General features: G+C 43.2%; 2 protein-coding genes across 2 annotated transcripts; one reads left to right on the forward strand and one right to left on the reverse strand.

The window, feature by feature from the left end:
* Positions 1 to 9,963: 9,963 nt before the first annotated feature.
* Positions 9,964 to 22,913, forward strand: LOC140191739 (gasdermin-A-like). Its single transcript, XM_072249438.1, has 9 exons — positions 9,964 to 10,174; positions 11,847 to 12,018; positions 12,905 to 13,058; positions 15,454 to 15,562; positions 18,126 to 18,188; positions 19,063 to 19,193; positions 20,977 to 21,151; positions 21,618 to 21,691; positions 22,481 to 22,913. The coding sequence occupies exons 1-9, from the start codon at positions 9,964 to 9,966 to the stop codon at positions 22,691 to 22,693; spliced, it is 1,302 nt and encodes a 433-aa protein (XP_072105539.1). The 3' UTR covers positions 22,694 to 22,913.
* Positions 22,914 to 24,473: 1,560 nt separating this feature from the next.
* On the reverse strand, positions 24,474 to 108,046 carry rapgefl1 (Rap guanine nucleotide exchange factor (GEF)-like 1). The gene is made up of 16 exons (XM_072248865.1): positions 107,496 to 108,046; positions 83,399 to 83,477; positions 78,273 to 78,423; positions 67,119 to 67,216; positions 63,251 to 63,287; positions 57,984 to 58,062; positions 56,352 to 56,525; positions 54,569 to 54,666; positions 46,576 to 46,698; positions 45,136 to 45,314; positions 38,567 to 38,657; positions 35,272 to 35,322; positions 33,535 to 33,622; positions 31,224 to 31,288; positions 28,496 to 28,550; positions 24,474 to 25,578 (listed from the first exon to the last, which is right to left on the reverse strand). Exons 1-16 carry the CDS (start codon positions 107,881 to 107,883, stop codon positions 25,454 to 25,456), a joined length of 1,881 nt encoding a protein of 626 aa, XP_072104966.1. The 5' UTR covers positions 107,884 to 108,046; the 3' UTR covers positions 24,474 to 25,453.
* Positions 108,047 to 144,179: the final 36,133 nt, after the last annotated feature.

The raw sequence follows: 144,179 nt of genomic DNA on the forward strand, positions 1-144,179 counted from the left end.
ATACTCTCAGTGGCCACTATATTAGGTGTACCTTATGAAGTGGCCATTGAGTGTATTTTCATGATCTTCTGCTGCTGTAGCAAATCCACTTCAAGGTTCAGCATGTTGTGCATTCAGAGATGCTCTTCTGCACACCACTGTTTTAACACCTGGTTATTTAAGTTACTGTTGTCTTTCTGTCAGCTTGAACCAGTCTGGCCATTCTCCTCTGACCTCTCTCATTAATAAGGCATTTTCACCCACAGACCTGCCACTCACTGGTTGTTTTTGCGTGTTTTGCACCTTTGTCTGTAAACTCTAGAGACTGTTGTGTGTGAAAATCCTAGATCAGCAGTTTCTGAGATACTCAAACCACCCCGTCTTCCACCGACAATCATTACGCGGCCGAAGTCACTTAGGTTACATTTCTTCCCCATTCTGATGCCTGGTTTGAACAACAACTGAACCTCTTGACCATGCCTGCATGCTTTTATGGATTGAGTTGCTGCCACATGATTGGCTGATTAGTTACTGCATTAACAAGCAGGTGTACCTAATAAAGTGGTCACTGAGTACAATATATATCAGGGGTCCCTAACCTTTTTTTGCACCGCGGACCGGTTTAATATAGACAATATTCTACAGGGGTGGGGTGGGCGGGGAGTTCAAGTTCAACAGTGTGTGACAGGGAATGAGGAAAGGTGCAGTTGACTCATACCGTTTCATATCGCCAAATCATATCGTTTCCTCACGGCCCGGTAGCACATGCTTTGCAGCCTGGTGGTTGGGGACCACTGATATATATATTTATTATTGTAGTTTACAATATATTTTATGCATTGCACTGTACTGCTGCCACAAAAAAACAAATTTCATAACTCAGTGTTTATAAACCTGATTCTGATTCTTGAAGCTCTTGACTGCATTCTATTATCTTTTCTCCAGTCAGTCGTGAGTCCACACAGTGTGTGACACAGTGAAATCTCATCTTCTACTAAGAAAAAATATATGCAGGAGCAATCAGTCGGGAACTCCCTGGCAAGTATCTGAGAGCTAAAACCATAGCCATTGTTCCCTTCCAACCCCAGCAGCACTGGGCTGATTATGGTGATAAACACTTCCCAATTGATAGACTAACTCCAGTGAAATCAAAAACTGAAGCTAGCACATTCCCCCATGATATAGGTGCAATTAACAATGAATGAATTAATTGCTGCTACCTGTTAGGACTGCTGCAATTTTCCCACTGTGTTCTGTGCTCCAAATCTGCAAAATTGCACATTAATTATTCATATCTTCATGATTGCATGCCAAACTTTCTTGAATAATAATCTGAGTGGTCCGTAATTCATGTATTTTGCCTCTAGCAATCTTACTTTTCGACTAGAGCTCAGTCCAATTTTAAATGTGCCTATAGTGAGCAAGCAAGCAGGCTTTTTCTGCTGAGGTTCAAGGAGACTAAAACTAGAGGTCATAGGTAAAGAGTGAAAGATGAAATATTTAAGGGGAACCTGAGGGGTATCAACTGTCCATTTCCTTCCAAAAGAGAAAGATAAAGAAAAAATAAGAAGATAAAGATACAAACATGAGGAAATCTGCAGATGCTGGAATTTCAACCAATACACCTCAAAGTTGCTGGTGAACGCAGCAGGGCAGGCAGCATCTCTAGCAAGAGGTACAGTCGACATTTCGGGCCGAGTTAGTCCCGACGAAGGGTCTCGGTAACATTGACTTCTCAAACTTCCGCTAATGCTCCACCTCCCCCTCATACTACATCGGTTATTTATTTATATACACACATTCTTTTTCTCTCTCTCCTTTTTCTTCCTCTGTCCCTCTCACTATACCCCTTGCTCATCCTCTGAGTTTTTCCCCCCCTCCCCCTTTTCGTTCTCCCTGGGCCTCCTGTCCCATGATCCTCTCATATCCCCCTTGCCTATCACCTGTCCAGCTCTTGGCTCCATCCCTCCCCCTCCTGTCTTCTCCTATCATTTTGGATCTCCCCCTCCTCCTCCCACTTTCAAATCTCTTACTAGCTCTTCCTTCAGTTAGTCCTGACGAAGGGTCTCGGCCTGAAACGTCGACTGTACCTCTTCCTAGAGATGCTGCCTGGCCTGCTGCGTTCACCAGCAACTTTTATGTGTAAGATAAAGATACAGTAAGCTTTATTTATCACATGTACATCAAAACATTGAAATATAAGTGAAATGTGCCGTTTGCATCAAATGGAATCAGTGAGGATTGTGCTGGACAGCCCACAAGTATCATCATGCTTCCAGCACCAACAGAGCATGCCCACAACTTACTAACCTTAACCGTACAATTTGGGAATGTGAGAGGAAATTGGAGCACCCAGAGGAAACCCATGTGGTCCCGGGGACAATGTACAAACTATTTTTTGGTCAGCAGTGAGAATTGAACGCTGATCAGTGATCATTGTGGTTGTAATGTCATTACTATAACCACTGCTGCCTGATCTGTCGCGTGCCTCCATCATTTGTGTGTGTTGCTCCAGAGTTCCATCACGTGCAGAATCTCTTGTGTCTTCATTTTGAGCCCTTCTTTATAATCATGGCCACAACTTGCATCAACAATCTATTAATCACTATACTGATTGCTAAGCTCAGGACACAGTGGAACAAAATAGAAGTTACGACTGGATGAAATTACAGATTGTCAAATAACTATCACATTCAGTGTCAGAGTAACCACTGGAACTCCCTTGCCTCTGGTTCAGACTTCATGCTGAACTCTAATGTATTGGGGAACGAAAATGACAAACTCCAGTCCAAGTACTACAGTTTCAAAGATGTTTTTGTTCATGAGTGTGGAGAATAATATAGGATCAGTGTGAATGGGCAACTCAATGAGACAATATAGCCTCAGTGGGCCGAATGGCCTCCTTTTGCACCCTAACAACTTCATGATTCTACGGTTCTGGGGTTGCTGGAAAACAACATTATACTGTATTTTGCACTGAGAGGATCAATAGCTTTAATTTCCTGGCTATTATCATATCAGAGGATCTGTCCTGGGAGCAGCACATCATTACCATTTCAAAGAAGGCACGGCAGAACCTCTACTTTCTGAGAAGTTTGCACAGATTTGGGATGTTGTCTAAAGCTTTGACAAACTCCTATAGATGTACAGTGGAGAGTATCTGACTGGTTGCATCACAGCCTGATATGGAAATACCAGTCCTCAAGAGCTAAAAAGCCTACAAAAAGTGGTGGATTTCTTTCAGATTTGAAAATAGAAGTACTAAATAAATTTATTTCAAAGTTCAAAGTAAAGTTATTATCAAAGTACCTATACAGTGCCTATAGAAAATATTCACACCCCCTTGGAAGTTTTCATGTTTTATTGTTTAACAACATTGAATCACAATGGATTTAATTTGGCTTTTTTGTCACAGATCAACAGAAAAAGACTTTCGTGTCAAAATGAAAACAGATCTCTATGAAGTTATCTAAATTAATTACAAATATAAAACACTAAATAATTGATTGCATAAGTATTCACCCACTTTAAATCAGTATTTAGCAGATGCACCTTTGGCAGCAATTACAGCCTTGAGTCACCTACCAGCTTTGTTCATCTGGACACTGCAATTTTTCCCCATTTTCTTTACAAAACTGCTCAAGCTCTGCCCCTGCAAGAGGATTATGAGCGAACAGCCCTTTTCAAGTCCAACCACAAATTCTCAATTGGATTGAGGTCTGGACTCTGACATTAACTTTATTGTTTTTAAGCCATTCCTGTGCAGCTTTGGCTTTATGCTTGGGGTCATTGTCTTGCTGGAAAACTAATCTTCTCCCAAGTCGCAGTTCTCTTGCAGACTGCATCAGGTTTTCCCTGCATTTCGCTGCATTCATTTTACCCTCTACCTTCACAAGCCTTCCAGGGCTTGCTGCAGTGAAGAGTCCCCACAGCATGATGCAGCCACCACCGTGCTTCACGGTAGGGATGCCGTGTTTTTGATGATGTGCAGTGTTAGGCTTACACCAAACATAGTATTTAGTCTGATGACCAAAAGCTCAACTTTGGTTTCATCAGATCATAGAGCCTTCTTCCAGCGGACTTCAAAGTCTCCCACATTCCTTCTGGCAAACTCTAATCAAGATTTTGGTTTTTTTTTCAACAGTGGCTTTCTCTTTGCCACTCTTCCACAAAGCTGTGACTGGTGAAGCACCCGGGCAACAGTTGTTGTATGTGCTGTCTCTCCCATTTCAGTCACTAAAGCTTGTAACTCCTCTAGAGTTGTCATAGGTCTCTTGGTGGGCTTCCTCACTAGTCCCTTTCTTGCATTTTCTGAGGACAGCTTGCTCTAAACAGATTTATAACTGTGCCATATTCTTTCCATTTCTTGTTGACTGACTTAACTGTACTCCAAAGGATATACAGTGACTTGGAAATTTTCTTGTATCCATCTCCTGACTTGTGCTTTTCAATAACCTTTTCGCTAAGATGTTTGGAGTGTTCTTTTGTCTTCATGGTGTAGTTTTTGCCAGGATACTGACTCACCAGCAGTTGCACCTTCCAGATACAGGTATATTTTTACTACAATCAATTGAAACACCTTGACTGCACCCAGGTGATCTCCATTTAACTAGTTTTGTGACTTCTAAAACCAGTTGGCTGCACCAGTGATTATTTAGTGTGTCATATTAAGGGGAAGGTGAATACTTATGCAATCAATTATTTTGTGTTTCATATTTGTAATTAATTTCAATCACTTTGTAGAGATGTTGTCACTTTGACATGAAAAAGTCTTTTTCTGTTGATCAGTGACAAAAAAAATCTACTGTGATTTAAGTTGTAACACAATAAAACATTAAAACTTCTGGGGGGGGGTGGTAAATACTTTTTGTAGGCACTGTATGTCACCATATACTACCCTGAGCTTCATTTTTCTTGCAGGCATTCACAATAGAACAAAGAAATACAGTAGAATCAATGAAAATCCATACACAAACACCGGCATCAATGTACAAAAGAGGACAAACTGCAAATACAAAGAAGATCTACGAAAAAACTCTCCCCACCATTGAGCACATCTACAAAGAGTGCTGCCACAAGAAAGCAGCATCCATCATCAAGGACCCCTCATCCAGGCCATGCTATTTTCTCGCTGCTACCATCAGGAAGAAGGTACAGGAACCTTAGGTGATGCACCACCAGGTTCAGGAACAGTTATTACCCTTCAGCCATCAACCTCTTGAACCAGTATGGATAACTTCACTCACCTCAACACTGAACTGATCACTGAACACAGCCTATGGACTCACTTTCAATGACTCTACAACTCATGATCTCAGTATTATTTATTTATTTGCATTTGCACAGTTTGCCTTCTTTTTCATATATGTACTTTGATAACAAATATACTTTGAAATTTGAAAGAAGTTTACTTGGTATTTTTATTTTCTAATCTGAAAGGAATAACAACACATACTGGTGATAGTAGATCCGACTCCTTGACTCATCATTGAACTCAACACTAAGACCAGCAGTCGCTCCATAGTGTACTTATCTGAGAAACTAGGTATATCTTTTATTTGGACCCTCAGCTTTCTCCTGCCAAAGTAAGGAACTACTGCACGCAATGGAAGATGCATGAACAGATTAAATAACAAATTGGATGGTCTGCCCATAAGAGTTTGTGTCAGCTGAGATAATGGGAAGCAGCAGGACAAAGTTCAGAACATATTGGTTGTGGGTGAACAGCAAAAACAAACGTTGAAAGTTCCAAATGAGAAATGTGATCTGGAGGACCATGACTGGAATTTGTCCCTTATTTGGCAATATATATATCCTTAACTGCAGGTGGCTAAGTACAAACATATATCTTATCATTCACGTTGTTTGGGGAGGGAGTGGGACCCAGAGTGCACAGTTCACTCAATAAAGTCTTTCTGCTTGTACCATAACAGAGGGTGTTGAGATTGGTCACTGGAGGGACTCTGCTTTTGTTGGATCATTGATCTCAGTAGAAAGGTAAGTGGAGTTCAGTGGTTTATCGTTCAGCTTTGTTTAAATGTATATCCCTTTTATTTATCAGAATTAAAATCATCTTGATTTGCACTGACTTAGCAACAGGACAAGTGCAAAGACATAACGTTACAATAGATTCAGATTCAGATTTATTTATGACGTGTATATTGAAACATACAGTGAAATGTACTGTTTTCATTAAAGATGTGCTGGGCAAGTGTCACCTCACCGTCTGGCGCCAACGTAGCATGCCCACAATGGTCAGCAGAACAACAGCAACAGTAACAGAACAAAACAAGACAACAGGAAAACAAGCCCTTTTCCCACTCTTGACCCACCAACCCTCACACACACACACACACACACACACACACACAGATGGGCTTCCAACTCCAGGACAGGCAGCCAGTCCTTGCCCCCAGACTCCCAGACTCCCACACATCTGATGTCTAATTTCCAGCCCTTGCCCTAGACTTACAAACTTGCAGAAATTGGGCCTCTGACTAACCCAGGACTCATCAATCAAGGGATTTTGTCTTTGAATTTAAGTTACAAAAATAAAGAAATAGTGCAAAGAAAAAGGCATAACATGGTAGTATTTAAGCATACATTGAATGCTCAGCTGTAACAGTTCAGATATAACATCACAGTGCCTTTAAATAATATACTTTTTTTAAAAATTAAGGACTAATTGTAAGTTTGTTAATTATTTCCTAACTGGAAAACCACAAACTGTGCACTACTTAATTTAACTAATAGACTGTAATTCACATGAAACACTGGCTTTGCCTAGTGGCACAGGTTTTTTTATATTATCATTACTGTATTATCCTGCTGCAAAGTTAACAAATTTCAAGGCATATGAAATAAATTGAATCCAATTTACTTTATTTCTTACATTCTTCATATACATGAGGAGTAAAAATCTTTACATTACGTCTCTGTCTAAATGTGCAATGTGCAATTTATAGTAATTTGTAATAAAGAGTATGTACAACAGGACAGTCAATATAGCATAGAAATACAGTTGTATCAGTGTGAGTTCATCAGTCTGATGGCCTGGTGGAAGAAGCTGTCCCGGAGCCTGTTGGTCCTGGTTTTTATGCTGCGGTACCGTTTCCTGGATGGTAGCAGCTGGAATAGATTGTGATTGGGGTGACTCGGGTCCCCAATGATCCTTCGGGCCCTTTTTATTCACCTGTCTCTGTAAGTGTCCTGAATAGTGGGAAGTTCACAACTGCAGATGTGCTGGGCTGTCTGCACCACTCTCTGCAGAGTCCTGTGACTAAGGGAGGTACAGAAATAACTCTTTACTTGACACCTTGGCTACATAGCAATAGCCAGGAAAGGAGCAACTTAAGGACTGTGCATCTTGGCAATTTGGAAGAGAATGTATGCAAGAGTATATACAACCATTACTGCAAAACTCTTTTTTTTCTCTGTGTGTATGTGTGTGTGAGAGAGAGAGAGAGAGAGAGAGAGTATATTTAAACTGGAGATTGATAGGTTCTTGATTTAGTGAGGGCGTCAAAGGTTGTGGGGAGAAGGTGGGAGAATGGGTTGAGAGAGATAGTATAGCTTAATTCTGCTCATACCTGTATGTCTTATGGCTTTATAGTATGTGTGTGTGTTTGGTATGTTATAGAGTAGGTGAATACTAGACGAAGTGAACTCTAGACAGCACTGGGAAATTCAGAACATGTCAAGTTTAAGTTGGAGAGGAACAATGAAGTCTGCAACAGTTGATTGATTACATCATTGTGTTAGACACTCAAGTGGTCAATTTACATATCTGCAAACAGCGTAATACAGTGTCTGAATGAGTGAAAGTGAGAGTGAGAAGGAAGATGAAAAGGAGGGGTAGAGGAGGGTGCAGTAGAGTAGGAGGGGAGAGAAAGAGAGACCTTACCATCAAACCCACAAATAAGAGGGGAGCTGTTGTAGTCTGGCACACTGACCTCTACCTTGCTGAGGCCAGGAGCCACCTCTTCATACCCACTCCTTGAAGAGGACCCCTCTCCAGACCATCAGAAAATTGTCTCTGACACCATCACTGACCTCATCTACTCTGGAGAACCCCCAACCACTGCCAACAAACTCATAGTTCCCTTATCCCGCACTGCTCGCTTCTATCTCCGACACAAGATCCACAAACTGGACTGTTCGGGTAGGCCTGTGGTCTCTGTCTGCTCCTGCCCCACTGAACACGTGTTCTCATATCTCAGTTCCAGTCTATCCCCCGTGGTTCAGTCCTTCCCCACCTACATCCGCAACACTTCTCATGCTCTCGATTTCCCCAGTAACTTCCAAATCCCTGCCCCTGATCACCTCAGCTTCACTATGGATGTGCAGTCTCTATACACTTCAAGAAGGCCTTAAAGCTCTCTGCTTCTTTCTTGACAAAAGAACCAACCATTCCCCCTCCACCACCACCCACCTCTGTCTGGCAGAACTGGTCCTCACCCTCAACAATTTTTCCTTTGGTTCCTCCCACTCTTTCCAAACGGGGGTAGCCATGGGCACTCTCAACGGCCCCAGCTATACCTGCCTCTTCACTGGCTCTGTTGTACAGTCCACGTTCGAAGCCTTCTCTGGTAGTACTCTCAACTCTTCCTCCACCACATTGACAACTGCATTGGCACTGCTTCATACACCCATGCTGAGCTCGTTAATGTTATTAACTTTGCATCCAACTTCCACCTTCCCCTTAAGTTGACTTGGTCCATTTCTGACACCTCTCTCTCCTTTCCCAATCTCTCTGTCTCCATCTCTGGAGACAAACTGTGAACCGCCATCTTTTATAAACCTGTCAATTCCCACTGTTATCTGACTATACCTCTTCCCACCCTGTCTCCTGTAAAAATGCTATTCCCTTTTCTCCGTTCCTTCACCTCCACCACGTCTGCTCTCAGGATGGTGCTTTTTGTTTCAGGACATCTGAGATGTCCTCCTTCTTCAAAGAACAGGGTTTCCCTCCCTCCACTATTGATGCTGCCCTCACCCGCATCTCCTCCACCATTTTCCAAACATCTGCGCTCACACCATCTTCCCACCACCTTAATAGTGATAGAGCTCCTGTTGTCTTTACCCACCCCATCAGTCTCCGCATCCAACACATTATCCTCTGCAACTTCCACCATCTCCAAAGGGATCCAACTACTAAACATATCTTTACCTTCCCCTCCCCCCCACTTCCCTTCTCTATTCATCCCTCCTCACTAATCTCCCTCCTGGCTCTTATCCCTGCAAGCATCCCAAGTGCTACACCTGCCCATTCATCTCCTCCCTCACCTCCATTCAGGACCCCAAGCAGTCCTTCCAGGTGAAGCAACACTTCACCTGCGAATCTGTTGAGGTCATCTATTGTGTCCGGTGCTCCTGATGTAACCTCCTCTACATTGGTGAGGCCTGTCATAAACTGGAGGAATGCTTCGTCACACACCTCTGCACCATCCGCACAAGCTGAAATTCCCGTGGCCAAATGTTTAAATTCTGATTTCCATTCCTGTTTGGACAGGTCGGTCCATGGCCTCCTCTTGTGCCACGATGAGGTCACCTTCAGGATGGAGGAGCAACATCTGGGTAACCTTCAACCTCATGGCATGGATATCGATTTCTCCTTCCAGTTCTCATCTGCCTATTTATTCCTCCCAGGTCCCGTCCTCCTTCCCTTTCTCCTATGGCCCACTCTCCTCTCCTATCAGGTTCCTTCTTCTCCATCCCTTCACCTTTCCCACCCACCTGACTTCACCTATCACCTTCTAGCTAGCCTCTTTCCCCTCCCCCCACCTTTTTATTCTGGAATCTTCTCCCTTCCTTCTCAGTCCTGAAGAAGGACCTCAGCCAGAAATGTCAACTATTTATTAATTTCCATGGATGCTGTCTGACCTGCTGAGTTCCTCCAGCATTTTGTGTGTGTTGATTTGGATTTCCAGCATCTGCAGACTTCTTTGTGTTTATTGAATGCATATATTTTTCTCTCATTGAAGGATGTTTAAAAAAGCGGTACAGCAACTTATAAACCAGATTGATTCTGGAGGAGATCTGATCCCAATGACCAGTGTGTACGACTCGGAGAAGTTTAAACCCCTGTGCCTGGTCTGCAGGAGAACAGGAGGCCCCTTCTGGAGAAAGGCGAAGTACAGTTGTACTGAGTTCAAACTGAAGCAGATTCTGATTGACGATGACAGCTTACCCACAGGTGGGTTTCCTCTTGTTAAGTGTAAACTCATTGACTGCAAAGTTCTATCCCTGAGCCATCCATTCACATGCACACACAGCACCCAGTGTAATGTCAGCATTAGTCCTCTTGGCCAATCTGCTGTCTCTAAGTTGCAGTGGCTCACAGCTAAAGCTCTTGTCCTGGTTTATAAATCTGTCCAGGATTTTCTCTTTTGTAGCACTGCAAAAATATATTAATATTTTATGATTGTTGCATGTTTTTACATCAGATCCAAAGCATTGGATCAACTTTTTTTACTGTTTGGGAAACCTCCTGTGCACAGATCTGAACACTAGTTCAGTGTCCACGTATTGTATAGGATGGTATGGTAACGTAGCAGTTAACATTATGCTTTACAGCACCGGCAATCAGAAGGTCGGAGTTCAATTCCTGTCACTGTCTGTGAGGAGTTTGTACGTTCTTCCCGTGACAGTGTGGGATTCCTCCAGGTGCTCCAGTTTCTTCCCACATCGTAAAGATGTACGGGCTAGGGTTAGTAGGCTGCGTCGGTGCCAGAAGCATGGGACATGCCTATGCTTGCAGGCCGCCTCCAGCACATTCCCAGTCTGTGTTGGTCGTTGATGCAAAAAAAAAGCATCTCGCTGTATGTTTCGATGTAAGTGTGGCAAATAAAACTAACCTTCCTTTCTTTCATTATATTCATTAGCGGCAAAGTATGGTGGAGGTTGCCCAAGGTCAAGAAAGATGCTTTATCTTTATTGGTAAATCTTTAACATCACATCTGTGCTAGATCTTCCTAAATACGAGATGGGTCATGGACAGAACCAACAGCAAATGTGTGCTCATTTGCCTCCCTTTGGCAGCTTGAATCATCATTGAACCACCAGCTAAGACTTTGAGACTAGGTACCAATGTGGGCTCCAGGGTCAGAATATATCTGTTGGACTGAAGGGCCTGTTTCCATATTCTATGAATGTATGACTAATTACCCTCAAGAGGACCACAGACTTGTCATAGGGTTTGGAGGCTTGCGTGCCTCAATGACCTGGAGAGCTATGTTGGCTGGAGTCAGGACCTTGCGCTTTGGCTCTTGGTAGGGTCACCCATGCCAAGCAGGTCAAAGGGTAGAGGACAGACTAAGAATGGTCCACTGGTCCTCCAGGTTTTGGGGTTCAGCTCAGGGCTAACAACCCTGAACGGTCAAAAAAATTGTTACGGAAACAGCAATGAAGAATCCTTCTACATCTGCGTGCGACGGTATGAACAGGCAGAGATGGTGGACGTTCATTGCTGCCCTAAACACCAGCAGCATAACGGGACATAAAAAAAAAATTGACTAATTAACTCCACCCTGGCATTGTGTGTCCCAGAGCTTTCATCTCTGGTTTGAAGACCCATGATGTGATTGGTTTATTCATTATTTGTGGAATAGCTTACTTCTCTCCCAAAGATTCAACTTTAATCAGGGATTGTTCTATTTGATCCTGATGTGCAGAGTCTGGAATATATGTTGAACTACTTTTATTGATTCCTGTAACATTTGCGCTATGTGAAAGATTGGACTGAATCTCCTAACCCTCTCAGCTGCTGCATAGGGCTGCACTTTTGCAGAGAAATATTGAATGAGTCAAAGATGGGAACTCTTATTCTGTGTTTTGTGCTAACGGATGGTTCCTTTATTTTTATGCAGCTCAGCAAAATGATTTGTCCTTCCAGTTTTCGAAGTCATTAGACATGAAAGGATGTGTAGTGGTCAATAACTATCCACATATTGCAAACAAAATGTGTGAAACCATTGTGCTGAAGGGAATAAAGCAAGTTTATGTCGATGTGCCAGAACTAGTGCAAAGCCTGGAAACACGGTAAAGTACAGTTACAAGGATATACCTGACCTGGTCACTTTTGGTTATTTATGTATGTGTGGATTTACAGGCATCTGTTCCAATGAGCCCACACCTCACAATGGCGCCCATATGACCAATTAACCTTCTAACCCGGACCTCAATGTGGGAGGAAACCGAAGTACCCGGAGCACATACAAACTCCTTACAAGCACCGGCAGGAATCGAACCTTGGTTGCTGGTGCTGTAATAGTGTTACTCTAACAGATACATCACTGTGTCATCCCAATTTTAGAAAATGTTTTTCAATGTGAAACAATTATCCTGTTCGCACAATTTCATTGTTGGAATACTTATAATTAATGCCCTTCAGATGAAGAAGAAAGTGAACTGGTGAATTTTCGTTGCATGGTACTTGGTAACAGGATTTCTAGCACATTATTAGATTAGAAAGTTGAGAATTCGTGCTTGTTTATAGTAATTGACAAACGGATGGAGAACGTTTCAAACCAAAACTCTTCACCCACCATTTCCCTCCACAGATGCTGCCTGACCTGCTGAGTTCCTCAATCAGTTTATTGTTACGTGCTAGATTCCAGTACCTGTTGTCTCTCGTGCCTGAACTTGTTTATTTAGCAATACAGCACAGAGTAGGCCCTTTTGGCCTTCAGAGCAACCCCACAGCCATGATTAAGCCCTAGCCTAATCACAAGACAATTTACAATGACCAATTATCCAACCCGGTACGTCTTTGGACTGTGGGAGGAAACCGGGGCCCTGTGGGGAAACTCACACATTCCATGGAGTGTACGTGCCAGAACTGAACTCCAGAACATCCCGCACTGTAGTAGTATCATGCTAACTGCTACGCTACCATACATGTACATAATTCCTTTTTTTTTTCCAGAAAACTCGGACGTTCTTGGGAGTTCGTCAAAAAGAATTATTCAGGACGCCTCTGCGTGGTTACTGAAACATTAATTTGTGTACAGCCCCTCACACTGAAGAAAGCTAACAAAAAACAATTAGGACTTAACATGACTCTCTTCGACATTGTCCCGGTAGGAGGATAACGCTGGTTTATTTCTTAAAAAGTTTGTTGTGAGGTTTTTGCAACATAGTTTAACAGGTAAAATCAGTTCGCAAAGTTGAGACACTATAAGGTATCAGTCAGGCCGCACTTGTATTATGGTGAGCACATTTGGGCCCCGTATCTAAGAAAAGATGTACTGGCATTGGAGAGGGTCCAGAGGAGGTTCATGAGAATTATCCTACAAATGAAAGAGTTAATATATCAGGAATGTTTGGTGGCTCTAGGCCTGTACTCACTGGAATTTACAAGAATGAGGGGGGAGCTTATTGAAACCTATTGAATATTGAAAGGCCTAGATGGACTGGGTGTGGAGAGGATGTTTCCTGTAATGGGGAAGTCTAGGACCAGAGAGCACAGCCCCAGAATAGAGAGCCACCCTTTGGAACAGAGATGAGGAGGAATCACTTTAGTGAGAGGGTGGTGAATCTGTGGAATTCATTGCCACGGACAGCTGGGGAAGCCAAGTCACTGGGGAAATTTAAAGTGGAGTTTAACAAGTTTGTGATTATTAAGAGTGTCAAAATTATGGGGAGAATGGGGTTGAGAGTGAAAATCATCCATAATGGAGTGTAGAACAGACTTGATGGGCTGAATGGCCTAATTCTGCCCTATATGATCTTATGTTTTTATTTTCAAAAATGCTTATAGATATGAAGCAATTATCCAGTTCACACAACCTATTTTGCACAACTTTATTATTGAAATACTTGTAATGAATGCACTTTGTGGGAGTGCATTGAATAGAATTTAGAATGCAATGACATTGAGAAATATAGGATGAGTCCAAAAGTTTGATCAAAGATGGTACCGATGTGCAAGATGTTAGTGAGGCTACATTTGGAGTAGTGTTTTCAGCTTTGGAAGCCTGGCAAATGGGACTAGCTTGGATGGGGCATCTTGGTCCGTATTGAACAGATCAAAGTTCAAAGTAAATTTATTATCAAAATACATATATGCCACCATATACTATCTTGAGATTCATTTTCTTGAAGGCAATCACAGTGGAACAGAGAAATACAATAGAATCAATGGAGAACTACACACAGTCACTGCCAAACAACCAATGTGCAAAAAGCAGACAAACTGTGCAAATAAAAACAAATAAACAGACAAATGAATAAACAAATATATATAAATAATACTGAGAACACGAGTTATAGAGCCCTTGGAAGTGAGTCCATAGGTTGTGGAATCAGTTCAGTGTTGCAGTGAGTGAAGTTATCCACACTGGTTCAGGATCCTGAGGTTGGAGGGTAATAACTGTTCCTGAACCCAGTGGAGTGTGACCGAAGGCTCCTGTATCTCCTTCCTGATGGCTGCAGCGAGAAGAGAGTATCGTCCTTGAAGATGGATACTGCTCTCTTGTGGCAGCACTCCTTGCAGACGTCCAACATGTTGGGGAGGGCTTGGCCTGTGATGGGCGAGGCTGTGTCCACCACCTTTCTATTTCCATTCCATGCCAGGCCATGGTACAACCAGTCAGGATACTCTCCACTGTGCATTTATAGAAGTTTGTCAAAGTTTTAGATGACACGTCGAATCTGCACAAACATCTAAGAATGTAGAGACTGTGTGGTGCCTTCTTTGTGATGTCATTTATGTGCTGAAGGGCCTGGTTCTGTGTTGTACAACTCTATAAAAGTTAGGTTTTAAGGAGAACTTGAATGGAAGAGTGAGGGGAGGAGGCAGGTAGGCAGAAGTCTGAATTCTATAAAAATTCTGTAAAATTAAGCAGCTGTGGATGGAGGAGGGGAAAGTATTCTGGTTGGGGCTGGCAGTTGAATTCTACAGTTGGATGGTTTGAGGGTCAGAGGTGGGGATGATTGGGAGGGAGGAAAGTGGCTTTTTTTGCAGTTGTTGCTTTCTTGTGTTCTGTGTTGCTCTGTTGGGCATTGTGGGTAAGCTCCATTGATACTGGAATGCATGGCAACACTTGCAGTCTGCCCCTAGCACATTGTTAGCTCGGGTTGGTCGTTAATACAAATAATGCATTTCAAAGAGTCATAGATGCACATTGAAACATATATAAATAAAGAGGTGCGAGCAGCAGTGGGGTTTGATGAAAGTTTGGATTCTGACCATCTCCCTTGACACCACATAATTTCCTTGGAGAGGTGACAAACCAGATTAAAACCCCCAGCAGAGGAAATGCCAGAAAATTCTGCTTTGACCAAATTGAACTTAATCTAGGAGATGGCGCTGAAAATAGATCACTGAAATAAGTTGATTACTGAAGAGATTGTAAAAATGTGGTTCAAAACAGTTGTGCCAATCACCAATTTGTGCCTCATTAGTTTTGGAATGTGCGCCCCTGTTCTGTGTCTCAAGAGTATTTTATATCTAATGGCAACATCCTTTTTTAGGCAGGTGCAGAATATCACCTTGCGACAGGAAGCGTACAGTGCATTCCTGAGGGTTCAGTCCTTGCCTTCAAAGTATGGGACCTCACTGTTGCTAAAGATGGCACGCTATGTAAGTGATTTTAGAACTGAAACGTTTTGCCTTTATCCCCATACTGACACGTTCCTGTCTAAGGGCCACTTCGGTAACCCTGTATCAGTCCTTCCCTTCAGGGTGGCTGTGGAGCTGGCAGATCAATGCCAGAGCCTCCGGCTGATGAGGTCTTTTGATTTGTTTCCCCTTTCACCACACTAAGAATTGTCATTATTATTGGATCTGCTTTCAGAACCTGGCAATTCCCATTTAAGAATACTGGTTTGTAAATGTGCAGTAGTTAACAGAATAGCAAATAAAGAAGTCTTCACATTTCCTTTTTATTAAGCAGTGATGTGTGTATTTAATCACTAATTTTGGAGCTAAGTTGCCAGAGCTTAAAGTAATTTACTAAGACACTCAAGGATGAGGCAGTAAAGAATAAGTCTTGCAATAAGTTATTGAACCAAATCAAACCTAAGTTTTAAAAGACCCCTCCAACAGGGGAAGAGAAAAATAAAGAAAGAGCAGGAATAATAATATGGGAGATGGTGTGATCTGTGGGAATTTAACACGATAAAACTGTCAGCAGTTCCTCTAGAACAAGGTAAAAGCAGCATTGACCATTGTGTGGTCAAAGTTGAAAGATGTCAGAAATGCAGGAAGAGATGTTAGAGAACAAGGATGAAAAGAGACATATTGTGTTATGGGATTAATCTGTGAGCTAGAATAAACTTGAGAGGTTGAATAGCCTCCTTCCATGTGGAAAGGGAATATGATATGGGAAATAGCCAGGCGGCCACTTGTTGATGTGAATCTAGACTGTATACAACAGGAGTGAAGCAACACTCACAACACACTGGAGGAACTCAGCATGTCAGGCAGCATCCGTGGAAACGATGCCCCTAGCACATTTCGGGCTGGAACCCTTCATCAGGACTGAAGAGGGAAGGGGCAGAGGCCCTATAAAGAAGGTGGGGGGAGGGTGGGAAGGAGAAGGCTGGTAGATTCCAGGCCAGTAAGGGGAAAGATAAAGAGGTGGGGGAGGGAAGCAGGGAGGTGATAGGCAGGAAAGGTGAAGAAGGAATACGGGAAAACACAATGGATAGTAGTAGGAGGTGAAACCAAGAGGGAGGTGGTAGGCAGCTGGGGGAGGGGACAGAGTGAAATAGGGATAGGGGAATGGAGGGGGAGGGAATTACCGGAAGTTGGAGGATTCTATGTTCATACCAAGGGGCTGGAGACTACCTAGACGGTATATGAGGTGTTGCTCTTCCAACCTGAGTTTGGCCTCATCATGGCAGTAGAGGAGGCCATGTATGGACATATCTGAATGGGAGTGGGAAGCAGAGTTGAAGAGGGTGGCAACCGGGAGATCCTGTCTATTGTGTTGGACGGAGCGGAGGTGCTCGACGAAGCGGTCCCCCAATCTGCGTCTGGTTTCACCGATGTAGAGGAGGCCGCACCGGGAGCACTGGATGCAATAGATGACCCCAACAGACTCACAAGTGAAGTGTTGCCTCACCTGGAAGGACTGTTTGGGGCCCTGAATGGTGGCAAGAGAGGTGGTGTAGGGACAGGTGTAGCACTTACGCTTACAGGGATAAGTGCTGAGTGGGAGATCTGTGGGGAGGGATGTGTGGATAAGGGAGTCGCGGAGGGACCGATCCCTGTGGAAAGCGGAGAGGGGTGGAGAGGGAAAGATGTGTTTAGTGGTGGGGTCCCGTTGAAGGTGGTGGAAGTTGTGGAGGATAATGTGCTGGATCCGGAGGCTGGTGGGGTGGTGGTAGGTGAGGACAAGGAGAACTCTGTCCCTGTTGTGGTGGTGGGGGGATGGGGTGAGGGCCGAAGTGCGGGAAATGGAGGAGATGTGGGTGATGCACCTCCCTCTTGGTTCCGCCTCCTGCTACTACCCATTGTGCTTTCCCCTATTCCTTCTTCACTTTTCCTGCCTATCCCCTCCCTGCTTCCCCTCCCCCACCCCTTTATCTTTCCCCTTACTGGTTTTTCACCTGAAACCTACCAGCCTTCTCCTTCCCACCCTCCCCCCACCTTCCTTATAGGGCCTCTGCTCCTTCCCCCTACAGTCCTGACGAAGGGTTCCAGCCTGAAACGTCGACCGATCTTTTCCACGGATGATGCCCGACCTGCTGAGTTCCTCCAGCGTGTTGTGAGTGCTGCTTTGACCCCAGCATCTGCAGAGTATTTTGTGTATACAACAGGAGCGTACTGGAGCCGTGCATTCACATTGGAAGCTTTTCAGGAATACTGGGATAACCTTTTTTTCCAGCCAGAACAGTCCAGGATCTATTCCAGAGTCCCTACTTTTGCTCTAAACTTAATCAGTTACCATCAATAGGCAAAGATTGACCATAGAGCTTACAGGCTCAGCAAGGTTCCATTTCACCTCAGTCAAGGTTCACAGGTTTAATTTTCTCTCCTATCTCCATTATCTGGAACAGTTCATGACTAAATGATATGTTTGACCTTCATTTAACTCCATTGAGTAAACACAGGATGATAGCAAGTTATAGGCTTGTTGCCTGCAGCACTTGAATGGTTTGCATTTTTCTATAACTCTGCGTTTTTCTTTTCTTCTCAGGTCTATCAAACCCAAAGAAGCAGAGCCAGACAGAGTCTTGGATGAGCGTGGACAGCACAGAAGGTACAGTCTCCAGTGGAGTCAGATAGAGATTATTTAAAGGATAGGCCGTGTTTCTGATAGAAACAAAACTAAAGTTGTCAAGTCAAATGAAATACAGCAGAGAATCAGGCACTTCAGCCAACTGAGCACACAGACCGCCAACCTACAGTAATCCTACATTAATCCCATTGTCCCCGCAATCAATCAACTTGACAAGATTCTAGCATTCAATCAGGCACACTGGAGGTGATTTGCAGTGAAAAATTCACCTACCACACACAAATATTTGGGATGTAGTGCAGATGGAAATCTGGCCAGCGAACATGGGCAGCACAGAAGTTCTCTGGGGTATTCTTACACAGGGAAAGCAGGCTTTTGGGTAATCATAGATGTGACTTCAGGATGTCTTGCTCCCCCATTATTTCTTATGTCAGCAAAACTACTTTATCTGTTCAGTCTAACTCTCATTTGCTTATCCAAAGTCTCTCCTTAATCTCTTCATGAGACAAAAGGTAATATATATTTTCTGTAATCCTGGCAATAGTTTTATTCGAGGATGGGATTTGCATAAAGCATTGGGGAAGGATGAAACAACAATTTTACTTCATAACTCCACAGAGAAATAAGCTTCTATTACTGAGCTCTCACACACCACTGAAAAATGTGTGTATGTGCCCAGTTGCATCTCTCTTTCTGCTCCTGAGGACAGATATTCAGTTGTTTGTCTTGCAGAACATGACTACTTTTTTTTTGAAAATTGCCCATTTGAATCTGGTGGATGTCAAAGCAGTCAACACAACTACCAGGGTGTTTAAAGAAATGTCCACACCAAGTGAGCATTGGTTCTCCACACACTTTTAATCTGCCAGTTTTGATTATAATGTATTTCTTCCAGTTGGTGGAATAGAAGGGTTTGGAATTTGCGGTGAACTTCAATGTCTTGATGATGGATTGAAGCAACATCTCCTGGACCTCATGTGTCAAATTATTGAAGACTCCACACTGCTTTCTATTCTGAGTGACGTGGTAAGAGAAGGTTTTTGTTTCACCTATCAGGGGAAAGTCACCAAAGATTGACATTAGATTTAATCCCTTTCCTGGTTTTCATTAATGGTTTATTTGTCCCAAGAGACACAGGAATAGGGAGGATATTAGGAAATACATCCAGTCACTGTCAGGTTGCTTCATGTGGAGAATCTATGAGTAGAGAAGTTGTGTGTAGACCGGATTGGGCTTCTTCGCAGTATCCCTCTGATAAGGTGTTGATTTTTCACTGGTCATGAAGAAACCCAGAGAAGAACAGAAATGAGGCTTTGAAATGTGAGCTGAGCTCTGCTGTAACAGGAAATCATAAACTGCCAGTGCTGGAAACTGAAAATAAAAAACAGAGAATCTTGGATTTGCACACACAAAATGCTGGAGGAACTCAGCATGTCAGGCAGCATCTATGGAAAGGATTAAAGGGTCGACATTAATGTCAGCTCTTTATTCCTTTCCATAGATGCTGCTTGACCTGCTGGGTTCCTTCAGCATTTTGTGTGTTACACTGGATTCCCAGCATCTACAGAATCTCTTAATGCGGAGAACCTTGGAAATCCTCAACGGGTCAGGTAGTTTCTCTGGAAAGAGAACCAGAGTTAACATCTCAGATGAATGACCCTCTATCAGAAAATGGAAAGTGAGAAAACAAAATAGTTTCAATTTGCAGTGTTGGGGAGGTGGGTAGACAGCACAGAGGGAGACAAGAGTTCCCTGGTGAATCTGGTGTTTACGGCGAAGTTGTTTAGTAGATTAATGAAAACAGTTTCAGAGAGTGCATATAAACATTGGGATACGTAAAGGCTGTGAAATGCAGATCACAACTGCTCTCAAGAGGCACGGTAGGGTAGCAGTTATTGTAATGCTTTGCGGCGCCAGCAGTCTGTCAGGAGTTTGTACCTTCTCCCCATGACCACGTGGGTTTTGTCTGGGCATTCTGGTTTCCTCCTGCACTCCAAAGATAAACGGGTTATGGTTAGTATGTTGTGGGCATGCTATGGTGGTGCCAGAGGTATGGAGACACTAAGATGTCCATCCTTTGGAATATAGGGTATCTGACGAATCTGTTTGGGACCTTCCCATCTGCACACCAGCAATTGATATAACCTCTCAGCTGTAGGTGAATTTTGATGTCAGTCTAGAACACCAAGTGAATCAGCTGTGTCTTTCATGAACACCTTCCCACAGGTAATTTCTAAATGTAGTAATTAGTGCTGGGTGATGTCTGTCCATTCCCTTCCTAACTCAGTTGAGTTCAAAGCACAACCACTGTCTCTATGGAGTCAAGCTGATTATGAAACATAGAAGTGAAACTCCTCCTTTCAAAACACAGGCAGTTCAGAGTAAACATATGATGGAGAATTTAATGGATAGGCAGTGGTCACTCCACACCCAATGGAGTCAAACACAGAACTGAAGTTTCTCTTTCCAATTCATCACGGAATTTAGATCCCTCATTTGGCCCAAACGAGCTTTCCCTGAATGGGACTAATTTGTCACTCCTTCTGCCCCTTCACTGATTCATGACTCTTGCGTTATCTGGGAACTGAGCTCAGCAGTTCCCCATCAGTCCCAGTCCTGATCCTCTTTACCACCCAATAAATTTAACTCTTCAGCCTGGCTGTCTGCATACGTGTGTGGGAGGGAGGGAGGAAAGGGGCTTGTCTTCCGTGAATCGCCTTGGGATAATCTTTCTCAGTATACACTGTTTAATTAACAAAACTTTGTGGTGTTAATCACATTTCCTCACTGTCCCTCTTTCAATTCCCAGCTCTCTGATGCTTGTGCTGGAATGGACTATAACCTCTCAGAACTGAACAAACTGGAGGAAGGTAGAAGGGAAATTGGAGAAAATCTCCTGGCAATCTGGAGTGAGGAGCAGTTGAAGAATGCAGCCGAAGACCAGCTTGTTAAGGCCGTCTCCTTTCTCTTAGCAGCTTTGGAAGGTAGGGAGTCAAACTCCATCCTTCTGTGTAGATCAACCTTCCAGCGAATGAACTGTCCCTGTATGTACCAGAGTCTTTATCAAAGAGAGTACGGGAGTTGCATGTGGTGCTGTCATGAGTATGTTCTGAGACCAGAGGCCTAGACTGATCTCCCACAGATCGTGACCTCAAATCGTACCATGATAAATCAGGTTCAAAAATAAAAGCAGAACTGCTGAATTGGTATTAAGAGTTCACTGAGGGGAAAACAATTTGTGACTACAATTATGCACCAATATAGTTGATGTCTAACCGTCCAAATGTGCTTAGTGCTTCATTTGAAAGGAGGCACCTCTGGCAACGTAATTCCTCACTCATCCAGCACTTCCCATTCCCACACATGGATGAGAGATTTTGTATACATCTCTGGATGCGTGGGATCCGCTCCCGACACCAGAGTAGGTGCTAACTATTTTTCTCATTTCAGATCTGTCATCAGCAACGTTGCAGCTGCTGGTGAAAAGTTTGAAGATGCAGATTCTGTCCCAGCAATTCACCCTGGTAAGACGGCAGCTGATGTCACACAAGTTACCAAACGTTGTGAGGTTACCAAAAGTTACAATGGGATCTTGATCAGCTAGGGTAGGCAGGCTGAGGAATGGAAAATGACGATCGATCCGGAAAATTCTGATGTGTTGTATTTTTGGAAAGTAGTTTTAGTAGTTAAGTAGTTTTCCTATTTTCCCCTTTGATCTTGCTTTTCCTCATTGCTAGAACATCTGCAAGGTTAGAGCGATGGGCCAAAGCCTGGAGACACAGAGACCTTTCACAGAGTTGAAGGATTCTCCACGTGTGTGAGTGGAAGGGAGGGTAGGAGTGAGGAGAGTGGCTTGTTTTACTGTTGCTTGTTGAGTTCCATTTTCTTGTGTCCTGCCGAGCATTGCGGACATGCTACATTGCGCTAGGATGTGTGGTGACACTTGCAGGCTGCCCCCAGCACTTCCTTGGGTGTGTTAGTTGTTAACGCATTTCACTCCATGTTTTGATATACATGTGATAAATAAAGCAGAATCTGAAGTGCCACAAACCTCCAGCATTTCTGCATTCCTACTTTAATCACTCCCTCACTGGTGCTCAAATCTTAGGTTCCCAAGGTCCAAAGAACTGTAATTCCCCTCCTAAACTCCTCCTTTCCTTCAACCTTAAGTTCATCCATGATGGCACTTGTCCTCATTTGGCTTGTTCTCAAATTTTGCTTGACAATGTTTTGCTAAACCACCTTACGGTGCTTCATTGTTAAAGATGCTATGCAAATCCAACTTACTGTTGTATCTTGTTGCGTTTCTGAAGGTCACCACCATTCTTAATGATAACAGCCAAGTTGACCAGATACTAAAAGTAGGGACCGAAAATTTCGCAGAGGATGCGTTTGGAACAACTGCAGAGATGCTGAGTGAAATTGGACTTCATCTGGAGAGAGACAGGGTCGAGAGGAAGGAGGAGCTGAGTCTCTATGAACTGTCTATTGCCTTGTGCTGTCTAAATGCACTAAGCAGCCATTGAGAAGCAGAATCAAAATGGACCCAATACCCAAATCCTGTACTTATTCTCACAGGAGCTCAGCAATGACCTTTGTGCTTTTCCAAATTGCCTTTAATTATCTGTGTGTCTCTCATCAGTACTATTTTACCAAAGGTAACATACCATCATGAACTCCTGTATTAAAATCTATTTTAAGTCCTTCTCCAATGATGAGAAATGTCCCAAACATTAAAAGAATAAAAAGGAGACTGACAAGTCCACCAAAATTTCTGATTCGGTTTGTTTGAATTTCAATTACATAATCCTGATTTGCTGACTTTTTTTTTCATCATTACCAACTAATTTACAGAACATGACTGTAACTTTTATCCTATTATTACTAAATTAACTGTTGTTGCCAATACATAGCTCTTGCTCGTTGACCTTGAATTTTTGGTTTTAATGATTGTCTAACGAACACATTTCCAAGTAGCCTCTTATGTTTCTATATTTAGACCAATAGAGCTGTTTAACAATCTTAATTGTGCATTATTATTAAAGTGTGTGACCATTAAAATGTCCATTTGTCTGTGCAGATCACTGCCTAATCACATTTGCTTTTGTATATGCCATAAGACAAAGGTGCAAAATTAGGCCAATCCATCATGGCTGATTTATTTTCCTTATTAATCTCATTCTTCTGCCTTTTCCCCATAACCTTTGACACCCTTACCAATCAAGAACCCATCAACCTGCACTTTAAATATACCCAATGACTTGGCCTCCACAGCTTAGATATTTACTGTCCAAGATTCATTACCCTCTGGCTAAAGAAATTTCTCATCCCTTTTCCAAAAGGATGTCCTTCTATTCTGAGGCTGTGCCCTCTGGTTCTCTGCATAACCTTACACTTTCCTACACTGCATTCCATCTGCCACTTCTTTGTCCATTCTCCCAATCTGTCCAAGTTCTTCTTCAGACTCCCTGCTTCCTCAACACTACCTGCCCCTCCACCTATCTTTGTATCATCTGCAAACTTGGCCACAAAGCCATCAATTCCGTCATCCAAATCATCGCCATGTAGTGTGAAAAGAAGCGATCCCAGCGCCAACCACGGCGGAACACCACTGGTCACCTGCAGTCAACCACTAAAGGCTAATTATTCCCACTCTGCCTCCTGCCGGTCAGCCAGTCTTCGATCCCTGCTAGTATCTTTCCTGCAATACCATGAGCTCTCACCTTGTTAAGCATGTGGGACCTTGTCAAAGGCCTTGTGAAAATCCAAATAAACAACATCCACTGACTCCTTTGTCTATCCTGTCTCAAAGAATTCCAAAAGGATTTGGCGGGCAAGATTTCTCTTCTTGAAAACCATGCTAACTTTGGCCTATTTTATCATGTGCATCCGAGTACCCTGAAATCCATGACTCCAACATCTTCCCAACCACTAAAGTCAGGCTAACCGGCCTATAATGACCTGGCTTTTGCCTCTCCCTCTTCCTAGAGGGATTCCCTTGCCTCTGTCTGCTCAAATTTGAGAGGGATTTAGGATGCATTAAGAATCTCTCATCCGTGCGCCGGAAACAGGAGGAAGATCAGGATAAGAAGTGGAAGGAGAGGAATTTATAGCCTCACATTCCTGTGTCTGGAAAATGACTTGGCACATATTTGTTTAAAAAATGACAATTTATTCATTCCTTAGTGCATTATCTCAGTCAAATCTGTCAGTGATTTATGTAGACAACACACAGAGGATAACAGATGAACACTGCTTAACCATCTCACTGAAATAAAATAAACCTGAAGAGAAAGCATCCTTTGTACAAAATTTAAAAAAAAGTAGAAACTATTTTCTAAATGCAATATTGAAATTAAAAACAGAAATAATTGATCAATATATTACAACCTATATTACAATGTCAAATCAAATATGGATACAAGACTAGAGATAAGCACGGCTGTGTTAGTTTAGTCTTCAAATGTCTGTTCTGTGACATGACCTGACAATGGGTAGCTTGCTGGCAATGTGTGGGATTGCAGCTAAAGCTTTTCCCAAAGGAGGCAAGAGGGATGGAAAGGATGCGAGTGTGTGCCTCCCTCATCAATGTTCAGGACCCCCTTACCCATGTCTTAGTGGCCCGGGCAAGTGAAACGAGCGCAAAGCGGGTGACCAGGCAGCCATCTAAAGCAACCGCTGCAGCGGGGAAGCATCGTGAGGAGGGAAAATGAATAAATATTTAAAAGCACGTGAACGAGGGAAAGAAGGGAAACTGCACAGTGGATTCACAACAGTAATGATGTCAATTTTAACTCACAAAGCAGGGGACTGGTTTAAAACTTGCACCACCTTCTCCTTGCCAGCAGAGGGAGTCACCATCCAGGAATGAAGACCTCAAAATAGTGATCAAACCAAATCCAAAATGGAAATGAGAATATTCCCAAGGAAGGCCCATGCATATACAGCTCCTCCCATCTGCTCCAGCTCCAGATTCTATTTCAATCCTGTTTTGTTTGATAAGAATTACCCTGTGGCTTCAATAAAGCAGTATGATAAATGATGTCAGTGCACGCAATCCCTAGAGCAGCACCAGGCACCTGTGTAGTGCTGGCCCGGTATGATGTGATGAATGAGTCAGAAATGGGTCTACCTCAGGCCCATTTGGTTTTCCATCATGGTAAGTGGATTGTTCTATATGGTTACGCACAGTAAGTCCAGATCAGCAGTGGCACAGCCACATACACTTCCAACGCCATCGACTAGCATTGCAGACTGGGAGCAGCACAGGATCAGAGGCCCCAGGGTCACGGGTCCTTGGGCTCGAGCCTGTATGAGAGGTCGTAGAGTAACTGCTGATTGTCGATCACGTGAAGTTGGCGGATGTAGGCCTTGATCTGGATGTGGTTTGCTGCTGAGTCGGACTCGAGGTCTGCGTGCAGAAGAGAGAGAAGGAAAATCTGTCAACAATAGAAGAGACTTGGTTCACCATAGCTATGCCTCCTCTGAATCTCTCCCCCCTGACTCTGAAGGCTTCTCTGTCCCCTCTGAGTCAGTGTTATTTATCTATTTATTTGCACATTAGTTGTTTGCCAGTCTTTGTTTATGTATAGTTTGTTTCATTGATTCTATTGTTCTTATTTTATTTTCCTCTGAATGCTCGCAAAAACATAAATCTCAGGGTAGTACATGGTGACGTATATGTACTTTGATAGTAAACTTGCTTGACTTTGAACTTTGAGTCGGATTGTGGATTCAAGTCCCACCCCAGAGAATTGAACAGCAAATTCCATGCCGATACTCTAGCGTAGCATGAAGGGAGCATGGCTTTCAGAATCAGAACCTGAATCAAGCTTAATGGAGAAAATGTGACTGACAACTGTCCATCTTCCTCCAGGTCTGCTGCGTGACCAACCGAGTTCCTCCAGCATTTTGTGTGTCACTCCGGATTCAGCATCTGCAGTCCCCTGTGTTTCCATGGTGTGAAGAATGCCTCACTCCTACAGCTATTGGTCCTGGGTTCAATCCAACTCATTGTGAAGGTCTTTGGGTGGAACACTGGCAGCCTGAGCCTCGTATCCACGTTCCAGCGGGGAACAGGACAATGGCTGGGCAGGCACAGAAGATGACGTTGATCCCCTCCAGGTCAGTCCCTCTTTACACTGGTCCTGAACAGACAAAGCCACGCAGGCCAGGCCTTTGTGGCTCTGCTTTTCACCGAGTGGTGCATTTCAGAATCTAAATTATCCAGGTCCCTAGGAATAACACCCCGATCTACTTGAATGCAGTGTCCCTACTTGAGAAAGCACTGGGAGCCTCAGCTTACTTGAAAGTGTACTCAGTTCTGCACAGATACAGTATAACAGCATGGATTCTATGCTCCGGATAGAGGGCTGAACCCTCTGGGTATTCAGATCCCACTGTACCCACTATAAAATCTGGTTATTTCTTCTCAGCCAGCTCTAGATAAATGAATGAGGTACAGTACTGTGTAAAAGTCTTAGGCACATAGTATATACGTATATGTAGCTAGGGTGTCTAAGACCTTTGCACAGTACTGTGGAGTGAAGAGTGAGTTATAAATCTGGCGGAAGCAAAGGATGTTGGAAATGGCGGCAGTACACTGCAAAACACAAAATTACTACAGTACTGTGCAAAAGTCTTAGGCACCCTAGCTATATTTATGTGTCTAAGACACAGTACTGTGGATTAAATAGGTAGATTTATTTATCACATGTATATTGAAACACACAGTAAAATGTGTTGCTAGCATCAAGTCGGTGAGGATTGTGCTGGGCAGCCTGCAAATGTCACCATGCTTCCAGCGCCAACGCAGCATGCACACGACTCACTAACATATCCACATCTTTGGAATGTGGGAGGAAGCCAGACCACTTGGAAGAGACACACATGGTCAGGGGGAGAATGTACAAACTCCTTACAGACTGTGGTGGCAGTCCAAACCCGATCTTACAGCTGAAGCTGCCAGCTTAAACCATTCAGGGAAGAGAACTCACCACTGGCACCAGGCAGGAGATGGGACATGGGCACATGTAGGCATGTTTTCCTTCTTGACCTCATAGCAGTTCACATCCTCCCCATTACCCTCTCACAAGATTGGTCTTGAACACTACAGTCTCACGGGATAATTCTTAATGCTTTCTTAATTAGCCAGCTAATCACTTAGACCCAGAAGTTATTGCTAGTAAAATGGTAATATAAAGAGACTTCAAACGCAGGAATCTGGAGCAACAACAATATGCTGGACTCAGCAAGTTGAGCAGCATTGGTTTGAGGGAAGGAACTGTGAGTGTTTCCGACTGAAACCCTGTATCAAGACAAGAAAACTGATAACTATTATCTCTCAGCCAATCAGGAATGGGCTGTTAATCAAGGGCTTAATAGCACAGAATAAACACAAAAGATTTTGCAGATGCTGGAAACCTTTAGCAACACACATACAAAATACAGAGTTCCTCCAGCAGTTTTTGTGAGTAGGTTGCTTAATCGCACTGAAACGTCTTAAGAGTGAACACAAAAAGGCTGCTCTTCCTTGCAACAAAGCTAACGTGGGTCAAGTCCCAGAAGAACCCACTAACTAAGTGGGAGAATGAGAGTTGTGCAGTTAGGCAGTGCTATGAACAGGTTTCTGGGGAGCTTGACAGGATAGGGATTGCAGGGAAGATTCTCCTGTGTAGGAAGGCATAATCTCAGGATAGAAAGATGTTTAGTTCAGACTGGGAATGTTTGGAGACCTCCACGTTAAAAGGCTTTATTGTTGGAAAATAAATTGTAACTATAATAATAAAAGTAATAAATAAATCTGAACACAAATATAAAAAGTGGTGAGAAAATTAGGTTCTTAGCTACAAGGAAATTGGAGATCCTGATCAGTCACGTCACAATATTCAATGGTGGGACCATATTGGCCTTCCTCCTCCTAGATGTTTATCTTGTTGGAACAAGAAGCCCTGGCATCGCAAACCTTCACGACCTCTCCTTTTAAAGATTAGCTTTATTAGTCATGTGTACAACAAAACACACAGTGACATGGGTCATTTGCATCAAATGAAATCTTTGAGGACCGTGCTGGGGGCAGCCTGCATGTGTTGTCACACTTCTGACTTCAACACAGCAGGCCCACAGCTCACTAACCCTAACCGTAGGCCTTTGGAATGTGGGAGGAAACCCACGCAGTCATGGGGATAACGTACAAACTGACGGGAATCAAACTCCTATCGGTGACGCCGGCGTTGTAATGCGGTTACACTAACCACTATTCCCACTGAGGGTGACAGATAAATGTTCCCATAAAACCACTGTCCCTTTAGTTTTCCTGATCAACTTACTGAGCGGGCTGCTTCGATACTTCCTCAAGGTCCGGACTGCACTGGCTACCATGTGCTGTAAAGAGAGATCAACAAGGTTGGACTCAATCATTTATTATTCTATACCAAAGGTCATGATTACTTTTTTTTAAATATAGTAATTACACTATTAGTGAGTAGTCCTTGCAAATTAAATTTGTCTTGCACTTTGTCAACTGTTATCTGATGACACTCCTGTGAGGGGATTTACTGAGCAGAGGTGCCATTGTCATTCCAATGGAGCATTTCCCTTCCTCAGCTTGGTCTCCAAGTTCTAATTACTGGAACGAACACATAGTACATGCAACAATACAGCACATCAAAGCACAGTGGAAGCCTGTGACAGTTGCTCGTCCCTTCTTCCCCCATTACTGCTGAGAATTCAGATTTTGTGGAAATTACAATTAACACCCAAACAAGGAAAATCCTTATGTTATATAACAGTCCACAAAGCCTGCACCGAGCACAATGCCAAATTAAACTCAATCTCTTCTGGTTCTATATTCCCTATCTAAAAGCCTCTTAAACACCACTGTCATTTCCACTTCTACAAGTACCCCCGACATCCCGTTCCAGGCACTTGTCATTCTGTGCGTAAAAAAAAAATTGCCCCACACATTAAGTGAGATTAACCCCCCCCCCCCCACGTTAAATGCAGGCCCTCTAGTATATGACATTTCTAAACTGGAGAAAAGATTTCGACTGTCTACCTTATCAATGCCCGTCATAATTCGATAAACTTCTGTCAGATTTCCCTCCAGCCTCTTGATACTCTGGAGAACAACCCCAATTTTTCCAATCTTTCCTTGTAGCTCATACCATCCAATCTAGACAGCAACACAGCAAACCCCTTTTGTACCCTTTCCAAAGCGTCAACATCCTTCCTGTAATGGGGAAACCAGAATTGCACACAATACTCCAAGTGCAACTGAGGCAAAATTTTATACTACTACAATGTGACTTCCTTATCTTACATTTGATGTCACAACCAATGAAGGCAAGCATATCATTCGCCCTCTTTTACCATCCTATCTGCTTGTATAGGCGCTTTCAGAGTAGGGCAAGATCCCTCTGTACATCAGAGTGAAACCCTGTGACAATTCTCCATCCTTTCATCTCCATTAGTGCCGAGAATCCAGTTTTGTAGAAATTACAAGTAACAACTGACTAAAGAAAGTTATTTTGTTCTGTAACAGGTGCCCAAAAAGTATTGAGAACTTGCAAATGGAATTGCTTGAGCTCTTGAAAGTCACTTGTCAAATCTGTTGAGGGAACAATCCATTTACCTGTCAGACTGAATCATCTTCCAATCTGTGAAGACACTGTGGTCAGCAGGGGACCAGACAAATAGCTTCTACCGTGAATTCCCAGAGAGGAGATCTCAGGAAAAGACTTTAGTAAAATCAATACAGTCAGACTGACACCGGTGTTCATGTCCACTGGTGGAGGGAAGTTGAGATGGAAGGGTGCTCTATATTACTGATTACCATGGATGTGCACACTCAGAACACTCTGGGAATCCTACTGGTAAAGATGTCGGTGTCTTTCAGGGTTGTCTCTGGAGTCTTAAAGAATTATAGCTCATTTTCTCTCCTTCCTTAGATCCACAATCATTCTGGAACCAATAACTCAGCTAAGATTAATAACTCAGCGTGGGGGAACTTTCTGTATTGTGTGACTCAGAGTCTGCAGTAGAAGAGAAATGTTTTCTTAAATTAATTCAATGTTAAGAGTATGAAAGCTGTCTCAGAGTTTTGCCATTCAGTGGCCTCATCTATTATTGACCAAAATATGCCTCTGGGGTCCAGTTTTAAGACTAAATACTTAAATGAATCATGACTGCCTGAAAAATCCAAACCATCAGGTGGTGGTACCATTACTCTTTGAAGGCTTCAGGAGCCTGAATAGTTTTGCCTTTCTTAATTGACTAAGTTGTAATCTTCAAATCTTAGCCTCCTTCTGCTGTGTTAAGAAACTGGGCGACACTGTCAGAACACAGTTCACTTGAACACACAAGGAGGAGAATAAACAATTGTCGTTTTGGGCCGAGACCCCTCATTAGGACTGGAAAGGAAGGGGGAAGCTGCTAAAATAAGGAGAGAGGCAGGGTTGGGGAAAGACTACAAGCTGGCAGATGATGGGTGAAACCAGGTGACGGGGAAGGTGGGTTGGTGGGAGAGGGAATGAAGTAAGAAGCTGGGATGTAATAGGTGGAAGAGGTAAATGGCTGAAGAAGGAGGAATCTGATAGGAGAGGACATTGGACTAGTTGTTGCAGTGTGCTGGAATATTTTCTATTTGTACATTGGGTAGTGTAACATACCAAAATATTGCCCATTTATACGTTGGGTAGTGTAATGTACCAGAATATTGTTTATTTGTAACATTGGGTAGTATAAGTTAATCGAATATTGTCAATTTGCATATTGGATAGTATAATGTGCTGGAATACTGCCAACTTGCATATTGGATGATGTAAAATGCTCATTGTCTATTGGGTAATTTAATGTATTAGAACATTGTCCATTTGGACATTAGGTGGTATATTGTGCTGGGACTTTATTCAATTGTAATGGCACTGGTGCTGAGCGGGAGTCTACAATATATTTGTACATAGGGTAGTAGATGCACTCGAACACTGGCCACAAAGCCTTCGGGCAGTAGGGTGTACCAGTGCTGTTTTATCCTGGGACAGTAATAGAAGTACTCACCATTTTCTCAAAGTTCACCAGCTGATTCAGGAACGTTTTGTTTCCCTCATGTATGAAAGTCATATCTGGAAAATCATGGAAAGAAATAAACACTGAAAATGCTCCATAATTACCAATAATGTGAATGTGGTGCCCTTCAACCCTTCCCAACCACCACCAGAGTGTTTAGCATTCAAATGTATTTCATTCGCTCTCAAGGTCTTTAAAATGTTGTGAAAGGTGCTATGGAAATGCAAGCCTTTGTGTGCTTTTTATCATCTAAACTCAGTGGCCATTTTATTAAGTACCTCCTGTACCTAACAAAGAGGCAACTGGGTGCATGTTTGTTGTCTTCTGCTGTTGTAGCCCATCCACTGCAAGATTCAATGTGTTTTGCACTCAGAGATGCACTTCTGCACACCACTGTTGTAACGCAAGATTACTTGGGTTACCGTCACCTTTTTGTCAGCTTGAACTAGTCCGGCCATTCTGCTCTGACCCCTCTCATTAACAAGGCGTTTTCACTTATGCAACTGCTGCTCATTGGGTGTTTTTTGTTTTTCACACCATTCTCTATAAACTAGAGACTGTTGTGCATGAAAATCATAGGTGATCAGCAGTTTCTGAAATACTCAAACCACCCCATCTGGCACCAACAATGATTCCACCGTGAAAGTCACTTCTTCTTCATTCTGAAGTTTGGCCTGAACAACAACTGAACCTCTTTACCATGTCTGCATGCTTTTATCCATTGAGCTGCTGCCACATGATTGGCTGATTAGATATTTACATTAATGAGCAGGTGTACAGCTGTATCTAATAAAAGTGGCCACTGAGTGTATATTGGTGAAAAGCTTCCACCGTGACTGCTGTGCAGCAGCTGGAATTCAGCTGGCCCAGCATTATTCTGTCAGTGGGATCTTGCCCTGGGCTGGGCGGCAGCTGCCCTGTTCTGCCCTGGAGGACTTCTGCAATGGACCAAGGGTCAGAACCCTTACCGCTGATTTTGCACTTGGTAACTTGCCTTCATTCTGTCTATCTTCTACCTTCACCAGATTGATTCTGGGGATGAGTAGGGATTAGCCTTAAAGGGGAGATCGAGTCTCCTGGGACTACCCTCACTGAAATTCAGAAGAATGAGAGGGGATCTGATAGAGACATACAAATTAGGAAAGGGATAGATAAGATAGAGGCAGGAAAGTTATTTCCACTGGTAAGCGAAGAGACATAGCCTCAATGTTCAGGGAAATAGATTTAGGATGGAGATGAGGAGAAACTGGTTTTCCCAGAGTGTAGTGAATTTGTGGAATTCTCTGCCCTGGAAAACAGTAGAGGCTACCTCATTAATTATATTTAAGACACAATCAGATAGACTTTGTATAGCAGGGGAATCCAGGGTTATGGGGAAAAGGCAGATAGGTGGAGCTGAGTTCACCTACTCTAGGGCCAGATCTGCCATGATACCATTAACTGGTAGAGCAGGCTTGACAGGCCAGATTCCTGCTCCTATTTCTTATGACCACAGGTGCTATCTGTGTGGAGTTTGCGTGCTCTCTCTGTGACTGGTTGTTCCTCCCAGGAGCTCTGGTTTCCTCCCACATCCCAGTCTTGCTGTCTGGCAGGATAACTACCGCTAGAGTAGGTGGAGCAGCGGCAACTGGAATGACAGGCAATAGATTGCAGGAAAATAAGTTGGGGGCACAGGACTGATGGGATTGCTCCAAAAGTCAGTAGCTGCTTGATGGCTGAAAGCCTCCTGTTATACGAGAATATGAGAAACACATTAATGAGGAAAAATGTGCAGGAGCTACGGGGAAAGAAGGAATGAAATTTACTTGAACATAGAACAATACAACACAGTACAGGCCCTTCAGCCCACGATATTGTGCTGACCTTTTAACCTACTCCAAGACTTATCTCACACTTCCCTCCCACTTAGTCCTCTATTTTTCTTTCATACATATACCTAGCATGTCCTTAAATGTCCCTAATGCATCTGCCTGTATCACCACCCCTAGTAGCATGTTCCACACACCCACCAGTCTCTGTAAAAAAAAACTACCTCTGACATCCCCCACCCCCAAACACATTCCTCCAATCACCTTAAAATTATGCCCCCTTGTATTAGGATTTTCTGCCCTGGGAAAAGGGCAGTGGATGTCCACTCTTTTAATCATCTTATACATCTCGAAGAAGTCACCTCTCATCCTCCTTCGATACTAGGTACCCCTTTCAATGAGTTTCCCCAGAGATAATGGACCTCAATGCCACTGAATTCTTAGAAACCATTACCAAAAGGAGAATGATTTTAGGGACAGGGCTGTCATCTCACCTTTCAGTAGCAGGGGGACGAAAGGAATCAGGGGAGGCTTCATCCTGGCAATAGTGTCTCTGTAGGTCTTATGGTTTCGTGAGGGATCCTGTAAGACAGAAAAGTGGTCTCATTGTCTGCTGTCAGATATAACACCACCCCCAATTCTCTTGCTCAAATTGAACATCTTGCTAATTACTGGACCCAAATTTCCCAGTGCAAAGCCTTGTGCTTATCACTGAAGTCTGGCTGGAGTGATCAGGGACCCAGCTAAAATTCATTGAAGAAAAAATGTCCAGGTTATTCCAATAGTAGACACAGAGGAAGTGAGGAGTACAGTAGTGGACATTATCGTATCACACTGATTTTCCTTGTGTATTAACCTGCAGGACCAAAGCCCATTGAACAACAGAGTAAATGAGGAACCATTTGACCCATCTCATGTACTCTCCATTTGCTTCCATACTCTTCCCCATCTCATTGCAATTTTTTTTCCTCCAAACATATTTATTTAATTCGTCATACCACCAGCATATCACCATCCTTCACCACAACAAGGCCAGAGCATGCATGATCCCTGGAAATATGTGAATGATGATGCACTACCTGCCCCTGACTCATAGAACATAGATCCCTTTGGCCCATGAGGTTGTACCAATTTTTTAACCTACTGTAAGATCAATCTTACCCTTCCCTCCTACATAGCCCTCCATTTTTCTATCATCTGTGTGGCTACCAAGTTGTTTCTTAAGTATCTCTAATGTATCTGCCTCTACCACAACCCCTGGCAGGGCGTTCCATGCACCCACCACTCTGTTTGAAAACAAAAACTACCTCTGACATCCCCTCCTATACTTTCTTTCAAATGCCTTAAAATTATGCCCCCTTAGATTAGTTATTTCTACTCTGGGAAAAAAGTCTCTGGCTATTCGCCTATCTACACCTCGTGTCATCTTGTACAACTCTCATCCTGTATCTCCACAGACAGAAAAGCCCTAGCTCACACAACCTGTTCTCACAAGACATGCTCTCTAATCCAGACAGCATCCTGGTGAAACTCCTCTGCACTCTCTCTGCAGCTTCCAGTCTCTAAAGACTCTATGATACCTGGGTTTATCAGACCCCTTCATACGACACAAACTATAACTCTGCTCTTGAAACTGCATGCCCTTGGAGTTAAAGTTCAAAGTATTTTTTGTAATTAAAGTACATACAGTACATGTTACCATACATCATAAACCAAGCAACATAGATAACAATGAGGTTTCGCTCCCAGTTGAACTCTATGCCTTTTATGCTCGTTTGACCGATTAAACAAGGAGGTTCCTTCACAAAACCCCACAACCCCTGATGACCCTGTGATCTCAGACTCTGAGGTCAACGTGAGAAGGTCCTTCAGGAGGGTGAATCCACAGAAAGCATCTGACCCAGGTGGTGAACCTGTTGGGTTCTTCCCCCTCCTTCAGCCCGAGGAGCCAGCTCCACCACTGTCTATGGTCAAACCCACGCAGCAAGGTCAGAGAGCTGCATGGCTCCCATCCCACCACCCCTTGCACTGCCCAGTGAAGCAGGTGCTCAGTTAGTACTGTCTTTCTAGTCTGTTATGTTCAAGGAGTTACCTCTGGCATCTTAACAAAGTCAAAGATGGTGAAAATATAATATTCCAGTCTGAAAACCTTTGACAGGAATCTTGGTCAGCATGGACCAGTTGGGCCAAAGGGCCTTTTTCTGTGCCTCTAACGTTCATGGGTTACTCACCGTTAAACTCTCAAATTTCTGGAAGAGCTTTTTACATTTTGCAGGCAGTTTCTGTGGGGCAAACAAGAAAAAGTTGAAACAAGTATTCCATTTTTTTTGAAAATCCAAAATGTTTTGGATGCTGAAAAATTGAATTAAAAACAGAATTAATGCTTCAGATTTGACAATCAATAATTTGAAAAGTTAACTGGTTAACATCCACCTCACTATAGGAAGGATATGGAAGCATTGGAAAGGGTACAGAGGAGATTTACCAGGATGCTGCCTGGTTTAGAAAGTATGCATTATGATCAGAGATTAAGGGAGCTAGGGCTTTACTCTTTGGAGAGAAGGAGGATGAGAGGAGACATGATAGAGGTGTACAAGATAATAAGAGGAATAGATAGAGTGGATAGCCAGCGCCTCTTCCCCAGGGCACCACTGCTCAATACAAGAGGACATGGCTTTAAGGTAAGGGGTGGGAAGTTCAAGGGGGATATTAGAGGAAGGTTGTTTACTCAGAGAGTGGTCGGTGCGTGGAATGCACCGCCTGAGTCAGTGGTGGAGGCAGATACACTAGTGAAGTTTAAGAGACTACTAGACAGGTATATGGAGTAATCTAAGGTGGGGGCTTATATGGGAGGCAGGGTTTGAGGGTCGGCACAACATTGTGGGCCGAAGGTCCTGTACTGTGCTGTACTATCCTATGTTCTATGTTTCTCTCTCCACAGATTCTGTCTGACCTGAGTATTATCAGCAAGAACCTTTGTATTCCCAAATCTTACCCTCTTGCTGAATGACAATTCTGAGCTCTTGCATGGGAAAGAGAACCAGGTAAATAGATCCAAGCAACTTCTCAGAGCCTCCTTGAAAGAATGAACTCCTGAGGATCTTGGGCTGATGATCACTCAAATGGAGGAGGAACACTCAGGATGGCACTGAGAACCTCTGGTCTATGCTTCAGCAGCAGAGTTAAGTCCAGTATAAACAGAAAAAAAGGACAATTTTCAAAACTACCGATAAGTATTCTCTGTGCTGCCTATGGCAACATCGGGAGATCGCACATCGACTTCCCTAGTTACCTTTCAGCCCACAGAACCAGAAAGGAAGCTAGTTCTCCTCAAACTCAAGGAGGACACAAGGACAGAAAAACATCCCAAGATAGCAAAGGGTACACAATTTGGAGCCACAAATGAAACTGGACGCTGTGTGACCTAGAGATGAGTTTCCCTAGAGCAGGGGTTCCCAACCTTTTTAATACCATGAGCCAATACCATTAAATGGTCCATAGACCTCAGATTGGGAACCCCTGTTCCAGAGGAAGACAGGGGCTGCAGGAACTTAATAATCCAATAGTTAAAAGCACCTCAAGTTTATGACTTTGCCTGCCAGTTACAAAATTTATTGAATGACTGAAATTTTAGATAAGCAGACATATGGGAAGTTTGTACGGCTGGAGGAAGTATAGAGACAAGCTATCTGGAAACAGGGATAGAAATTTTGAAATCAACATAATGTTTACACAGGAGCCAAACGCAAGATTGATTTTTTTATATAATTGTAATTCAGCCCATGGAGTCTATGCCAGCTATCAGAGTAAACCCAGCATTCCCATTGGAGGCACGAGAATTTGTAGATGCTGAAAATCTGCAGTAACAAATAATCAGCTGGAGGAATTCAGCGGTTCGAGCAGCATCTGTGGAAGGAAAGGAATTGTCGCCATCTTGGGTTGAACCCTGCACAGGTCTGTTGCAGGGTTTTGACCTAAAACATTGACAATTTCTTTCCACCACAGATGCTGCTCGACCTCCTGAGTTCATCCAGCAGATTGGTTGTTGAGTCATCATTCCCACTGCCCCACATATTTTCTGGTAACTAATTAGTCGTAGACTTTTACACCACACACACAGGCCCTTCGGTCCATCTAGTTTGTGCTGACCTTGTCTTCTGCCTCATCCCTCTACCTGCGCCCAGATCATAGCCCTCCAAACCCCTCTCATCCATGTACCTATCCAAATTTCTCTTAAATGCCACCACTGAACCCACATCCACCACTTCCACTGGCAGTTTGCTGCACAATTGCTCCACCCTTTGGGTGAGGAGTTCCCCATCATGTTCCCCTTAAATCTTGCACCTTTCACCCTCAACCCATGACCTCTAGTTCTAATCTCACCCAATCTCAGTGGGAAAAGCCTGCTTGCAATTACCCTATCTATACCCCTCATAATTTTATACACCTCTATCAAATCTCCTCTCATTCTCCTACATCCAATATGTTGAAACTGAACCCACATCTACCATTTCCACCGGCAGTTCATTCCACACTCGCCTCTGGAAAGTTTTCCTCAGATTCCATAGAAAACCTACAGCACAATTCCCCTTAAATATTTCAACTTCCACTCTAAACCTCTAGTTCCAGTCTCACTGAAACTGAAAGGAAAAGCCTGCATGCATTCTCCCCATCTATACCCCTCATAATTTTGTATACCTGTATAAGATCTCTCATCATTCTCCTGTCCTAACAGATTCAACCTTTGGCTTTTACTCAGGTATTCCCTCTGGCGTGCTCAACAACAGCCCCGATTAACTCTGCCACCCTCCTATACCAGGGGTGATTGACCCACCAACCCCCACATCTTTGGGAGGAAACCAGAGAATCTAGAGGAATCCTACTTGGTCACAGGGAGAACCTGCAGACTCCACACAGACAGCACCAGAGTTCAGGGCTCAAACTGATACAGGTTTATCACTCATTGCAGATTACTTTCCTCTCAACCTCCTTTGCAATTCACTGTCAAGAGATTCTTCAAATGCTGGAGGTCTCTATCCAGTCTGATTTTGGATATCCAGGAAAAGGAATCAAAAATTAGAGGAGATAGGTTGCAAGGGTCCAAAACTAGAGGGTGGAGAGAGTTAAGACAGACTTGAGAGGTAACTTCCTTGCACAGGGGAGAGTCAGTACCTGGAATGAACTGCCAGAGGACGTGGTCGATGTGGGTACTGCTGCAACATTTATGAGGCTTTTGTACAGGTGCGTTGAGAGGAGGGGCTTGATGGGTTATGGATTGAATGCGTGCAACTGGGACTAGCAGAGAGGATCTCTGGTCAGAATGGACCTGTTGGGCTGAAGGGTCTGATTCTGTGCTGTATTACTCTATGAGTGCGATTATAATACTTTAGGACTCTATACTATAACACCAAAGGTAGACAGTAAATTTAATAGATCAGTTAACAATATGTACATCCATAGTAAATGTAGTAATGACTGTTTACACACACACTCTGGCATGTAGAATTGATGCTGTGTTCCACTTACCTCCCAGGTTAAACAGAGACGGCTGACCGCTGCGTTGCACAGGCCCATGATGATGGCAAAGAATGAGAACAAGTTCTGCTTCTCCTTACAGCTGCAAGAGGGAGGAGCCATTAGGATTACTACAAGTCACGGGGGGTGGGGGAAGGGGGGCAACACTGCACCAGGTTCAAGAGCAGCTACCTCCATTCAACCATTCGGTTCTTGAGCCAACCCGACAACCTTAATTACTATCTCAGTATGCCAAACTATGACCAAACCTTTTACAGATCACTTAGGGTGTTCTATAAGCCACCCGTGTAGGTGCACATTGTTTTTGTTTGATGAAAATATGAAAGAAAACACAATTGTACACAAGTCAAAGTCAAGCTTATATGCACCAGTACGTAGGTGCATGGAAAGGAGTTTCCAAGTGAGGAAAAGACGGACTGGGTGAGCTGTCAAACGTAATGATTTTGTGGTAGTTTGTAGAAAGTTTAGGGAAGTAATGTCTGAAGTTAGAAACAGCATGGGTTGGAAATATTAGCTTCACTATATTCAACAAAACAAAACCTTTGATGTGGCAAATATTTTCCAACACTTCAGAAGGGATGAATACTCATTAAGATGAGCAATCCAAAACTATATTATTGACTGAAAAGTCATTGACCTGAAACATTAACTCTATTTCTCACTCCGCAGATGCTGCCCGACCTGCCCAGTATTTGCAGCACGTTCTATTGTTAAACACAGATGGCAAATGTAGGTTTTAAAAGAGATAAAGATTAGCTTGACTTGTTGCATGGACGTCAAAGCATAGTGAAATGCATCATTTGTATCAACGACCAACACAGTCCAAACATGTGCCCGCAAATGTCATCGCGCTTCCAGTACCAACATAGTGCCACAGTCTGAGGATGTGCTGAGGGCAGCTGACAAGTGATGCCATACTTCCAGCGCTAACATAGTATCAACACAGTCCAAGGATGTGCTGGGGGAAGCCTGCAAGTGTCGCTGCACTTCTGACACCAACGTAGCATGCCCACACAGTCATGGGGTGAACGTACAAACTCCTGTCAGACAGCAGTGGAATTGGTCCGTGATCACTGGCGCTGTAAAGTGATATTCTAAACACTACACTAGTGGACCGAGATAGCAGAGATGAGGACTGAGATCGGCTGAGGTCTGGGCACAGGGGTCACTATCAACCTAGGTTGTCCTAAAGGAGTCAATGGCACTGACAGACAGCCAGGTCTGCCATCAGTATCTCAACAGCAATCTCCTGGGCTGCTGATTATGATCAAGTAGCAGAAACACTCAACTCAGTCTTGTTATCATCAAGTGTTATCTCCCATACACAATACAAATGTTTTGCATAGATTGGGCATGACAATCAGAGGCTTCAGCTTCAGGAGAACTATCTGACGTTCCAGCTTAGATGAAAGAGGCAACCCTGCAGGCTCAGATCTTTAGTACTGGAGTGTAGGAGAACTGAACAGGTGAACTTTGAAGATATCACACAGGCCTCCAGTGAGTGATCGCATGGTATCGTGCTGCGCAAGAGCCAGTGCCCACCAGGCAAAGGCAGCAGCTGCAAAGCTGGGTCATCTTCCACCAGAGGGCGGCAAACCTGTGGAATTCACTGCTGCCAACGGCTGTGGAGGCCAAGTCATTGGGTACGTTTAAGGAAGATAGTGATAGGTTCTGGATTTGATTAGCAAAGGCATCTAAGGTTATGGCGAGAAGGCAGAAGAGTGTCATTGAGAGGGATAATAAATCAACCATGATGGAATGTCAAAGCAGACCCAGTTGGCCAAATGGACTAACTCTGCTTATATGTCTCATGGTCTAATGTCACTTAGACAGATAAACTGGACCTTGATGACTGTGGAATCTTATTATGCAGAAATGACTATACTTCAGATGTGCTTCGTGGACTATGGCAGACTCTGTGATGTGGTTGTGTCATGAAAAGTGCTACGGAAAAATTAGCTCTGCCTCCAGAGTGCAGAGATGCAGGTCAGTCCAGGGGCAGGTCATATAGAGGAGTGGGGGGGAGGTTGTGGGGATAGAGCCTGCTGGACAACTTCCTAACCCTATTCATCATTAAGCACAGAAAGGATGCTCAAGTAAGGGAGTAACCGCTTCTCTTCCCATGTGGCAGAGACTTGGTCAAGCGACTGGTGCTGAAGAACGATGGGGAGGGGGGGTGCGACCACTCAAGATTACTTAAATGGGAGGTAGGGATGCCTTATGAGGAAAGGCTGAGTGAACAAGGGCTTTTCTCTTTGGATAAAAGGAGGATGAGAGGTTAATGTGTATAAGACAATAAGAGGCATAGATTGAGTGGAAATGCCTAATACAAGGGAGCATAATTTTAAGGTGACTGGAGGAAAGTATGGGAGTGGGATGTCAGAGAAAGTTTTTTTTAAATACAGAGAGAGTGGCGAATGTGTGGAACACTCTGCCAGGAGTGGCAGTAGAAGCAGGTATATTAAGGGCGTTTAAGAAACTCTTAGATAGGCACATGGATGGATAGAAAAGTGGAGGGCTATGTAAGAGGGAAGGATTAGATTGATTTTAGACAGACTGAAAGGTCAGCACAACATTGTGGGCTGAAAGGCCTGTACTGAATTGTAATATTCGATGTTCTATGCACCCATCCTACTTGCCATCCTTCACCTCATTGGCCAAGACCTGCCACAATCGTGTAAAGAGTGGACAACAGGCTTTTTAACCTTAACCAGTTCTAGGCCAAGAACAAGATGTGACCTACAAGGCCAAACACAATTCTTGGTCTTTCCTTCCTATGTTACTGTATGCAGCTGAATCATGGACCATCTACAGTAGCCACCTGAAAGCCCAAAGGCAATACCACCACAGAACCTTATGAAAGACTTTGAAGATCATCTGGAAGGACAGATGCACCAAGACCAGCAGATGTGAACAGCATCTCCACCATGATAAAGCAACACTAACTCTGATGGATAGGTCATATCACCAGATGCCTAACTTACATCTTCCCCAAACCGATCCTTTATACTCCCGGTTGAAGGAAGATCAGTGAGCCTCTGGTGGGAAAAGGAAATGTTTCAAAAAAAAAATAACACCAGCCTGAAGAAATTCAACATTATACCTAAAAACAGGGAGGACATTGTATTCAATAGATACGCCTGGAGGAAATCTGTTCAAGAGGGAGCTGCACGAGAACGACCACTGCGGTGCCGCAGAGATCAAGCGGGAGCTACGAAAGGAGAGAGTGAACAACCAAAGTAATCAAACACCAACCACAGCCACCACCTACTCTCACACACACTGCACCAGAATATGTGGATCCCAGATTGGCCTCTACAGCCACCCAAGGACCCACCAATAGACAACCCCCTAGGAGAACATCAAACCAACTCAAGTGATTGCACTACTAGTGTTCTATGTTCTTTAACGGGATGCTTACATCTGTAAAAGATGATTGTAAACTTGTGATCTGAACAAGTGAACTTCAAAGATAAAATGCACAGAGGTGGTGCGGTAGCATAGTGGTTAGCATAACGCTATTGGAGCACCAGCGACCTTTGTTCAACTCCACCACCGTCTATAAGGAGTGTGTACATTTTCCTCATGGCTGCACTTGTTTCCCCCAAGTGCTTCGGTTTCTTCCCACGTTCCAAAGGTTAGGGTTAGGTTTAATAAGTTGTGGGCATGCAATGTCGTCGCTGGTGGCATAGCAGCATTTGCAGGCTGCCCCCAACGCATCCTCACTGATTTGATTTGACACGAATGACACATTTCCCTTTATGTTTCAATGTACATGTAACAAATAAAGCTAATCTTAAGCCTTAAGATCTTAATCTTAGAATGCAGGCTAAGTCCTGCAGGTGCCTGTGTACTGTCACCAGGTGAGTCACTGCTGCTGTTCGTTGGGTGGTCAGCTATTTCAGGAGTGAGGGCAATGTCCTTTATTCTTCTGGGAACGCCTTACATTCAGGTAGGTCTGAGTCTGAAACTTCTCATTACTTTATGTGATCTGCCCGATAGGTTGTCTGCTTTTGAAAGCAAACAACTGGTTATTACAGGATTGTGTTGAGTGCTTCTACTGCCTTATCATCAAACAGCAACTCTTTCTACCTCTGCCTTCCAGCTCAATTACTGAAAAAGATGATTATCATCATCTGCTGGAAACTGCAAGATTCATTTTTGCTCTATCCCTCATCTCCAGACTTGTTCCGGCCAATCTTTCATTCCATGTATGCTTAGCCTCTTATTTTATGAAATCTCAGGATGACTAGTTCCAGCCAATCTTGTATCCCATCTATTCTTGGCCTCTTGCTTTATGAACTCTCAGGGTGGCTAGTCTGTTCAAGAAATATTATCCATCCTATTCACCTTGAGAAGATGGCACTGGATGCCTTTCCTGAATTAGTGTGGTTCTTGTGACAAAGTTTGTCCACTGTGTGCTCAAGGTGAGTTTCAGAACTCTGAGCCAACAATGATGAAATTGTAGCCATACACTTCCAGGCTGAGATACTGTGTGACTTGACTCAACCTATGGGTGACATCATTATGGTGCAGGACACCCTCGCTCATTCTCGCAGACTTCTGAGGTTTAATGGACAGCAATCTGGAGTGGAGAGGGGTGGAATGGCACTGCAGCAGTTAGAGCAACGCTTTACAGCACCAGCAGCCAGCGGCTGAGGTTCAATTCTCATCACTGCCTGTAAGGAATTTGTACATTCTGCTCACGACTGTGTGGGTTTCTGCCAGGTTTTCCGATTTCCTCCCATGTTCCAAAGATGTACGGGTTAGTAAGTTGCAGGCACGCTACGTTGCCGCCGGAAGCGTGGCGCCAATTACAGGCTGCCCTCAGCACATATTTGGATTCCACTGGTCAAAATACATGTGACACATAAATTTAATCTTTATCTTTATTGCAAAACGTATTCAGTATTAGCACAAGACAACTAGTAAGTATTAAGATAGATTTCAAAAATATAATATTTCAGATGTTGGGAAAGAAAACCTATGAAAGCTAATCTTTCTTTAACCTTGACAGAATAGGGCACCTTTATTGTGCCAACTGTAATGAGGTAAAGAGATTTACATTTATGTAGTGCCTAGGATCAAACCCTGAAGCAAACCCTCAGTGAATTGCTTTCCATGTGTTGTCCATGTTGCTAGGTAACTGGTCATGGCGTCTTATTTATTTACAACCAATATCCCACAGATAGCAATGCATTAAGCAATTAGTTGATCCCGTTAGTCCAGTATTGCCTGAGGGATGAATGTACACCAGGGCACTCAGGGGAGGAGTGGGGGCAGAGATTCCTGATAAGGTGGCTTGTGCTCAGTAAAGAAAGGACAGGGATCTCACAAAAAAAAAATGACATGCTGGAAGCTGAAGAAAGACAGCCTGCCCTGTGGTTGAAGGACTGTGTATATGCCTGAATGGGTGGGTGGGAGGAATGGGGCTTGTTTTGCTTTGGTATGTTCTGTGTTGGTCAACTGAGCATGGCGGGCATGCTATGTTGACGCCGAAATGTGTGGTGGCACTTTGCGGGCTGTCCCTCCAGCACACCCTTGGCGGTGTTGGTGGTTAATGCAAATGACGCATTTCACCGTATGCTCCGATAAATAAATCTTAATCTGAATCTGAAGAGGCATCCCCAGCAATCTAACACCACATTCAGTCCTGCGGTGATGCATTAGATGAGTTTATAGATTAATTATAGGTCTGAAATATGCCTGTACACCACAGCACAGGCCCTTCAGCCCACAATATCTGTGCCAAATTAAACCAAATCTCTTCTTCCTGCAAATAATCTATATCCCTCCTTTCCCTGCATATTCAAGATTCAAGATTGTTTACTGCCATTCTACAGTACAGAAGTGTAAAGGAGAACAAAATGATTGTTACTCTGGATCTGATGCAGCATAAAAACACAATACTGTGTAAGTATAAAAACAATCCTATAAAAGACAATGTACAAGTAACTGTAAGGTGGCAGTTCATGAGGGGATGAAGGGTGCTGTGGGGCCATGGAGAGGAGTAGCTGATGTGGGTGTAGTGGTTTAATGGGTATTAGTGTTGATTAGCCTGACGGCTTGGGGAAAGTAACTGTTGTTGAGTCTGGTGATCTTTTGCCAGAGAGAGTACTGCCGGTGAGCCAAGCCAGCAACAACTCGGACCAGGCACCAGATGTGACCAGAGTGACTCCTGGTCTGAATTTTACATTTCTCAGATTCTTTGTCCCCACCCTCACAGGCCTTGAGGGGTATATATAGGGCAAATGCAAGCAGACCTTTTTTTTTTGCCACTGAGCTGAATGAGATGAGAACTAAAGGTCAAGGGTTATGGGTGAAAAGTGAAATGTTTAAGGGGAACATGAGGAGGAACCACTTAGATGATGGTGAGAATGTGGAATGAGCTGCCAGAAGTGGTGGATGTGGGTTCAATTTCAACATTTAAGAGAAATTTGGGTAAGTACATGAATGGGAGGGGTATGGAGGGCCATGGTCCTATCCAGAATAACAATTCAGCATGGACTAGATGGGCCAAAGGGCCTGTTTCTCTGCTGTACAACTCCATGAACACTTACAGAGCAGCCATGTGGATGAAGGTTTTGAGAATTTGCACCCGTTTTCCCAGGCGCTCACACATCAGTATCTCCGTGGCGACCCAGTGTTGCACCTCACTGCACCGCTGCAGCACCAACTCCAGATTTGCCGTCCGCCTTCGAATGCTCTCGTTCCGGAAGACGTAGTGGATCAGTTCCAGCTGGGAGATTTAAAAAAATGCAAAGAAAATTACACAGGGTAAAAACTTCAATGCCATTTCACTTCTATTGATAGGAGGGACCTGACAATGAAATGGAAATATCACAGTTCACCTCCTGAAGTGGAAACAGCATCAGAGATTAAAGTAAAACTGGAGTGTAAGAGGATAAATACATTAAGGAAGAGCACTGTGCACACTCAGACATGAACGATCCATTTGGTGTCTCACTCGCTGAGACTTGTGCAACTTTTGCTTTGGCCTTCAGTATCACGGCAGCTAGTGAAGGAATCAGAGCTGGTAAAGAGGCTACAACAGCCCAAAATGCTTTCAGGGTGCAGAGGTACAGAGCAACGCAGACCAAACTGGAAAACACCATAATGTACAGAGTGTAAGTCACAACTATGTTTAAATTTCACCACGAGTTTTTGTTTGAGACCTCAATTTTAGGCAGCGTCAGAGGGGAAGCTGCAGGGGAGGAGGGAATCAGTACAATCGACCTACAGTCTGACATCAGAGGTGAATAAAAGAACATAAAAGGTAAAGATAGCATAGATTTACAAAGTCCTCTTCCCAGAGTGGGAATGCCAAACACTAGAGGGCATAGCTTTAAAGTGAGAAGGGCAAACTTAAAGGAGGTTTAAGAAGGAAGTGTGTTTTTTACGCGGAGTGCTCGGTACCGGGAACACGCTACCAGGGGAAGCAGATATGATAGCAATGTTTGAGAGGCACTGACACATGAACAGATAGGAAACTGAGAGACAGAGACGATGTGAAGGCAGATGGGACTAGTTGACATTGGCATCATGGTCAGCAGAGGCATTGTGGGCCAAAAAGCTTGTTCCTGAACTTTTCTACGAATAGTCTGGCAGGTCTGACATGCATTTGTATAGGAGTGCAGATCTCAATTCAGTAGTTGGAAGAGATCTGACTTCTAAGACTACAGAATGGGCTGGTGTGGTCCACAGTTTTGGAAGACCTACCCTTATGCCCACTGGTGGTTAAGTTGCCCACAGCCTTTGAAGCTTAAAAATATGTCTAAAAATTGACTCATACACTATATTTTATACTACCCCTGCCTGCATTTCTGATTCCCTTTAAGCAATAACCAATATTAATCTCGGTTATCCACTGCAACAAGGAAGTGCCCAGTTATGACAACTACTCATACCACTGGACCTGGACTTCTGAGGTCGCGAGAGTGGAACTGCCCCAATGCAATGGCTTTTCCACCTTAAAAGCTCTCCTGTCCTGGGCGACTCACTTCGTGGACGCAGTTCAGAAGCTCCCAGTCGAATGCTGTGATCTGATTAGCCATTTCCCCAACGTTTGTTTCATTGATTTCTGGCCCTTCATGGGAGAGACGTTCCACAGCTGGAGGGGGCACCTGGGAATCAACAGTTCAAAGTTAATTTATTATCAAATTACATATAATATCGCTTATATACTACCCAGAAATTCATATGATTGCAGGCATTCACAGTAGAACAAAGAAATACAATGGAGTGAATGATAATTTACGTGCAAAGACCAACGAGCAACTAAAGTCAAAAGACAAAACTGTGCAAACACAAATTAATTAATTAATTAATGGTGAGAACATGAGTTATAGAGACATTGAAAGCAAGTTCATAGGTTGTGGAATGAATATGAACAAGGAGGTAACAGTCAGCTTTGTACAGGATGCTACTCAAGAGCTGTATTTCCAAATCACTTCATGCCGACACCAGTATTATCAGGCACGTAAGCATTTTAGCTTGTGAAATCATAATAGCAAAATTATGGCATATCAAGATCAATTGTTATTGCTCAGGGTTTTCTTGGCGTTTGTCGGTTTTGAGCTGTTATTCCAGTGAGCATTAAGCATGGTGCAGGCTCTTCATCCCACAATGTTGAGCTTGGTTCTTTCCTTTTAACTATGAGCCCGCAAACACTGCCTCGCTATTCCCCTTCCGCATCATTTATTTTGACTGTAACTTACAGCAAGTTGAAATAATAATAGCGTTATGTGTTACAATGCCATCGATCAGAAGATTCGGGCTCAATTTCCGTAAGGAGTTTGTACTTTTGCCCCTGCGGCCATGTGGGTTTCCTCCAGGTGCTCCGGTTTCCTCCCACATTCCAAAAAGGCACACGAGTTAGGGTCAGTAAGTCAAAGGCATGCTGTGTTGGTGTCAGAAGCATGGTAGCGCTGGTGTTAGCCATTGACACTCATAACCCATTCTACTGTATGTTTCAATGTACATGTGACAAATAAGTCAAAGTAAATTTATTACTAAAGTATGTATATGTCACCATGAGATTCATTTTCTTGCAGACATTTACAGGAAAATAAAGAAAGATGATACAGTTTATGAAAAAATTATACATAAACAAAGATGGACAAACAAATAAAATATAAAAATACTGAGAACATGAGCTGTCGATTTCTTGAAAGTGAGCCTGTTGGTTGTGGAATCAGTTCAGTGTTGAGGTGAGTGAAGTTACCATGTTGGTTCAGGAGACTGATTATTAGAGGGATGTCCATTTAGAAAAGAGGTGAGGAGGAATTTCTTTAGCCATAGAGTAGTGAACCTGTGGAACTCATTGCCACGGATGCCTGTGGAGGCCAAGTCATTAAATATACTTAAAGCAGAGGTTGATGGGTTCTTGATTAGTAAGGGCTTCAAAGGTTATGGGGAGAAGACAGAAGAATGGGGTTGAGATGGATAATAAATCAGCCATGATAGAATGGCAGAACAGACTTGAATGGCCAAATGGCCTAATTTGCTCCCTAATCTCATGGTCTTCTGGTCTAAATGCCACGACTTTGCAATGCTAGTTTTACAAATTTGAGTACTTCTTTAACTGGAAGGAAAAAGCCTGCTTGTTGCACTAACATGTGGAAACATGTATGACAACCACAAAGGGTGCAGTGATTGACAGGACTAGGCAGCCATGACATCTGTATAATAATCTCATGTTGTCTTCTCTGGAAATTGAGGTTGAGCATCAATAATACAGAGAGCAGCAGACAATAAGGTGATTAATTCTGCCTATCTATATTAATTAAACCTGGGGCCAGGGAATAGACTTAATAATTAAGGCTATTAGAATAAGCTTTCAGTATACTTGCTGATTAAGCAGATGAGCATCATTGGAGCAGGTTTGAAGGAAATGCAGAACATGAGAAAGAGGAGCAGGAATTTTCTTGTTCAGCTTTTTGAGCTTGTCCCACCTTTCAATGAGATTGCAGCGAATCTGATTTTGGCCACAGCTTCACTTTCCTGTAAGCTCCAATAACCTATGCACCTCAACAGTCCAGGCATATCTCTGTCTCAGCCATGAATATGTTCAAAGTAAATTTATTATCAAACTCTTGTGGGCATCCACAGTAAGTACAAAGAGAAAAGAAATAATAATAATAAATGAACAATAAATGTTGAGAACATGACATGAAACTTCCTTGAAAGTGAGTCCATAGTTTGTGGACCACAGCTGTCGAGCATCCTTCAGTGATTCAAGTTTGGTCTGGAATTGCTACTTTGCATGTGTGATGGCCTTCCGGAGATCGTACCTGGACCCCTTGTATTTTACTCTGTTACTTAACATCCCCAGGTTTCTCAGGCAGAGGATTCCAAATACTTGTAAGCCTAGAGAAAATAAATTCTTCCTCATCTCTATCTTAATCATTTAGTTTCTTACTTTCAACCTCCGCCCAAACACTTTGTTCATTCATAGCAGAAACAGACTCTCGGCACCTACCCTATCTAGCCCCCTCAAAACCTTGAGCAAGCAACAATCTGCTGGAGGAGCTTGGCAGGTCAAGCGGCATTAGTGGAGGGGAAGAGGAATTGGTCTGATGCGGGGTTTAGGGCTGGAACATCAACAATACCCTCTCCCCTCTCCCCCAGAGATGATAACATGAGAGAAGGTAAGAAATAGGAGCAGGAGTCGGCCATCTGGCTGTCGAGCTTGCTCTGTCATTCAATAAGATCATGGGTAATATGGCTGTGGACTCAGCTCCACCTACCTGCCATTACCCCGTAAACCTTAATACTCCTGCTATGCAAACATGTATCTAACCATGTTTATATTATTTAGAGATACAGCATGGTAACAGGCCCTTTTGCCCCAAAGACCCATGCTGCCCAATTAAGCCCATCTGACCAATTAACCAGGTGACAATGAACCTAGATGGAAGGGGACACTAGCAGGGAGGATGGCAGAACAGCAATGGCTGGAGTTTCTGGGCGCAGTTTGGAAGGTGCAGGATAGATTTATCCCAAAGAAGTAGTAGCAAAGCAAAGGTGTACTTGGTAAGTGGGAGGCCTTTAAAAGTGAAATTTTGAGAGTATTGAGTTTGATCGTTCTAGTCAGAATAAAAGGCAAGGATAACAGGTTTAGGGAACTTTGGTTTATGAGAGATACAGAGGTCCTGGTTAAGAAAAAGGAGGTGCATATCAGGAATAGACAGGAAGGAACAAATGAGTTATTGAGTATAAGAAATGCAAGAGAATACTTAAGAAGGAAATCAGGAGGGCTAAAAGAAGGCACAAGGCGCCCTAGCAGACAAGGTGAAAGAGAATCTCAGGGGTTTCTACAGATATATTAAGAGCGAAAGGATAGAATTAATCCTCTTGATGATCAGAGTGGTCATCTATGCATGGAGCCGAAAGAGATGGGGGAAGATCTTAAATGGATTCTTTGCATCCGTTTTTGCTCGGGAGATGGACACAGAGTCTATAGAAGTGAGACAAAGCAACAGTGAGGTCATGGACTCTATACAGATTATGAAGGAGGTGTTTGCTGTCTTGAGGAAAATTAGGGTGGATAAATCCCTAGGGCCTAACAAGTTGTTTCCTTCGACCCTGTGGGAGGCTAGTGCAGAAACTGCAGGGGCCCTGGCAGAGATATTTAAATCATCCTTTTCCACAGATGAGCTGCTGGAGAATCGGAGGATAGCCAATGATGTTCCACTGTTTAAGAAAGGCTCGAAGAGTAAGCCAAGAAATTATATGCCAGTGAGCCTGACATCAGTAATGGACAAGTTATTGGAAGGTATTCTAGGGGACCAGATATCTCAATATTTGTATAGACAGGTACCAATTAGGAATAGTCAAAAAGGCCTTGTGCATGGTAGGACACGTCTAACCAATCTTGTAGTGTTTTTCAAGGAAGTTACAAGGAAAGCAGATGATGGCAAGGCAGTTTGTTTGTCATCTATATCAATGATCTGGATGATAATGTGGTTAACGAGATCAGCAAATTTGCAAATGACACCAAGACTGGGGTTGTAGTGGACAGCGAGGAAGTCCAAAGGTTGCTAAGGGATATGAACCAGCTGGAAAAGTGGGTTGAAAAATGGCAGATGGAATTTATGCAGTCAAGTGTGAGGTGTTGCATCTTGGGAGAACAAACCAGAGTCAGACTTGCACAGTGAGCGGTAGGGTGCTAAAGAGTGTGGTAGAACAGAGGGGTCTGGGAATACAGGTCCATAATTCATTGAAAATGGTATCACAAGTAGATAGGGGCAAAACGAAAGCTTTTCGCACATTAGCCTTCATAAATCATAGTATTGAATACTGGAGATGGGATGTTATGTTGAAGTTGTACAAGACACTGGTGAGGCCTAATTTGGAGTATTGTTTTCAGCTTTGATGACCTACTTACAGGAAAGATGTGAATAAGGTTGAAAGAGTTCAGAGAAAATTTACAAGGATGTTTCCAGGACCGGAGGACTGGAGTTGTAGGGAAAGGTTGAATAAGTCAGGACTTTATTTCCTGGAGCATGGAAGAATGATGGGAGATTTAACAGAGGTAAACAAAATTATGAGAAGTATAGACAGGATCAATTCCTTAAGGCTGTTATAGTCAGGGGTGGTAATGGGGATAAGCTCCTACTACCCATAAAATGCTCTCAATGGCATGGGCCTCAAATAGACTCTGACAACCAAGTCCAGTTCCTGGCTTTCATGTGTGGCTTAGCTACTAAGCCTGGTGGAACCATTTCTATTGACAGAAGGAGCAAAGGGCGGTTACTGACAGCGGAAGACCAGTCACTTCGGACAGAAAGGGCTCATCAGCTCTACTTGGAGAAGGAGAACTCTGATCTCAAACCTCCACTGCCTTGCGGCTAACCCACTCATGGGGAAGGCTTCAGGAGTAAACCCGAGGGAAAAATCCGGAGCTCAAGTCCCGAAGGCAGTCCTACATTAAATCCAACACTGACTGGCAACTCCTGTGACGCCACTGGTACTGAACTGGACCGGTCTCTGCCGTTCCTTTGGGTTCATCAGTTGCACGGAGAGGGGGAGCTTGCTACATGGGCAACAGCTTGCTCTCCATATCGTACTGCCCAGGCTTGTGTATCTAGACAGCTTGGATGCAATATCCATGGTTGACCATAACCGATGGAGGCCTCACTTATTGATAGGGTAAATGCAAGCAGGCTTTTTTCACTGAGGTTGGGTGAGACTTGAACTAGACATCATGGGTTAAATGTGAAAGGTGAAATGTTTAAGGAGAACAAGAGGGGGAACTTCTCCACTGAGAAGGAAGTGATAGGGTGGAATGAGCTGCCAGTGGAAGTGGTGGATGTATGGTCGCTTTTGGCATTTAAGAGAAATTTGGAGAGGTACATGGATGGGAGGGGTATGGTGGGCTGTGGCCCAGTAGTAGGTCAATGGGAGATAAATATTGTAGTTCAGCATGGACTAGATGGGCTGAAGGGCCTGTTTCTGTGCTGTAGTGTCCTATTCTAAAAGGAGGATGGTGCAACAGTGATTACACTGTTTAAAGTACTTTGTTCACTGTAAAGCAATTTAGGACCCAAAGGAGGTTAAGTGTAAAACTTTATCTTTCAGATCTTCACTTTTCCCCCAAAATGAACATCTTTAATTTATACGTACAATGCCTTTTATTGTACCCAGATTTCCCAGGCCACCAAAAGGATGTTAATAGAATTGGTTTTGTTTTCATTTCTCTCTGTCTCGAAGGAACTGAGAATAATTGTGATATTTCACTTCTGTTCAGGCTGACATTAACCACCCTGGAGACACAAGAGACAGCAGATGCTGGAATCTACAGATGCCGACTCTAAATATTTGGCCAGGGAAGCTGTCAGTTTCAGCTTTCATTTGGCTCACCAGTAACCTTCAGGGAAGAGAATTTGCCAATGGCACTGGGTGATCAATGGGCTTGGGTGTTAGCTTGGGTAAAAGATAAAAGAAAAAGACTTGATTTATTTGTCACGTGCATATCGATATATCAAAACATTCAGTGAAATGCAATATTTGTGTCAATGACCATAGCAGTCCGATGTGCTGGGGACAGCCCATAAGTGTCCCCATGCTTCTGGCGTCAACTTAGCATGCCTACAGCTCAGCAACTTGAACTCACACATTGTTGGAACGTGGGAAGAAAGCAGAGCATCCGGAGGGAACTCACATGGTCACGGGGAGAACGGACAAACTCTTTAACGGCAGCGGTGGAATTGAACACCAATCTTACAGATGACAATGTAAAGTGTTTTGCTAACCACTACGCTACCGTGCCAGTTTTCATCCTCGGCCTGGTACAAGTTCATATCATCCCTTTTACCACCTCACAACACTGGTCATGAACACCATAGTCCCATGGGATGACATGTGATGCTTCCTTAATTAGGCAGCGACCCACTCAGGCCCGGAAGCTATCAGTAGAAAAATGACAACACAAGGTTCTGCAGATGCTGGAGTCTGGAGCAACAAACAATCTGCTGGCAGAACTCGGGGATGGGGGGCGGGGAGGGGGAGTAATTCATTGATGTTTTGGGACTGAAAGTGGAGTGGGAAATGGCTGGTATAGAGGGTGGAGCAGGGTAAAGGATGACTGACAGGTTAAACCATTTAGGGAGGCAGACAAAAAAAAAGGAGGAACTCAGGAGGGGAGAAGGGAGAGTGGAGGTGGTTAACTAACTCAGAGCAGACAAAGGTATGAGCCAATAAACAATCTGTTGGAGGAACTCAGCAGGTCAAGCAGCATCTGTGGGAGGAAAGGAACTGGCAACTCAACTTCAGCTATTCCTTTCCACTGACAGATGCTGCTTAACCCGCTGAGTTCCTCCAGCAGATTGTTTGTTGCTCCAGATTCCAGCATCTGCAATCTCTTGTGTCTCCAAGAGATGGACCATCTGCTCTGGGATTATACACTTCTACCTTAACTCAACAAGTTGCTTGTGGAAACACACAGGAATGCAAACATATCAACATAATGAAAGATTCGCAAAACAGCAACCTCCTGACGAATAGTTTAATTACTTAATGGAAATGAATGAATTCTGAATGGCCTCTTGCCTAGTCTTGGGTAATCACGTGGTACTCCAATCTAGCATAGATTGCTATGAACAGACACAGTTAGCGAGAGCAGTAATATCGACACATGATCTAATATGGAGTGATGTTACCTGGTGTAGGGTGGGTGGTTGCGTGGCATTGTTGGCTATGGTCAGACATATGCTGCCATTGACTGGTGTGATCCTATGTTCGTTATCAACATACTTATGTTAATGATAAATACCTAATTTGCCTTGGAGTTCAATCCCTACTGAAAACATTACATAGGGTGACTTGCGTACCTGCATCACTTCATTCTAATAATGACAGGTGAAGTTTTCCACTGGTATCTGTCTTACTGGCTTTTGACCAGAAGACATAGGAGAAGAATCAGGCCATTCGATCATGTCCAATTTATTTTCCATTTCAACCCCATTCTCCTGCTTCTCCCCATAACCTTTGGCCACCCTTACTAATTCAGCACCCATCAACCCTGCTTTAAATATACCCAATGATTTGGCCTCCACAGCCACCTCTGTTAATGAATTCCACAGATTCAACACCCTCTGGCTAAATAAAAAAATTATTTTCCTTATTGTAAATTCTAGTATTTTTATGTATTGCACTGTACTGCTGCCACAAATCAAATTTCACAACGTACATCAGTGATAATAAACCCGATTCTGATTTGGATCCATTTATTTGAGATAATGGAAGCGGTAAAAATCTGGGCATAAAATTAGAATGTTGTAGAGTTCCTAGAGGACAGGATTCCAGAGCTTGGCAGTTAAAGGCTGCTAGAACAGTGAAATTTAAGGTTGCACAAGCCAGGATCGTAGGAGCTCAAAGATTTAGGACAGTTGGAGAGATGGAGGGGGTAACACAAAATGCCAAAGGTCAGGCGGCCATGGAGGGATTTCATAACATGGATAAGAACTAAAATATGACAAGGTTCTGCCTCACCAGTGATTCCACAGACTCCTTTGTGCAGGCAAACAGATGAGTGTTAACGCCCAAGGTCGTAAACACGGAATCTTCATCCAACCGGAACATCGTTTTCTCTGCATAATGAAAACACAGTTTGAGGGTCACATCACAAGACTTGGAACAATGTTACTTAAGCAGGAGAGAGTTGAGATGGAGTTGCTTGTGAGACGGAATTGTTCCTGAGACAGTTACTTTAGAATCGGTGAAGGAGAAATTATGGACACCTTGGAATCTCTACTTGGTCAACTGTTGTCTGCTTTGAATTCGGCCCCTCTCTGAAATTTAATACCCATTTCATCAAAATCTGCTAAAACATTCTAGCTTCTCAGCTGCAGTTACAATCCATCTGATAACTTCTGCCCGATTTTTTTTTGTGAGTTTCAAATAATTTTAACTCAGTAACATGGGACTCTTGTGGCTCTCAGCAGAGGAAACCCACATCCTATCCATTCCTCCACCTATTACCCAGTAACTCTGGTATGATCTCTTGCAATCCAATCAGCTCCCCTTGCTGGTTATCTGTGGTGGGAAATTTACAGTAGTCAGATAACCTAAACAGTACATGTCTGGAGCTGGGAAGAAACCAGAAAACGTAGGGGGAAGCCCAGTAGTCACAGGGAGAACCTGCAAACTCCATACAAATATCACCAGAGGTCAGGACTGAACTTGTCTCTCTCGATCTGTAAGGCTGCAACATGAGCCACTGTGCAGCCCTGCCATCCCAGCCAGTACTGTCTCGTTTCCCTCTCCAAGTTCAGAAAATATATTTTTCCGAGTTGTTCCATTTCCTTGCATTGCAATTGAGATTTATTCACTGATGGAGCTGAATATATTACAATTTTTCAATTCACTGCTTTCCCATGTACAAAGCTTCAAGCACACTAATCTCAGAGTCAGCAGTTTTGTGTTCCAAACTGAGATCTGTTGTACTGCTGGGAGAACACCATGCTGTCACACATGCCATTTCAAATGAAGTGTTTGATCTGCTTTCTCAGCACTGTTCATAGAACAGTACAGCACAGTACAGACTCTTCTGCCCACTACGTTCTGTTGTCCTATATATACCTACACCACAATCAATCTAACCCTTACACGGCCCGTAAGCCCTCCAATTTTTCTTACATCCATGTGCACACCCAAGTCTGTTCAATATCCCCAAGGTATCACCCATGATAGTACATACCAGGCACCAACCACTCTCTGTGTAAAAACCCTCCCGCTGACATCTCCCCTAAACTTTACAAAAACTCACCTTAAAAGGATGTCCTCTGGCATTGGCCATTGCCACCCTGGGAGAAAGACAATGGCTGTCCACTCTGTCTATGCTTCTCAATCTTATACAGCTCTATGAAGGCACTTCTCATCCTCTGTCACTCCAAAGAGGAACGGCCTAGCTTGCTCAACCTATCCTCAAAAGGCATTCATGGAAGAGGTGATCAGTCCTGTCTGCACCAAGTCCCCTCAGCAAACAAAGGTCCTGGTGATTAGTTTGTACCTCATTGAGGAACATTAACAGTGGGAGAAGGAGGCTATTCTGCCCTTTATTCCTAGTCTGTCAATCAGTGAGATCATGGCTGATCTGTTACTTTCCTGCACTGATCCCTTAATATCTAGAAATCCAGCGACATACTCTGTGACTGAGCCTCCACTGCCTTCTTGTCGAAGAATAAGGAAACTACTTCTCAACTTCATCTTGGATGAGCTTGCTGTATGTTCCACAGAAACAGAACTCCATATACAGCAAAGAATTGGGTCTTACCGCCTGATGATCTTATAGCAACCAGCAGCAAGTTTTTGTGCACGGGCTCCTTTGACTCTTCTTCGCAGTGCTGAAGCTTCTCGGCTACAGACAGCACGATCTCCTGCACCGAGGCCGATAACCTGCTCTTGATGGTCACGTAGGAATGGTCAGTCGCGTAAATACGGCAGAAAACTGGTGGGGGTTGGTTAGGGAGGGAAAGGAGGAAGAGAATGAAAAAAACACTGAAGCTAGCACCATGGCAGATCAGAATCATCCTCCACTGAAACCAGCACAGCAGAGACTTTTCCTTCAGCAACTTATGGGAAATACTCATGCCCGTTTCATTTACAAATTCTACAGACATTTCTGGCTCTGGCATCTTGTGCTGCATTTGTTTGAACTCCAGTTTTGGGTTAACCAGAATGTGCTTGCATTTAAAGATTAAGGATTAGCTTTACTTGTCACGGGTACATCAAAGCATACATTGTTTTGTGTCACCAGTCCAAGGAGTGCAAGGAGCAAGTGTCGGCATTCTTCCGGTGCCAACATATTATGCTCACAACTTACTAACCCTAACCGGTGCGTCTTTGGAATGTGGGAGGAAACAGGAGCATCCGGAGGAAACCCAAATGATTGTGGGGAGTATGGACAAGCTCCTCACCTAGAGCAGTGGAATTGAACCCAGGTGACTGCCGCTGTATTAGTGTTTCACCAGCGCGTTTGAGCACTATTTTAATATCTAGTGCTCTGGCCTATATTTATACCTAAACCAATGGTGCAAGGTTTAAATATCTGTGAAATATAGTGGCAAGATGCTTGCAAACTTTTTGCTGGCCATATTTCACAGACTGCAACCGTGACTGCTGAAACAACTCACTGATGTGAAGTGACTTGTCTCATCTACAGATCACGAAGGGGACCACATGAATATCTGCAACAAACCAACTGTTGGAAGAAGTCAGCAGGTCTCCTTATCAATAGTCAGAGCAGCAGACACAAAATGCTGGAGGAACTCAGCAGGTCAGACTGAGCTCCACCTGAATACATCTCTCTGCTGTTTACTCTGTAGCTAGTAGAGTTTTGCTAGATGCCACACCTCTTGTTGATTGTGTGGAAACTAGTTATGACAGACTCATTCCAATAATGATGTTGAAACATCACGTACACCTTTCCAGACACAATAGCCTGATGGCACACCCATTGTTCCTACATTCCTGACTCACTACCTAACCAAGCCTTATTTGCCTGCAGTCCGGTGAGAACCGGTCCATTATGGATGTGTGTTCAGTGGCAGGGAACACCCATAAATCAGGGATTCAGGGAGTGACACCCATAAACTCAGTGATGTCTGCTTAGTTCATCTCCCACATGGATAGAAACGTGCTTGGCTCAGCTCAGGCGTGGTCTCACATGCAGCACCAAGGAAGAACTACTGACTCAGGTTCACTTATCAGTCACGTGCATCGAAACACACAGTGAAATGCGTCATTTGTCTTTAACAACCAGCACAACCCAAGGCTGTGCTGCAAACTGAGCCCTCAAGTGTCACCACACATTCCGGTGCCGACTTACTCCAGTGTGCCCACAATGTTCAGCAAAACAAGCCCCTTTCCCCACACACACGCACACGAGCCTCTGGTGGACACTTACTCTCATCCGTCCCACGCAGAGGTTCCCTCTGCTGCAGGCAGATATCCGTGCGACTGAAGTGACGGAACAAAGGCTTGACCTGTCAAGAGAAAGAACATCAGAGCATTTATATTTTCAACCAAAGGGACAGATTTCCCACTGGGATTTTTCCCAATTTCCCAACTCACTGGCCACAGGAATGGTATCAGAACACTGGAGGGTGGCAAATGTTATCCCTTCCTTCAAGAAAGGTAGTAGGGATAACCTTGGGAATTATATACCGGAATGTGTGACAACACTTGTGGGCTGCCCCCAGCCCACACTTGGGTGTGTTGGTTGTTAATGTAAACAACACATTTCTCTGTACGTTTCAATGTACATGGGATAAATAAGTTAATCTGAATTTTACATCAGTGGTGGGCACGTTATGGAGAAAGGGCCTATGTTCTTGGTTCCTGGAAAATTGGAGAAATTCATTCACCCAAGCCTTAATTAAATCTGACAATGTAATAGATTTTAAACAAAAACTAGATGAAGAATCTCAACCCAAACGTCAACTGTCCAGTTCCCTCCACAAGCCCTGACTGACTTGCTGAGTTCCTCTAGGGGTTTGTTTAATATCTTAAGGTTCCAGCATCTGCAATCTCTTGCATCTCCTAGTCCTTCCCATCCGGAATAACACAACTAAATGAAAAAGACAGTACAGTACACAATTTTATTTATTCATTCATTTATTATTTATCTATTAGTAAGACCCTTAACAGAGTTGATGTACAGAGGGACCTTGGTGTCCAAGTCCACAGCTCCTTGAAAGTGGCTATGCAGTTTTATAGGGTGGTTAAAGATTCTGCAGATGCTGAAATCCAGAGCAACACACACAAAAATGGTGGAGGAACTCAGCAGGTCAGGCAGCATCTACGGTGGTAAATAAATACTCAATACTTTGGGCTGAGACCCCTCATCGGGGCTGGAAAGAAAGGGGGAAGGCGCCAGGAAAAATGGTGGGGGAAGTGGTGAAAGAGGATAGCTAGTAGGTGACAGGTGAAGCCAAGTGGTGGATAAGGTAAAGGGCCGGAGAAGGAGGAATCTGAAAGGAGAGGAGAGTGGACCAAGGGAGAAAGGGAAGAAGGAGGGACACCAGGGGGAGGTGATAAGCAGAAGAGGCGACCATGGACCAACATGTCAGAACAGGAATGGGTAGGAATGAAAATGATTGCCCAACAGAAAATTATACTTTTGGCAGATGGAGCAGAGGTGCTCGACAAAGTGGTTCCCCCCAACTCACATCGGGTCTCACCAATGTACAGGAGGCTGTATCGGGAGCACCAGATACAATAGACAACTCGAACAGATTCACTTGTGAAGTGTTGCCTCACCTGGAAGGGCTGTTTGAGGCCCTGAATGGATGTGAGGGAGGTGAATGGGCAGGTGTAGCGTTTCTGTCACTTGCAGGGGTAAATGCCAGGAGGGAGATTAGTGGGGAGGGTCAAATGGACAATAGAATCATGGAGGGAGTGATCCCTTCTTGAAAGCTGAGAGTGAAGGGAGATAAAGATGTAGTTAGTGGTAGGATCCAGCTCAAGACGGTAGAAGTTGCAGAGAACAATGTGCTGGATGTAGAGACTCACGGGGTGGTAGGCGAGGACGAGAGGAACTCTATTCCTGGTAAAGTGACGGGAAGATATGGTGTTCGGAAAATGATGGAGATGTGGGTGAGTGCAGCATTTATGGTGGAGGAAGGGAAATCCCATTCTTTGAACGAGGAGGAGACCTTTGATGTCCTGGAAAGGACAGCCTCTCCCTGGGAATAGATGCAGAAGAGACAAAGGAACTGAGCATTTTTACAGGAGACAGGGTGGGAAGAGGTATAGTCAAGATAGCTGTGGGAAAAGTCAAAGTAGCCATAAAAAAGCATATGCCTGCATGCCTTTATTAGCTGAGCAAAAATTAGTTCTGGAGTCAGGAAGTTATATTGCAACTTTATCAAAACTGTAGTTAGGTTACATCTGGAGGACTGCATTCAGATCTGGTTTCTCCGTTGAGGGAAGGATGTTGAGGTTTTGGAGAGGGTGCAAAAATGATCACCGTAATCAATAGCTTTTAACTTTCTTTTTGAAATTAAGCTTTTGAACCACCTGTACAACCTGGCATTTTTGCGGTGTGAACTTAAGTCTCGAAGGTGCAGGATGGTTGCAGCGTGGCGGGTACAAGCCAAGTTAAGGCAGCAGCGTCCAGGCCAGAGAGCCAGGAAGGAGCCAATGTACAGCCATTGCTGGAGTGGACTTGGAGGTGGATTCGATGCAGCGGAACTGAGGTGAGGCAGAGTCAAGGTAGAGCCTGTGCTCAGGCGCGAGCGCGAGGAAAGACTCGAGGTTCAATCGATTTGAACGCTGGACCGGATCGGAAAGTTCGAGTACTGGCCATATCAAGGCAGCAGAGTTCAGGCCTGAGAGAGCATCAAAGTGGCAGAGCCAGGGTCTGAGAATGAGGAACGACTCGCTGCTTGAACAATTTAAGCACCGAGCTAGATTGAATAAGTCAGGACGTTGAGGCCAGAGGCGAGGGATGGGCTGGTTCAGCTCGCTGCTCCATGACGTTTACCGGTTCCTCTGCTGAACTGAGGCTGCTGCCTGCTCCTGGATCAGATGCAGTGGTGCCTCGCTTCGTGTCTGCACACTGCTTCACTTTCATGACCTTCAGTTCTGAATGCGATTTCCTTACTTTTATTGTTTGCATAATTTCTTTTTTTTCATCTCTGCACACTGGGTGTTTGACGGTCCCCTTTTTAAAAAAAAATGGGTTCTATTGGGTTTCTTTGTTTTGTGGCTGCCTGTAGGGAGATAAATCTCAAGGTTGTGTATAGTATATATACTTCGACAATAAATGAACTTTAAACACGTTTACCAGGATGCTGCCTGTATTAGAGGGCATGAGCTACAAGGAGAGGCTGGACAAACTTAGGTTGTGGAGGGTAACAGCCAGCATCTTTGTATTGTGGGCAAAAGGGACTGTTCCTGTGCTGTCAAGGAAAGCCCCGTTTTCATCACGATACGGAACTCACAGCTGAAAGGGTGTCTGATCCTTCAAGGCTAGTTCCCCTGTTGGCGAGACCTTGCTCGCAAACCATTTTCATTCTTTTCTGGCCTCTGAATCCCACAAATGAAAATAAATTTTCTGACACAGATGGAGACCATTCAGCCTATTGTCTCTGGTGGTAAAAATAATCCTACTTTCCAGCAGAACTGTGGCCCTGCAGATCACTGCTCTTCAAGTGCACATATAAAGTTCAAAGTAAATTTATTGACAAAGTATGTATATGTCACCCTATACAACCCTGAGATTCATCCAGGCACTTTCTAAACGTGGTGAGAGTTTCTGCCTCTACCAGCCTTTCAGTCAGTGAAGAAATCCCCACCAAACATTATGCTAATTAATTTAGTTCTACACTTCCTGCTTGTTGACCTCTGTCAAGAAAAATAGGTCCTTACCATTTACTCTATTCAGGCCCTTCATTATGTTATACATATCAATCCCATTTCCTCTCAGCCTCTTCAGCTCCAAAGGCACCCCTAGCTTATGCAATCTTTCCCCCACTCAATGTTTCGATATACATGTGACAAATAAAGGTAATTTTTAAATTTTATTTTAAGACTAGGCAACATCTGTTAAATCTCCACTGCACCCTCTCCAGTGCAATCTCAAGGTGACCTAGAACATGGTGGGCAGAAATGTACACAATGCCCCCCCTCCACCGTTGTCTGACTCGTGTATAATCTTCTAGTTTTTATACTCTGTGACCCAGCTAATAAAGAAGAGCATGTTTTTTTTTTAACCACCTTATTAACCTATCCCAGTATCTTTAAGGAAAGGTGAATGTACTCTCAAAGATCTCCTACCGTTCCACACCTACTAGTATCCTACCTCATTCTCTTGCCTTATTTCACCAAATGCCATTACTCACATTAGAAGTATAATTTTGGACAAGCAGGTGGGATTGTTGGCAGTGAAAAATATACACTTTGTGGCCACTTTATTAGGTACCTCCTGTATTTACTAGAGTGGCCACTGAGTGTATGTCGGTGGTCTTCTGCTGCTGTAGCCCATCCACTTCAAGGTTCATCATGTTGTGCATTCAGAGATGTTCTTCTGCACACCACTCTTGTAGCACATGGTTAACTGAGTTACTGTCACCTTCTGTCAGCTTGAACCAGTCTGGCCATTCTCCTCTGACCCCTCTCATTAACGAGGTGTTTTGGCACACAGAACTGCTTCTCGCTGGATGTCTTTTGTTCTTCGCACCATTCTATGTCAACTCTAGAGACTACTGTGCATGAAAATCCAGGAAATCAGCAGTTTCAGAGATACTCAAACCACCCCATCTGACACAAATATTCATTCCATGGTCAACGTCACTTAGATCACATTTCTTCCCCACACTGATATTTGGTTTGAACAACTGAACCTCTTAACCACGTCTGCATGCTTTTATGTACAAGTTGCTGCCATGTGGTTGGCTGATTAAATATTTGCATTAACAAGCAAATTACCTAATAAAGTGGCCACTGAGTGTAATTATTTCCATTTCAGACACCCTCTATATGAGAAAGAACATGGACAACACTCCCTCACATTAATTCATTCCTGGCACAAGATGCTTATTTTCTCATGATGTCTCTTTTCATGGGCTCTCTGAAATGGAACTCCAAATCTCTGCTAACTTGTACAATGGCTTCATGTACCACCGAGTTCTTTTCTAACCCAATGAAACAGAGCAAACGTCATCAAAATCACCCTGATAACCATTGCCACCCAATCAATAAACTCAAGTGAAAGTGTTGAGCTACAATGACACTACGTGTTGTTCATATGGTGTGGAAAAGCCACCCAAGCTCAATTGAACTACTCTCTGTAAGGAGTTTGACTGCAGGCTTGTTGGCCTAGAAGGGCCCGTTGCCGTGCTGTATCGCTAAGGAAAATAAAAATTAAACATAACCTAGACTCCCCAAACCACCAGACACAAGGGAGCGCAATTGCTGGAACGTGGAGGAACTCAGTGAGAGGCATCTGTGCAGAGACATATTGGGTTGAAGTCTTGCATTGGGACCAATCCATACAGCCACATTTATTTCATGTAAGCTATTGAGCAAAGGAGGTCTGAAAGTTTTCAGTCAAGGCCAGACTTCCACACAATCCCCACCGTTTGATTACTTGGTCTCCTCAATTCATCATTAGTTCGTACAAGTTTCTTCGTGCTGAAAGGGAATTTTTGAAGCAAGGGGAGGATTTACCTGTTTCTTTCTCAAACAGCTGCAGTCCTCAGGAGGCCTGTGAGAGGTGAATAAATAGTGTTAGTGTTAGACCTGTATCATGCTGAGATACATCCTAGGATGCGCTGGGACACATCATCAGTGATGTAACCTGGGGTCATCGGGTGTTTCGGGTCTTTCAACATCAGACACTCTCGCCCAGGTGACCCAGCCAGGGTTGATCAGGCCCTGGCTTGTCTCCCAGCGGCATTGGTCCATAGGTCACACCTCTTGATCCATAGCCATCTGGAGGTATCATATTATAAGCAACTTCACACTCCATGATAACAAAGAAGACTAGTTAAGCACTTCATGAACACCCACATTAGGTTGTTAATATTCAATAGTGATATGAAGTTTACCACTTCAACAATGCCAGAGGTTATTTATACATTGACTGTAGGCAGGGATTTTACAAAAAACACAATCTGATTATGAAACACCACTTAAATCAGTGGTCCCCAACCTCCAGGCTATGGACCGGTACCGGGCCGCGAAGCATGCAGGGGTGCAGTGGTAGCCGGGATGCACCCAGCACATCTTTAAGAAAAAAGCCAAAATAAACAAGAAATAAACAAGCTGGGCTGACATTTATGTGCCGGGTGGCACCTAATTAATTAGCTTGTTTATCTCGGCTTTTTTCTTAAAGATGTGCTGGGTGCATCCTGGCTACCGCTACACCCCTGCATGCTTCACGGCCCGGTATTGGTCCGCGGCCCGGAGGTTGGGGACCACTGACTTAAATAATATGCCATGTGGATCTCCCATAATTGGGAGTAATAGAGGAAGCTGAAGACCAACAAATATTTTCAGGAATATTCGCACTGTTAATCCTTTGGAAGAGTGGGCAGTGATCTTGTTTGAAAGAATTTACAAGAATGATTCCTGTGATGAGGAGTTTCAGACACAGGCTTAGTGCTCTCTGACTCCATTACGAAGGGCTGTGGTACAGGATGATGCGACTAGGCTGAATAATAGTTCTGCACGGAGTAAATGGGAGAGGTGCCTGTTTGTGTGCTTTAGTGCTCAGATTCTATGACAAGGGAGTTGATTTCCATGGAGCAAAGAATGCTGTGGAGTGACTTAAGAGTTACACCATCTCATAGGTAGTCTAGAATGATTCTGGTGAAGCTCAGCGACTACTTGCCGGCAGCAAACAAAACTAAGAAAATTACTAACTGCTTTATTAATCACACTTATTCCCGGTAAACAATCACCATAATCAATAGACTGAAACTTCCCTTTCGACTTGAGCTTTTGAATGGTGTGAACTGAAGTTTCGAAGGTGCAGTACCATTGCAGCGTGGTGTGTACGGCCTGAATCCAGGAGGATTTCTTCCGGGCACGAGCGCGGGGAATGAGGTAATGCATGGCCATTGCTGGAGCGGACTTGGTGGCGATTTGAAGCGGCAGAACCAAGGAGAGGCGAGCGAGGCAAGGCGGAGCCCAGGCCCAAGAGCGAGGAGGGACCCGAGGTTTGCTCGATTTGAGCGCCAGGCCAAATTGGAAAGTTTGGGTGCAGGCTGCATTGATGCGGTGGGACCCGGGCCCTAGAGCATAAAGCAGCAGAGCCCGGGTTCGAGAGCAACGAATGACCCAAGGTTTGGACGACTTAAGTGCCAGGCCAGGTTAAAAATGTCAGGGTGTCGGGACAGGCCGGTTCAGCTTGCCACTCTGAGAGGTTTACTTTTCTCTGCTCTGAACTGAGACCGTGGCCTGCAAATGATGGGCTCCTGGACCGGCTACAGAGATGACTGGCTTTGTAGCCGTGGGCTCGCTTTCCTGAACTTCAGTTCTAAATGTTATTTGCTTACTTTTATTATCTGTACTATTTGTTTTTTCCCCCTCTCTGCATACTGAGTGTTTGACTGTCATCATTTTTTTAAAAAAAATGGGTTCTATTGGGTTTCTTTGTTTTGTAGCTGCCTGTAAGGAGACGAATCTCAGGATTGTATATACTTTGATAATGAACGTATTTTGAACTTTTGAACTTCGAAAGGGTAAATAGACAGAACCTGTTCCACTAACAAATAGTTCAAAGGCCAGGGGCACAATTTTTAAATTTTTAAATTCCGTCCCGAAGACTTAATGGAGAAGTGAGGACAAGGAGAGCAGTTGTGACCTAGAATTTACTTCCTGATGGTGTGAGAGAAACTGCCAATCAGGTCCTTCAAAGGGAAATACACTGACGTTACCGCAAATTCATTTTCAGGGCTATGGGGAAAGAGGAGGATGGCGAATCAGCATAGACTTGATGGGCTAAATTGACTTCTTTGAAACTCTCTGATTATGGACGTTATGGGCGGTGTGCTAATTGTCACTTGGCAAGTAACACAGAGGCTTGGATGCAAAAATCACCACCAACAATGACAGCGCCAGAATTTGAGATTGCATTTCAATGGGAATTGATTCAAGCTACTTTGAGCTATGCCGTCCATCAGAGTGCAGAAGATTTTGCCCCAGTCTGCATACATGCGACAGATTTCACCACCAAGGGTCCAGCAAGGGTCTTGCAAGACCTTTAGTGGAACAAAATGAGCCAGAGATGACTGTCTCAAAGAACAGAGGATGAACCTTCTTCCGGAAGGGCACATTGAAAGAGCAAACTCCTTTTGATGAGATGAGTTTAACCAGCAAGAACGAGCTGTTTCTGCATGTCAGTGGCTCCAGCTGTGAGATAAGAGAATGTTTTAAGTTTCTCCAGTAAATTAGTTCTTTAGCCAGCGGGTAATGAACCTGTGGAATTTGTTGACATAGACATATGTGGAGGTCAAGTTATTACGTATACTTAAAGCAAAGGTTGATAGGTTCTTGATTAGTCGGGGCATCTAAGGTTACAGGGAGAAGGCAGGAGAATGGGGTTGAGAGGGATAATAAATCAGCCACGACTGAATGGCAGAGTAGACTCGATGGGCCAAATGGCCTAATTCTGCTCCTATGTTTTATGGTTTAAATGAATTTGTTGCACATTCAATGATTTCGGAACAGCTCCTTCTGCTTTGCCATCAAATTTCTGAACTATTGTTGAAACCATGAGCACTACGTCACTATTTTGCAGTATTTATTATATATTTCTTATCGTAACATAGTCATTTTTAATGTATTGCACTGTACTGCTGCAGCAAAGCAAATAATTTCATGACACGTTAGTGAGAATAAGCCTGATTCTGATGCACTCTAGCACACCACAGCCATCACCCCATAGACTCCAATCCTGGGAAAATGGATAAGATTAAAATGTAACATCCCTGCCAACTCCTGATCCAAAGTGGGAAAGGAGGACACAGAGGCTCTGTGTAAGCACACCTTTCCACAAAATACCTATATACTTGTCCTACAAAGGACCTCCTGCCTCAGTTGTGTCAGAATCTACCAGTCTGGCCTCAGTAGCCATTGCAGAATGGAGCCAAAGCAACTCCTCCTCATCCTGAGGGACAGAAGGTGGTGAAGACAACGACGACAAAGAAGAAAAATATCTATCAAGGAATATGCACTATTCCTTCATTTCAATTATCCTATATTCCTCTCTGAAGTTGAACCGTATCGGATCAATTGCGAGAATGTGGCAAATGCGTATGCAGGCGATTGATTGCGTGGTGAATCGATTGGGCCTCCTACGTGCGGGAGATGCACTCTTTTTGCGCAGGCTTTCGAATGCGCATGTTTTTATGTCAGCGGGCCCGGTTCATCGCTCCTGCACTGCAGGTTGCCCAGCGCATTCCATGGCTAAAATGATTCATTGAAAAAGTTTAATTTGTTCTTGCTCGCACATACATAACAGAAGCAGCTTTGCATTTCTGCCATGTTTGATTCCTCACTTTCTTTCTACATGTACAGTTTCACTCCTGACCTGTATTCCACTGTTTCCACCATGTGCTGAAGTCTCGAGATCTCGTCATTCAGACTTGGATAGAGTTGCAGGTCCTTTCTGGCAATAGTATTCAGGTCCTATTTGATTTAAATAAATACACAGAAAAATAAATAAATGAATAAGTACAGAGATATTTATTTGCAGATCCTCCCCAGGCTATGAACACCTCACTATGTACAGCCTGCACGTGTTCAAGAGACTGACAGGATAGATTTGCTGGCTGCAAGTATCTTTCCATTAGACCATAAGTCACAGGAGCAGAATTAGGTCATTCGGCCCATCGAGTCTGCTCCGCCATTCAATCATGGCTAGTTTATTATCCACCCCAACCCCATTCTCCTGCCTTCTCCTCGTAACCTTTGGTTTGTAAGGGTGATAAAGGTTACAGGGTGAATGCAGGAGAATGGGGTTGAGAGGGAAAATAAATCAGCCATGATAGAATGGCAGAGCAAACTCATTGGCCAGTTTTATGCCTTATGGTCTTTCAATATTTGATAGGTTCACTGAGATTCTTTCACCAGGTGGGGACTCTGTTTTCTATAATATCATTGCATCTTGCAGAGGAATCTGAATGGTTGAACATAGTGCCCTGGTTTAACTACACATTTCGCTTGGTTGGCCCATGTCTTTACTTAAACATATTGCTGGGTAGGCAATATTTTTGACTTGTGAATTGTTTGGAGGTGTAGAGTGAGCTGTGCGAGTATGGAAGACACTGTGTTTTCCTGTCTCTTTGGCTGACAGCGGCTGCTGTTAATCCCATCAGACCACATGGCCAGCGGCCACGCATAGAGCAGCAGCACGTGGATCACGGAGGGGGCAGCTGTGCAGCCGAAAGCCCGTCACATTTCAAACTCAGCAACAACTGGCCAACTGTGCTTTCTCAAAGTAGCGAGAGCCAGGCCATTTCCCTTCGGGCCAGGTCTGTGTAATACAAATTAGCTGAAGGTCTTGCGAAACTGACCCCACCAGTTACTGGTAGCGCAGGAAGATGTTCAAAGTTCAAAGTACTTTTATTATCAATGTATACTATACACAACCTTGAGATTTGTCTTCTTACAGGCAGCCATAAAACAAAGAAACCCAATAGAACCCATTTTTAAAAAAGGCCGTGAAACACCCAATGTGCAGGAAAATAAATGTGTAGATAACAAAAGTAAGCAAATAATATTCAGAACTGAAGTTCACGAAAGTGAGTCCACAGCCACGAAGCCAGTCACAGCCGATCCAGGAGCCCGTTAGTTGCAGGCCACAGCCTCAGTTCAGTGCAATGATGAGTAAACCTTGCCGAGCAGTGAGCTGAACACCAGCCCATCCATCTCCTCTGGCTCTGACACCCTGACCTTTTCAATCTGGCTTAAGGTTGACCAAACAGTGGGTTGTTCCTCGCTCTCAAACCCAGACCCTGCTGCTTCGATATGCTCTTGGGCCCAGGACCCAACTCCTCGATTCGGCCCATATCTGAACTTTCCAATCTGGCCCGGTGCTTAAATCAGTCAAACATCGGCTTGTTCTTCACTCTCGAGCCCGGGCCTCGCTGCCTCAACTCTGATCTGCCACTTTGAATCATCTTCAAGTCTGGTCCAGCAGTGGCTCATTCCTCACTCTCAGGGCCAGGCCCTGCTGCCTCGATTCAGCCCATACACGTCATATCGCAACTGCCCTTTACCTGAAACTTCAGTTCACACTGCAAAAATGCCAGCTCGTACAGTCTACTCAAAAGCTCAACTCTGAAAGGTAACTTATGGGTCATTGATTGCAGTGATCATTTACCTGATAAAGTGTGATTAATAAAGTAGCTAGTAGTTTTGCTTGCTGCCAGCAAGTCGTCACCGTATGTCACCAGCGTCATTTTAAACCGGATGTTTGTGGGAGATGTGTTAACAGGAAAGTTCTGAACATCCTGAGGTCTGTGTGGTCCTGATAACACAAACTACAGACAACAAAGGTACTGTATGTAGTGCAACAGTTTGGCCATATTCATTTGCTTCTTCCAGAACATCACTACAGTGTGTGCCAGATTCTCCAAGGAAAGTGATCTCTGTTTACAGCCATTAGTCACTGCAGTTCCTGATCCACAACTCCAAGGTCGCTGCCTGCTTTCCGGATTCTTCCACCCAGTCACAGTGAGCTCCACTAGCAGATAGTTCAACTCACACATCTCATTCTTTTGTTCTTCCTTGTGCTCAGCTCTCCCCATTGTTGGTTGTGTGTCTGTTTGTGAGAGAGAACAGAGAACGTGTGTGTCTGTGAAGTAAGAAAGGTGTATGTCTGTGAAAAGGAAAGAAAGAGCGAAAAATGTGCATGTAAAAGGGGATAGAAAGTATGTGTGTAAGCACGTGCTCGAGCGTGTAAGAGAATATGTGTGTTTTTGAAATGTGAGAAAAGGTGTACGCGTGTCTGTGAAAAGGAAAAAGAGAAAAATGTGTGTGAAAAAATGGAGAGAATGTGTGAATGTGAGTGTAACCATGCGTTTGTGTTTGAAAGACGAGAGAGAAAGTTTGTGTACATGGGGGGGGTGAGATAAAAGAGGAGAGAAAAGAGAAAAAAGAGGGAGAGGGAGTATGATAGTAAGAATTTACTTGTGTCCCTCTCATATGATCATACGCTCAACTTTCAGTCATTAACCCTTAGTTCTGATCAGATCTAAGAAGTGGGGATGTTTGCAGATGACTGCACAAATGTTCTGCACCATTTGTGACTCCTCAGGTAGTGAAGCAGTTTATGCCTAAATGCAGCAGGACCTGGGCAATATCCAGGCTTGGGCTGACAAGTGGCAAGCAACATTTGAGGCATCAAAGTGCCAGGCAATACCATCTCCAACAAGAGAGGCTCTAACCATCGTCCCTTGATATTCAGTGCATCACCATCACTGAATTCCCTACTATCAACATCCTGGGGGTTACCACTGACAGGAAACTGAACTGGTCTAGCCATATAAACACCATGGCTACCAGAGCAGGTCAAAAGCTAGGAATCCTGCGGCATTTAACTCACCTCCTGACTCCCCAAAGCCCGTCCGCCACCGACAAGGCTCAGGTCAGAAGTGTAATGGAATACTCATCACTCACCTGGATGAGCGCAGCTCCATCGACACTCGAGAAGCTTGACACCATCCAGTACAAGGCAGCCCACTTGACTGGTACCCCTTCCACAAGCATCCAATCCCTCCACCATTGATGAGCAGTGGCAGCAGTGTGTACTATCTACAAGATGCACTGCAACAACACAACGAAGTTCCTAAGGCAGCACCTTCCAGACCCACGACCACTACCATCCAGAATGATGAGATCAGCAGATACCTGGGAACACCACCACTTGGAAATCCCCCTCCAAGTTGCTCACCATCTCGACTTGGAAACATTAGATTAGATTAGATTATGAGGACATGCAGTCCTCTTTTATTGTCATTTAGTAATGCATGCATTAAGAAATGATACAATGATCCAGAATAGTATCACAGAAACACAAGACAAACCAAAACTAAAAAAAACTGACAAAATCCACATAATTATAACATATAGTTACAACAGTGCAAAGCAATACCGTAATTTGATAAAGAACAGACCATGGGCACGGTAAAAAAAAAGACTCAGTCTCTCGAAAGTCCCATCATCTCACGCAGACGGTAGAAGGAAGAAACTCTCCCTGCCATGAGCTTCTAGCGCCGCAAACTTGCCAACGCAGCACCCTGGAAACACCCGACTACAGACAACTCCAGTCCGTCCGAAAACTTCGATCCTCCAACCAGCCCTCCGACACCAAGCACCATCTCTGCTGAGCGCTTCGACCCTGGCCCTGACAATAGGCAAAGCCAAGGATTTGGGGCCTTCCCCTCCGGAGATTCTCAATCGCACAGTAGCAGCGGCAGCGAAGCAGGCATTTCAGAAGTTTCTCCAGATGTTCCTCCATGCTTCTCACGTCTGTCTCCATCAAATCAGGATTGTGCACGGTACCTACTTAACAAATACGATATCATTTCGGAGCGGCCGCGCACACTGCGTCGCGCTGCCATCTTCTCCTCCCCTCCTTATATTGCCGTTCCTTCATTGTTGCTGCGTCAAAATCATGGAATTCCCTCCTTGACAGCACTGTGGGTGTCCCTACACCTCAGGGACTGCAGTGGTTCACCACCTTCTTAAAGGTGCTGAATGCTGCCTTAGCTGGCGATGCCCACATCCCGTAAATGAATAAATATATTTTCTTTAAAAAATGGCCTTGGTGGCGCTCAAACTTCATTCAGTAATTTCTGTCTTTTCCCCTCACTGTTCTCAGATACCGCTGTACTTGGAGAGCATGTACCATATAAATGCAAGTTATTAAATTCAGCAGTAGGATCACTCAGTCAGTTCAATGCTCAAACTGGTGCTTGCTTCCCTGAGATTACGGGTCTGTGATTATGGCTGAACCCTGTTGGCAGCTAGATGACAGCTCCTAATAGGATGTAGGGCACACACCAGACCTCTGTGTCTCACACTCCAGTGCAGAGCAGGAAACATGCTGGAAGTCAATGCTGCCATATCTCAATCCTCACTCTGCACCTGGGCCCACCAGAGGTTGCTGAGCTGAACGTGGATGCACTTTGCATCTGGCCCCTCAACATTACACCATCTGGAACTGACCAGCAACATGGCTCCATTTAATGGGATCACTGATAGGAAGGGGATTCCCAACTTATATTCAAAAGTCTTAAGCCTTTTCTATATTTTTCTTTTTTCAATGTATATTTATGTTTCAAATTTACAAAGCTTCCAATGCTTTTATATACAGTTAAAATTAAGAAGTTTCAAAATAGCCCCAATTAATTGAAGATTAGCTTATTTAGCTAACCTGGTCAGATTGGAAGAGTTGGGCTGAAAGCCGTTTTCCTTTGCTGTATAACATATGACATAGAAGCATAATTAGACCTTTCGGCCCATTGAGTCTGCCCCGACATTGAATCATGGCTGATTTGTTTTCCCTCTCAACCCCATTATTCTGTCTTCTCCCCATAACCTTTGAAGCCCTTACTAATCAATGACTTATCAACTTCAACTTTAATTACACCCAACGATTCGGACTCCACAACCACCTGTGGCAATGAATTCCATAGATTCACCACCCTCTCGTTACAGAAATTCCTCCTCATTTCTGTTCTGGAGGATTTTCGTTGTATCCTGGTGCTGTTCCCTCTGGTCCTAGACTTCCCCATTTTTGGAAACATCAGCTCTGCATCCACTACATCTCGGTCTTTCAATATTCGCTGTATTTGGAAACAGAAGATGGAACCTTTCTCCCCACCACCTGCAGCTTGCTCACAGACCACATCCTCAGCAGGAGGCAGCAATGGCAAAATTGTCAGTAGAATGGACGTTGCATATCTGAACAGGGTATCTCTAGGTTTTTGTTTTAACTTCTACTCCTGTTTCAGGACCCCTTTTAGCTTGGTGAACCAGAACTATAGAACTCTACGCCTGAATTTATTAGAGCCAATTCTCAACAATAATACTTGATACTCCTGAACATTAAACAGTCACATTTCAAAGTTCACTCAAAACAGGCAAATGAACTCGGGATGACCCAAGTCTTGGTTTACCTAACTGCAGTTAGAATTGTGGACTTAAGGGAACAGGTCAATCTTTATAATATGATAAAATAGTTTCAGCACAATCCAGTCACTGATTGCATTACCAAAGAATGTGCTAATTACATACAAGTCATAAAGTAAGGAAGGCAAATGTAATGTTAGCATTTATATCCAGAAGGTTAGAATACAAAAGCAAGGCTGTAATGCTGGGGCTTTACAAGGCCGTGGTCAGACTGCTTTTGAAGTATTCTGAGCAGTTTTGGCCCCTTATCCAAGAAAGGTGTGCTGGCATTGGTCAAAAGCATGTTCACAAGATCCTTGGGAATGAAAGGGTTAACATAGGTGAAGTGTTTTACAGCTCTGGGCCTGTACTCACTAGAGGTCAGAAGAATGATGGGGATCTCATAGAAACCTATCGAATGTTGAAAGATCTAGATAGCATGGACGGGGAGAGGATATTTCCTAAAGAGGGGGAGTCTGGGATCAGAGGGCACAGCCTCAGAATACATGGAATCCCTTTAGAACAGAGATGAGGGGTAATTTCTTCAACCAGAGGGTGGTGAATATTTGAAGGGACAACTCTGAGGTGTTAGATTAGGAGGTAACCATCGTTATCTGTTCCCGGAATGACAGACATGTTAGAGGACTATAGTTGAGCGTGATTTGCACGAACCCACCGATTTGAAGGAGGTGGCTCCAAGAATAGATCTTCCAGTGGCATTTATCCAGGATTATTAGCAAACTGTTGTTTGTGGGAGTTTGCTGAATGCAACTTGGCTGCTGAATTCCCTTTATTACAACAAAGACTACATTTCAAATGTATGCTATTGGTTGTAATGTATGGTGGGGAAGTCTAGGACCAGAGGGTATAACCTCAGAATACAAAGACATCCCTTTAGAACAGAGATGAGGATGGTGAATCTGTGGAATTCTGCTCCGATCGCTTACGGCCTATTAAAATTCAACTCAATAAATCACAATACAGCAGATGTAATCTACTGGGGTACTTTAGAATGGAGTACTTGAGAAGGTGGGCAGACTGGGGAATCCATTGCATTTCTAGGAAAGGGAGGCAAGGTTGGGATGAGGTGTCAGAGGTCAGTTTTTCACACAGAGAGTGGTGGGTGCATGGAATGCACTGCCAGCAACAGTGGTGGAGGCGGATAAAATAGGGTCCTATAAGAGACATGGTTGGCACAACTTTGTGGGCCGAAGGTCCTGTAATGTGTAGATTTCTACGTTCTATGAAACCAGAACAGGGAAATTGTTGGGAGTATTATTGAGGACATGAGTAAGAATGGAAGGTTAGGGCTTAGGCCAGTGAGGGAAGGGGGTTAATTCAGGTGAAAAAAGCAAGGAGCAAACAGCGTCAAGTGAGGTTAGTCTTGAACCAAATGGGTCTTCCAATCAGTGTCATAAACAAGAGATTCTGCCGGTGCTGGAAATCCAAATTAACACACACAAAGTGCTGGAAAACTCAGCAGATCAGGCAGCATCAATGGAGAGAAATAAGCAGTCAACTTTTCAGGCCAAAACCCTTCATCAGGACTGGAAAGGAAGGGGGAAGAAGTCAGAATAAAACGTGGGGGAAGGGAAGGGAAGGTGTACAAACTAGGTTATAGGAGAAACCAGATGAGGGGGAGGGGGAGAATGAAGTAAGAAACAGGTAGGAGATTGGAGGAAAAGGTAAAGGGTTGGAGGAGGAGGAGGAATCTGATGAGAGCAAGGAAAGGAGGAGAGGCACCAGAAGGAGGTGATAGGCAGATGAGAAGAAGAGAAAGTGCAAGAGGGGAGCCAGAATGGGAAATGGAAAAAGAGATGGGAGAAGGAGGGAGAAATTACGGGAAGTTAGAGAAATTGATTCCAATCAGTGTCGTACTTCAGGAGGAGCACAACGTGGAGAAGAGTGTGTGAATCACCTCAGATATGCAAGGGGGAAAGCACACACTAAAGTGCTCAGATAAACTATTGGCATGAAATAAGCTGAAAGTAGTACTGACTGTGATTCATCTGAGGAAAATCAAACCACAGCCACTTAAACTGGGAAAGAACGTGTTTTGTGACTGAATTTCCAGGCAATAAATCAGCCAAATAAAGCAACACACATCAAAGTTGCTGGTGAATGCAGCAGGCCAGGCAGCATCTCTAGGAAGAGGTACAGTCGACGTTTCAGGCCGAGACCCTTCGTCAGGACTAACTGAAGGAAGAGCTAATAAGAGATTTGAAAGTGGGAGGGGGAGCCAAATAAAGTGATCTTTCTTCTGCTATTATCACCCACCATCCTGCTTTCATGACCAAATTAGTTCTCACATATGGCTTAATCCACCATTTGCTCCATGTCAAAGGTGTACTCATAGGAAAAAGAATGGGTCTTCCTGAATGATATGTGGAACAATCCATGTTTCAGTCCTTTGGCCATCTCCCTCAGAGTCATAGAACACCACAACACTATCACCACTCTGAGTGAAGTAGTTCCTCCTCATGTTCCTCTTAAACATTTCAACTTTCACCCTTAACCCCTGACCTTTAGTTCTAGTTTCACCCACACATGATGGAAAAAGCCTACTTGCATTTACCCCATCTATAGCACTCATAAATTTGTATACCTCTATCAAATCTCCCCTCATTATCCTACATTCTAGGGAACAAAGTACTAACCTATCCAACCTTTCCTTACAACTCAAGTCTCGGCAACATCCTTGTAAATTTTCTCTGTACCCTTCAATCTTATTGATATCTTTTCTGTAGGTAGGTGACCAGAACTGCACACAATACTCCAAACTGGCCCTCACTAACGTCTTGTACAACTTCAACATAACATCCCAACTCCTGTACTCAATGCATTGTTTTATGATTCATCTCTATTCCCGGTGCCTTGATGACTGTTGGTTCAGCTTCCTGCTCTCATACAGTCCTCAGAGGCTTCATTGTCATTGCTGCCAATATCCTCCTAACTCCCACTTTCAAATGGTCCTTGCCCAATTCATTTATTTCCTCAAATTTTCTATCTCTATCTCAGGGGATTGATTAGCAACATTATTGGCCTCAGATCCCCACGGGTATTTTAACAGTACCTTCACCCACCCTGCTTCTTGTAAAGACTTGGTACAGGGTGGGTGAAGGTACTATTTATTCCCCTCCATAGGTGCTGCCTGACCTGCTGAGCTCCTCCAGCAACTGCAGAATCTCTTGTGCATCAATAACTTTGTTTCTTTCAAAGATACCAGGATGATGGGAAGGGCAGATGTTGTACCTCCAGCAGCTACATGGGAAAGTGCTTGTATGAGAAGTGGGGCAAGTGCCGGTGCAGATAGAACAGTGAACCAGAAAGCTATGAACGGAACAGGCTTTCAGAATGCTGAAAAGGGAAGGGCGAGGAAGACGTGCTTGGTGTTGTCATCATGTTGAAAGTGTCAGAAATTACAGAGGATGATACATGTATTTTGGACACTTTCTATTTTTATTTCGGATTATTCTTTTTGAGATTTTTTTCCCAGTGTCCTTTTCCCTCTATTGCCTGACATTGTGGATTGCTGGGATGTTTCCCATATATTTGTGCAGTCTCCAAGGTACCACTTTACAGTTTTAAGTCTTGGCAGCAAGTGATAGTGGCAGGGACACCATCACAGCCAATGCCAGTCTTCTGCAAACTCATAGAATTTTCTTTTGAACTTCAAAAGTAAAGTTTACTCATAAAGAAATATACACAAGCAGCACATAAAATATACAAAGCACCATTGCACACATGCAGCCTCTAGGTGATACACACTTCAAGTGTATGGTTGGATTTTTACAGAGGGCTTAGCTTCACATTGTGGACTTGTGGCAGGGCCTGAGACTGCAGTCTTTCCCCATCAGGGTTTTTGTGTTGGCCTCAGCACACATCTTGCTGCGTCCTCCTGCAGCCTGGAATGTGCCAGTCAGCAGCATTCCCCTACAAACATCTTGTTGTGCTGGATGACCAACAAGTTTCAGGCAGATCAAAGTGCATCTTTCACTGAGTTTGTGAACTTCCAGCAGCACCTGATATTTGTCTCAGTGTGTGCCGCTGGGAACAGGCCATAGATCAGAGTGTGCAAACAGTGGAGATGGTCCCAAAGCCATTTGCGTTTGCATCATTTATGATACTTGTAACAGAATTCTTACTATTTACAAAGACACATGGCTCCTCTAGTAAAGTGGTAATAAAAATGTAATCAAGATGAGGAAATAAACTACATTGATCTGGATATTAACTCTCAAAAATGGGAGCTTGCGGTTGCATTAGGGGTCAAAGTGTAGAAAGTTTGGAACTGGAACCAAAGCTGATTCAGAACTGTTTGCAGAGCGACACACACAAAATGCTGGAGGAACTCGGTAGGTAAGGCTATTTGCCTCTGTTTTAATGCAAGTGTGTTGAGTGGCCAATCCGCTCACAGAATGCAGCTGGTCATTTAAATATTATAATGTAGTTGACTGACTTCACGTCAAGTCAATCCATGGTGAAGCACAGGTGACTGGGAAACAAGCCAGCCGATATACAGACATGAACGTTTGAGGTAAATGTTGTTGCAGCACTATTTGTTCACCCAAAGGGACATTTCCATAACCACTGCAATAAAAGCATTGGCATATGATCAGGCCTCGTCCCCATTTTGAGACCGACTTCTTTCTCATCGCCCATCCCTCGACCATTGCCGTGGTTTCTCTCATTGGCCTGAGAGCGTCACAATTCAAATTCTGCAATGCAAGCATCTGGATTTCACGTCCTCAAACTCACCAGTCCCAAACCCACCCTCCACACAGATCTCTCATTCAAACTAAAATATGGGCTGTTGCTTTCACAGAATTAGTGTACATCATTTCTGAGAGATGATATCATTATCTCGGTTTCTCCCTGCAGACATGGACCATAAATATTCACATCATTTTCTTTCAAAGACTTTCACAGACATTGAGATACAAAATTCATATTTTATGAAAGGCCTTAATAGAATGGACGTGCAGAGGACGTTTCCTGTCGTGGGGGGAGTCTTGAACCAGAGGGCACAGCCTCAGAATACAGTAGAAGGATGTCCCTTCAGAACAGATGAGGAAGAATTTCTTTTGCCAGAGGCTAGTGAACCTGTGGAATTCATTGCCACGGACTGCTGTGAAGGCCAAGTCATTGAGTGTATTTAAAGCGGAGGTTAATATGTTGTTTAATTAGTGAGGGTAACAAAGGTTATGGGGAGAAGGCCATTCCAGGAGTGTGTGGGTTGGGGCTGGCTGCGTTAGCACCAGGGGTGTGGGGCAACCCCCAGTTCTTTCTCAGACTGTGATGGCCGTTGACACAGGTGACACATTTCACAGTATGTTTTGATGTACATGTTAATTGGGCACACAGGTGTAACTGAATAGCAGGGCCTTGTTAGGCCGGAAGTGCTTGTTACTGTACTAATCTAGAGCGCAGAGTAGAGGCAGGAGAATGGGGATGAGAGGGATAATTAATCAGCCATGATCAAATACCAGAGCAGACTCGATGGGCCAAATAGCCTGATTCTGTTCCTAGACCTTAAGTCTTATAACTAATTGAGGTAGCCACCTACCTTAAGCAATTTTACGGCTGTTTCATCTTCGAGAAGTAGATCCTTGCATTTCTCTGCCCAGTCAACTGTGACCTTGAGAACCTTCTGCTTCTTCAGTTCCAGGTAACCCTTGTTAGAGTTTTCAGCCTTCTCGGACTCACTTGCACAGTACGTAGTACACTGTTAAGGACAACAGCACTCACACCTAAAAAGGCAAGCTGGCCATAACTCAGCTTAAGAATATCAGATAAGAGAATATTTACTGTTAAATGTAAATATCAATGAAAGTTGTTGCTAAGATACAAGAAATACTGATGGTATCTACTGAGGAGGAACTTCTTTAGCCAGATGGTGGTAAATCTGTGGAATTCATTGCCACAGATGGCTGTGGAGGCCCTGTCACTGGATAGATTTAAAGTGGAGGTTGATAGGTTCTTGATTAGTCAGGGTGTCAAAGGTTATGGGGGGAAGGCAGCAGAATGCGGTTCAGAGGGATAATAAATCAGCCATGATGGAAAGCGAAGCAGACTCAATGGGCTGAATGGCCTAACTCTGCTATGTCTTATGGTGTACTCAATATGATGTAACATTTGAACACCAAAGTTCTTAACGACTGTACCAGAAACAGTATTTAATTGGTTAAGCCTCACTACAAAATTAAGAGTCGAGTCCTCTGCTCATTGATCCATGTTGGATTATAGCAGTTTCCAGAAATCTAATCACCTATCCCGTAACTGTCTTTCTATCCGGAAGGCACCAACTCTGGTGAAATCTGTGCTTTGGGTGTGTTGTTTTCCTTTGGTACCTGGCTACTCTACCAGAATTCTAGGAGATGGGAGCGGGGGAAGGAGTGGAGAGGTTATAGTTAAACCCAAACTTTCCTCCTTTCCATATGACACAAAGGCACTTACTTACAGGGGACAGAGACTGCAAGTGGGAACTGTTGGTGATATTATTCCCTTACTACTTTCTAAGACACCTCTTCTATCCTATGGACCCCTACCATTAACCTAAGTGTCCATGGACCCCAGGTTGGAAACTCCTGTTCTAAGGGAATTGAATTTCAGCCTAAAAAACTCAGCCATGTCCCAAAAAAAAGAAAAAAGATACACAATGCTGGAAGAACTCTGAGTCAAGCAGCATCAAGAAGTATATGTCAAAGTTTCAGGTCACAGCCCAAAGCATCCAGCACCTGCAGTTTCTTTTGTCTTCTGACCCCAATTGGCTCCTTTCTTATTCTGAGCTTCTAGCTCCCCACCCTTGGAAACAGGAGCATCCTCAAACGGGAGGCATGGAATCCAAATCCCCAGCTTGTCTCGAGCATCCTGCATTAGTGCAGCAGACCAGCATCCAGGGAACATGGAGTGCGGCAGCCACAGCGACATTGGTACTTAGCGCAGTAAAAGACGAGGGAGGTTCAGGTTAGAGAGGATGACTCTAATTTGACATTCCATGGATCCAACTCAGCAATTAACCAAGGATTACCCAGGATTACCAAGGTTACTGTCAGCGATAGTACTGATGTACTCATGGGAACGTGTGCTACCCTATTATGGAAAGTTGAGGGTTCCTGACGCAATACCAATGCGTTGAACTAACTCCACAGAAGGTGGTGATCACAGCAAAACATCTACTGAACAGCCACTCCTTTGGCGAAGGGAACTCAATAATCCTTGTCTATTCCCAGCTTTTGGAAAATGTTTGTGGTTGGAATGGGTAAGGACCTGCTTTCTCTGCTCCCTCTCACAGTCCAGCTGCTCACATATGCGGCCACTTGTGGACGAGCTTACTCATGGAGGAAGGCAGGAGAATGAGGGGCGACTTTACAGAAATGTTTCAGATTACGAGGGGCATAGATAAAGCACAAGGTAACAGTCTTTTCTCCAGGGTCGGTGAGTCCAAAACTGGAGGGCAGAGACTTTGGGCGAGAGTGGAAAGATTGAAAAGGGATCTGACGGGTAACTTGTTCACATTGAGAATGCTATATGGAATGAGCTGCCAGAAATAGTAGTTGAGGCACGGAGAGCAGTAAAGCTTAAGAAGCACTTGAATGGGTACATGAATGGGCAAGGCTTAGCAGAATATAGGCTGAACACAGGAAATTGAGACTAGCTGGGTTGGCATAGACACATTGCGCCAGAGGACCTGTATCTATGCTCTATGACTGAGAACTGAACAATGTCAGGGGTGTATGCTGACAGAAGGTGGGAAACTGTGCTGGGGAAGATTCATCTATATGGCCCGAGGCTTACTAGAAATGAATCACCAAGTCTCACTTGCATAAACTTAGTGATCTGTAGACACCGGGTGGATTTTCTGATCTGTTTACCAAACAGGTTGCTGGTGACTTTGTTTGGTTTTGACGCTCGAACAGCTAATGACTAATCCTTGTGGCTAACCCATTAGATGGTGAACAAATGGAGCAGTGGGAGAACATGTGCATAGATCATTAAAAAGCCAAGCAACACACACACACAAAATGCTAGAGGAACTCAGTAGGTCAAGCTGTACTTACTGAGGGGAATAAACAATATTTCTGGCTGAGACCCTTCATTAGCACTAGTCAGGGATAGGTAACCAACAAAACTAATGAAATGGACTTTTTATCTAGAAGGCTAACCTGCAAAAGAGTTGAAGTTCTACCAAAGGAATATAAAACCTTGATCATCCTTGACAGAAAAATGGAGGCTACATGAGAGGAAAGGTTTAGATTGATCTTAAGAGTGGGCTAAAAGGTTGGCACAACATCATGGGCTGAAGGTCCTTTATTGTGATGTACCGTTCTATGTTCTATCCCTCACCAGGAACACTGAACTGTTCTGGCCACCATTCCTTAAGATGGACATAATAACTCTGGAGGGTCATGAATAACATAGCAGCTGGGAAATATACAACAGGCAACCAAGAGCACCTAAGGCCATGGATGCTACTACACTCTGTGCCACCACAGGCCTGAAGCAGAGATTGTTCCATTGAACAACAACTCTCTTGTGTGCCATAAAGCTCACAGGGGAAATTTGGAGAAAGTGCAGAAGAGGCTTATCTGGATGCTGCCTGGATTAGAGAGTATGTGCTGCAAGGAGAGGCTTTGGGGGTTGCAATGGGGGAACCAGATAGGATCTTTTTCTCCCAGGCTCGCATTGTCCAATACTAAAGGGCATGCATTTAAGGTGAGAAGAGGAAGGTTCAAAAGACAAGTTCCTCGCGCCCCCCCCCCCCGACACCACCCCTATACAGAAAGTGATTGGCGCCTAGAACGCTTTGCCAGGGGTTGTGGTGGAGGCAGATATGATAAAAGCTTTTAAGAGGCTCTTAGATTGGCATGTGAATGTAGGGATTAGGACCATGTGCAGACAGTAAGAATTAGTTTAATTATATATTATTACTTTAATTTGTTTGGCATATCACAGGCTAAAAGGCCTGTTCCTGTGCTATTTTATGTTCTGCAAGAAACAAAGTGAGAGCAAACATAAAAGAGAACCTTAAAGTATTTTAAGAACAAAATTGAGGTTATAAGAGGCCACTCAATGACTACAATGGAAATTTACTCATGCAGACATAGGGTATGATTGAAGTGTGAAAAACCCAACAAAGAAAATGGTGCTAGAGACACAAAGAAAGTTGGCTAAAGTTGTTTAAGAGAACGTATTTGAAAGTTCTGCTGCTTTAAAACTGCATCGCCTGATCTAATCCTGGGTTGCTGGGGGAAGCATAGAATAAAATTACAAATGTTAAATCCTTGTTCAAAAATTGTTGTTTGGGTAAACGTTGTAATTTACAGACTAGTCAGTTTAATCTCAGCATTGGGCAAAGTTTCCAGAGGATCATCAGAGACAGACTTAAACAAGTTTAAATTGATTAGAGAAAGCCAGTCTGTTAAATTTTCACTTTTTAAAAAATTTTAATTTGATAGAGGTTTTTATTTTATTAATGTAGTAACAAAGAAGGTCAATGAGGGCAACATTGTCGATATGGTATATATGGATTTGCAAAAGACATTGGACAAGCTGCCACTCAGAGGGCTCTCAGAAAGACTAAAAGTAATGGAATAAAAGAGGCTGCTGCACAGAATGGACAGAAAATTGTACAATTAATTTAGGGCACCATGGTAGCACAGTGGTTAGCACAGCACAATTATAGCGCAGGGCGTTACAAAGTTTGGATTTCAATTCGAATGCCAACTGTAAGGAATTTGTATGCATTCTCCCTGCGACCATGTGGGCTTCCTACAGGTGCTCTGGTTTCCTCCCACAGTCCAAAGACATACGGGTTAGTAGGCTAATTGCTCATTGGGCCAGAAGGGCCTGTTTTGTTCTGTATTTCAGAAAGGGAGGGAGGGAGGGAGAAGGGAAAAGGGAGAGGGTAGAGACAGAGAGACAGCCAACACCTTTGATGCACTTCCAGAGTTGAGGTGGAGGTGAATTCGAAAGTAACTTTCATAAAGTTAGCTGAAAGGGAAAAAAAAATACAGGGCTGGTGAGATGGCAGGAAAATGGGACTAGTTGATTGCTCGAGGATAGGACAGTGGGTTGAATCACTTGAAGATGGCACTAGTGTAACACGGTGACAAGTTGTGAGTAGCTTACAAAACTTCACTTCATCTCATGTTCTTGATAATTATTGCTTATTAATTTATTTTTTTGTATTTTCTTTCTTTGATATTTGTACAGATCATTGTCTTTTGCACATTGATTGTTATCAGTCCTGTTGGATGTGATATTTCATTGGTTCTTGAGTGTTTCTTGTATTTACTGTGATTACCGCAAGAAAATGAAACTCAGGGTTGTATATGGTGACATAGATGTGCTTTGATAATAAATTTACTTTGAAGTTTGAATGGACTTTTTATGTTGTAACCTTTCTATGTTAAAAGATACAAAATGGCATTTTAAGCTTCAATAAAAAGGGTGTGGAACATACATTAAGGGAGAAAAGTAAATACCGGAGTCATCTTTAACTGCTAGAGATTATAGAAAATCCCTAAAAACTAAGAGTGATCATTAAATTTCTTGTACATTCAGTTGTGAATGAAAGATGTTTAAACACCATACCCAATGAGTGGGTCGTTGTAAGCTTTGCCAAGCAGCTGCAGTTTTCTGTTTGATTTAGTAATGAAAACTGTGCGATGTTTTCTGAAGGAAGGATATTGTTTATGCAGGACTTGCAGCAACTTGTCAGTCGGCATGAAGACCGAGTGGGTGAGAAGGAAATCGTCCAAGAGAATCTCTGTAAAGAGATGAAAAATCATCAGACACAGGTCGTTACATGTAGAGAATACATACTACACACACCAAAAACCATGATAACCTCAGCACAGCAGATGACACTCAAAATTCAAAGTAAATTTATTATTAAAGTACATATACAATCAGTGGCCACTTTATTAGGTACCTTCTGTACCTAATAAGGTGGCCACTGAGTGCATGTTTGTGATCTTCTGCTGTTGAAGCCCATCCACTTCAAGGAAAATGATGGTTGAAGGGTAATGACTATTCCTGAACTTGATCGTATGGGACCCAAGGATTCTGTACCTCCTTCCTGATAGCAGCAGTGAGAGGAGAGCATGGCCTGGATGGTGGGGTCCTTGATGATGGATACTGCCTTCTTATGACAGCACTCCTTGTAGATGTGCTCAATGGTGGAGCAGGCTTGGCTTGTGATGGGCTCTTTCGGCTGGTTTAGCACTGAAGCCTCCAAAATTGAACATTATGCCAAAAAAAAAAACAAAGCCCATAAACTAGCTCTGCAGCTTTTGAGCACTTTAGGGTGAGGTGTAAGGAGATGAAGTGTCGCACCCATAGAGCTGCCACAATCGCCAATCAGATTGGGGGTGGAGGGGTGGGGGTGAATCTGGGAAGATCTACAGAAAGATTCTGCAAAAATAAACATGAATGGGTGTGGTGGAGGGTTCCAGGGTGCCTAATATGCCACGTAGCAGAAAACTGGCCTTCCAAACTTTCTGCTTTCTGTTAAGTGGTTTCACCACCAATTTCTTTCCCTTCATTTTGATTCTCAAACTTTTCCTTGTGTTTTACCCGGGAACTTTGGATTGTGGAATTGCCGGACAACAAGCACGTCAAGAAGCAGGGACTGGAATTGTGGCATCTTCTGTACATCATTTCTATATCAAAACAAATTTTATTCATAATAACCGTGCAATGCCTTTTTATTCTTATATTTATAGTCAATGCACTAAGTAGTGTTTTATTACCAATAGGACTATTGCCACCCATGTGACCCTTTGGAATGGTACACTACTTCAATAATTCAGGGGCTCTGTCTCCCGACCCAGTCCCAGATATGGAAGAACCCTATACTGTGGTCCTTCCCCACTGAGCCCTTGTGGTGGCTGCACCAAGCTTTAGTGCGTCCCTCAGCACGTACTCCTGCAGCCTGGAATGTGCCAGTCGGCATTCCTCTACGAATATCTCAATGTGCTGGCAGACCAACAAGTTCCTGAAGACCAAAAGGCGTCTTTCACCAAGTTGTTAATCTGCCAGCAGCATTTGATGTCCGTCTCTGTGTGCATCAAGCAGGGAGGTTGCTCTTTGTTGCTCGAGCTATTGGAATCTCCAGTTTCTCCCATCCTCCAAGCTGCCCCTTCACAGGTCAGTCAGGTTTGCGACTACTGCTCCACATGGAGGACAATTACAGGATTTAATCATTGTGTGCCGGTGGAGCGTACGGTTTGGTTTGAACATGTGCTTTAAGTAAATCCTGTTCTGTGCAGCTCGGCTCAGTGGTAGCTCTCAAACCCGCAATTCAGATGGTCATTTGCAAACGTAATCTAGACTGATTTTCACAAGTACTACTGAGGAACATCTGCACCATTGGAGGTGCTGACTTTCAAATGAGACATTTGTCCTGACAAATACAATCAGATTTATTTATCACATGTACGGTTAACATACAGTAAAATGTGTCATTTGCATTAACAACCAACACAACCCAAGGATTTGCTGGAGCAGCCCATAAGTGTTGCCACACATTCCAGTATCAACGTAGCATGCCTACTGTGCTTGGCAGGAAGATACATTCAGATTTTTACACTATATCAAAAAAATAATGGCCGTTGGTTTGCTGGGAAAATATTGAAGCCTTAAAAGCTGGCAGACTGACACTGTATAATACTATTACATTGCTGCAATGCAGATACATCATGTGACTCCTCTGTCCAATCAGGAATGGAGCATGAACATTCACATAAATTCAGATTCAGTTTTATTTATCACGTGCATGTCAGAGCATACAGTGAAATGCGTCATTAGTATTAATAATTAACATAACCAATGATGAGCTGGGGGGAGGAAAAAGAGGGGCAGCCCACAAGTATTGCCACATATTCCAGTGCAGACATAGCACGCCCACAAATGTTCAGCAGAACACAAGCAGCAACAGCATCAATGACAGAACAAAACAAGACAATAGAGAACTGCATGCCCATACTTAAAGGTGCAGTACGACATGGAAACGAGGCAACACACACAAGATGCTGAAGGAACTCAGCAGGTCAGGCAGCGACAATGGCGGGGAAGTGAACAGTCGATGGTTTGGGCCGAGCCCCATAATCAGGACTGGAAAGGAAGGAGGCAGAAGCAAAAATACGAAGTATGGATGAGGGGAAGGAATACAAGCTGGCAGGTGATAGGTGATACTGGGTGAGGGGGAAGGTTAGCGATACGAGGGATTGGCAGGAGATGGGCTGAATTAAAGGGCTGAAGAAGAAGAAGAAGAAATCTAATAGAAGATAGTAGACCACGGAAGAAAGGGAAGGAGGAGGGGGAACCAGAGAGAGGTGATGGGCACGTGAGGAAAAGAGGAATGAGAGGAGAAGCAGACTGGGGAATGGAAAGAGAGAAGGAGGAATGGGTGAGAAATCACTAACAGTTGAAAAAATTGATATTCATGCCAAGAGTTTGGAGGTTACCCAAACAGAATGAGAGGCGTTGCTCCTCCAACCTGAGTTTGGCCTCATCATAGCAGTAGAGGCGCCATGGATAGGCATCAGAATAGGAATAGGAAGTCGACTTGAAATGGGTAGTCACCATGATCAACTTCCAGAATCCACAGAATCTCTTGTGTTTAGGAAACCGAGGCTCCCCCCCCGCCCCCAAACTGCCCTAGTGATTCTGAGATACCCGAAAGCATCATTTGAATGGGTTAGGAATCTGTAACCAATGCCTGCCCTTCACATCTTATCAATGATTGCTCTTCAACTGGTCAGTCACCTCAACTTGCATTTGTAGGTTGAAACAGTGGACGGATGGCAGGTTACTTCAAAGGGAGAGAGAAGTACTTGAAGTACTGCATGAAATGAGCTATTTAAATACAAGATTATATTATTTTTTTCTGTTCCTTTATAGTCCAAATTACAAGCCTTAATAGACCTTGAATAAGTGAGTGAAATGTGAAAACTTCATGATTCCTAAATGAAATAACAGAGTACACTTAGCCTGGTTCTTTACTTGGTATGAGCTCACAATGAAAAACATCCCCCAGTATCACACTTCATCCCCTTCCCCACCCACCTAGCTTTCCCCTCACCTACCAGCTTGTTATCCTGCACCCCCCCCCCACCTTCTTATCCTGGCTTCTTCTCCTTTCTTTTCCAGTCCATTCTTGATGAAAGGTCTCTGCCCGAAATGTCAACTGCTCATTCCTCTCCACAGAAGCTGCCTGACCAGCAGAGTTCCTCCAGCATTTTGTGTGTGCTTCTCGAAATTGGATTTGGCTTGACAATCTCAAATGGAGATCACAGCAGAGCTGATGTAGGCACTAAATAAAAGATGCCACTTAATCCCATTAGTCCGGGGAGATTTGAAATTGTGTTTTAAAAGGCAGCACAGTAGCACAGAAGCTAGTGTAACACTACAGTGCCAGCGATTGGGGTTCGATTCCTGCCACTCTCTGTAAGGAGTTTACATTCACCCCGTGACCACATGGGTTTCCTCCCACATTCCAAAAACATACAGATTAGAAAGGATTAGTAATCTGTGGGCATGCACTGGAAGCATGGAAACACTTGCAGGCTAACCACCCCCCCCCCACGCCCAGCATATCCTTCGACTGTGTTGGCCGTTAATGCAAATGACGCATTTCACCGTATGTTTTGATATACATGTGACAAATAAAACTAATCTTCCTTTCTTCCTTTAAAGCACTCAAGACCAGCCAACCTTCAATGTAATTTTCTATGTATCCATTGCAAATAAACAGTTCAGACAAACTCCGGCATTTGTATAATACTCGTCATGATACGCAAAAGTTAATGACTCCGTCTCAAGTTGTAGTGATTGGCACTTGTCCCCGGTCACAAAGATTGACTCATGTTGTGCGTTCTCCTCTGTCCTCAGAAGTTCAGTTTTACAAGTTTCTATAGTTGCAGATGTCAGAAGAGTTCATTGTGTACTTTACTATTTTGTGTGTGTGTGGCACACAAATTTGCTTCTAATTTTTCAGTAATAACTAAACTTCAGAGATAACTAATCTTCAGAGATACTTTATTGAATGTGAAGTGCTCTGAAGTCTTCAAAGACAGTGATATATATATATACATTGTTCTTTCAGAAGTGCTTACCATAATACAATTTAATGGTCTTCACCTTATTTTTAAAGCTAGTGAATGCAAAGTCCAAGTTCTGCAAAATAAGTTAATCGTAAACCATGCAAGTTTCATACACACCCACTAAATAATGTGTCCATCTCAATTACACAAAAAAACGCCGAGAAAAAATATAGCTGCAATCATACACATTACATTCACTTCTACAAAATAGCCTGTCTTTATCTAACAAAATGGATTCAAACATAAAAGAGCACCGTTTCTCACTAAATAAATTATCAATAATTTAATTAGATGCAGGGTGCTCCATTTTGTTAGTCATTGGCCAAAGTAGGGGTGCATGGTGATATGCAACAAGAGCTGGAAAACATTCAAGCACAAGTTGGTAAATAACTGAGCATTTGCAACACACAAATGTCCATCTCTAACAAGAGTCCCGCACCATCACATCACTGACTTCCCACCATACAGCATTCTGGAAGTCACAACTGATTAGAAAATTAACTAGATCATGTAAATACTATTGCTGAAAACAGGCAGAAATATTTCACAAAGATGAGAAAACCTGCAGATGCTGGAAATCTAAGCAACACACACAAAATGCTGGTGGAGGAATTCAGCAGGCAAGGCAACATCTAGGGAAAAGAGTAAACCGTCGATGTTTCGGGCAGAGACCCTTCATCCGGACTGGGAAAAAAAGATGAGAAGTTACAGCCACCTCCTGATGACTTCCCTGTGCCTTTTCTTCAAGCCACAACTCACCAGTTAAGTGCCATCAAGCAGTTAATCTGATCAACCATGGGGGTGCCCACCGCAGCCCCCCCCCCCATCACTGCACTGTAAATTTTTATAACATTTACATTGCAAATACATGCTGGTATTTATGGACATTTTATTCCATACCCATACTTGAACCTTTAACTTTATATTTTACATGATTCTTTGTAATCGTTGAATGTCATTTTTGTTGCATGTCACACCAACACACCACAGCAAAGTCCTAATACATGCAAACATGTATGGTGAATAAAGTTGACCCTTGATCCTTGAGGAGTGAAATTTTTAAACTGTTTCTTGAGCTTGGTGACTGCGGCTAGAACACTCAAAGCACAATACCACTCAGGACAAAATAGCCCACTGGATTTGCACCTTGTCTGCCAACCCAACACATTCACTCTCTCCTCCTCCAGCATTCTGTACCTTCAGTGCATGCCATGTAAAAAATGAGTGGCTGCAACTTTCCTAAGCTACAAGCACAAAATGCTAGAGGAGCTCAGCGGGTCAGGCAGCACCTATGGAGAGGAATTAACAGTCAACATTTCAGGCCGCGACCCTTCATGAGTACTCGGCCAGAAACATCAACGAATGGGTGATGCCTAACCTGCTGAACTCCTCCAGCATTTTGCATTTGTTGCTCTGCATTTCCAGCATCTGCAAACTTTTCTGTTTATGATTGGCAACTTTCCTAAGTTGCTTCTGCAGGACTCCCAAAGCCATGATCCAGAGCACCCAAAAAGACATGTGCAGCAGGCAACTGAGAACACCACCACTTCCACGCCCTTCACCGAACAATACAGCATGCTGTTTTGGATATGCTTGGTTTTTTGCTTTATCATCCACAGGGTCAAAATCCTTCCAATCCCAATCCAACAATTTTATGGCAGTATCTTTAATCAAACCACAATGGCTCATCACCACCCTCCTAAGCCTGCATTCTACAGATCAATAGATCACAAGACATAGGAGCAGATTAGGCCATTCAGCCCATCAAGTCTGTTCCATCATTCCTTCATGGCTGATATATTATCCCTTGCAACCCCATTCTTCTGCCTTCTCCCCATAATTTTTTGACACTCTTACTAATCAAAAACTTATCAACATCCACTTTAAACATACCTAAAGACCTGGCCTCCACAACAAGCGGTGGTAATGAAATCCACCAATTCAGCACACTCTGGGTAAAGAATCTCCTCCTCATCTCTGTTCTAAAGGGGTGCCCTTCTATTCTGAGGCTGTGCCCTCTGGTCCTAGACTCCCCCACTACAGGAAACATCCTTTCAATGATATTCCCCCTCATTCTTCTGACCTCCAGCAAGTACAGGCACAGAGCCACCAAAAGCTCCTCATATGTTAACACTTTCATTCCTGAGGCCATTCTGTGTACCTTCTCTGGATTCTTTTCAATACCAGCGCATCTTTTCTGAGATAAAGGGTCTAAAACTGCTCGCAGTACTCCAAGTGCAGCCTGACCAATATCTTAGAAAGCCTCAGAATTACATCCTTGTTTTTATATTCCAATCTTCTCTAAAAGAATGCTAAAATTGCATTTGCCTTCCTTATCACCGACTCAACCTGCAAGTTAACCTTTAAGGAATCCTGCATGAGCTCTTCGAAGTCTCTCCGCACCTCTGATTTCTGAATTTGCTCCACATTTAGAAAGTTGTTCATGCCTTTATTCCTTCAACCAAGAGTGCATGACCACACACTTCCCGACACTGTGTTCCACCCGCCATTCCTTTGCCCATTCTCCCAATCCGCCCAAGTCCTTCGGCGGACTCCTTGCTTCCTGCCGCTCCACCTACCTTTGTAGCATCCCGCAAACTAGGCCTCAAAGCCATCAACTCTGTCATCCAAATCACTGACACTTAATGTGGAAAGAATCAGACTGAGCACTGACACCTTACTTAAAGGATTATGAATCTTTGTAGTTCTCATATCCCCAGACAGCAATGGAGGCAGAGGCACTAAACACATCCAGGATTGAGTTTGGTTTTGGGATTATGTGGGAACCAAGGATTATGGACATCAGACAGGTTGGTGGAGTTGACGTCAAGATCAGCTCAGCCATCATTCAGTGAATGTCTCCTGCCCTTGTTTTCATCTTTTTACTTTCTGAGAGCCACTGCAGAGAGAATAAGGGAAATGAACATAAGGTTCTCACTGATCCCTAGCAACAAACATGCCCTAAGGCATTCCTATGATAGATGCCATCTGGTTATTTAATATAGTGTGGCAAGAACCTCAGCTGCATCATTAGACAGTTTAGTTCTTCGTGGTACTTCGGAGAACTTCTACATCAGTGATATTCCTGTAGAAATAACAACAACTATTACATCTTGTTACTTGTTTTAAAACTACAACACGAGCTGGTGGGGGATGGAATACATTTCTGGTTTTGGTGTTCTATGTTCTCATTGAAGAACTGCAAATTTTTTGGTCACGTTATAGGGCAGAGGTTTGGACAAGAGGTGAAAAAAACCCACAATACGACTAGACCTGAGAGCTCATGCAACAGGTTAAACTGAACAGGCTGTGGTTGATTTCTGTAGAAGAGGAGCCTGAAGATGTGGGGGAGATATTACCAGCTGTAGGCAGACTACAATAGTGGGTAGAGGATAAGTCACCAATTAATCTAATGGTAAATCCAAAGGTGTTTCTAAAAGTATGATGCTAAAAAAAATAATTAATCGATTAACAGAAGGAGCAGTTGAAGTGAATAATAAATATATTTAAGTGAAGGAGGGGGGAAAAGAATACTGGGTTATTTTGATGGAGCTACATAAAGCACAGGATGACATGGTCAAGTAGCAATTAGTGCAACACTTTACAGCACTGGCAATCAGGCTTCAATTCCTGTCACTGCCTGGAAGGAGTTTCGATGTTTCCCCATGACTGCGCATTTCCTCCACGTGCTCCAGTTTCCTCCCACATTCCAAACACACAGGGGTTAGGTTTGGGTATGTTACGTTGGCGTGGCAACACTCGCAGGCTGCCCCCAGCACATCCTCAGACTGTGCTGGTTGTTGACACAAAGGACTCATTTCACAGTATGTTTCAATGTACAGTACGTGTGACAGGGTGAGAGAAGCCTTGTGTGAAGCAATGGATCTGTTGGTTAAATACTCCGCTTCGGTATGGTAAATATCTTATCACCTGGAACTCCAGAACAAAAGGGCAGTATACAGGGTAAAACTCACCACAACATTTGCTCAAAATAAATTTACAGCAAAAGTTGCCATTTGGTCCATCTTGCTGACATTGACCAAGTAGGTTAATGTAATATCATTTCCCTCTGCTTGGCTGTAGGTATCATGTCAGGGTATTGGTTTTTTTAAACTTCATATGAGTTTTTGCCTTCAGACACTGAGTTTACAGACTCATAATCCTCCCCCTCATCCCCATTCCTTTTATCATTTACAATTAAAAATAGCATTCACAGCACCAGTGTAAATTTTCCCATATCAATTAAAAAGGTAACTTATTCCCCAATAATCTTCAATTATGGGATTGACTGGGCTGGTCTACTGGGAGCCAGTAGAGACATGATGGGCAGAATCACCGCATCTCCCCCCCCCCCACCTTCCCACTCACCTATCGCTTGCCAGCTTGTACTCCTTTCCCTCCCCCCATCTTCTTATTCTGGCTTCTTTCTCCTTCCTTTCCAGTCCAGTCCAGATGAAGGGTCTCCGCCCAAAGCATTGACTGTTTATTCCTCTCTACTCATGCTGTCTGACCTGCTGAGTTCCTCCAATATTTGCTATCGGTTTCCAGCATTTGCAGAATCTCTTGTACCTAAGAATCACCTCCTTCAGTCCTGTCACATTCCTATGATTAAAAGATGGGAGCAGAATATCACTTTGAGATACGTGGGCTATTCCAGGACAACGTGAGCGCAGGTGGACAACAGTTGACTACAAATAACTGAGCTGTGCAGTTGTACGGGGAAGAAGCAGTGAAATGCAGCAGGCCGGTGGAGATAATGAAACCTGAGGGAGTGAAGAAGAAATGCGAGGATTTGCAAGCTGAAGAGGAAGAATGCTTCCAGCTGGAACAAGAGGAGAAAGAGGGAAGGGACACAAAGGTTTTGTGCAAGTCTTGAAATACGATGAGACAACACTAGGATGGCTTCCAGTGGCCACTATAAGAAACATGCTAATTGCAAGAGAGAATGGAGAAGTCACTTGTATGTAAGAAAAGAATCCAATGAGACCATGCAACAAATAATTATACATGATTTTATTAGCATCAAAACCAGGCCAGCATTCAGCCCAATGTGCTCCATCTGGGTAAGACAAACTTATTGATAGGTCCGGAGTCACACGATGGGGTAACATGGCAGATTTCCTACCTTACAGGACATTCATGAACCATGTGAGTTTTTATGAGTTTTATCTACTGGCTTCACATTTGTCATTATTGAGGTGAGCTGTTATTTTTAAAATCCATATTCATCTTTTTACCCAAATTTAAATTTCCCCAGCTAGCATTGTGGAGAACAAACTTGGGTCTCTTGATGCAACCAAGTCACTGGATGGTTGGTCAGTCAGCCAGTCACCAGGTTACTGTACCCACTAGTGAAAATCATGATTAATGTACCTCCACCACATTTCCAGCAGGTGCATTCAAGATCATGCCACGCATGCGCAGAGCAAGAACTACAATGGAGTAGCAAGATTAAATGTTTTTCCTGCGTCATGAAGGTAATGGTACATGCTGGGCAAATTAATGTGGGATGTGATGGAAAAAACATGCACAGTCGAAAAACCGGACAAAGAGAGAGCCCTCCACGGCTAGGAGGGCCAACTAATTCACCGCGTGATCAATTTGCCGCAATTGATCCAATACAGTTCAGATACTTTACAAGGAATTAAATAAAGAACAAGACCATTCAAGTATCTGAATGAATGATCTACCATTCAATAAGATCATGGCGGGTCTTTTCTGTCATATTCAAAGTACATTTATTATCAAAGTACGTATACTATATACAGCCTTGGAATTTGGCTCCTTACAAACAACCACAAAACAAAGAAACACAACAGAACCCATTAAAAAAGACTATCAAACACCCAATGTGCAGAAAAAAAAAGCAAATTGTGCAAACAATAAAAGTAAGCAAATAGTGAAGATCACAAAAGTGAGTCCACAGCCACGAAGCCAGTCACAGCTGATCCAGGAGCCTATTAGCTGTAGGCCACAGCCTCAGTTCAGTGCAGAGACGAGTAAACTTTACAGAGCAGTGAGCTGAACACCAGCCCGTCCTTCGCCTCCTGCCCTGACACCTTGATCTTTTCAATCTGACCCGGCACTTAAATCAACCAAACAGTGGGTTTGATCTCTGACCCGGGCCTGACCCGTCGCCTGATTTGGCCTGTACCCAACCTTTCCAATGTGGAGTGCTTAATTTGGCCAGACATCGGCTTGCTCCTCATTCTCAGGCCCAGGCCTTGCCTCGCCACACCTCACTTCTGTCTCTTCGAATCACATCCAAGTCCACTCCAGAAATGGCTAAACATCAACTCATTCCCCACTCTCTGGTCCAGACCCTGCCGCCTTGATTCAGCGTGTGATAATCTACATACTTTTCTTGGTTCCTTTCAATAGTCTTACCATTCAGCTTAATTCTCTGCCTCTGGTTTTTGCCCTTCTGCAAAGGGCAGAGTTTCTCTATGGATTTTTCACCAACATTTTGAACACAGGGAAATTTTTGATTTTGAAGGCAGAATACAAGGTTAATGGCAGGATTCTTAACAGCGTGGAGGAACAGAGTGAACTTGGAGTCCACATCTATTCACCCTTCACAGATGTCATGCAAGCTGATAGGGTGGTTAAGGTGGCCTGCATGATGTATTGGCCTTCATCAGTTGGGACCAACAACTGGCTAATATGTGGGGGCATAATTTTAGGGTGATTGGAGTAAAGTATTGGGGGAATGTCAATGTAAGTTTATTTTTAAAACAGTGTTGAGTGCACGTCATGCCCTGCCAGGGTGCTGACAGAGGTGGATACATCAGTGAAATTTAAGAAACTCTTAGATAGGCACATGGATGACAGTAAGATGGAGAGCTATGTAGAAGGGAAAGGATTAGATTGATCTGAGTTGTGCTGTAATGTTTTATGTCCTATGAGTGGGTTATCAGACTCTCTGGCAGGTATCTGTATGTGTTGATTACAGATCCACATCTTGTGCTGTGCTGCAGGGCATACTATGTCAGCCTGCTCTCTTTATTAATACTGTAATCACAATTTATGGCTAGTTTTAAGTTTTAAGGGATTAACCTGGCTAGACGTTAATAAGGCAAATGAACAGTTAACATCTTGACATTTGCAGGTACAACAATGGCGAGGTTGTCTTGCAAAAAACAATTACACATTTCTCATTATTACACTTGTAATAGAAGAATGAAGCAGGACTAAATTTTAGCTATGTAATAAATATTAACCACATAGAATAACAGAATTGGGTTGATTATGCATTGTGTAAGTGCCTGTTATAAAACCTCTTTCATTCATGCCTCTTAAAACATTCAAATTTTTAAAAATAAGGCTCAACAGCTGCATAAACTTACATCTCTACCTGAAAATACCACGCAAATGCAAGATAAAGCCGAATTTTATTCTGAAACCTGAATGCTAAAGTTTTGCACCACGATAGCATTTTGTCATTTTTTTTTAAAAAAACACAAGAGTATCTGCAGTTCCTCCAGCTCTTTGTGTGTGTTGCCATTTTCAGAAATCAGTTTTATTGAAGGGGCTATTTTTTTTTTGGATAGGTCATCGACACAGTGTCTTGTATGTTTTGTCTTCTGAATGGAATTAAGCAAATTGGCTACCCATTCTCTAAAGTCAAAGAGCACTACACCACAGAAACAGGCCCTTCAGCCCATCTAGTCCATGCTGAAGTGTCATCTATCCAGTTTCATTGACCTGCATCGGGACCACAGCCCTGCATAACCCTCCTGTCCATGCACTTATTCAAATTTCTCTTAAATGCTGAAATCAAACCCACGTGCACCACTTCCACTGGCAACTCACTCCACATTCACACCTCCCTATGAGTGAAGAAGATCCCCCTCAGCTTCCTCTTAAATATTTCACCTTTCACCCTTAACCTACGACCTCCAGTTCCAGTCCCACCCAACCTCAGTGGAAAAAGCCTGCTTGCATTTACTCTCTCTGTAGCCCTCATAATTTTTTATACCTCTGTCTAATCTTGCTGTACTAAGTACAATCTGTACTAAGATTTTAGTTTAAGTTGAACCCCGACAGCAAAGTCCTAATGTAATACTACTCTACAACAATGACTGCATTTGAAAAGTATTTACTGGACTTTGGGCCAATCTGAAGTTCTGAAAAGCGCTATATAAATGCAAGTCTTTGTTTCATTAACATCAGATAATTTTGTAAAGGAGAAAAGATATGAATTACACATCCCTGTCCCTCCAGGTTACTAGGCAGAACAATGTTTACTCAGAGAACACTCTCCAACATGTTGAATGACACAACCATTGAAATAAAGAATGTTAAGAGAAAAGAGCTGCCAACTCAAATGTGAGCATCGACAAGGCACTGAGCCATCACAACAGCAGAGTCATATTCCCTTAAACACTCTGATGTCATGGTTCGATACGTCCCTCACGCTGTGTGTTTACATTCCTTACTTTGAACCCGAGCACCTCAGAATATGTAGAGAAGCATGGAGAGAGACAATAAGAGATTCTGCAGATGCTGGAAGTCTTGAGCAACACACACCTCATTCCTCTGCCCCCTCACCCCTTCTCCCCCCCCCATATGACCTGCCCACCACCTCTTTTTCGTCCCCCTTTATTCCATGGTCCATTGTGCTCTCCTATCAGATCCCCCCTTCTTCGGCCCTTTGCCTCTTCTACCCATCACCTCCCAGCTTCTCAGCCCTGCCCCCCTCATATGGAATCACCCATTACCTGCTAGTTTTCAACCCCACTTTTTGCGGGGGTGGGGGGGAAGCAGAAAATGCTGGAAACACACAGCAAGTCAGGGAGAACCAGAGCTAGATTCAGATCAAAGCCCTTTTGCCACATTATCTGGATGAAGGGTTGAACTTGGAAGCATTAACACTGTTCCACTGTTCACAGATTGCACCCTGACCTGTTAACCATTCCAGCACTTTCTGTATTTATTTCAAAATTCCATCTTTGGTAGCTTCCCCCCCCCCCCAACCTTTTGATAACTATTCGTTTCTCCAGTCTTGCCCTGTATGTATCTATGAATGTGCCATGTTCATGCATCACACTGTTTTTATCTTTCTGAAAGAGTGACTCATTTACAGGCATTATTTGCAGGTTTAGTTCTTCAGCCACTCTGATTTCCTCAAAACAGCTTGTGTTATTAACATTAGATCTATTTGTCAATTTGAGAAGATGTCACTTATCGATGTGAGAATCTTGTGTTGATTCATTTACAAAAGCTCCACTTCCAGAACACACTCAGAATCAAATAATTCTTCAATATTCTCTTGAACATTGCTTGCAGGAATCAAGCACCATCCATGCATACTTTAAATTTACCTCCACTTTCACAAGGATTCTCTTCGTGCCACGTACACCAGCATTCCATTCCCCAGTGTCAGGTTTACTAGATGGTGTCAATGAACAATTTCTATCACACTGTTTAAATTGCTTTTCTCCGTGACTGAAGTTAAAATTTCATTTCTATCTCAGTTGCCTCCCTTCCACTTTTCCCTCAAGGTCTGGCTGAACTAAGCCTAGTCATGTTCTCAGAGTTCTGTACATGAGTAACGCAGAAGCAACATCACCCTCGGTGGAATGTGGTTTTGGTGCGTAATTCAGAAATAATTTAGCAAACCAATGCTTCATCATTTAAGTTGAGGAGGCCTACAATTCTTTGTCAGTGCTTCTTTGACAACACTCACAGATCTCTCTGCCACATCATAGAGTCATGGAATAGTACACCACAGAAACAGGCCATTTGGCCCACCATGCCCAAGCTTACTATTGCACACAACTATACTAACTTTAAAAGGGCCGATAGAAAAACCAGGAAACCTAACAACGAGGAGGAACCTGTTGCTACCACTTGTCTTCCCTATATTTCTATGGTTTCTGGAGGGTTGCCAGGATCCTGAAGAAACACCAGATTAATACCATCTACAAACCTGTAAGAAAGCTCAAATCACTGTTTATGAGGGTCAAAGGTGACCTGGGGCTCAGGTCGGCTAGCATTAACCGGATTCCCTGTGAAGGTGGAGCAGCGTATGTCAGCCAGACTGGACACACAGTGGAAACCCGCATCAAGGAGCACAGGAGGTGTATCTGTTTGGGTTACCCAGAAAAATCGGCAGTAGCGGAACATTGCAATCGCAATGGCCATAGGATTGACTTTGGCTCAAAGCTACTGTGCTGCACCAATGGCTTTAGAGACTGCCTGGTAAAGGAAGCCATTGAAATAAAACTAGAGGAAAAGAACTTTAACAAAGATGAAGGTCTCGCTCCAAGTAAGAACTGAAATTCGATTGTAAACAAGTTGGAATAGCAGAAACTTGATTGGATGAGGAACAACTAATCAGGAAGGACGGACGACGGGGTTATAAATACCACCGGACTAGACATGCCCAGGGATCATCCCTGATGAAGATGGCAGAGTTTGTCATTGAAATGTCAGTTATAATTGATACCTGTACTCAACTGGAAGCCCGAGGAGAGTTTATTCATATACTAGCCTCATTACCCACCCTTTGCCCATAGCCTTCTAAAATTAGGTAATTCAAGTGCTTATTATAGATGCCTCTTAAATGTTCTTTCCAGCCAATATCTTAATATCTTTGTTAAAAAAAAATTCTTCCTCAAATCCTCCCCAAGCCTCTTATCACTCACCTTACACCTATGCGCTCGTGCTTTGGACACTCCCACCCAAGGGAAAATATTTTTACTATCTTTGTCATCTATTCCCCTCATAATTTTGCACATCTCTATCAGGTCACCACTCACTCTCCTTCACTCCAGATAAAACAAACCCAGCCTACCTAATCTCTCCTTATAACTAAAATGCTCCAAACTAGGCAAGTTCCGAGGTGTGAACGTCACCAATAACCCGATCTGCATGAACAGTTTGCAAGACAAGCTTTTCACTGCATTTTTGGTACGTGTGACAATAATAAAGTAGTACTAATGTCCTGATAAACCTCCTGTGTCCAGTCTCGAGTGCAATCAAACCTTTAGTACAGTGTGGTGACTAGAATTGCACACAAGGTGTGGCCTGAACAACATTACATAAAAATGTAACAAAAATATCTCTGCTCTTACATTCGAGGCCACAGCTGATGACGGCAAGCATCCCATACTTTTTCACTAGCCTCTTCACCTATACTACAGAGATCTATAGGCTTGTACCTCAGAGTCCCTTTGCTCATCACCACTTACTAAGACCCTTCTATTTTCTGTGGGCAAGATGGACTCTTGACCTCACAATCTCATTATGATCTTGCACCTTGTCTACCTGCATTGCACCTTCTCTGTAGCTGTTCCACTTTATTTTGCACTCTATTATTGTTTTACCTCGTTCAACCTCAATACACTGTGTGATAATCTGATCTGTATGAACAGCATGCAAGACAAGCTTTTCACTGTACCTTGGTACATGTGACAATCATAAATCAATTCCTATGCCAGCCTACGTCCCATCCACATCTGGGCTTCAAAAACATATCACTTCACACTCATCAGGGTCAACTTCCATCTGCAATTGCTCTGATTTATGTTCTAGCTTATCTATATCATATTGTCATCAAGACAATCCTCTTCACTGTCGACAGCACTCCAATCATTTAACACTGGATAATGTAGAGGAATAATGCTATTTTATTTCATCATGGACACATACTGAAGTGAGCAAATATTTCAATAAACTATGATATGAGGAACCAGATCTCTATTTTTTTTCCATTTTGCCCTGTTGTTATAATAAACTCAACACATTTTTCCTCAATCTAGTTTGATTGACTATCTACGAGTACTAAAATGTTATCAGTTGCTGTAATCAACATGTACTTTTTCCCCATAAGCTCCCATTGGCTATTTACATCTCTTTACAGGTGCCTTCACTGTTCTGCTCTGCAGACTTGACAGATCATACATTTGTCCTCAGGATCTTTATCCTACAGTAAACAACATTTGTGGCCATTTCCTTCATGCTTCCAAATTCTCAATGTAAAGCCATTTTTTAATTTATCTGCTGAAGCAATATCACTTTATGCTTTCTTTATTACTGTATTGACTTAGTTATACCTGAAAAAGCTTTTTCAATTTGGAAATCATGCTTAAACTTTCTCTGTCTAATGGCAACCTGGAAGATGCATCTGCAAAAACACTGGTTTCAGACCCAAAGGGCCTGTACTGTAATATAGTGTTCTATGCTGTTTCCTCTACCTGGTTCGTTAATACATGCAATAACGCTCATGTTTGGCTTAATATCGAAGTGGATGCTGCGCCCTGTAATATCCCCTTAGATACGCTTGAACACTTCCGCATACTTTCCCAATCATATATCCAAGCATGACTGAACATCCCTTTGCAATCGAGCTGGAACTGAGACAATTCTTGCCCATCAGGGTGGTCAATTCAGCTGTAATCATTAATATTGCTCTTTGCTGATTCTTGTGATGCTGTACACATTTCATACAATTTAAAGAGCTGAATACATGAACATATTCTCCCATTCATTCCACTCTTCATCAAACACATTTGGCTGAATTTACTTGGCCATAACCAGAACCAAACAATCTGATGTCCATGCTCATGGTGATACTCGATTTAAATATATTTTAAGTTATTTTGCTACATAAAGCCACTTTGCCAGAGAATGTTGAACCTGAAAATCCCAGGTGCAGTTTCTGAAATGCACAAACCACCCCATCTGGCACCAACAATCACTCCATGGTCAAAGTTACTTAGATCACATTTCTTCCCCATTCTCATATTTGGGTCTGGACAACAACTGAATTTCTTAACCATAACTGCATGCTTTTATGCATTGAATTGCTGCCACATGATCGGCTAATTAGATATCTGTATTAATGAGGTGTAGATAATAAAGTAACCACTGAGTGTATTTTGCCATTCTGATACACCTGTGGAAGATGCTTTACATTACATCTCTAGCAGTTATTCACGCCATTTTCATCCATGTGCTTCCATTCCACCTTGGAACTCCAGTCTTAGAGTGGAAAGATTCAAAAGGCTGGAGGGCTTGAGATAGATGAACCGTGCGCATTTTCCCTGCAGTTTAGGAGTCTGAGAGATGATCTCAGACGTTTATAAAATCACAAAAGGTATAGATAAAGTAAATGCTCACTGTTCTTTCCCCAACGGGTTTAATTCTAGAGAGCATAGGCTTAAGGTAAGGAGAGTGAAGTTTAGATTTAAAAGGGATTTTAATTTTTTTTCCCCCATTCTGAGGGTGGTGAACATATGGTACAACTACCACAGGAGTTGCAGAGGTGGTTAAAGTTACCACGTTTAAAAGACATCTAGACAGATGCATGTGTAGGAAAAATTAAGGTTTATGGACCAAATACAGGCAAATTAAACTAGGTCAGGTTGACAACCTGATCAGCACAGATGAGTTGGGCTGAAGGGCCATTTTCTGTGCATCCAACTATGCCTCTTTGCTGCTGCCCTGTAATTGTAAACTTTCACTATTTGTACCTTACATGAGACCAACTTATTTAGCCTTCCTCAATGTCATGAATGTCACAATTGTAAGTACAAAACTGTAATTCTCCTTAATTAATGGCTTTGATTCAGCTTTCATTTTAATTAAGCCACACAAGATAAAAGTCATCATATGTCATCAAAGAAGGTGAAGTTACAAGTCCTTACTGGCAGGGTCACCTGTTACTTGATTCCAATTTCCAGATGTGCAGTGCATATTTTAGTATATTTAAGTTGTAATTGCTTTTTTTGCACTCCAATATGGCATCATTCTTTGCAAGCTCATTCCCATCGTAAAGGCGTTAACCCAGATGCAAAGCATCTCTTCAGCACATCACAGCTTCCCCGTTTGGCTCCATAGCGAGTCCAATAATGGACCAGGAGGTCAGGTACACCAAATATATCACTGTATCTCAAGCCTTTTGCTGCCTGTGACAATAATAAACCAATTCCAACCCGATCTCTGGTTCACTTTAAACTTCCATGATAGGCTGAACGCAAGCAAAGGTCTGAGCTGTGTGGAGATCTGAAGGGCGAGCAGTTCCCACAGAACAGTCGGTTGGCAGTCAGTTTGATTCCACCCTTTACACTTTCCTTTGAGTGCTCACACCGTTTGCAACCTTTGTAATTTACCACTCATGAACAGAACTTGAATTTAGAACTCTAAGACGCATGGTTTTGGGGCCATGTGGGGAAATGCAAGGTAGTGCATTTTGGTAGAAAGGATAAAAGGCATGGACTATTTTCTAAGCAGAAAACAAATTCAGAAATCAGCGGTGCAAGGGGACTTATGATTCTTCGAGCAGGATTCTCTAAAGGTCAACTTTCAGGCTGAGTTGGTGATACGGAAGGCAAATGCGATGTTCACATTCACTTTGAGAGGACTAGAATAAACAAACAAGGATCTAATGCTGAGGCTTTATAAGGCATTTCTCAGACCATACTTGAAGATTTGAGAGTGGTTTTGGGCTCCTTATATAAGAAAGGATGGGCTGGCATCAGAGAGGGTGCACAGGAGGTTCACAAGAATGATTCCAGAAATGAAAGCGTTAACATGTGGAGCATTTGATGGCTCTGGGCCTGTACTCACTGGAGTTTAGAAGAATGGGGGAGGGGGACACCTCACTGAAACCTATCGAACACTGAAAGACCTAGATAGAGTGAATGTGGAGAGGACGTTTTCAATAGTAGGGGAGTCCAGGATCAGAAGGCACAGGCTCAGAATACAAGGGTGTCCCTTTAGAACACAGATGAGGAGGAATTTCTTCAGCCAGAGGTTGGTGAATCTGTGAAATTCATTGCCATGGATGATGTGGAGGCCAAGTCATTGGATATATTTAAAGCAGAGGTTGATAGGTTCTTGAATATTAAGGGCATCAAAGGTTACAGGGAGAAGGCAGGAGAATTGGGTTTAACAGGGATAATAAATCAGTCATGATGGAAAGGAGGAGCGGATTAGACGGGCTGAATGGCCTAATTCTACATCATATGGGCTCATATGTAGACAATATTTTTAGCGACTAACCTAGTAGTGAGTTTCCCTAAATGTAAATGAAGTTACCTAGACTAATGTTGTACATTAAAAATACCTGTGCAAGTACAGAATACAACATTAACCAATGTAGTTGCTCAATATCATATTTACTGTTAGTCATCTGCCTCCTTTATTTAGAGAACATTTGTAGTATCAAGTGCAGTCCTGGATGCCACTTTACAGGAAGAACATGCAGACTTTGGAGGGGTCGGTGGGGGGGGGGGTAAAAAGAGGTTCACCAAGACATTGCCAGGAGCGATATCTACAAGGGAAAGATAGACAAACTTGGATCATTTTATCTGGAGTATTGGAGGCTACTGATACTAGTATGTAAAACTATGAGAAGCAGAGATAAGGTAGAAAGTCCCTCAGATAATGGAAATATCAAGTACTAGAAGGCATAGCTTTAAGGTGGGAAGAGGGAAAGTTTAAGGAGAATTACAAGGTAATTTTCTTTCAGAGGTAGGTGCCACGAGGAGTGGTGGAACCAAGTATAGTAATGTTTAAGGAGCACATAGACAACACATGAACAGGATTGGAATGGAGGAGCATAAACCATGTGCATTTTAAGTTGGCATCACTGTCAGCTCCGACGTGCTGGGTCAAAGGACAGTTCCGTTTGCCACCTTACAGGAAGGATATGCAGATATTGGAGGGGGCGAAAAAGAGGCTCATCAAGGATGTGAGGAGTACACTGGGCTATGATCCAGGTACCAGTCGATGGGACTAGACAGCAGAACAATTTCATATGGACTAGATGGGTAAAGGGCCTGTTTCTGTACGATAGTGCTCTATGACTATGTTGCCAGGAATATCTACAGTACAAGAAACAAGCAGACAAGCTGGAATTGTTTTCTCTGGAGACTTGGAGGCCGAGATGCGACCTACATTTTGTGTTCTGTGCTGTTCCGTTGAACGTAGTGGGCATGCTATGTCGGCACCGGAACGTGTGGCAACACTTACGGGCTGCCCCCAGCACATCCTTACGCTGTGTTGGTCGTTAATGGAAGTGATGCATTTTACTGTACGCTTCCATGTGCGTGGGATAAATAAATCTGAGTGTTCTATGTGAACAGACTATACTGAACCTCGCCCTCCATTTGTAAGAATCTGCACAGGATAACCCTCACAAACATGAAATTACATACTCAAGTGCACAATTAAACTTGCGAACATGACGTGACTTGAGAGAACACTGTTGGCTCAGCCAAATTGAGCATCCACTTAAGACAAGTACTTTCATTGCAAGGTGGAGAGTTCTGTATAATAAATGCAATCACAGCATGTAATGCACTCTGAATTACACATTTATTTAAACTGTGATTTTCAGGTGTTAAGCTATTAACATCCTCCCATGCTCGATCTTTCAAATGAAAGAGCATAGAAAGATCTCATCGACCCTAACAATCTTTTCCGGCCATATTTTTAAACAAATGTGCTGCTAAGCTCACAAAAATCTTCTTTCCCTGGGGAATTCTTTTATCCGGTGAAGCAAGTGTAATGCAATGTAATTCAACATAAAGAAACCATGGATGAGCATTCAGATAAATGTGTTCATATGAGTTGAAATGACAGCTCTTTACATCCAGTTCCTTTTTCTCAGGAGCTTGGATTTATTTATAGAATCACTGCTTTTCTCAAGCCCCAAAGCAATTTACAACCAATGAATTATCTTCTGAGCTGTAGTCGTTCTCTCACTGTGCATCACTTCCCCACTTCACCGTTGAAGCATGAGGATAAATAGAGTGCCAGTGTTAAAATGGCACTTGAAGCAATATCCTACCGACATAAGGGTAAGGCCATCATACATTTACTCTTCAAGGTCTGGAAAATGATTGCATCTTAGAATGAGATCCCTTCTTATTCTTCTAAACACTAGAGAGTTTTGGCCTACCCTGCTAATTTTATCTCCCACCTCAATTTATCCCAGATATCAAATAGATGAATTTTATTGTGCGCCCTCTATTGCAAATGCATCTGTCTTTAGAAAGGGAGATCAGAACTGTATATAATGGTCCAGGTACTGTCTCACCAGGGCCTATACAACTTCAGCAGAATATTTTTCTCTTGCACTCAAATCGTTTGCAGTGCGGGCTAACATAACATTTGCCTTCCTAACTGCTTATCACAACCTGCACGTTAAATTGTTGCTAGGTTTAGGATAATGTCATAAAGTAATTTATTCATATACAAGACCCTCTATTACGCTTACTACTGATTAGGGAGAGTCAGCATGGCTTAGTGCGTGAGAAACCATGCCTCACAAATTCACGTATTTTGAAGGGGCAAGAGGGTTGATGAGGGCAGGGTGGTTGATGTTGTCTAAATGGACTTCAGCAAGAACTTTGATGAGGTCCCGCGTGGTAGGTTGGTCCAGAAAGTTAGATAACATGGGAGCCAGTGTGAGCTATCCAATTGAATACAGAATCAGTTTGGTGATAAGAGGCAGATGATGGTTGCGGAAGGTTGTAGGTAAGGTGGAGATCATTGGTATGCCACAGGAATTGGATGCTGAGTCCTCTAATGTGTATCGTATATAAATGATTTAGATGAGAATGTCGGTGGCATGATCATTAAGACTGCAGATGGCAGCAAAATTAGTGGCAGAGTAAACAGTGAAGAAGTTTCACTCGCGCACAAAATGCGGGAGAAACTCAGCAGGTCAGGCAGCATCTATGGAGGGAAATCAACAGTCGTCGTTTCTACCAGAGACCCTTCATCAGGAATCTTGACGAGTCCTGATGAAGGTTCTCAGCCCAGAAATGTTGACTGTTCATTCCCCTCCATAGATGCTGCCTGACATGCTGAGTTCCTCCAGCATTTTGTGTGTTGCTCAAGATTTCCAGCATCTGCAGAATCTCTTGCACCTCTTAGCAGTGAAGATTGTCTGAAGTTACAGCAGGATACAAATGGACAAGGAACTAGGCAAGAGAATGGCAGTTGTAATTTAACACAGATCAGTTTGAAGTGATGTGTTTTGGGAAATTAAACAAGGGCAGGACATACTCAGTGAATGGCAGCCGCCTGGGAAGTGTTGCTGAATAGAGAAACCTTGGGGTGCAAGTACCTAGTTCGCTGAAAGTGGCAACACAGGTAGACAAGGTTGTGAAGAAGGCACGCTTACCTTCATTGGCCAAGGTACTGAATACAAGAGTTGGGACACCAAGTTACAGTTGTACCTAACACTGGTTAGGCCACACCTTTTGCATTGTGTGCAGCCTAGGTCATCCCACTAGAAGAAAGATGTGATTAACTTTAAGAGGATGCAGAAGAGAGTCACAAGGACGTTGCCAGAATTGGAAGGCTTGAGTTGTCAGGAGACATTGGTCTTTCCCCGCCTGGAACACAGGAGGCGAAGAGGTGACATGATAGAAGTATATAACTTTATGAGAGGAAAGAGACAGGTAGAGAGCCAGAGCCTGTTTTCACATTGTCGGAATGTTTAAAACTAGAGGGAATGCATGTAAAGTATAAGGGAGGAGGTTCAAAGAGGATCTAAAGGGCAATTTTTTTCCCCACACAAAGAGTAGTTGGTATCAGGAATGAATTGCCAGAGGAGGTGGTGGAGGGCAGAACTATAACTACATTAAGAAGCATCTTGACCAACACTTGAATAAGCAGGATACAGATGGATATGGAAATAATGCAGGCATTGGGATTAGTAATAGATAGACATTATGGTTGGCAGAGGCGTAGTGGGCCAATAGGCCTGTTTCTATGCTTTACAACTTTATGACCACTTGTCTGGATGAGAGGACAATAGATGCAATTCTATCACCCTGAGAAACAGTATGGCACAGCAGTTGATGCTCTAGAGACCCTAGTTTGATCCTGTCCTCAGTTTGAGGTTTGCTCACTCTCGCCGTGACCACCCAAGTTTTCTCTGGATGCTCCAGTTTCCTCTCACACCACAACGACCTGCAGGTTAGTGAGTTAATTGGACACTGTTGGTGCAGCTAAGTGGCCATGCAGAACTTGATTGGCATGTGTGAAAGAGCAAGTTGTACAGTAGCATGAAGCTGATGGGCCAAAATGGCTTTCCCTCCTTTTCTGTTCCTATACAGCCATCTACCTATAAAGAAACAATAGCGGTTGTGGTAGAGTTGAATACAGTGATTAAACAATTAAAATAATGTTGGAAAATAAAATGGAATATTGTCTTTCTGACACGAGTTTAAAAGGAATAGAAACATTTGACATAGCTTATTCAATTTATTCCAATGTAGTAATTTCAAGTTCTATGTTCAATATGCACAATCAAAAGGTGATGCATGCCCTGATATTCTTGAGTCTAGATGTCCATATATCACACATTTACAAAAAACATTCCAAAGTAGCCCACAAAATTTACTTAGGTTTGGAGAGAGACTGATATTTAGCAAATCTGAATGAAGCCTTACGTGCTTTACTCTTATCTCGTGCAACTTTTAAGCATGGTTTCACAACCTTTGGCCAACAACCAAAAAGAAAATTGGCACTTGATCATTAGACGTTGCTCTGACTCTAGATTCGAAACTTAGACCTCAGCATTGAGTAAGCTGGTGCTACACAGTTGTTCCTGACAGCTTCACCCCTGTTTACGAGAGGCCCATTCCTGACCACGAGTGACGGGTGCTGCTTCCACCGTGAGTCCGAGTTACAGAGAGCACTTTCACTCTTACCTGTGTCAGTGCCGTTCTTTGGAACCTCCATCAGTCCCTCCAGGATATGATCCACAATGTTCTCTGGGGTGTCGGAGAAGTGCCACAACTTGCTGCTAAGCGTTGACCCATTGGGACTCATTTCTCCCGATGACAGGGAAGGACTGGTCAGCTCATCATCTGTGTCTGCCCACTTATTCTCCAGGCATCCAATGTCAGGGCTAAACTCATCCTTGGGGCTGGGGCTGTCATTCCCGGGAACGGCGTCCTTTAAAAAGGGAAGGATTTTCGATGCACTCGGTCTCCGCTTTAACGTTCCTGGGAAGAAGCCATCTTTGTCCACACGACTTCTGGTCAGCGTTGAGGTTTGCTTCTTGAGAAATTTTTCTATTTGCTTCATCCCTGTCATTGTCTTTGAACACTGATCAGGGCTGAAGGATTTCAGCGAGTCTCAACGCCTCGACTGCGTGGGAGTGGCTCTACCTCATCGCCAAAGCTGTTTGTTTCAAACCCAGGCGAGCATGGTGCTTGAGGGCAGTTCACTCCCATTGACTGTCTGAAGCAAAACAGGAATTTCCATGGCAGTCTGCAAGCTGATACTAGTAGGCAAGAGGTAGAAGGAGACAAAAACAGCACAGTCGTAATTAGATAAGGTACTACACAACCAGAGTGAAATAAATTCTACAACTTGAAATTAATGAAACACAAATTTTCAGAAACTCAAAATAATGAAAGTTCTTCTCAATCTATTTGAATCCTCCCAACATTGGTTACATTCTCCCTTTGAAAGCCTGTTTATCATTATATAATCAAATAGTCAATTAAGAAACTTTTGTATTTATATAGCATGTTTATAATGTTGCCTAGGCTTCTAAGGTTAATCATTTCTGAGGTTACTACCATTATCTAGAGCGCTACACATATAGTCCCACAAGTGCTGCTTTGCAATTAGTGTGGAAAAATTCAAAATAAAGCCTTTGCCAGCATTTCTACCCTCCCAGAATTAATGTACTGTATGCCCTTCATTTGAGATGAGGCTTTCCCATACCTCGTGCAATCCATTCAAGGAGGGTACTGTATGCCCTCTTCTCATTACTACTATCAGGAAGGAGATTCAAGAGCCTGAAGATACACACTCAACATTTAATAACAGCTTCTTCCCCTCTGCCATCAGATTTCCAAACAGTCTATGAACATTACCTCACTATTTTGCTTTTTGCACTACTTACTGTAATTTTATTATATATTGTACCGTACTGCTGCTGCAAAGCAATAAATTTCACGACATTTCATGTCAGTGATAATAAAGCTAATTTGGACTTCTGTTAAAGACTAGCACAAGAATGGAAACGGACCAGAAGGAGTATCACAGAGACTATTCTATGTCCACAACACTGTGCAACAGTTAGTACCGTATTAAACCTCCAGCTTTTAAATAAGCAATTCTAAATTGTACTCTTTTGCCATCTTGTAAAATTATTTTGAATATTTTGGGAAATGCTTATTTAAATCATCTGTATTTATAATTGTCCCCATCATCCCTGGGCTAAAGGAGAATTGTTAATCAGCTAGGATTCCTGCAATTAATTATAAGCTGATTAAAGATATTGCAGAGACATTGTGTTTTAAATGTGCCTAGAACTGCAGAGTCTCACAGCACAAAAGCCATGTCTGTGCCAGCTCTTCACCAGCTGGCCAAATGATCCCATGCCCAAGGTTGTTATGGCATCTGTTTTTATTACCTCTTCAGGCAGTGTATTCTAGATCATAACAACTTGTTGTGTAAAGCATCTAGCGAGCCAAGTACGAAGTACAGATCTGCAGTGATGTATCCCAACTGCACAATCCGTGTACTCAACCAAACGATGGTCACTTGTACAAGTTACCAGTGCTATTACAGCACCAGTGATCACCGATTGGGGTTCAATTCCTGCCACTCTCTGTAAGGACGCAAACAACAGGAATTCTGCAGATGCTGGAAATTCAAGCAACACGCATCAAAGTTGCTGGTGAACGCAGCAGGCCAGGCAGCATCTCTAGGAAGAGGTACAGTCGACATTTCAGGCCGAGACCCTTCGTCAGGACTAACTGAAGGAAGAGTTAGTAAGAGATTTGAAAGTGGGAGGGGGAGGGGAGATCCAAAATGATAGGAGAAGACAGGAGGGGGAGGGATGGAGCCAAGAGCTGGACAGGTGATTGGCAAAGGGGATATGAGAGGATCATGGGACAGGAGGTCCGGGAAGAAAGACAAGGGGGGGGACCCAGAGGATGGGCAAGGGGTATAGTGAGAGGGACAAAGGAGAGTGAGAGAAAGAATGTGTGTATAAAAATAAATAACGGATGGGGTACGAGGGGGAGGTGGGGCATTAGCGGAAGTTAGAGAAGTCAATGTTCATGCCATTGACTGGCCAAATTGACTGGTCACCATTCACCTGTCACCATTGACTGGTGACAGCTCCTCTCTGTAAGGAGTTTGTACATTTTCCTGGTGACCGCATGGTTTCCTCTGGGTGCTCCAGTTTCCTCCCACATTCCAAAGATGTACAGGTTAGCATTAGTAAGTTGTTGACACTGGAAGCATGGCAAATCTTGCAGGCTGCCCAGCACAACACTCGCTGATTTGATTTGATGCCAACGACGCATTTCGCTGTATGTTTCGACATACATGTGACAAATAAAGCTAATATTTATCTGATCTTATAATATCGTTGGAATTGCAACTGCAACCCGAGAGAGAAGAAAGAAATGAGGACAGTGGTGGAAGAGGGGAGCGGTTGGGTGTGGAAGAAAATTATTTGAGCTTACGTGCATGAATCCATATTGTACAATATGAAGAGCGAGATAAAAATGGTCAGTGAGTAAATCCAAATGAGCTGCACTGATAAGTAAAAACAGTTAGTTTGCTTTTGGTAGCTATCAACTCCATCCACCACTCCAACAAAATACTTTATACAGTTCTTTACCTGTACTGCTAACTTCTCCATCACCAGACAAACCACCTTGTTAATCAGAGCCTGGCAGAAGTGCAAGCATAACTGCAGGAAACAAAAATATCACTACAGGCTGGAGGCCAAGTTTAAACTGCTTAATCATCCCTGAATACTTTGCTGGTCATTGCCTCAATCAGCAAAGAGAAATAATTGATGTTACGCGCGAGTTATCATGGCCCGCCAAACCTTAGTTACTGAAACAAAGGTTTTTTCATTAGAGATATCCTTGTGGGACACAGATATGCTATCTGTCAGTGCTGTCGAATTGATAGAAAATGGAGAGCAACGTAGGAGAGAAGGGTTAAGTTGATCTTATGAATAGGTTAAAAGGTTGGCACATTACAGGCTGAAGGGCCTCTTCTGTACTATTCTATGTTCTAATTCTATACATTTAATTTGCTTTTAAACAACAAAGGGTGTGGTGGCATAACCAGGATGGGCTTAACAGTGCCTGTACTTTATTATGTTTGTGTAAATTCAACATGTCATCAAAAACTTCGACAAACTTCTATAGAATCAGAATTAATATCACCTGCATATGTCGTGAAATCAGTTAACTTAGCGGCAATACACGTTAAGATGGAAAAAAGTAGTAAATTACAGTATCTATATGTACATTAAATTAAAAATAGTGCAAAAACAGAAATAATAAAAGTGAGGTAGTGTTCACAGGTTCAATGTCCATTTAGGAATCGGATGGTAGAGGAGAAAAAACTGTTCCTGAATCGGAGAAAAAACTGTTCCTGAATCACTGAGTGTGTGCCTTCAGGCTTCTGTACCTCCTACCTGATAGTAACAGTGAGAAAAGGGCATGTCCTGGGTGATGGGCGTCCTTCACAATGGACACCGCCTTTCTGAGACATCGCTCCTCGAAGACGTCTTGGATACTATGGAGGCTAGTATCCAAGATGGAGCTGACTAATTTGACAACATTCTGTAGCTTCTTTCAGTCCTGCACAGTAGCGCCCCCCCCCCCTTACCAGACAGTGATGCAGCCTGTCAAAATGCTCTCCCAGGTACATCAGCAGAAGTTTGAGTGTTTTAGGTGACAAATCAAATTTCCTCAAAATCCTAATGAAGTGTAGTCACTGTCTTCCCTTCTTTATAGCTGCATCGATATGTTGGGACCAGGTTAGGTCCGCAGAGATCTTGACACCCAGGAATTTGAAGTTGCTCACTCTCTCCACTTCTGATGCCCCTATGAAGACTGGTTCACATTCCCTCATCCTACCCTTTCTAAAGTCCACAATCAGCTCTTTGGTCTTATTGACATTGAGTGCAAGGTTGTTGCTGTGACACCACTCCACTAGTTGGTATATCTCGCTCCTGTACGCCCTCTCATCACCATCTGAGATTCTGCCAACAATGGTTGTATCATCTGCACATTTATAGATGGTACTTGAGCTATGCCTAGCCACACAGTCATGGGTATAGAGAGTGTAGAGCAGTGGGCTAAGCACACACCCCTGAGGTGCACCAGTGTTGATCGTCAGTGAGGAAGAGATATTATTACCAATCTGCACAGATTGTGGTCTTCCGGTTAGGAAGTTGAGGGTCCAATTGCAGAGGGAAGTACAGAGACCCAGGTTCTGTAGCTTTTCAATCAGAATTCTGGGAATGATGGACTGAGGAGAGTATGCTGACTGGTTTTATTATGGCCTGGTATGGAAACACCAATGCCCAGGAATGGAAAAGTCCATAGAAAATAGTGGATACAGCCCAGTCTATTAACAGGTAAAGCCATCCCCAGCTTTGAGCACATTTTCAAGGAATGCTACCACAAAGCAGCATTCATCATCAAGGACCCCTGCCATCCAGGCCATGCTCTCTTCTAGTTATTCCAAATACTTACATTGGTAACTCCTCTCTCACTGCAGCAATAACTGGCTTACATTAATTGTCTATTCCAGAGGATTCCGAGTGCAAAACAAGCCTCCAGCTCTCATTTCATCTCACCTGATAAACAGAACATTCTGTTCCTTTTTTCCCTTCACCTACCAGTCCAGCATTGCTTTAAGCATTCTGCACCACCTGCCTCAAAAACAGCACAAGCCCAACATTCTCACTCCATGGAAAGAACTCTCTCCTCATTTGAGTTTCTTTTTATTCATTCATGGGAACTAGGCGCCCCTGACAAGGTCAGCGTTTACTCCGCATCGCTTCCTGATAGGCTGAATGCCTTCTATGCATGTGTGCAATAATGTGACATCAAGGAAAGCCCCCTCACACCCCAGGAACGAGCATCTTCTCTGGCAGCAGCTGTGGTAGAAGGACCCTAGCCAGGGTAAACCCATGCAAACCTGCAGGGCTGGAGAACATACCTGGTCAGGTGCTGAGGGACTGTGCAGCCCAGCTAACTGAGGACTTAACAGACACCTCAAATATCGCTTTGAAATGGTCCACTCTCTCTGCAGGCTTCATGGCAGCCACCATCATTCCGGTGCCCAAGAAAGCCACAGTAATTGGCTGAAATGATTACTGCCCAGTGGCACTGTCTTCAACAATCATGAAGTGCTTCGAGCAGCTGGTAATGGATTGTATAATATCCCACCTTCCAGCTACACTGGACCCTCTTCTAGATCACCTACCACACAAACCTGTCCACTGATGATGCTCTAGCCTTGCTCCGCCACTCCAGCCTGTCCCACCTAGAAAACGATGCCTCATACACCAGGATGCTGTTCATCAACTTCAGCTCGGTGTTTAACACCATCATCCCCCAGAGGCTGCTGGATAAACTGCCCTCGTTGGGACTCAGCACCCTTTTCTGCAATTGAACCTTGCCCAGTCAGTCTGAATTGGCAGCAACATCTCAACCTCCATCACACTGAGCACTGGTGCTCCCCTAAGGTGTGTGCTCAGTCCGCTGCTGCTCACACTGCTGACTCGTGCTTGCACTGCCAGATCCAGCTCAAACTATATCAAGTTCACTGATGATACTACAGTGATTGGCCTCGTCAGCAGCAATGATTAGTCGGCAAACAGAGGAGGTAGAGAGGCTTGTCAAATGGTGCAAAAACAACAACCCAAGTCTCAAGGTGGACAAGACAAAAGAGATGACTGTGGACTTCACGAAGTGCAGGTTGACTACTCTCCATTGCACATCAATAGCTCTGCCGTTGAGAGAGAGTGAAGAGCACAAGGTTCCTTGGTGTGAGCAGAACAGATGATCTAACTTGGACCTAAGACACCACCTCACCAGCCAAGAAGGCACAGCAGCTTCTGCATTTTCTGAGGAGACAGTGGTGTGCAAGGCCCCCTGCCCCAGTTCTAACAACTTTCTACAAAGGCACTATCAAGCATGTCCTATCTGGCTGCATCATCCTGTAATAGGGAAGCTGCAAGGCAGCAGACTACAAGACCTTACAGAGGATTGGGAGGTCTCCCCCCCCCCCCCATTGTGTCATTTATCAGGAGTGTTGCAGATGGAGGGCCAGAAGCGTTGTTAAGGATCCCTACCACCACCCCACAATCTCTTTGGCCTACAACCACCAGGAAGGAGGTACAGGAGTATCAGGGCTAAAACTGGCAGATTGAGTAACAGCTTCTTCCCTCAGGCCATGAGACTAATGAATACCCTGCCACCACCGAGGTCTCATCACTGGGACAGCAAGCAGTTTACTGTTTACCTGTGCTGTGTACTACATGCATTTTGAATTGTATTTTGCAAACTTATTTATGTTAATATTCTGGTTTATGTGCTGTGTGTGATATATGTTCTGTGGGCGCACGGTGGTCACTGGAATGTTGTTTTGTTTGCTTGTACACACATAAGGTCAGATGATAATAAACTCAGACTTGAACTTAATTGACTCCAAACTGAATGGCTTGTTAGGCATTCCATTTAAGGGCTAATCACATTAGTGGTCTAAAGCGGCATATACACTCTGTGACCACTTTAATATAACAAACACCATGGCAGCAACTCACTGCATAAAAGCATGCAGACATGGTCAAGAAACTCAGTTGCTGTACAGACCAAACATCAGAATGGGGGAGAAATGTGATCCAAGTGACTCTGACCGTGGAATGATTGTTGGTGACAGACAAGACGGTTTGAGTATCTCAGAAACTACTGATCTCCTGGGATTTTCACACACAACAATCTCTAAAAATTACAGAGAATGGTGTGAAAAGCAAAAAACATATATATATTCTGTGAGCAGTAGTTCTGTGGGTGAAAATGTAATTGAGAGATCAGAGGAGAATGACTTGACTGGTTCAAGCTGATGTGTGGTAACTCAACTAACAACAGTGGACATGTCAAACATTGAAGTGGATGGGCTACAGTAGCAGAAGTCCACACCGGGTTCCACCCCTGTATCTATTAAAGTGGCCACTGAGTATATATTGATTCTTAAAAGAAAAATGGTAATAGTCCTACTGTGTCTGCCAGTGACTCATCGATTCAAAGAGCCAGTTAATGATTTGTTTAACAGACTGTGTGTTGATAGGCTTGGAACTGAATCACCAATTTAAAAATAACCAGCATGTTCAACAACGACTAAAGTTTAATTGGCAGCTTTTTAATTAATGGGTGCAAAAATCATTATCTGTAAAATGAATTTCATAAATGACTTCATTGAGAGATTATTTTCCATTTATAACAGAATGTGATATACAAGAGGGACATAGTTTACACCAGCAATCTACATTAGAGCTGCCTGCAATGGATCATAGGACTTACTGTTTTAAGACATAAGTGTAGGGAAGTATCTGGTCATGCAAATTGGCAGAAGGAATAAAGACATAGACTATTTTCTAAACAGAGAAAATTCAAAACGCTGAGGTGCAAAGGAATTTGGGAGACCTCATGCAGGATTCCCTAAAGATTAATTTGCAGATTGAGTCAGTGGTGAGGAAGGCAAATGCAATGTTAGTGCTCATTTCAAGAGGATTAGAATATAAAAGCATGATGTAATGCTGAGGCTTTATAAGGCATTGGTCAGACCACACTTGCAGTATTGTGAGCAGTTTTAGGCTTGTTATATACAAGAAAGGATGTGCTGGCATTGGAAAGGGTCCAAAAGAGGTTCACCAGAATGATGACAGGAATTAAAGTTTTAACATATGAGGAGTGTTTGATGGCTCTGTGCCTGTACTCACTGGAGCTGAGAAGAATGAGGGGGGAACTCACTGAAACCTATCCAATACTGAAAGGCCTAGATAGAGCAAATGTGGAGAGGATATTTCCTTTAGTAGTGGAGTCTAGGACCAGAGGGCACGTTCTCAGAATAGAGGGACATCCATTTAGAATGTACATGAGGAGAAATTTCTTTGGCCAGAAGGTGCTGAATCTGTGGAATTAATTTCCACAGACGGCTATGGAGGCCAAGTCATTGGGTATTTTTTAAAGCGATCAATAGGCCCTTGATAAGTCACGGCATCAAAGATCACAAGGAGAAAGCAGGAGAATGGGATTGAGAGGGATAATAAATCAGCCATGATGGAATGGTGAAGCAGACTTGCATGGTTAATGGTTAAATCTGCTCCAATGTCTTATGGACATCTTAGCACTTATTACGTATTGGTTATCAAGGTTGGGGGGGGTGGGTGGGTGGGTGTGTGTGTGTGTGTGTGTGTGTGTGTGTGTGTGTGTGTGTGTGTGTGTGTGTGTGTGTGTGTATATATATATATATATATATATATATATATATATATATATATATATGTATAAACAGGCATTTATTCTCCTCTAACTCCCCCTTACACTTTGTCACTTGCCAATTTCACAGCAATGGGTCTAAAGTCAAATACAGACCAGAGCAAGCAAAGAACATTAGTGAACCAGATAATTCAGTAGTTGCACTCATGATTGCAAATACTAGCATTTTATTCTTTTAATTGAACTTAAATCCCCCAGCTATCATGGTAGGATTTAAACTCATGATTCCTAATAAATGGTGGTGATTTCTCAATACCAGTCCAGTTACTCCACCATAATATCAAGCCCACTAATACACAACACGCAAATGTATATCTGTACATAGCTGTGTATTCTTTCAACGGTAGAGTGTGATTGTTTTGAGGCCACCTCTTCCTTAATGCATCCTTAGATGCCAAACTGCATTCCTATTTAATAGCTAAAATGAATCAATTTGTTAGAATTATTTGTTTTCTCTTCAACAAGTTTATTGTCAGTTCTATATATATGTATATAACATATATAACCATATAATATATGTAGAAATGAGATAGTAGTAAATGCATATTAACATTTGTACCATTGGTTTAAATGAACAGTTTTTCTCTTCAGCTAGTCAGAGTTGGTTACAAAACCTAACCTGTTACATTTTGCTAAAGCTGTGAATATGCACATCAAACAGACTCTTGCTGCAGGTTTGCCCTTTAAGTTATTGTCCCTTTACAAAAGCATTAAAACTCTGTCTCCATTTCCTGAGGAGATTGAGACGAGCGAGGTTCGCTTCCCACCCCCACCCCCCCACTCTAACCAATTTATGCAGGAACACCACTGAGAGTGTCCTGACCTGCTGCATCATCATCTGGTACTGGAATTGCAAGGCATTTGACTGCAAAATCGTACAGGAATTGCAACACATCTCACTGCAAGACCTTACAAAGGAGTGCAAGGACTGCTGAGAGGATCACTAGGGTCTCTTCCACCCGTCAGAGATATTTATCTCATCAGCAGGGCCCCTAGCATTATCAATGGTCCACTCCCGTCCGTCCAACAATCTCTTTGACCCCTTAGATCAGCCAGGAGGTACCAGAGGAGTCGGATGGGACACAGTTTCTTCCCCCAGGCTGTGAGACTACTGAACTCCCTGCCACCACCCAGGTCTCATCATACATGAAGCACCAGCAGCATTATAAGGTTCACTTTTTAAACTTGTGTCGTAAGTGCACCGTTTTATTTGTGGTAGTATTACTTTGTGTTATCTGTGCATCTTGGTCTGGAGGAACTTTATTTCATTTGGTAGTATACATGAATGACAGTAAACTTGAGCTATTAGAGTCCAATCACACATGGTGGAATGATCAATACAGTATTGTTTTCTGGTCACCATTTGCCAATAAGATTCATCTTACTTTCAGAGCCAACTTTTTCTTTGTGCTGCCTCTAGTAAATGCTGAACATGGCTGATGTATTTTGGACCATTAACCTTAGTTTGCTCTATTGTGGGTGGAAGCTAAGCGGTGGATAACTATCTGGTGTATTCAGAAATGTTTTCACAGTCATATTTTTCCATGGCATTTCTGCTCCTGTGTGTTTTGGTCTGTCAAAACTCAAAACAATAAAAAATTGCAAATGCCATCTCTCTCTCTCCTATTCCCATACAAAAAGTATACAAATAATGCAGCAACACATCATGTACACAGCTCCAACAAGATATTAAGCCGAGAATGAGCATTGTTAAATTGAATTGTGGGGGAAAAAAAGCACTGGGTGAGGGTGTAAGTGAAAAACAAAACATTTGTTCTACTATACGATGCAAGTGATGCCAATGCTACTGAAGGAGTTACAGTTTTAAGGGTGAGATTTCATGCTGCTGTTTTCCTAAGTGCGGCAGATGGTGTAGACCACCAGCTACAAAATAGCTGTGGGCAGCCTCAAACCAAGCTTTGAAAGCAGCAATTTAAAATTTAAAGCAGAAGTATTAGTGGCACAGAATACATTCTTAATAAATTAAACATTCTTTACTCACGGGGAGGGAAGCTTAAAGAGCAATTGTTCAAGGGAAATGGCTTCAGCATATTCCTCATGGGGAGTGGGAGATGCATTAATCAACCGCAGAAGAACCTCTAAAATATCCTCAGTTTGAACCATATCTTAAAAAGATTTCTTCTAAGGAATACTTCATTAAATTTTATAACCCTTGCCTATCAGCTTTCCGGGTTTCTTGGGGATGAGATTATCCTCTGATGTATTATAAGAACAGATGTAAAAGGAGGAAGTGATTGGGAAAAGAAGGGAGACTAAGATTGCCTTTACTTAATGCATTAATTGATTGCAGAGTCTGTTCTGATTTAGAAAGAGGTAGCAGATAAGGCAAATTTATGCCAAATTCACAGATAGAATAATGAGATGAATATCCAGCTCGGTTTCTGACTGTGTTGATTAAATGAATATGCATTTATATTCTCCTGAGAAAACCCACTTTAGTTATTTCTGCACACTCATTTCATTCTAGGAGCCATATAGCCAAGCCCAAATTAATATGGTATTCCTGATTTCACTCATGCAATTTATGGATGTCTTACAAAACTATAGAACACTACAGCACAGAACAGACCTTTCCATCCACAATGTTGCGCCAGCCTTTTAATCTACACCAAGAACAATCTGACCCTTCCCTCCCGCATAATCCTCCATTTTTCAATCATCCATGCGCCTATCTAGCATTTTCTTGAATGTCCCTAATGTATCTGCCTCTACCATCCCTGGCAATGCGTTCCACGCACCCAACACTTTCTGTGTTTAAAAAAAAAACTTACCCCTGACATACCCCCGCTATACTTCCCTCCATAAACCTCAGAATTATGCCCCCTTGTATTAGCCAGGCACTCCGGTCATTATATGAGCTTCAGTGAAACCTCTGCAGTTTGTATGACATCAAGTCACTGTAGATGTTGGGCATCTGAAATAAAAACTCAAAATGCTGGAAATAATCAAAGTTCAGACAATTGTTAGAGAGAAAATCCTAGTTAATGCTTAAGGCCAGTAAGAATCCTATGTGATTGGTCCTCTGTACAATCTGCATGGGTTGCATCATGGCCTGGTATGGAAACACCAATGCCCTCGAACGGAAAAGCCTGCAAAAAGTAGTGCTTACAGCTCAGTCCATCACGGGTAAAGCCCTCCTCATCATTGAGCACATCTACAAGGAGGGTTGTCACAGGAAAGCAGCTTCCTTCATCAAGGACTCCCACCAACCAGGCCATACTCTCTTCTTGCTGCTGCCATCAGGAAGGAGGTACAGGAGCCTTAAGGATCCACACCACCAGGTTCTGGAACAGTTATACCCCTTAATTATCAGGATATTGAACTAGAGGGGATAAACTTCACTCACACCATCATGAAACTATTCTCACAACCAATGGACTCACTTTCAAGGACTCTTCATCTCATGTTCTAGATATTTATCGCTTATTTACTTATTATCACATTATTTTTATTTCTCTTTGCATTTGCACAGCTTGTTGCCTTTTGCACACTGGTTGTCCATCTTGTGTGTATTTCTTCATTGATTCTGCGGTGTTTCTTTGTACTTACTGTGAATGCCCACAAGAAAATTGATCTCAGGGTTCTATGTGGTGACACACATGTACTTTGACAATAAATTTATTTTGAACTTTGAATTCCATCATCTGGCTAAAGAAATACCTCCTCATCCTTGTTCTAAAATGACATCCTTGTATTCTGAGACTGTGCTCTTTGGTCCTGGAGTCCCCCACTACAGGAAAAATCTTCTCCGTATGCACTTCAACTAGGCCTTTCAATATTTGATAGGCTTCAGTGATACCACCCCCCCCCCCAAATTCTCCTAAACCCCATCAAGTACAGGCCCAGAGCCATCAAATGCTCCTCGTATGACCCCCTGCCGATTGTACAGAGGACCAAACACATAGGATTCCTACTGGTCTTAAACATTAAATAGGTTTCTCTCTCTAAAGTTTGTCCCAACCTTGCCGATTATTTCCAGCATTCCATGCTTTCATTTCAAGTGTCCAGCATCTGCAGTGACTTGTCATCATACAAATTGAGGAGGCTTCACTGAAGCTTGTATAATGAAGGGAGTGCCCAGTCTTATTGTTCCAAGGCATGCTACAACATTTTATTTGGAATGATAAATATTGAGACCAGGTAGAAGAGAATAAAAAGGCTCAATTTTCAAATGCCATCAAATCCCAACTGTACAGTAAAAGAGAATCATTATCTGCTAATCCTATTAATTGACAGCTAAAAAGCCACTTTTTCTTTGATGGCTGTACAGATACTGGCTGCTTGGAGCAACGAGTACAACTGTTTCCAGCTACTCATTGAGACAAGCTGATACTTGCCTGCATTTCCCAGTGGTTGAAGATGAAGCAGGTGTTTGGACCGAGTGGCTGTTTACCCCAACACAACTAACAGGATGCTAACAAACTAGAAAATCTCACCGTGTGGGAAATAGGACTCTGTGGAGCTTTTCCAAAGAATTATGCTGCAATGATTGCTTACGCCAACGAAGATGATTGATATAATTGTGACTGACAGGAAAGGGTTGGACAGCAGCGAAAATTCAAAGTCAAAGTCAAGCTTATTGTCATCCGCACAAGTACATACACTCAGTGGCCACTTTATCAGGTACATCTGTATGTTAATACAAATATCTAATCAGCCAATCATGTGCCAGCAACTCAATGCATAAAAGCATGCAGACATGGCCAAGAGGTTCAGTTGTTGTCCAGACCACACATCAGAATGGGGAAGAAATGTGATCTAGGTGACTTTGACCATGGAATGGTTGTTGGTGCCAGACCAGAGGGGGATGGGGGAGTGGTGAGTGGGTTTGAGTATATCAGAAACTGCTGATCTCCTGGGATTTTCACACACAATAGTGTCTAGAGTTTACAGAGAATGGTGAGAAAAACAAAAAAAATACAGTGAGCAGCAGTTCTGTGGGTAAAAATACCTTGTTAATGAGAGAGGTTAGAGGAGAATGGCCAGACTGATTCAAGCTGACAGGAAGGAGACAGCAACTCAAATAACCCCGCGTTACAACAGTGGTGTGCAGAACAGCATCTCTGAACACACAATACATCGAACCTTGAAGTGGATGGGCTCCAGAAATGCAAGACCGTGAGCATACATTCAGTGGCCACCTTATTAGGTACAGGAAGTACCAAATAAAGTGACCACAGATTGTATATGCACAGCTGCAATGAAGGAACTTACCACACTACATTCACAAGAAAAAACACTAACATAAGTTATACAAAATTTGTGGCTTGTTCAGGAGAGACTGATGAAGACCTGAAGTAGAGGAGGAGCGGTACGATGGAAAGACTAGCCAGCAAAACAAGGTTGTGCCCCATTTCTATGATCTGGGCCTTAGACTGCTCCAAGAATGGTAATGAGATAAAAACTGGCATTAAGCCAAAGAACGTGAAAGCCAGAAAGGATGACTGAAAGCTTTGGTGGAGAGGTAGGTTTCAAGGAGAAAGGCACAGAGGTTTACTGAGGAGTTCCAGGACTCAAGGTCACCTCTGATGCGGGAAAGAGAGTAGGACAGAGACAGAGGAATACGGGGTTATTGGAGGAGATTGGGGGAACAGGAAGGGCAAAGTCGTGCAAGCATTTCAATGCGACAAGTTTAACCATCCCAGCAGTCATTATAGCTACTCTGGTGCCAACCTACATTATGTTCACAGGTACTGGAATCAGGCTTGAAGCCACAGTCTAACTTGAAATCAATAGTACTCCAGCTACAGTTCCAGTGAGTAAACTACGACAATGTATGATGTCATGACTTGGCCGAGTTTTATTGTGTTAAGCTTGTCAGACCCTTATCTTTTCATGCTCGAGTTGGATTGGTCAGAAAGCCAGTTGATGTGGAAACAGACACAGTGCATGGCAGCGTACGCCTGAAGGTATGGAATGTGTCTGGAATGAAAACAGCAGCAAACAACAGGACTCTAACACACAAAGACTCAAACAAACATGCCATTCGGCATGTGGCAAAGTGGGTGAATAAACAGTACTGCAGGCCAAACGGAGTAGCTCAGGTTAATTGCGCCAAAATCAGAAGAAGAAAATATATGAACGATGAGAGAAACCAGACACCATCCAATACCATTTCTGGGATGGAATAATCAGTGGTCTTCTGAATACTTAGCTTGAATTACAGATTTGAAATCATTCACTACAATCAATATTCTTTCCAAATTATGGACAGATACAACATTAAAAGAGACCCTTCAGCTCCCTAGGTCCACGGCAGTCATCAACCACCCCTTTACACTAATCCTACCCCTCAACCTACCGCTTTCTCATCAACACTCCTCAGATTCTACTCATCTACTTCCTGGGGCTATTTACAATGACCAACCCGCACGTCTTTGAGATGAGGGAGGAACTCAGAGCACCCGGAGGAAGCCCACATGGTCACAGGGAGAAGGTGCAAACTTGGCACGGACAGCACCCAAGGTCAGGATGGAACCCGGGTCTCTAGTGCTGTGAGATAGCTGCATCACCGTGCTGGTGTAATTGAAGGTGAACAATTCCTAATTGCCCATGCTTAGATATACATAGTTATACATTTATGAACATTAATCAAAGGACCAAGTGCTTAATTGGAATATTTAATCAGAATTCATATGGAAGACTAGCAACTGTAATATTAAATAGTTTCAGACAGGTTACCAATTTATCTTACTATACAGTATAAAATGTTTATAAAGGAAATTATTCTTCTGTATTTCATTGTTATTTCTCATTATTAGAACCAATCAGGATTATTATCACTGACATATGTTGTGATATCTGATGTTTTGCAGCAGTACAGTGCAATAAAAATACTAATTATTAATAAGATATATCTATAAAAATATGCACTCCATGGCCACTGTATTAGGTGCCTCCTGTACCTAATAAAGTGGCCTCTGAGTGTATGTTCCCGGTCTTCTACTGCTGTAGCCCGTCCACTTCAAGGTTTGGTGTGTTGTGCATTCACACCACTGTCGCAACGTGTGGATATTTGAGTTACTGTCGCCGTCCTGTCAGCTTGAACCATTCTCCTCATACCTCTCTCATTAATAAAGGCATCCATTAGTCTTGCGAGACCATGGATCTGCACCTGGAAAGTCTTCACTCTCCAGGGCGCAGGCCTGGGCAAGGTTGTATGGAAGACCAGCAGTTGCCCATGCTGCAAGTCTCCCCTCTCCATGAGACCGATGTTGTCCAAGGGAAGGGCATTAGGACCCATACAGCTTGGTACCAGTGTTGCCGCAGAGCAATGTGCGGTTAAGTGCCTTGCTCAAGGACACAACACGCTGCCTCAGCTGGGGCTCAAACTGACAACCTTCAGATCGCTATTCGAATGCCTTAACCACTTGGCCACGTGCCCACCCTCTCTCATTAACAAGGCATTTTCACCCACAGAACCACCTCTCACTGGATGTTTTTTTGTTTTTTTGTTTTTTTGTACTATTCTTTGTAAACTCTAGAGACTGTTGTGTATGAAAATCCCCAGGAGATCAGCAGTTGCTGAGATATGCAAACCGCACCATCTGGCACCAATCAGTCCATGGTCAAGATCACTTAAATCACATTTCTTCCCCCTTCTGATGTTTGTTCTGGACAACAAATGAACCCCTTGACCATGTCTGCATGTTCTTATGCATTGAGTTGCTGCCACATGCAGACATCCCACCTCTCCCAGAAGTTCCCGGAGTCTCCTGCATATTAATAGTGGCTCCCTGATGCCCGCAAATTATATAGAATGTCCCAGAAATATATATATATGTGTGTGTGTGTGTGTGTGTGTGTGTGTGTGTGTGTGTGTGTGTGTGTGTGTGTGTGTGCGCGCGCGAGTAAGAGAGAGAGAGAGAGAGAATATGAATGAAAATGCATGCACGCCATGGCAGAGTGTTGCAAAAAAAAAAAAAAATATAAAACGTACGTCACCCCAGACTACCCTAAAGTGTACCCCTGCCTAATAGGGGTCAAAATAATGACAGTGTTGCTCACTGCACTGTTTGCAACAGTGACTTTTCTATTGCCCATGGTGGGTTAAGACTGTAAAAGACATGTTGAGGTGAGTTTAACAGCTGTCATTCATTCATTAGCATAGCTAACGTTATTTAAACTAGCTGGCCAGCTGCTAAGGAGCTACTCTATTGCAGACATCCCACCTCTCCCGGAAGTCTCCTGCAAATTGATGGTACTACCTCCCTGAAATGAGTTTTTGGAGGGTGGGATGTCTGCACATGATTGGCTGCCTAGTTATTTGCATTGACGAGCAGGTGTACACGTGTGCCTAATAAAGCAGTCATTGAGTGTACATCTTGCTCTCTCTGCCCTTGATGATATTTGAGTTCCTCAATGAAGCAGCAGCGCCATGGTAGCGTAGCAGTTAGTGCGACACTATTACAGCTCTGGGTTTTCTGGAGTTCGGAGTTCAATTCTGGCACCGTTCTATAAGGAGTCTCTGGACGCCCTCCTCGTGGAATGCAAGGGTTTCGCCCGGGTGCTCTGGTTTCCTCCCACAGTCCAAAGACGTACCGGATAGGTTAATTTGTCATTGTAAATTGTCCTGTGATTAGGTTAGGGTTAATCGGGGTTGTGGGGTTGCATGACATGGTTTGAAGGGCCGGAAGGGCTGCATTGCTAAATAAATAACAATATTTCGAGGCATCTGGACTAAGGGATACTTGGAAGAGGGATAAGGAATTAATGCAGGCAAGTGGGATTACGAGAGGTGGTCATGATGGCTGGCATAGAGGTGCTGGGCCAAAAGGCCTGTTCTTAAGCTGTACAAGTATAAGAGTCTGTGAATCAATATTCTATAAATGCAGCCCTTCTTAAAAGAAAGATACCACATGCACATTTAATTCATTTATTTTACAAAGATAACAAAAAGGAAGTACATTTCGTACTCCCTTTTAACATCAAGACTCCTTTCAATGTAAGGATTTTGGCTCCCACCAATGTGCTTGTAAAAAGGAATTTGATCTGTCCTAAGGTGGAACATTAACATTAATCATCCTTCCCAGCAGTGATGCAACTTCCAGATCCATTGAATCCACCCACCACCTACAGACATTATACTAAATATCTGTATATGGTCAATGCTTTTCCCACTAGTTCAGATGTTTTTCTGCAGAGCCATAAATATTAAAATAATTCAAAGCCTTATCTCCTGTCTGTCACGAGTTAACCTCAGCCAAATGTGGCTATTAAAACCTCTGAATCAGAAAAGAAAAAAAACAGAGACTTTAAATTTCCCAATCACTGTCGAGCTGTTATATAAATACGCATAGGATTAGGACACAGTGAGGTTGGCTGTGGTATCTTCGCTGTCAGGATTTGTACATGGAAATTAGCCAACTAATCTTCCTGAGGAACAAACACTGTTGAGAAAGATTATTCTTTGAGAGAGAAGGGAAGAAAAGCGATGGAAAAATCCAGGGGTAGGACAAGAGAGCAGGTGGCAAAGAGGCATTGTACAGAGGTAGTACATTGTACAATAATGGGATTAATCACATTGAAACACAGAAAGTAAAGAATTAGTTGAGCTCAATGTTTACAGTAACAAGATTTATTTTTGTCATTGCCATTGTTGTCCACACCCTGAAGGTCTTAGTGCTCTTTAACTATGCGATCTGTCTCATCACTTTGAATTTACCCAAAAATTCAACGTCTTTCTTTTCCAAGCATGTAATTTTCTTTCAAAGAATACAACTTTCAAACCAACAATTTTCACAAACACAAGAGATTCTGCAGACACTGGAAATCCAGAGCAGAAGAAGAAGAAAGCCCTTAACTCTGAGTGGAGTCATTGGGATGACGTCATGACGGTGTTTTTTTTTTTAGCAGGCTTTCTTATTTTTACAAGGCCAAGTTGCTAGCTCGACGCTCAACCCAACACAGGATGGAAAGCGTGCAAGGCAGCCGGCCAGATTAGAACGCGGGAACCTTCACTCCAAAGTCCGGCGCTGATGCCACTATGCCAACAGCCGGCTGGAAATCCAGAGTAACACACACAAAATGCTGGAGGAACTCAGCAGGTCAGGCAGTATCTATAGAAAGGAATAAAGTGTCCATATTTCAAGCCAAGACCCTTCATCGGGACATACCATATATCAGTGATACAGCTCAGTGCATCCCAGGAAAGCCCTCCCAACCACTGATCGCATTTACAAGGAGCGCTGCCACAAGAAAGTAGCATCCATCATCAAGGACCCCACCATCCAGGCCATGCTCTCATCCCACTGCTGCCATCGGGAAAGTGGCACAGGAGCCTTAGGTCCCACACTACCAAGTTCAGGAACATTTATTCCATCAGCTACAATCATCAGGCTCCTGAACCAGTGGGGATAACTTCACTCACCTCAACTCTGAACTAATTCCACAACCTACAGGCTCACTTTCAAGAACTTTATAACCAATATTCTCAGTATTACTTACTTATACAATTTGTCTTCTTTTGCACACCAGTTGTTTGTCAGTCTTTATGTATAGTTGTTTTCATAAATTCGATTGTATTTCTTCATTTTTCTTTAAATGTATGCTAGAAAATGAGTCTCAGGGTAACATACGGTGACATACTGCGCATGTACTTTGATAATAAACCTGATTCTGATCTTGGACTGGATCTGTTCTGTTTTCCAGGGAGCACACAAAAGTCAAGAGGCTTGTTTCAGAACTCTGACAGGACATTGTCCAAGACCATCGGCCTTTACTCTCTTCCCTCCCCTCCCCCCTATTTTATAAAGATGTGGGGGGTGGAATCAGCAACATTGCTGTTGATGATAAGATCAATTAGGGCAGCACGGTAGGCTATTACAGCATGAGCAACTCAGGATCAATTCTGCTGCTGTCTCTAAGAGTTTGTACATTCTCCCCATGATCTCGCGGGTTTTCTCCGGGTGCTCTGGTTTTCTCCCTACATTCCAAAGACCTATGGGTTAGTAGGTTAATTTATCACATGGGTGTCAGTGGGCATGCTCATAGGGCCAGAAGGACCGTAAGACACAGGAGCAGAATTAGGCCATTTGGCCCATTGAGTCTGCTCCTTAATTCCATCATGGCTGACTTATTATACCTCTCAGCCCCATTCTCCTGCCTTCTTTCCATTAACTTTGACACCCTGACTTATCAACCTTTGCTTTAAATACACCCAATGACTTGGCCTCCATAGCCATCTGTGGCAGATTCACCACCCCCTGGCTACAGAAGGGCCTATTACCATGCTGTTTCTCTAAATTAAAAAAAAATCTATGCATGTGTTGCTACAGTAAACGATCCTTGACTGCTGTTCGCGACATGATGACATGTTGGAAGATTGGGCTCGATACTGTCAAAAATCATTTAACTTTGAAAAAACATGACATATCAGTGCAGACATTTTAGGGGAAAGCATTAAAAAAAAAGTGGAGAAAGAAACATCTTGCCTCCAGAGCATATATCTTTAAAGATAAATCAAAATGAGAACTGTAGATGCTGGAAATGTAAAATAAAAATAGAAAATGCTGGAAACACTTCAGCATGTTAGGCAACATCTGGAACAAAAAACCATTAACATTTTGGATACTTCTGGGCTTCCTGAGAGTTTCATTTGATGGGATATCTGCACTTGATGCCCATCAAGCAGCATGGCACAGCGGCACAGCTGGCCTCAGCCCCGGAAACTTCCGTATTCAAACATATAGGAGGGAGATTGAAAATCTGGCTGAGGGCTGCCACCACAACCTCTCACTCAACGTCAGCAAGACCAAAGTGCTGATTATTGACTTCAGGAGGAAACCGAAGGTCCATGAGCCAGTCCTCATTGGAGTATTAGAGGTGGAGCAGGTCAGCAACTTCCCTCAGTGTTACCATTTCAGAGGGTCTATCCTGAGCCTGGCACCAAAGTGCAGCTACGATGAAAACACAGCAACGCCTCTACTTCCTTAGCAGCTTGCAAAGATTCATCATGACATCTAACACTTTGACAAACGTCTATAGATGTGTGGTATATTGACTGATTGCATCACAGCCTGGTATGGGAACACAAATGACCTTGAACAGAAAATCCTACAAAAAGTGGTAGATACGGCCCAGTTCATCACGGTTAAGGCCCTCTTTTCCATTGATCACATCTACACAGAGTGTTGTCGCAGGAAAGCAATATCCATCATCAGGGACCCCCACTACACAGGACATGCTCTCTTCTCACTGCTATCATCAGCAAGGTGGTACAGGAGTCTCAGGACCCACACCACCAGGTTCAGGAACAGTTATTACCCCTCAACCATCAGGCTCTTGAATTGATGGGGATAATTTCAGTCGCCCCATCACTGAACTGTTCCCACAACCCACGGACTTACTTTCAAGGACTCTTCATCTCATGTTCGATATTTATTGCTTATTTTTATTTTGCTCTGTTGTTTTTGCACAGTTGGTCATCTTTTGCACATTTGTCCGCCCTGCTGGGTGTGGCCTTTCATTGATTTTATTATGGTTCTTGGGTTTACTAAATATGCCTGCAAGAAAACAAATCTCTGGGTTGTATATGGTGACGTATATGTAGTTTGATAATAAAGTTGAAAAGTTTAAAGTAAATTTATGAATAACCAGAAATTTGACTAATATAATGTTTGTCATTTTATTTTAGCAAGAGCCAGTTCTGCATCTAGCTAGCGTGGCCATCACCTATTAATAAAGATACCACTGGGATTCAGAACCAGAGTTATCTCCTAGACTGGTGTCGATCGCTTATCTGACCCAAGCAGGAATTTTCCAGATGTTTCCCCCCACTTCGTCCTTCTCAGAAGATCACATTGATTTGCTCAAGTGGAAATTATATAGAGGAAAAAACAATCCACGGGAGGAACATGGCAAATCAAGCAACGATGCTGGGGGGAAAACAATTGTCAATGTTTCAGGCCAAAACCTGATGCAGGGTCTTGATTCGAAATGTTGATAATTCATTTCCTCCCGCATATGCTGCTTGACCTACTGAGTTCCTCTAGCAAATTCCTCGTCGATCCAGAATCCAGCATTTGCTTTGGCACATCTTCAGAAGCTATATGGAATGTGCTGAACAGATGACAAATCCACCCTTGCTCCAATATGCACATTTGCTCTCATCCACTACAGGTTACAGGCTGCATGGCAAACACCAATCATAAGGGAGGACTCCAACTTTGCAACATGGTTAGCAATAGGATTGACAACTGTTGATTTCCTGTACCTGCTGGGTCTCTCACAGGTCCAGACATGTACTTTCTGTCTGCAGTCCTCAATCACATCCCGCAATTTACAGCCTTCAAAATGAGTCAGCACAAGCATTCATCATGTTCTCTTGCATGACACCACCTGCATTGGTGTCATCTGGACAATCTTGGTCTCTGCACTGTCACTGATGCACTGTTCTTCCACTCCTCCCCCTCTCCACAACTTCAAACATGACTCTGGGTCATTTTTCCAGGTCTGATGAAAGGTCATGAACTTGAAACATTATTTCTCTCCCCACAGATGCTGCCTGCTGAGTATTTCCAGAATTTCCTTTGCTTTTTTTAAAAAAACAAAATTTATGAAGTGCAGCAACACACACAAAATGCTGGAGGAACTCAGCAGGCCAGGCAGTATCTATGGAAAAAAGTACAGTCGACATCTCAGCTCAAAACTTGGATTTCCAGCATGTTCAGATTTTCTCGTTTGTTATGAGGTGCAGCAGTCTGTTTGCTGATTAAGGAGAGCTTCCAACAATACGAAGGTGCTGCCACCCCTGAATGAGCATCTAGAAAGCATGCTGTCAGTTCAACCACAGCTCTACCGTACGATCAGACACAACAGGACAGAGGAACAAACATCTGAATACTTATCAGAACTATGAAACTGCTCAATAGGTCAGGAATGATTTGAACTTGAGAAATATGACCTAGTCAATTACTTAATAGGCTGCAGGTACATAGTGATCAGAAAAAAACATGTACTTTTCCTCAATATTTAAGAGTAATGAAATGATATTCCGTTTTGTAAGGAATGTATTTTTCACAGATCAGCCTATGAACAACTGTTCTTCTGTAACAATGAATTTAGAGAAGACATATCTCAATAATACTTCAGATAAAAAGAGGGGCTTGTTTTCCTTCTGTTGCTTGTTGTGTTGTTTTGCCAAGCATTATGGGCGTGCTATATTGGCGCTGGAATGTGTGGCAACACCTACAGGCTGCCCACAGCACATCCTTAGGTTGGGTTGGTTGTTAATGCAAATGCCGTATTCACAGTATTGTGATAAATAAATCTAAAAAACTGCATCGAGGGCACCATATCAATGCTTAAATTACTCTTTGCAGTGAACTTGCTGCTTTGCGGAGTTCCAGGATGCATTATGAAAGGTACCTCCCACGTTGTAGAGCCATGTTAAAACTTTATTGCACTACTCAATGCCATAAATGTCTGAAAATTAAGTGCCCAGATGTTGACTAATTTCCAATTCCGAGTTCTGTTCCACCTGATTTTATCTTCATACAGGAAGCATGTAAAATTCATGCACAGATCTGTTCTGACTCTTCCTTTAAAATTTCCTTCAAGTGCAGTTAAGTGGAAAACAGATTCCATGAACTGAAAATGATAAACACGATGCTGGAAGCCTTGAGCAACACACACAAATGCAGAAAACATTCAGTAAGTCTGGCAGCATCTATGGAGGGGAAGAAACAGTTGACATTTCTAACCCCAATCCTGATGATGGGATGATGGCTTCACTGTTTATTCCCCTCACCAGATACTGCCTGACTTGATGAATACGATATACATGTTATTGATTCTTGTGTAGCAACGTTCTTCAAATTTCACTTATTTTCCAAGTACATATGTGTCACTTACTTTCCAAGTACATATTGGGGTGTATGGGGCATCAGGGAGGGGTAGCACCTCTGGTGAGGGAACATGTCACGTCCTTTTCAAGGCGGTTAGCCCACCTTTGGTCCCCACCTGGCACTCAGCTCTCACCTGTGGCTCCCTGTAGCTGTTTGCGTGTGACAGCGGCCACACCCCGGGCAACGGCTTCGACAAGCTGGCTAAACCAGGTGAGGGTAGCCGACAGGTCTCAAACCCTCAGTGAGATAGGGAGTTGTCTATCCCAGCACGTGAGACAGACTCTGGCAGATTGAGCAGACGAGACCAATGGAAGGTCCAACGTTCAAGAAGGCGGTCTCTGCAAGAGTCGTGAAACGTATAGAGCAGGACAAGACACAGAAGACGTCCTGGTCATCCACTGCGCCTAGGCCCATCTCCAGCCATCTCGACTCTTGTCTTGCCACTGGATCCAGATGGGAATTGGGAAGAGAAAGTGAGGCTGATGCTGAGCAACTCTCCCTCACTTAAATCCAAATCAAGCGCTAGTCTCAACACCATCAGAAAGCCGGCTGGTGACGCAGTGATATCAGCGCCGGACCCTGGGAGCGAAGGTTCCCGAGTTCGAATCTAATTGAGCTGCTCCCGGGCACGCTTTCCATCCGTGCCGGGTTGAGTGTCGAGCTAGCAACTCAACCTCGTAAAAAAGTACTAATGGTGTCGAGGTCTTCATCGATGACAATGGACGAACTTTATATGTCACTATATACATACAACACTGAGATTTATTTTCTTGTGGGGAATTCATAGTATATAGAAAGAAACACAATAGAATCTGTGAAAGACTGCACAGAACAAGACGGACAAACTGTGTGCAAAAAACAACAAAATGCAAATTCAAAATGGGGAAAAAAAAGCAATAAATATTGAAAACATGAAGAGTCCTTGACAGAGAGTCCATAGGTTGTGGAAATGAAGTTATCCTCTTCTGGTTGAGAGGCAATAACTGTTCCTGAGCCTGGTGGTGGCGAGTCCTGAGGCTCCTATACCTCTTTCCTGATGGCAAGTCTATCTTTGCTCTCATAGTAGTCATAGATATCGATGGACATACCAGTAGTTCAGCTTTTGGTATGGCATTTAATTCTTTGACAGAAACCACTGATACTTTCCTATGTAGCAGTGTGGCTTAGTGCCTCTAGGTGAGCAGGCCATAGGTTCAATGCTCACAGCAGATTGTGAGTATATTATCTAAACTGACAGCCCAGAAAAATTTGAAGGGCAGCTGCTAGACTGAAGCTGGCAATTTTGGATGAGTTGGCAAATGAGACCTGCTCAGGCAAAGCACGAGATGTCGCACACCACTTTCATTTTAATATGACAACTACCAAGAAGGACACCGAGATGAAGGACATCAGAACAATGGAGAAATAAATAGTTGCTTTAAGGATTAAAAAAAGTATATGGAGATTTAACAGATGACAAAAATGAAGAATTTGACTAAATAGTGAAAAATTGTTCACAACCAGAGGAAACAGACACTGTATATTGTAATGGGCAACAGAGCCAGGATTGACAGATGAGAAGTTTCATTACTCCCTCCAATTTATCTTGATCCAGAATGCATTGCCAGAAAGGGTGATGGCGACAGTATCCGAATGCACATGGCAAATGAGCCTGACATTGGTGGCGCTCAAATTGCTGGTGGGGATTCTGAGGGACAAGATCTAACAACATTTGGAGAGAGAAGGTGAGATTTAGGTCACCATGGTTTTGTATGTGGAAAGTCACATCTGACAAATCTCTTGGAGTTCTTCAAGGAGGTAACAAAGAAGGTAGATGATGATGTTGTCTCTATGGGTTTAAGCAAGGCTTTTGGCAAGGTCACTCACAGAAAGCTGGTCTGGAAGGTTAGAATGAATGCAATTAAGGAGATAGTGGATTAGATTCATAATTGGCTCAGTAGTATGAGGGACAGGGCGACGGTCAAGAATTGTTTCACAGACTGGTGGCCTGTTCAGTGATTTGCCACGGAGTTGGTACTGGGACTCCTGTTGTTTGTAATTTCTATAAATGATTGAGCTGCGAATGTACAAAACATGGTTAGTAAGTTTGTGGCTGATAATAAAGTGGGTGGTGTTTTTGACAGTGAAAAAGGTTATGGAAGAATCACCAGGTGATCTTCATCAGCTAGGCTAAGGATTGGCAAATTGGCTTTCAATCCTGATCAACTTAAGTATTGTATCTTGGGAGATTGAACTGGGACTTATACAGTGAACAGTAGGGGCTTGAGAATGGATAGACCTCGGAATGCAAGCGAATGAGTCACTGAAAGCAGTGTCACAGGTAGATGGGAGGGTGGGTGGGGTGGGGGGGTGATGAAGATAGCATTTGGTATGCTGGTCTTCAATCAAGGCATTGAGTATGAGTTGGGAAGTTATACAAAATGCTGGTGAGGATGCACTTGCAGTATTGTGTACAGTTTTGGTTGCCTGTTCTAATAAAGATGTTATTAAACCAGAAAGTGTGCAGAAAAGAATTACTGGGATGTTGCCTGGACTTGGGAGCCTGAGTTACAAGGACAGGCTGCGTAGACTAGCGCTTTATCCCCCAGAATGTAGGAGATTGAGGGGTGACCTGATAGAGGTATGCCGTATAGAATCATGAGGGGCATAGAATGCACGCAGTCTTTTCTGCCAAGAAACAAAAGGGCAAAGTTTTAAAATCAAAGGTCAAAGATTTAAAAAGAACATCAGGGGCAACTTCTTCACATAGAGTGGTGCATTTTTGAAATGAGCTGCCAGAATCAGTGGTTGAGGTGCGCACAAAACAACGTTTAAAGGCCATCCAGATAAGCAGATATGTAGGAGAGGTTGAGAGGGCAAGGGGCAAACACCGGTAGATGGGACTAGCTTGCTGGGCAATGCAGTGGGACTGTAGTGCCTGTTTCCTTGCTGTAAGACCCTATGACTCTAGCCGAGGTGAGAAAGTTTCAGGGGTCAAACTGGAAGGCTATTCCCAGTACTCAGCTGAGTCACGATGAGTTCTGACGTTCTTTGGTGCAATAGTCCTGCAACTTTAAACATTATTAGTGTTCTGACATTCAGAATTATTCAGTATTTACAGCACAGAACAAGGCCATTCAGCCCAACCAGTCTATGTTTGTGCACCACTTTACCCCTTTCCCACCTTTCGTCATCGACAGGAGCCAGCGTGACCAGGGTATTTTCCTGCAGGAGGCTGTACTGGCATGTTTGATCAGCAGCCCACAGAACATTTCCCCATATCACCAGCATCATCATATGTAAAGTCAAAATTCCTTGGTGTTTTCATAATCAGAGGATATCCTGGCACCAGCATGCAGGGCTATCACAAAGAAGGCATGACAGCGCCTCTACTTTCTTAGAGGTTTGCATAGATTAGTCATGCCACTTAAAACTATAAGTGCACAGTTGAAAGTAATATAACCGGTTGCATCACGGCCCGATATGGAAACACCAATGCCCTTGAATGGAAAAAATCTACAATAAGTGGGGAATACAACCCAGTCTATCAGAGGCAAAGCCACCCACCATTGAGCACATCTATAAAGAGCACTGCGCAAGAAAGCAGCATTCATCATCAAGGATTGAAGGACGTCCGTTTAGAACAGAGATACAGAGAAATTACTTTAGTCAGAGGGTGGTAAATCTGTGGAACTTGTTGCCACGAGCGGCTGTGGAGGCCAAGTCATTGGGTGCATTGAAGGCAGCGATAGATAGGTTCTTGATTCGCCAGGGCATCAAAGGGTATGGGGAGAAGGCAGGGGAGTGGGAATGACTGGAAGAATTGGATCAGCCCAGGATTGAATGGCGGAACAGACTCGATGGGCCAAATGGCCTACTTCTGCTCCTATATCCTATGGTCTTGTAGGACCCCACCATCCAAGCCATGCTCTCTTCTCTCTACTACCATCAGGCAAGAGGTACAGGAGCTTTAGGTCGCATACCACCAGGTTCAGGAACAGTTATTATCCTACAACCATCAGGCTCCTGAACCAGCGTGGATAATTTCACTCACCTCAACTCTGAACTGATTGAACAACCTATGAACTTACTTGCAAGGACTCTACAACTCATGTTCTCACTATTATTTATTTTTATTTGCATTATTTGTCTTCTTTTGCACAATGGCTCATTGTTAGTCTTTATTTATGTTTAACTTTTCATAAATTCAATTCTATTTCTTTATCTACCTGTAAATACCTGCAAGAAAATGAATCTCAAGGTAGTATAGAGTGACATACATATACTTTGGTAAATTTACTTGGACTTAGAGTTGATTCAATCTCTGAATTTAATACTCTTTAAGCAGGATGGCACAGTGGAATGTAGCAAGTAAGACTGCTGCCTCACAGTTCCAGTGACCCAGGTTCATTCCTGACATCCGGTGCTGCCCGTGTTCTCCCTACGATTGCTAGGGTTTGTCTGGGTACTCCATTTTCCTCCCATGCTCTAAACAAATGTAGGTTAGTAGGTTAATTGGCTACTGTAAACTGTCCCTAGCTAAGTGGAGAATCGGGAAGAGAGTTGATGGAAATGTGGGCAGAATAAAATACATTGATTAGATTAGGATTTTGAAACCACCATGGTCCCAGTGGGATGAAGGGCCTGTTTCCATGATTTTTTAAAAAATCTTATTTTTCGATACAGTGCGGAGTAGGCCCTTCCGCCCCTTCAAGCCATGCCACCACAGCAACCCTATAACCCTGATTAACCCTAACCTAATCACAGGACTATTTACAATGACCACTTAACCTACCTGGTACGTCTTTGGACTGTGGGAGGAAACTGAAACACCAGGGAAAACCCATGCATTCCGTAGGGAGAATGTAGAGAGACATTGAATGGCACCAGAAATTAACTCTGAAACAGCCTGAGCTGTAATAGCATCACGCTAACTGCTGAGCAACCGTAGCACCCTAATGATGCATCTCTTTGACTCTCCTCGTAATATTCCTTTTACTCATTCAGATGTATTTATTTATTACATGTACTGTACATTGAAACAGAGTGAACTGTGTTGGTTTGCATAAACAATCAACACAATCCAAGGATGTGCCAGGGGAAGCCTGCAAATGTCACCACACATACTAGTGGCAACACAGCAGAACAAATCAGAGCACAACAAGCAACAAACCAGCAACAGCAGCAAAACAAGTTCCTTTCCTCCCTCCCACCGACTCCACACATCGATAGTCCTCCAAGCCCAGGACAGGCCTTCGGCCTTCCGGTCTCCAGTCTTTGGCATTTGGGCTTTGACTTCCAGACTTGTGATTGACCATTGGGCTTCTCATTCCCAGAACAATTACATTTTAATAACACTGCAGTAGACTGGGGCCTAGTAAACCAAGTTCTATTTACTGATATCAATCCTTAGTAAATTGATACTTGCCCACTGATCACTCCCATCACTCTCAGCCCATCTTCCCAAATCAACTGCCCTTAGTGTTAGTCTCATCCCAGGTCATCTGCTTCATGAGCCCTGATCACCCATGGCCGGAACGCAATTGCCAACCCTCCTCAAAATTTTTCATCCATCTTGTTGTGTATTCAATATTTCAGAAATATTTGAGTATTATAAATATATTGTTTGTTTATACAATGTATTGTGGGTTACATGTAAAAGTATGTGAATGGCATACATCATTACACCACCACGTCATAAGTGTGCCCCTCACTAAAAGTAAAAATGAAGAGTACATGCATCTCTTGTTTTTCTTTCATTTAGTTGTACATTTTGGAGTAACAAAACGCAAGTGGTGGCAAGGTATTTTTAAACAAACCCGAGATGACCACTTACCTGTTGAAGTGCAGCGAGACATTAGAGTTTTAAAAAAAAAGCGCAGCACATGCTTCTTTGGGAAAGGACAGAAACAGTTGAGTTAAAAAAAAATGACAGAAAATGGACAAAATCACAGGTTCATGAAGATTGCAGGGTGATAATAATCATAAATTTAAAAAAAAAGGAGCACAAATGGTTGGCTACACCATTAAGAGAGATGTCCAATTGCACAAAAAGGAATTGGACATTGCATATTGAGCATTTTGAACAGCATTTTGAAGCAAATGAAATAGTCAATGCAAAGAGAGTGCCAGTTTTGCTGAGTACATAGGGTGGGAAGACACACAGTTTGCTTAAAAGTTTGACTGCTCCAATCAAACTAGCTGAAATGAGCTTTGCTGATATTGTGAAAGTAATGCAGGAATATTTAGGACTAAAACTATTGTTAATTGCTGAATGCTTTAGGTTTCACAAATGGAATCAAAAGGAAGGGGAATCCATTTCAGTGTATGTGGCTGAATTGAAGAAATTGCCTAAGCATTGTCAGTTTGGAAATGGGCTTAATGATGCACTGAGATATCACTTAGTTTGTGGAATCTCACAAGAAGGTGTTCCAAAAGGCTCCTAACTGAAGCACAACTTAAATTTAAAACAGCAGTTGAAATCACTGTATCAATGGAAACAGCAGAGACACAATTAAGTTGCAGTCAGGAATGAAAGTGAGCGTAAACAAAATTACAATGTCTAAACAGAAACTGGCCTGGCTAAACAAATTGTGTTACCGTTGTGGCAGGAGCTCACACACACTATACCAATGCAGGTTTAAGGGTGGAACTCGCAGAAAATGCAACAAAATATGACACATACAAAGACCATGTCGGGCAGACAAATATAAATGCACTGCACAGGGAAGAGAAAAGGATAAAAGGCAAGCTGCAGTTTCAAAAAGAGCACTAATCTGCATGTTGATGAAAAATCTGATAATAATGAGTGACACAAGACTGGGTAGTCTTGAGATTTATAAAGTGAAAACTAACAATAGACAATCAATATGGCTTACACCGAAGTAAACAACAAATTAATTAAAATGGAATTGGACACTGGCTTGGCTGTTTCAGTCATTCCACAAAATGAGCTTGAAAGGCATTTCAAAAGATACTGAACTGAAGCCTGCAGATATTCAAGAACTTACACTGGAGAAAAGATAACTCCTGTGGGAATGACATTCGTAACAATGAAATAGATTAGATTAGATTATGAGGACACGCAGTCCTCCTCTATTGTCATTTAGTAATGCATGCATTAAGAAATGATACAATGTTCCTCCAGTATGATATCACAGAAACACAAGACAAACCAGGATTTGAAAAACTGACAAAAACCACATAATTATAACATATGGTTACAACAGTGCAAAGCAATACCATAATTTGATAAAGAACAGACCATGGGCACGGTAAAAAAAAAAGTCTCAAATTCTCTCGAAAGTCCCATCATCTCACGCAGACAGTAGAAGGAAGAAAAACTCTCCCTGCCATGAACCTCCAGCACCACAAACTTGCCGATGCAGCACCCTGGAAGCACCCGACCACAGCCGACTCTTGAGTCCGTCCGAAAACTTCGAGCCTCCGACCAGCCATCCAACACCAAGCACCAAGCACCATCCCTGCCGAGCGCTTCGACCCCAGCCCCGGCAACAGGCAATAGGCAAAGCCAAGGATTTGGGGCCTTCCCCTCCAGAGATTCTTGATCGCACAGTAGCAGCAGCAGCGAAGCAGGCATTTCAGAAGTTTCTCCAGATGTTCCCCCGTGCTTCTCACGTCTGTCTCCATCAAATCAGGATTGTGCACAGTACCTACTTAACAAATACCGATATCATTTTGGAGCAGCCACGCATTCTGCGTCACGCCGCCATCTTCTCCTCCCCTCCTGCTGTAATACAACAACAAACAAACCATATTGGGCTTATATGTAGTAAAAACAGGAGGACCAGTATTGTGGGGATATGATTGCCTGAGACAACTACGACTTGATTGGCGATCCATCCACTATTTGCATGCCTCATTCCCTGCAATAGAGTTAACTGAAAGCAAATTAAGCAAGGTACTGAATGATGTCACAACAGTGTTCAAGGATGGCACTGGAAAATTCAAACATACCTTGGGTTATATTAACTTGTGTTAAATGAAAATGTGACACCCAAGCTTTACAAAGCCCATCCTGTTTCTTATACCATCTATGATAAAGTAGCCAGTGAGCTGGATCGCATGGAGGCTGAAGGAATTCTTTCCAAGGTTTAGCGGAGCCCATGGGCAAAACCAGTGGACTCAGTACCAAGAAGAATGAGCCTATCAGGATCTGTGGTGATTTTAAAGGTCACCGTCCACCCAGTACTGAAAGTAGATCAATACCCTCTGCCCAGGGTAGAGGATATCTTTGCAAACCTTTCTTGGAGAAAACACTTCAGCAAAGCGGACTTAGTAGAGGCCTACCTACAGATGGAGACAGAAGAAGAGTCCAAAGTGTTTCTCACCATAATTACTCACAAAGGGCTTTAATCGCTACAAGAGGCTTACTTTTGGAGTAGCATCTGCATCTGTATCTGTATTCTAGCAAAAAGCTATGAAACAGGTGCAGCTCAGGCACTTAGTGCTACCTGGATGACATCATTGTTCCTCGTCATCCTTACTGGTAACATCTCCAAAATCTCAAGACGGTGTTAAAACAAAATCTCAAGACAGTGTTAAAAAGATTAGAGGATTATGGGCTCAGAGCATGACACAACAAGTGTGACTTATTTAAACCAAGCATCACTTTCTGTGGTCACACCATTGACGCACAAAGATTACACAAGTGTGCTGAGAAAATTCAAGCAGTGGTAGATGCCCCCACTCCAAAGGATATGTCAGTGTCATCCTTTTAAGGGTTTGTCAAATATTATAACAGGGTCCTGCCAAACCTGGCTACTGTGCTCCACCCTTGAACACATTACTACAGATCAGGAAGAAACAGCAATGGACAAAGCTGTGTGAGGTGTCTTTCCAAAAGGTAAAGGAGATGGGGACATCAGACACTGTACTCACACATTATGATCCATATCATCCAGTGAAGCTTGCCTGTGACGCCTCGCCTTATGGTATAGCCGCAGTCATGTCACATGTTATGTGTGATGGAAATGAATGTCCCATAACCTCACAATCCATTACGGCTACAGAGAAAACTTATGCACAGATTGACAGAGAGGCCTCAAGCCTGGTTTGGGGTGTAAATTGTTTCAACCAGTACTTGTATGAGAGAGAGTTTACCCTCATCAACCACTGGTGTCCATTTTCAATCCGCAGAAGGGTGTTCCACTAACAGTATCAGCATGAATGCAGAGATGGGCACCGTTTCTTGGAAGACACAATTACAAGATCGTATTCAAGAGGACAATTAAAGATGGAAATGCCGATGGATCGCCCAGTTTACCCTTGGAAAAGGAAATACATGAAAAATTTACAAAAGAGGGCACTCTTTTGACATATTCTCCCTAGTGCAAATTGAAAGTCTCCCAATTACAGCAGAGATGATCTAAAGGGAAATCAGAAAAGACCCCACACACTCTCAGATCCACATGGCAACTCAAAATGGCCGGAATGCGCAGCAGAAATTCCCGTTCCCTCATTTTACAACATTGGGATGAACTTGCCCATGCCAGAGGTTGCCTTATGTGGGGATTGAGGGTTGTACTATCCCAGCTGAGAGCTAAAGTGTTGCAGGAGCTACATGCCCGTCATCTAGACGTGGTCAAAATGAAAGTGTTGGCTCAAACCTTTGTCTGATGGCCTGGGATAGCTCAGTGGATGAAGCAACTCACCGTGCACTGTCCTGGCTGCCACCGCGTGCAGAAGAATGGTGTCTAGAGCTGTCAGAACCACTTCCTACAATCCTCAGGTCAATTCCTCCACCCACCATGGAGGAGGCCGCAGAACTTGAGATTGTTGCACAGGCACAAGTCTCTCCTGCCAAGCAGAGTGACCCCATCCCCCTTGTCAAAAAAGACATTATCGCACAAGAGTAAAAAACTCTCCAGAGTGATTAAATCTTTAAGCCTGAATGGGGCAAATTAAAATTTATGATGCTGTGGGTGTCTATATAGTATAGTGTAAATATATATTTATTTATAGGTTGAGAGGCACTCTATGTTGAGTTGAAGTTAATGAGTAAGCTGAAAGGAGTGTTGTGCATTTATTATTTCAGCAAAATTTGACTAATATTGTAAATCAATTGCTTGATTGAGAATTCTTTGTTATTTACATGACGAATTGCGGTTTACTTGTAAAAGTACCTAATACGCCACCACGTCACAAGTGTGCTTCTCGCTAAAAGTAAAAACGAAGAGTATACACCTCTCTGTCTCCTTCGATTTTCTCTCAATTAGTTTTTTGTTTTGGACTTACAAGACACCACATCTTTCCCCTCAGCCACCAGTAATCTGAGGCGCCAGTTCATCACCCTAACCACCCTCACCAATTTGCTGATCCTTTACTAAGTAAACAGCAGCAATCTCCCCTCCATACATCCCTGGCTCACTGGGGTCTCCAATCATCAGCATTCTTTTCTTCCAAGAGAGACATGCAGCATGGCAATAGCTCCTTCAGCCCAACCCGTCCATTCCAACCAACATGCCCATCTAAGCTAGTCTCATTTGCCCATATTTGGCCCGTTTTCCTTTGCTGTCCATATACTTGTCCAACTGTCTTTTAAAAGTCGTTATTGTACCTGCCTCAACCACTTTCTCTGATACCCTCTGTGTAAAAGAAAATGCCCTAAATTCTGAATAAATATTTCTCCTCTCACCTTAAACCTATGCCCTCCAGTTCTTAATTCCCCAACTCTGAGGAAAGACTGACAGCATTCACCCTGTCTATGCTCTTCATGATTTTATACTCCTAGATCTATCTCCAGTTCTGGTCTAAGTGATGTAGCAATGAACAACCAATGACCAAAGAACGACCCCATAAAATTTCTTTCCTTTTCAACCAAGGTACCTTGCTATACATATATACAAGTCAACTGTATAGGTTAAATGAAGATTCTCTTTACAATGTAACATGATGATCCTTCAGTGCTCTGAGGCTCCTGTAGAGCTGACAGCAATGCAAGTGCAAAGTCAAAAGAAACTTTCAAAGTTGTGATTGAAAGGTTTAAGCTATTTGGGGAATGAATGTTAAGAGAAAAAAAAGAATCATGATTGGAGTTAAGATTCAGATTGGAAGTGGTTGCAATGAATAGTTGATTGTTTAATGATAACTAGATTATCCTTTGCATCCCTCCATTACCAACCTTTCATAACTATCTTCCTCATTGAATGGAAAATCTGTCAGGATCTTAATCGCAATGGAATGCATGCAGCTGCACTTCAGATAAAATGTTCTTTTCCTTGGGTTTTTGAGGTTACCGATCCATGACCTATGGCATTCTCAGTTTTAATTTACTGAGCCCTTGCTGAGATTAATGTGCCAACTGATAAGGCTTGTGGTTTGGGACGGCCCTACCTCATCAAAAGGAAGATTCTCAATTAGCATGAGATTTATTTTTTGGAGGGAATTTATTATCCAAGAGTTAATTATTCACTGAGTGGATTTTCTTGTCACATTTAATTGACACACTTACAGCTAGGCCTTCAGGTGTAAAGTCTGCCAGCTGTGTGGATTCACTTGTGCAAGTTAAATCAACTAGACAGCATTTAGTAAAGGAGGCAGAGGTCCATCAGCATTGAAGACAACATGGCTCCCTCAACCAATGATTCCAGATCTGATTAACTGATAATTTATTTGAAATACCTGCCACCTTTTCTCTCTTCCACCATCTGGGAGAAGACACAGGAAAGCCCAGATGACCAAGCTCCAGAGCAGTATCTGCACCACCGCTATCAGACTTCTGGATAGAAGTCTCCTTTCATATCCCCTTTCCTGATGATGCTGCCACATTCTCAGTCTCTTAATTCTATCTCTCTCGACTATTCCTTTACTATCACTTTAGCACTACTTCAGATTGCATGACCACCTTGCACCATTCTGCTATTTTGCACTTGTTTCTGTATTTATTGTTACAATGTATACTGTTTAACACCATCATTCCCTCAAAACTAATCAGTAAACTCCAAGGCCTGGGCCTCAATACCCCCTTGAGCAATTGGATCCTGGATTTCCTCAGATGCAGACCTCAGTCAGTTTGGATCGGCAAAAATATCCCCTCCACAAATCTCCATCAGCACAGGAGCACCACAGGGATGTGTGCTTAGCCCCCTGCTCTACTCATTTTACACCTATGACTGTGTGGCTAAGTACAGATCCAATACCAGATACAAGTTTGCTGATTGTTGTGGGCTGTATCAAAGGGGGTGATACAGCATACAAGAGGGAGACATGAAACTCCGCTGAGTGGTGGAACAACAACAACCTCTCACTCATTTTCAATAAGACTAAGGAACTGGCTGTAGACTTCAGGAGAGGGAAACCAGAGGTCCAAGAGCCAGTCCTCATCGGAGGATCAGAGGTGGAGAGAGTCAGTAACTTTAAATTCCTGGGTGTCACCATCTCAGCGGACCTGTCCTGGACCCATCATGCAAATATTATTGCAAAGAAAGCATGGCAGTGCCTCTACTTCCTCAGGAGTATGTAGAGGTTCGGCATGTCATTGAAAACCTTAGCAAACTTCCATAGATGTGTGGTGGAAACTGTGCTGACTGGCTGTATTACAGCCTGGTATGCGAACACCAAAGTCTTTGAGCAGAAAATCCTACAAAAGGTAATGGATTCAGCCCAGTACGTCACAGGTAAAACTCTCCCGACCGGTAAGCACATCTACATGAAACGTTGCCATAGAAAAGCAGCATCCATCATCAAAGATCCTCACCACCCAGGCCATGCTCTTTTCTCACTGCTGCCATCAGGTAGAAGGTACAGGTGCCTCAGGACTCGCACCACCAGGATCAAGAACAGTTACTACCCCTCAACCATCAGGCCCTTGAACAAAAGGGGACAACTACACTAGATTAAAGACTCTGTTATATTGTTATTTGATGCTCATTATTTATTACTATTTATTTATATCTGCATTTGCACAGTTTGTTTACAGTTTATAGTTCCTCATGTTTACTGTTCTATAGATTTGCTAAGTATGCCTGCAGAAAAAGAATCTCAGGCTTGTATGTGGTGACAGGTAAATTTTACTTTGAATCTTAATTTCTGAGCATCATGTGAACAAGGAATTTCATTGCACAATGGTATACATGACAACAAACCAAACTAACTACTGATAGTTTCAACAAATAATTTGCACAACAAGTGGGTGGTTTTTTACCTCGTGAAAAGGTCCACTGTTTCCACCTATTAGTCGTGT

The sequence above is a fragment of the Mobula birostris genome, chromosome X, assembly GCF_030028105.1.
Source record: "Mobula birostris isolate sMobBir1 chromosome X, sMobBir1.hap1, whole genome shotgun sequence".
Taxonomy (NCBI): domain Eukaryota; kingdom Metazoa; phylum Chordata; class Chondrichthyes; order Myliobatiformes; family Myliobatidae; genus Mobula; species Mobula birostris.

Coding starts and splice junctions, on each gene's coding strand:
- LOC140191739 (XM_072249438.1), top strand. CDS start 9,964: ATGTTTAAAAAAGCGGTACAGCAACTTATAAACCAGATTGATTCTGGA. Junction 12,019..12,904: donor GTGCAAAGCCTGGAAACACG/GTAAAGTACAGT, acceptor TTTTTTTTCCAG/AAAACTCGGACGTTCTTGGG. Junction 21,692..22,480: donor TGTCCCAGCAATTCACCCTG/GTAAGACGGCAG, acceptor GCGTTTCTGAAG/GTCACCACCATTCTTAATGA.
- rapgefl1 (XM_072248865.1), bottom strand. CDS start 107,883: ATGACAGGGATGAAGCAAATAGAAAAATTTCTCAAGAAGCAAACCTCA. Junction 63,288..67,118: donor GTGGAAACAGTGGAATACAG/GTCAGGAGTGAA, acceptor CACCTCTCACAG/GCCTCCTGAGGACTGCAGCT. Junction 58,063..63,250: donor GCTGTTTGAGAAAGAAACAG/GTAAATCCTCCC, acceptor TTCTCTTGACAG/GTCAAGCCTTTGTTCCGTCA.